The following is a 144,179-nucleotide window of genomic DNA, read 5'->3' on the forward strand; positions in this document are numbered from 1 at the left end:
ATTTTAAATACAAATCTTGAAGATTATAGTTTGAAAATAAGCAATATAACCTAGATTAAAATTTAAATTCATTAACATAAATTGATTAATGGTCCAAGTTTCTTCTCTTGAGGTTCGTAGTGAAATATTGCAGTAAAGCTGTATGCACCTGCCCATGGTATAACCCATTAACATAGTGCATGAAAGCTAATAATGACAGATGGCCTGTAAAGTTCTGTTGCAAATTGGTCTTGATAAGCATGAGATTAATTTGGTTTCAGAAGTGACTAAGCATAAATATATCACAGAAAATACTGGAATAATGAAGCCATATAAAAACTATATTTAGGTGTTACAAATTATACATTTTGACTTTCCTAAGTGAATATTTCAAAATCACTCCATCAGCCACATCAACTGTTCTAAAACATTTTTAAAAGTTTTAAAAAGCTGCATTAAACCTTTTCTTGCAATATAAATTGTAAGAGAATCATGTCTCCTGAATACTGGTGCCAAAGCCAGGGAGAATAGAATATACCCCTACTTCAATTAAAATTGGATTTGTAGGTCTTTATTGGAATTCTCTCTTTATTGGAACAAAATTAAGCAGTAATAATGTGTTTGTCTTTCAAACAGTTTTATATAAAATTAAATATAATTACAATCTTTAATTTTGGTGAGCAAACCATGCTAGAAAGAGTAACACTGTTTGAGTGCCATTTTAAAATTAAGTTTTGATTCCACATTCCAAACAATAGTAAAGATTGGATGTGATTTCTGATGAACCACCATAGCAGATCTTGAGGTAAGATTCTTTATTTTAGTCTTAATACAGATGTTACTGTATTAAGTATAAATCTTTAAAAAAGGCAGGGGAGGGGCAGAGCAGTGGCACTGTGGCTAAGGATCTGTGCCTGTGGCTGGAAGGTTGCTGGTTCAAATCCTGTGGTCAGCAGAGGAATCCTACTCCATTGGGCTCCTGAGCCCTTAACCCCAACTGCTCCAGGGGCGCCGTACAATGGCAGACCCTGCGCTCTGACCCCAGGCTCACTCCCTGTCTGTGCCTCATGGAGAGCAAGCTGGGGTATGCGAAAAGACGCATTCCTAATGCAAGAAATTATATATGACTAATAAAGTAATCTTATCTTTATAAGTATGGGTATTCATAAAATAACACCTAATCTATTTTATATTTCCCACTATTCCGTAACTTACCCATACTGCTTGATGTTGATTTTCAATGCACTGGATTACACTGCATAAGGATCTCTAACACTGACTAACATCTCTAAACAGAAATTAAACCAGACTTCATCATCTCTATAGTTAATTAATGCACAAATGAGCTACTATGTTAAAGAGTTAAAATATCCTATGCTACGTTGTTGCACCACTGAGAGCAGATCCTATATGTTCCCTACATGCAGAACAATGAAGTTGAATAGGAAGCACTGCAGGATGTTACTGTCTCCCCATTCTGTGTTTCCTATCAACCTTGGGCTTCAATCTGTGTGGATGTCCTTGTCTGTTTCTATGGGTTTTCACCATGTGTTCCATTTTCCTCCTGGCTCCCAAAAACATTCTGACAACATTTGATAGGCTATCTTAGATTATTCCTTTCTTAGCGGCCCTGTAATGAACTGCCCCTGAGGAGAATGGTTATTTAACTCAACTCAGTCCTACTCATGCCTTAAAGCAGGGGGTCTCAAGCACATGGCCCCAGCCTGTGAAGTAATTAATGTAAATAGTAGTTAATTGTTTACTCCTGTTTTGTCCCTTGTCTTGTAACTACCCTAAACATGTGTACATGTCCTATTCACAGCCCTTGTGAGTGTGTTTAACCTGAGGAGTTGGTGTATATGTCACTGTTGTCTGATTACTAGTTGACGAAGTGCTGTCAATAAAGAAACTAGACAGACAAAAAAGTTTTTGAGGTTAGTCTCTACATCTGCTAGAATCATAGCAATCTTGGGCTATACGTATGTATGTGAACAGTTTTTCTCGTTAATGAAGATCTACAAATCTGTTTTACGGTCAAGACTCACAGATGAACATTTACGAGCAACATTGCAATTGGCTTCTTCACGTGATATCAAGCCTAATGTTGTTCTGGACTCTGCAAAAAGCTATCAATGAAACAGCCAGAATGAGGAACTTCCAAAATAACCTCATGTGACATTGAGTACATGAGTAAAGTTAACAAACATGTTTCAAATAAAAATTTCAGTTTCAATTTTTTTTTTTTTATATTTGATGCATTTTGTATGTGTATGAATGTGGCCTGCCGATTAGCACATTTTATCTAATGTGGCCCCCATATTTGTTTGACTTCAGACCCCTGCCCTAAAGGTTCACCGATGATGGATTAGGTCATAGTGTGTAGTATCATGTACCTTACATATCCTACTACTGTATATAAGATTCTACTATTTTTTATTATTGAATACTGGTACATAAGCCTACTACATTCTAGTACAGTATATAATACTGTTGATGAGAAAAATACAGGAATTAATACACATACTTCTACTAAAGGTTAAAGTGGGTTCTGCTTGAAAGCCCAATAAACATATGTTAACTATATGTTGAAAAGAAAAAAGATAATAAAAATACAATGTTTCTTCAGGGCAGTGGAGGAGGGGTGGAGAAAGAGGAAATATGAGGGATGGATTTGTTTCTGTTTCTCCTAAACACACCTGCAAAAAAGCTGGAAAGTGAAAATGTTTTGTTATTTTTGGAATCAAATTCTTCCATAGAATGGAAGAAACATTTTCACATCAATGTCTTCAACTCACTTGCTGTGGTTATTTTGGGCATGTGTTGATGCTCTCCTTTAACTACGTCTGTTGTAATGGAATATGAAAAGTGAAACAGAGTGAAGCATTGGTGGCTCAGTGGTAGAATTCTATGCTGTCACATAATAGGGTCAAGTTTCAGTCCCATCTAAATCTCAAGTTATCCTTTTAACAAATTGTCCCTTGAGTATAATAAACTTTTGCTCTAATAATAAAATAATATGTAAACTATATTTCACATTTCTGTTATTTTCATATTTGACATTATCACAGTATGTCAAATATGAATATAATATTAATGATAAAGTTATAACATGAATGAACCTACAGACCAACAATCTCCCGGACCTTCAGGAAGAGCAGGATGTCCTTAAACAGAAATTGAGTGATAAAGAGTTTTTACATGTATACAGTATTTAGTTTTAAATACAAATGTTAAAACCACTGCATATTTTAATATTTAAATTAGAACGTTTAAATACAATTTTTAGTCTTTTATATATAATCTAATTTTTAGATTTATAAATGTTTTTGCTGCCTTTTTTCTTCTTAGTGGTTGATATAAATATGGTTTTTACAATCTTTTAGCTTCATCAAAGTTGTTAGAAATACACAAGAAGAACAAAGTTGCACTGGTGATGCATAGCACCTATTTTAGCTTAACATTTCTGCTATAGCACTGAAGGGAGTGTTTTGTGCCTTGGTGGTACATTGTGTTAGACACGCCACGTTAATCATTCACTGCACCACCTGGAGGTTTTACAAAGTAGTGCAGTCCTGTATCTGATTATTTGAAAAAAGGCGGGGATGGGCATTATAACGCAATGTAAAAATGCATGTTATTTGCAGTATGACAAATTTGTGATATGAACATTTTAAATGTTCAGTATCTGTATACCGTCACGCCACAAGGAGCCTCATGTTACTTGTAACATGAGATAAAATATTATGAACCTTAAATGTCAAATATTATTGTATAATGACAATAAAGGAAAACAATATCTTATCATCGTTTTAACAGGGGAAAAAATTAATGGTTTTCGTAGTATGTTTTTGATTAGAGAAATTCTCTAATCAAAAATCTGAAGTTTTACATGGTCAACAGCATGTGCCATTTCCTATCATTTTTGTAAATCTAAAAAATGACCAGTCTCAATCTAAAATGTTAGAAAGTATTTTGTTAAATATTTCAATCAGTCATTGTAAAACATGATAACCAACTTTCAGAACTGAAAAATACACTAAATGCTTCTGATCAAAAATTATATTTCTCTGCTGGTTCAAGCATAAATTATGCAAGGTTTTTTTTTCATGTTTTTGCCTTTTGTTTTGATTTTTTTTTCTTCCTGGTTTCCCCTCCTTTTTGGTCCCCCCTGCTCTCTGTGTCTCAGAACTTTGGTTCCTATCTGTTTTGTGTGGTTTATCTCCCTGGTCTTTCCCAGGTTTTTGTCTGTTGTGTTTGTGCTTGTGTACTTTTTTGTCTTTAGTCTCCGGAGTTCTACTCAACCCCCCCTTCCTCCACCCAATAAAGGTTTATACCCCGGAGGAGGGGGTAGCTCTCAGCCGTGGACTCCCGGAGGTTTCCTATCAGTTAAATGAGGTTTTTCCTCCCCCCAGTGCTGTGCAGCTTATTTAATTGTATGGGCGCCAGGAGCCACCCATGAAGGGGGAGGGTACTTTCACGCCCTCTGCAGCCAGAGGGCGCTCCTTCTCTGTCCTGTCCCTAGTTTCCTGCCTGCTGTCCTTCCTGTCCCTCTCTTTCCCTTGGGCTATATATTTCCGGGTCTTGCACTCTGTCCTCGCTCAGCATTGACGTTCGGATGTCCTGAGACCCGCCTAGCACCAGGGCGCCCCACGTCCGTTCCCTGAGGGCATAGGTTTCTATACGGCATTCCTGAACTCTTTGCACTAATGAGCCCGGGCTTTTTTCCCGTCTCGCCGCTACACATATGGGTCTTTTTCCGCTCTCCTGCTCCCCACGGTTAGTCCCTTTGGACGTCCATGACAGTCTCCTTCAACCTCTCCCCACACCCAAGCGTCCCTGGTCTCACATCGCCGTGGATTTCCTTACTGATCTCCCGTTAAGTCAAGGCAAGTCTGTCGTTCTGGTTGTTGTTTATAGATTTTCCAAGGCCACCCATTTTGTTCCCCTTACCTCGTTACCCACTGCCCAGGAAATGGCTGACGTTTTCGTTCATCAGGTCTTCAGACTCCACAGCATACTGGAAGTATGCAGTCTTTTTGGAAGAAGGTATTACAAATAGTTTCACAGATTATTGGTAAGAAATTGCCTCATTACCCTAAGTTATGCATTCTTAATATATACCCAGAAGAGTTTAGGATGACTAAAAAGGAGTGTTCATTGGTAACCATTTGTCTGTATTTGGATACAGGAAGAAAGTCCTTGTGTGTCACAATAGTTGAAGGGGATGACTTCATGCATTACATTGGAAAATATTACATATCTTCTAAAATCAAAAATGGAGGAATTCAGAGAGAGATGGATTCATTTCTAAATTTTCTAGAGAATCATAGGGGTTACATCTAGAGATAAGGGGAGTAAAGGCTTACATTAGGGGAACTACTTTATAAAAGGTAATACATTAAAAAATGAACACCTACTGTATGTGACTTGTGTTTTAAATCACTGCCATTGTATGAGCTATTTGTAAATATGCAAACTGTCTGGATGTTATATCACATTCTTTCTTTTTATTGTTCTTTTCTTTTTTGTTGTTGTTTGTACATAGTTCATATTTCTCATTTCATATTTAATATGGAAAAACCAATAAAGATACTGTTTAAAAAATACCTTTCATCCTACATAAAAGATTATGATTGTGATTACATATTAAACCATGTAGAAGTAAATAAATCAAGAGTCATTATCTAACCTTGTAATTTTAACGCCTAGTGTGTGCATATAGCATTTAAAAAAAAGTATCTGTAATGCATGTCTTGTTTTTCACACCACATTAAAAGAACTCCCAGAAAAAGCCAGTTCAGCAGCATGGTGTCAAATGCCTTGCTTTTTCAATGACAATAACTATCTAATCAGTTGTCTCATGGTTGCATGTCTGACATCTAGAAGCTAAGATGTTTATCTAGTAGATTCTTCAAAAATCCTTTGAAATATCAGCAAAATGTAGCAAAATCTTCTGATCCATGTGCTTTCTGGAAAACAGGTGTTGTATTTTTATATATCAAATCAGAATGAGTTCGCATTTTGACTAAAGCAATAGTTCTGTTTGAGGAAGATGAAAGTTGAATTAATTGCCTAAAATAGTTAAGTTTCTACAAATATTAAACGGCATTTGGGTACAAATACTACAATGTTGCAAGAGATTTGATGGTATTCTGAGCCTTAAAACAAATAGAGTTTAAATTCCATTGGCAATCTGACTATTGCAATTCTCTAACACAGATTATAGCTAATTGCTTGCAGTGTTTTTTTTTTTTAAATCTGCCTTGGCAGACTACCATGAAAACAAAGATAAGACTGAAGTCCAGCAAAGGAAGGTGTTAGCAGTTAATTACCATATTCAACCCTAGGCTTTTTTTAAATGACTTTTTTGTTTATTTTTTTAGGTGGAGCTATAGATGTAGTTTGGTTTACACTGGTGGAACAAATGACTTTTCTGTCGTAGAAGAAAAATTTAAATCATACTTTGCTCTTACAGTCACATCCCATATTATGAGGTCCCTTGATAAAATTAAGCAAAAAAGGCTGTATTAAATAAACAACACAGCTAACAACCTATATTTTATGCTCCAAAATATGGAAAAACTATACAAATATATTCTCAGAAAAAAAGTTTTTTAAGAAGTAATAGTATTATTTGTGAAAAAGATTACTGTTAAATTATCGACACCCCTTAATTTTCTTATAAGTAAAATAAAACAAAATAAAATATGCATTAACATTCTACTTTATTATGTTCATTTCAGCTTTAGGAACTGTAGTTGCTTTCTGTTTCATTGGGGTATAAAAATGAGGCAACAGGCTTGTAACATTTTTGCCATATAAAATTCTTTGTCATCTATCACCATTGGAAAGGCAAAAAACTCACAACAAACATGTCTGTTGACTTTCAAAACTCAGGCAAACGGTACAAAAAATGAATAAAAAACATTTACTACTTACAACTATTAGGGAAATATTCAAAAAGTTTAAAACCTCTGAAACAGTGATAAAAATACCTTGTAGAGGACACAACGCTTGCCCACACACACACTGAGGAGGATAATTCAGTAGGCAAAGAATAATCCAAAGGTCATGAATGGAGAATTACATAACTTGGTTACATTTTGGGTCACTGGGTTTCCAAAACTACAGTTAGTAGTTAATAGGCTACAATAGGCTAGTACAATAGGCTATTTGGAAGGGCTGCTAGGAAAAAAAATTGAACAACAAAAGTAAACCCCTGACATTTGCTAAATGGCATTGGCACCTGGATTGGAATTGGGTGCTATGGTCAAAAGGGATGAAAATAAAAGTTTTTGGCCACACACACCAGCAGTGGTTTGAATTGAAGAAGGTGGTCCATAAACGCAGAACAAAGGATATCAAGGATCTGGATAGATTCTGTATGGAGGAATGCTAGTTAGAGTCCTCCCTGTGTGTTCTCCAAACTGACAAAACATTATAGAAATGTTTCTGCTGTTATCCTTCCAAGAGAATTGCAAAAGTACTCTTGCACAAAGTACTGAATGAAGGTGTGCCAAAAATTGTCGCAATCAATTTTTTAAAAAAAAATATAATTTGAGAAATGTCTTAATTTTTATTCCACTGAATAATTGATAAAATAAATATATTCCATATATTATAAAATTACAATATAGCCAATTACCTCTGTTTATTTTCTACTCTACAGCCTTTTCTGTCCCCCTTTATCAAGTGTTTCAAAACTTTTGAAAGACTTCACAGAACAATTAGAATTGACTCCATAAAAAAAAACTAACAAGTAGACCTTCCAGACAGACCTGTCATTTTACAACAATTGGCTATAAACAAATAGTGCTATAATAGTAACACAAACTAACATAATCCTGAAATGTTCTTTTCAGATGAGATTTTGTTTATCCGATATGATAGACTAATAGGATAATTTCAAAACTCAAAGTGCAGCTTCTCTGCATGTCTCCACAATTACTAAATATACAGATTCATTTGTGCAGAAATATGCAGAAAGTGGATAATAGTTGTAATTGAAATAAAATCTACTTCATCAAAACTCAGGGTGGCATATGTCTAGGATTAGTATGGATATGACTAATCTTTAGTTAAATTAAATAAATGTTCAAGTCCTAAACATTCATCTGTTCATATTGGAACCATACCTTGTACAAAGCAGCAAAGATTTTACACTTTGTGTTGACAAGAAAGCTTTTCTAGCTGTATGCAATTACACTTTACCTTATACAGAATACTATACTTAATGAGGGAGTAATATATTTACTTAAAACTTCCTTAAACTTATGTCCTTGAATTTAAAGGAAAGTGGGTTTACAATTCTAACAGACCACACAATAACCTATTTATGGGATTTTAAACAGAATTTCAGGAGGTCAAAACCTAATCTCACCTATTTTCTGTCTCCTACATTTAAATATCCTGCCACCTGAGTCCCCAAATCACATGTTGTTCCCCACCCCCTCCAGTTGACATCCAACTCACTACAGAGCCCGATTTCCTCACCCTTGCTGTTCCATCTTCAGCCTCAGTGGTCCAAGAACGTGAGGCTCAGAAGAATCAAAGAATGTGGACCACACTTTTACTCCAACTTGCTGAATTTGGTATTCTCTCCTACATGTAATTAATTTACAGCTGGACTCCTTTGCAAACAACACCTCCTGAGTTTCTTCCCCAGTGGACAATTCCAACTCTCATTGTCTGTTGCTCCTTCTCGGGCACACCATTCAACCTTTCCATCTCAGAGTAGCTACGGTAGTTGCAGTAGTTGGCACCATCACTCAACTCCCAACATATTGTCACTTGGGTCTCACTTGGCCTTCAAAGCCTAGTCAGACTTAATGCTCCAACCACTTTTCACAGGTCCAAACCAACCACCCCATTCCAAGCATTATGGAAAAATATGGTTCCCCAGAGTCACCATATTCTATGTCCTTCTCTTCTGACTTCTCCTGTGATGTGATGTCATTCCCTTCTCCAAGCTCCAGTACAACAGTGCAGTATTCCTTCCTCTGTGACCATTTGAAATCCCCACCTGATCCACTCTCTTTCTTCTACTTTACTGTAGAAGACATAATAGTGTAAAAAGGCTCTGTCCTTCGGATGAGACGTAAAATCAAAGTCCTGATTTTCTCTGTGGTCATTAAAAATCCCTGGGTGCTTCTCCAAAAGAGTAGGGGTGTTACCCTGGCATCCTGGCCAAATTTCCCAATGGCCTATACCAATCATGGCCTCCTAATAATCCCCATTAAAAGATGGAATATGCTGTAGCTTTTTAGGCTGCTAGATAAGTAGCTTTCGTGTACTTCAAACATTGCAAAGGATTCATCTGTACGGTTTGCATGTTCTCCCTGTTCCTGCATGGGTTTTGTCTAAGTGACCTGCTTCCCTCCCACCTCATAAACACATGCTGGCTAGATTAATTGGTATTTCTAGACTGTGTGTGCTCAGTAATCCATCGCAGACCTGAACAGGGGTATAGTTCCACCTTGTGCCCTATGCTCCTTGGGAAGCCTCTGGGTTTCATTAAATTTTACTAGGGCTAAGCAGCTTTCTGTTAATGGATGTTATCTAAGGGAATTTATTCTTTTTAAAAATTGAGAAATTGTAGATTGAAATAGCAGTCCAATTCATTACAGTAATTTATTATGAACTGCTCTCTTCACATTGTTGGCACACATTTCAGTTCTGTGGAAGTTGGAATCCATTAACAGTGTCCATAGCTATTTAAAGGAATGCATACATTTTATAATAACATTTATGTAACAAAATGCCTTTTGCACAAAAGTCATCTCAAATTATTATATAATTAAATCTAAGCAGGTAAATACATATTTTATAACATTTTTAAAATATCTGCTTTAAGGACAGGGGACAAATTTTAGTTTATACTATATAATAGGTAAAAGAGTTTCACAAGTTTCAGTGTTGCTGCCCAAGTGCTTCTGAATATGTAGTGTAAATGGATGTTGTCTGGTTGGCTTCCAGGATTGGAAGCAAAAATATTATACACAGATAAACAAGAATGGTACACATTCAAAAATATAAGGTTTTCAATAATGAATGATTAATGAAAATAATTTAGAATGATATAATGACCTACAGAAAATGTTTCACTGTAAGAAATTACACTCAATTTTGTATTAGTCTTTTAACTGTTAGCATTTAGTCAAGAAATAGAAGTAGAACCCAGAGACATAAATGAGGTGATAATGAAAGTCCACTTTGCTGGTCTCTAGAACATGAAATTAACAGATTCACCCTCTTACTCAAAAGCATTATGAGAACAGAGTTATGAGAACACACTGAAGAAATGTGAGTTTTAGTTAACAATTACTTACAGGAAATGTGACTGAAGCTTTTACAGTTAGAAGGTAATAAATAAATCTAACCCCATTACTGTGGTCTGGAAGAAAGATATAACAAAAAGTATTACGCACAAGTGCTCAAAAAGATTCTACACAAAAAATTATTAATGTGTTGAGTAAATTGCTAAGCTCCTGGCAGATGTATATTCCATAATCTTAATAAATGAAAATGTTATTAGAGATCTCTCTGAGGGAAAACATTGTCTGTGACAAGCACAAAATACATAATGTTCCTATTACCAATCTTTCTACATATTCGTAAAAGACCAAAATCGTCTGTTGTCATTCTTTAGGCAAAAACACTATTAATTAATGTCAGAGGTTATTTATTAAATTCTAATAAGAGCAAGTCAATAACTCTACTTCCTGTTGCATGAAAGAGTTGCATAGAAGATGTGAAAATGATTACAGCCAACTAAATAAAAAAGATGGGCTAAACAGACTATTTAATGTTGTTTTTTACTTTAAAAAACTTAAATTGTGTAACCACTACACAATTTCTCACACCTGAAAATGACAGATTTCAGAAATCACCTGTTTTTTATTTAAAAAACTTTTATAATTTTATTTTAAAACTTGTATTTACCTTTTTTCACTTTTTTATTTAAAACTATAGAATCCATCTATTTTGCTATACTTCATTTAGACACAGATTTCTGATGTCTCCGTACTCAATTTTGAAACCTTGAAAAGTAACTCCACAGGAGAAAAAACCCCAAATGAGTGAATATAAAGGGTTAAGAAAGGAGTCACATAAAAGCAGAAAGGTACAGTAGATCAGGTGCATGGATAAATGGAATTATAACAAAGGGACAATAGAAATTTTGGAGGAAAGTTAGATCTTAATCTCCCAGACTTCTGCTCACTTTCATATATACTATGAGTTTTACACTCAGGACTTCCTGTAGCACATCTCTCTTGTATCAGAATTCTGCGTCTTACTCCATTGCAGAAGGTGTGTTTCGTATTCAGCTTTGCCGAGACCTTGCCTTCATCATGTTCATCAAGGACCAGAGTCACTCTCACATCTTCAGCCTTCATGCTTTACTTTAAAGACAGTGGTTCTGTGCCCTCCATACCTCCTGCATGTTTCCTTCTGATGTCAGCAAACCTCTGTGCTGATGCAGCAGCTGCCCCTGCAGCAGTTTTCCTCACCACTCTCTCTCTGCTCTAGTACTAGCCAGTAGTGCTGCCACCCGACTCGCATTCTGGCACCACATTCATACAAGACTGCATCTCACTCATTCTGTTGTTTATTATAAGTTTGTATTTTGTCTAAAATCCACTCAGTTTTACCAAAAAACATATCTGGTTATTGATTTGCTCTTAGTTCAGTATTTTGAAATCTGTATCAGTGTTTTGGGGTATTCTTTTTGGAGGAGGTCTAGAGTGCCAATGCCATACTCTGCGGTATATCTCTTAGGATCTGACCAAACTAATAATAGGGTTGTGTGTGTCCAGTAAAATTCCTCTATATTCCACAGTTCTCTTTTGAGTTTTACCAGCCTATAACGTGTACTTATCATATCTCAGAAGCTGGTCAAGATTGGGCTTGATGAGGAATGCAAAACCTCTAAGGAAATCCAGGTTGCTGCTGAAAGTGATGTTATTGGACCAGTGGGTATTACTCTTCTGTCTGGACTTACAGTAATTGTTCAAATTTGCCTGAGATCCTTACTTGGGATCTTAATGAACCCCTGGCTTTTCCCTGGATCTGCTTTGCAGTTAGCTGCGGGCGCATGGTAGCTGCTGCACTTTAAAGTGGGTTCCATCTTATGAGTAAAACACTTTGGAATCCTTTGGGATTAAGTTTTTAAAAGTACATTTTAACTCAAGAATAATGAAGCAGATCAATGCGCTAGTTTCAATGGGCTGCAACCATTTGAACTGGTTAGAAAAAAATATCTGCTCAATATTTTTTTTAGAATTATAATGTGTAGACATTTACACTGCTACAATTTTAAAGCATATGTTTGAAATGCCATATCATTTGACGTGAAGTTCTAATTGTTTCCATTTAAAAAATTACCATTAACACTACTGTGCCAAAGAAGGCCTCAGCTATGTTGGGCATCCTAAAATGGCAAAAACATTCAGTGCGGAATAAATAAGATGGACTACACGTGAACAAGACATCCCTCAGTCAGACAGGGGTAATGTTCCACAGACAAATTTAAAAAATACTTAAACTAGAATGGGAGGGCTGGAGAGTCCATATAAAATTTGTAAGAGTGGACACAAACAGTGGACCCCAGGAAAAATATAACATCAAAGGACCAGCTAACTAAATGCTTATACTTAATGCTAAAAGTATAAGGACTACAATTCTATACTGTAGGTTCTAGGAGTAACAACATTAGCATACTATTGTGACAAAATTTGAATAATTAAAAAAGGCTGACAGTGAGTTGTGGTGGAAATTACAATATCAGTGTATACACAGCATTCCAAAGAGTCAGAAATGCTGGAAGATTTGGGGGTGCAGTACTATTAATCAAAAAGAGCGCACAGGCACAAAAACCTGCATAAATTGAGGTTGTAAGAATATGTATCAGACACAAAAAACATTCAAGACTACAGATTTAAATTCAGATATCAATTATAATGCAGTTTTATATGATGAATTAGGGGTTTAGTGTACAATATATGTAAAGGAAGAAGTGGTTTTCATAGGACATTTTAACTTTCCTCGCATAAACTAGAAAAAAACATAGGAAGCTTAGGAGCTGAAACTCTCCTGGTATGGTATTATGGTATTATGGTATTAAATGATCATTTAACAAGGTGTTTTTGTTTTCCAAGGATGAAATAGACAGTATGCTAAAACAAACTTGCTAAGAAAAATAAAGGACATAAAGTCCTACATTAAATAACGTAAGCATTGAAGAGCCAAAAGTGTTCCAAATATTAGAAGCACTTAAGATGGGATTTTACCAATTGTGCTTCTGGAAATAAGAAATGTTATTCAGAAACCAGTAAATATCTTTTGCAGTCTTCCAAGACTGGAGTAAGCCCTAGTTTGGAATATTGGGTACAGATCAGAGGTAAATGCTCTACCTGGGTGATACCACAGGTCTCTGTAATAGAACCACTTCTCTTCCTGACAAACTGTTGTGGAAGTATTAAACAAACTACTCAGCCATGCGGTTGAAGATGATAAGGTGGCTTCTTCCAAGAAACATCTGCATGAGAGCCTTGAATCAATAAACTTACTAAAAACTGGTCAAGCTAAATGAGCCAAAAGGCCCTTTTTGATTAATACATATTCTTATGTTCTCATAAATAGAGGTGTACGATGGACAAAACTGAAGTATGTTATGCATAATTTTGAAATAATGCCCAACAAGCAGAAATCTGCCTAGAAATGAGGGATATTAAAATATTTTCTATATGTATATTTTATACCATTGGTGTTCTGACAGTACAAAAACCATCTTATCATTTTATATAATATGGAGATTCATATATTGATGATGATAATTATATTACTACAGTATTATAATATTTTAAGTTAGTACTTAAGTTGTCAAATTGTACTTGATGAAAACTATTTTGAGGATGTATTCAAGAATCTAACATAAAATTAAGTGTGAGAATGACCTGGAGATTTTGTCAATGAATCCTAATTTCAGAATAGAGAACATCAGTCATTTTATTTAGAGAATAGGTTTTGGATGTGTAGAATAAGGCCATGTTAAAGATGCTATTTCATTGGCTGATTTCCAGAGGAGTTGTGATGGGGTTCTTTCGCTGCTGTCAAATAGTTCAAGATGAGCAGATCTGATCTGTCTGCAGCCTTTCTTGCTTGTATGCCTTGACAAATACATAGTCCAAATAAAGTGTGTTTGCTTTATTTTTCAGAATGACAAAACATATCATCTTGTAGAAAATTACATTTTAGATAAAAGGAAAATAGAAACCAATGTCTCTTCCTCCCTTCCATTTTGACATTAGTTGATGATTGCCAGAGATAAATACCATTTAATTATTCAGATAACATTACAATACTCAAATAAAAGGACAATAAATAAACTATACTTGCACTTCCAAAAATATATGTGATTTCATAAAACAATGCAGTTTTCTGAAAACAGTTTGAACAGTTGTAACAGTTTTAATTGCCTTTTTTTGTTTTCAAACACAATAGTCAGTGATGCAAGATGCTGAAGTTCATGCAGAGTATGCAATGGTGCACAATCCACTGCATTCGGGCCTAGAAGCACATGTAGTCACACAAAACAGTCTCATATCCCTGGAAGCAATGCTTTTTTATGCAGAGCAATGGCATGAATGTATGTCAGTACAGACAGCTTGCTGACCAGTTGCTGGATTCCAGTACAGTACAAAATAATCCCTTAGGATCCTTCAGAAAATAGGACATGGCTTATGGCATAACAATTTCTAGTGAGAAAAAAACAAAAACATGAGTCATCAGAAATGGATGCAAATTTCATTTGTAACAAAATAAATATATAGTCTTTTTTCCATTATTATAGAGACAGAACCAGTAAACAAGTTCTGTTACAATTTTGAAAATGCTGAAATTTGTATGTGTGAAGCCAGTTTAGCATCTGTGGTATGGTATATACTGTATTAAATACACAGTAAATTAATAGTAAGGTTTTAGTCATACCACCAAAAATCTTTTTTTTTTTCAGCTTTAACATAGATATTAATTATGAGTAGAGTTTAGAAAATAGTTGATTCCGGAGCTAAAATAAGAGCAAATACACTCTACAAATGTATTCAAATATTCAAATCAGCAAAAACCATCAAGAATGTTATACAGTAATCATAATAGCATTGTACAGAGCAAAGTCATCTATCCATCCATTTTCTAACTGCTTTATCCAATACAGGGTCAAAGCGGAGCAGGAGCCTATTCCAGCAGCAACAGACACAAAGGAGGATACATCCTGGACAGGATGCCAGTCCATCACATGGTGCACAGAAATAGAAACAAGCACACACTCACAGCAGGGTCAATTTTCCTGGAATTATCAAGTAGGTCTGGGATGAAGTCAGAGCACGCAGAAGAAACCAACGAAATCAAGGTTTATTTATCAATGCACAAACAGTACAGCATACAACAGTGTTGCCGGCAATTAAATGCTTTGTCTGCAAACTCATTAAGATGTATAGAAGAGTAGAAGGGCAGGAAGCTATAGGGATAAGATTAACATAAGGATACAATTAATTACACAAATGCAATTTACAATACAATTTACAGATTATGCAAAAGTAACACAAGGTTGATGGGTATTTAGCACTCTTCGTACTGTATGTGTCCCGATAGTGCAAGTGACAGGAGAGGGCCAGTGCAACCTATCAGTTTAAGGAGGTTATTGCAGGCGTCTGCTGTGGTTGGCTGTTTAGCAGTCTCACTGCCTGGAGGAAGAAGTTGTTACGAAACCTGGTGGTCTTGGTCTGAGGAGTACCCCATGTCCAGAATTGAACCCAGGACCCCAAAGCTGTGCCTAATGCAAGACAGCAATGCAACCAGCTGCACTACTGTGCTGCCAAGAGCAGAGTCATATTTGTCACGTGAAATTAATTTATATACTAAAAAACGAAATTATCACATTTATTCACACTCCTGTAGTTAGTGTTTTGTAAAACATTCTCTGGTAGGGTATATTGACTAGATGGCCTTTTGTAATGTCCTATGTATTTTTGACACTTCAAAGGAGTCAGAAGTTCTTCAGAGCATTTGGGTTCCATTAGTGAACTGTCAGTTACATTAGCAAATGTTCAATTTAATTGAGGTCTGCAGATTGAGATGGACAAAGAAGAAAATTTATTTTACATGCAGTTAACCAGTCATTTGTCTACTTGGATGTATGTTTTGGATAATTGCCGTAATGGAATACACATTTTTGGGCAAACTTGAGCTTCTTGACATAAAGAGCCAGGTGTCTGGCTAAAATGTTCTGTTATGTGTTGACAAGGAACCATAGTTCCAAAACAACTCCAGAACATAATAGATCCCCAATATTTTACAGTGCGCATGAGCATTTTCTGAACATGATCTTCATCAATGTGAATCATAAGGCTCATGAGCATGTTCAAAAAACTTTTCATTTCATCTGACTGTTCTATGATTCAATCTCAGAACAGGCTTATTCCTTGTAACCCATGTGTGAATGTCACATTCATGTAAGCAACTGTAGTTTTGAACACTTTGTATCTTGAGGACACCAGTGTATATTGTTACCTTCGGATTTACATTTGCCACCCAGACTACTTAACAGACTATGGCGACAAGATACACTCATTCCCCAGTATCCGAACCTAATTAATTCCTGAAAATCTATTCTTAATGTGGGAGATTGTAAATCAAAAATAAAAAGTCCATTATTTTTTCTGGGAAATTTCCACTCGAAGTTTACTCAAAAACCACCCTAAACATATAATACCATACAGACCATTATAGCAAGCTTAGTGAACAATGCAGTTCTACTCAAATAAGCCAACTAAAATAATTAATGATATCAGATTTGCATTTTTCATTCTTCAATAATAGATCACTGTCCAAGCGATCCAAGCGCTAAAATGATTGTCATACTGTTGTTGACTATTACGCTAAATAATCTTTTTCTCTACTTTAAGACCTCATTATGAACAGCAACTATAAAACAAACACAAAAAAACACTTTGAAACTGAGAGCAGAAGCTTTCGCTGTGATCAAAGCACTGATCGTAAACCATAATGCCTTGCGCCCATGCAGAAACAAACACGTGTTTGGTGTCGCTGAATTCAAATGTTCGCAGAAGGTTCTCGGCCAAAGTCGGTCACTTTCGAACTTCAAAGTTCAGATGAGCGAAATTACGTTCTTATAACAAATTTCAAGGTATAAATTCTTAATGTTTGGATCAGCAAAAATTCGTATACTGAACATTCTTATACCGGGGTATGAGTGTATACTAAACCAGTAGCCTTAAATAACATAATAATGGAAACTACAGTGGAAAGTGGTGGATGCAACTGTTTGTGGATTCTTTCATAACCATCTCCCAGCTTGTGGAGGTCAATGACCATTTGCCTACAGTCTTTGGCAATCTCTCTAACATTAACCACTGTGAAGTGTGCAATTACAGATTTCTTTCTCCATATCAGCTCCTTTCACACCCCCGAGAAAACGAGAAGCCTTTAGAAGCCTTTATATAGTTCCAGAGGCTTCAATTAAAGCTAAAATAATAATTTACATTGTTTTGATTGAATTTTACTTAAAAATACTTAAAGGTCTGAATAAATGTGACCCTCTTTAATTCCTGGAATTCAGATATTTATGACAAATATTGCTTTGCTCTGTATAGTGCTATGATGATTATAGTATAACTATAAATAACCTTTTTTTTTAGGTGAGACATTATCTAATCTGTAACTCATTCAGCTATGTGATAATTTTTTCATATTTCATTGGGAGTATGAATAAATTTGTGTGACTAGAAAATGTTAAACACTTTTGGAACAGCATTAGATGCTGGAAAGAAGAATGATCTTTCCTCAATGATCTAAAGGTAGAGCATAGTTAAAAGAAAAAGATAAGGAGAAAAGAAACAGAAAATCACAATAGATTTGATGAAAACATATGTCATCTGTAAATCATTTTAGCCTAATATAAGCAAAGTTGTATGTAAAGCTTTGTATGAGATCAGAAGAAATATAGTTGGACTCCACTCCATATAGTCAGAAAAAAGTATCTTAAAATTGTTTTCCATTCTTACTTAAATTTTATAATTGCGTGTTCTCATATTTTAATGATTTTGAATTTTGAAAAATATATAAAATATGCTGTCACAGCCTCCATGTAAACAAGGATTCAGTCTCAGAGGGTGCCTCCCTGGATAAATATATTACACATTTCATACATCAGCAAACAGCAACCAGTACTGAGCCCCACCAAGGAATTGGTAATTCTCCAACAATTCCTGCCAAAAAGCTGAGACTAAGCTCTATTTATTTTTATAATTTTTTTTCTACACTATTATGGCTACAGACTGTTGTCCAAAATGGAAAATTAAATTATGCTATTTAATATGGGATATGGGAGATTTTTATAATTGTATGTTAAGGCAAGATACACACATTTCCCCACATTTGTTTTCCTACGATTACGGGGACGTTTTAGTTGCAGAGTAAAATGTACTTTAATTTTTCAGAACATTTAAAGATACTGATTTGACAAGACATACAGAAGTGTAGTCTGAAATACTACAAATACTGTAATTTTCTTTCATTCAAAAATGTTTGAATGTTTGGGAGAAAAACAGTTTTGATAATTGCTTTGAGAGTAGCCTACAAAACATTTACAAAGCATTGAAAGGACATTGGAATACATGACCCAAAGCTCATATATTGTTTTCTAATATGGTGTTACAATTTCCCCTTTTTATATTAGTTTAACAATATGTTATTACAATTTAAAAACTTGTAACAATTCTAAAAACAATTGAGGTTCAAAGTATAACCAACAACTATGAATAATATAATAATGTTCACCTGCATTTCAAATGTTTGTTTTTTCCACATCCTTTTTTTATAAAACAGCACCAAAAGCAAAGTAAATTACAGAAAGATACATGTGGCTTGCTGACCTCCCAGTTTTGACATTATCTATAGAAATGTTCTGTGTTTACTGAGGTAAACTTGAAAACAAAAAGAAAATTATTTTAATTTAAACCAAAAAGGCCATGGTGGTGTATAACAGAATGTGCAAAAGATGCCTTGGAGAGAGTTGTACAAACTGTTTCTGAATTCCACAATCATACTCTCAACTGTAAGCTCCAGAAAAAGGAACTTCGCTCTAGTTAATAACACAAACTGCAGCACCAAGCAAAAGGAGAGTAAAACATGAAAATATCGGAGACATAATTTAAAATATTATTTAAAAATAATTAAGTAGTCAAAGCTAAAATGAAAGATTCACAATGACATTGTTTTGGAATTTGCATGCATCATTCTTGTAAAGAGGTTTTTCAAAAAAAAATAAAACAGCCTTTGTCTGAATGTTGATAATAATGGTCTGGAAATTGTTTAGCATTAGAGGATAAATTGAATGTTTCCTGCATGATATCACATTTAAAGGAAGAAATAATAATTTTGGAGCTCAGGATAAACAAATACCAAGATTTTGAGCAGTGTTTCTGTCATGAGCAACAAGGGAGGTAAAGTGAACTGCATAAAAGAAAATTATAGTTGTAGATATTTAACATTTTCATTTTCTTTGGTGATATATTCTGGACTGACTCATGTCACAGAGCTCCATTTATCAGGATTCACTCATGTTATTTATTACATGGTCAATGACAAGATCTGATATGGCTATTTTTGCTGAGGGACACAATTAAATCCACCACCACAAGACCAGTATCAAGCTAGTAGATTCATCTATTTACACTGGTAAAGCAGTGTGAATCAATAATGATGTGACAATAAAATATGCATCTTGTGGATACATTAATAGGCAACTTTCATATCTTTTCACCTTACACCAACATAATGAAATAACAGAAATCAAACCTCTAATCCTCATGCTATATTAGGGGTAGTCAACCTGACATCATGATGCCATTGTCTTTCCTCTGGCTAAGTCTTTATTACTGAAGTGATTTGCAGCACCTGGGTTAATGAAGAACGTAAAGATCAATTCGGTACATAAGTCATCAGAATGTTCAAAGTCCTCTATTGGCATTGAATGGTATCCAGTTAACGGCTAGTATTACTGCCTCACAGTGGTGGGGCTCTGGGTTCAATTCGGAACATGGGGTGCCATCTGGGTGGAGTTTGTATGTTCTCCCAATATTTGCTTGAGTTTCCTCTCCACAGTCTAAAACCATTTAGGTTAGTTAATTATAGGGCCTTTTTGTGAGTGTGTGTGCATTTCTGTCTATAAGAGTCTTGTGCTGTATTGGCATCTGCCTAGGGTGTGTCCTGCCTTGTACCCGTTGCTTGCCAGAATAGGCTCTGACTCTCCTGTGACCCTAAGTTGGATAAAGTGGTTAGAAAATGAATGGATTAATAGATTTTTCACCTCATTGCTATTAAAAGTATGTAGATGGAGTGGAAGTCAACAGTAAGGGCAATGCTAGAAAGAGCGAAAAATCCAATGGAAATACACACTTGCAGTAATTCAAAATCAACCCAATATTTTGGAAAGTAAATAGATTCAATGCCAAGTGGTAATAATTGTTCAGTTTCATTTACTAACTTTAAGCACCTGTCTAATTACCACATTATTGATTTAAGACAGGGGTCCCCAATCCTGGAGATCCAAACACATGCTGATTTTCATTCTAGCTGAACTTTGTTCTTAATTGAAGCCTTAGTTGAACTAATAAGTTGCTTGATTGGAACATTTGCTAGTTCTTTTTCTACTCAAATTGGAATGTTATGCTCCTTATGAAATAGAGTTTAAAGACAACCTCCAATACGATTAAGAGCTGAAAACAAAGTGTTTAAATGAATCATATTATTAAGTCTGTTAAGGGTTCACTTGTGTAACTGAAAGCTTGGCTAGAACAAAAACCAGCAGGGGTGTAGGCCTCTAGGACCACTATTTGCCCAGTTGTCATGCACACTTAGTGCATTATTCTTTTCCACTTTCCTGTCAAGTCCTTCCTGTTTCAAGAGGTTAAAAGTCAGGTGAATGGGGACACCAGTGTATCGCTTTCAAAACCATTTGTTCTTTCTTAGGGTTTGTTTAGATTTAGCCTGACTGTGTATTTAGGGTTCTTATCAAGTTGAAAAATGTACAGTTTGCTCACTTGTCATCTTTGTGATATGATGATACAAAATCACAATGGAGTCTGACTGACAGCATAGTTTGGGAAACCATCAGATGAATCCCATCAATGAAGAGACCAAGAGCTTCTTGACCTAACAGTGCTTTGTATTGGTTTGTGTAGAAAAATGAAATGATGTTATTGCTTTATGAATTTATCTTCTATTTTTATTGCTGCTCTTTTGTGTACATTCACAAAAGTAACTCAGGCCTTCATGTTAGTCTATGTTACTACAGGTAATGTCATGTTTTTCAACATTTTATCACATACAGTACTGCTTTCTCAAAGAGCTGAAAAAGTTTTATCCATTATAGACCGATATTTGATTCTATTCCAGGTAGTATTTATGATAACCTTGCCTCAACTGACATTTCCTAGCCATACTTTTCCATAATATTTTCCTCACTTTTATTTATTGAGATTTAGAATTCTAATCAACAGTAAATATAATGCTTGTTAGGAAATACTTAAAACTGGACTTTTGACTTAATTGACAAAAGTAATATTTTTTTTCTTCAACTACCTGAATAGAGTAATCATTTTTTTTGCAAAAACTGTCGGTTGTAGTCTGGACTCCATTATGCAAAACATTGATTCAATACACAGTTTATCCCATTAGAATACTGCCCTTCATGAAGGATAATTATGGATATGTTTAAATTTAATCTACTTACTTGGAACCAGTGTAATAAATTTACTCTACTCCTTCTCTACACTTTCAAGCTACTGTATGAAAGGACCATCTGCTGACTGACCACCAAAATCAGGTGCTTCTCTTAGATTTTCACATTATTTTTTCACCTCATTTAGTTCAAGCTGTGTGTTCTAAGAGAGAGGTAGCAGTTTTCATGTAACAGGTAGAAACTGGCCCACCATTACACCACACTTTCAGTATGATGTCATCATCAATTAGCTCTCAGCCAATCAGAACACATCTTATTCACTATATAACATGGAGGCTTTCAGAAAGAAGAGGCCTTTTGTTTGACTTTGGTCCCGTTCGGTTTTGGTTATCGCTTCGCTTCGCTTCGCTTATTGTTATTGCTTCGGCTTCGTTTGTTGGTTTGTTTTGCTTTGTGTGTGTGTATTTTCGTTTAGCTTCGGCTTTGTTGTTTTGTTGGATTTATGTTAGTTTCTTTGTACTTTCGTTTGTTTGTGTGTTCATCCTTGTTTTGTCATTACCTTGCCCCAGTGTTACATGTTCAACTTTGGTGTTCTTTTTGTACCCTGCTCCTGTTTATTACTCTTGTTTTCCCTTATTTGTCTTTCTGGTTCACTTGTGTTTTTGTGTGAACTTTTGTATATAAGGTTAGTTTAGGTTGTTGGGTACACTTACACAGTTGATTTTTGTATTAGTACACTAGTTTAGTACGGGTGAGTGCCGTTTGTCTTGTATGGTTTTGGGTAGTCAGTGAAGGTTAGCTAGGGTGTTGAAGATGCTAAAAACCGTGTGTTTCGGGGTTTCTTTTGTAGTCGGATTAGCTTTCCCTCACTGTCCTAGCCAGCTCCATTTTTGTTTATTTTCTTTCCTTTGGCACCACTCTAGTTCCTTACCCTTGTTATCATACTTCCTAGTCCCTCACCAAAACCCCCTGCTTCCAAAAGAATTATCCTAAATGTTACACCCCTTTTCCCCTAGACACTTGGGGTCGTAACAGTAATTCAAAACCCTAATGTATATCACCACCAGATAACAACCCAAGAAAGCTTAAAAAGTTTGTTTTCTTCAACATCTCACAGTGTCAATGCTGGTAAAATAATGACAGCTCTTTATTTTTTCATTTTTTTTCTCTCTGCTGTGGCAATCATCGTTCTTCTTCAGAGAGGAGCCTAAGTGAGGAATTTTCCCCAGCAGAGATTTTTTTATTTTATTTTGATTCTCATTCGTAATCATATACCATCTTGGTTATTGAAACATTTTGAAATATATTCAATGTGTCCTTTTTCTCTACAACCAAATCATGATCATTTAAAAGCTCTGCTATTGTTTTTTCCCATTCTAATTGTTTAATTGTCTGGTGTTTTACACAGCCTACAATTATATTTGAGGTAGAGTAAAGTAAAGTAAGAGTAAAGCAAGTATTTGGACAATAAAAATAAATTTGTATTTCAGATCAAAGGCTTATTGAATTTCAGGTTTTGTTTCTGGGTATTACTTTGCATACACGCTTAACAATGTTAGAACAATGTCATTTGTTTTGTTCAATCTCCCTAATTTAGGTGAACATAAATAATGGGAAAAATGGCCGAAAGGTGTTTCTAATTGTACACATCTTCCATGTTGCTTTAATTGTGAAAACATAATAGGGCTATGAATGCATACTCATTATTCCAGCCTTTAGAGTTTTTTTTTGTGAAAAGGCAAGTATTTTGTATTAGAGGTTATAAACCAAGATGAAGGCTAGAGAATAATGACAGAAGAGGAAGCATTTGTGAAGATGAGCGCAAAGGAAATTCCAATTAGAACCATTGCAGAGAAATTGGGCAATACAAAATTAACAATATGGAATGTCTTGAAAAATAAATTATTGGAGAGGTATGCAATTGGCAAAGATCAGGCTGTCCAAGGAATATGAGAGAAGTTAAGTTACAGAAAATCCATTCGAGCTGTGAAGAAAACCCTTAAAATAACAGTCGAAGAGGTTAAAGACTATCTTCAGTTTGCAGGGGTGAAATTATTTCAATTCACTGTGCGCAGAAGACCTTAAAATGACACACTGCAAGATGCAAACTTCTCATCAGCACTAAAAACAGAAAGGCCAGATTAGAATTTGCAAAGAAATACAAAAAGGAATTCTGAAATAAAGTTTTACAGACTCTCTTTGTAATGATCCATGTCTGTGAAGCGTGCTGGAGGTCATACCTTGGGCATGCTTGGCTGTCTATTGACCTGGATCATTGTTTATTAATGACGTAAGTGATGATGGGAGCTGCAGAATAAAGTCTGAAGTGTACAGAAACATCTTGTAGCCCATGTCCAAAAAAATCCCTCCAATTCATTGAGCGGCAATCCACCCTGCAGCAAGACAATGACCCAAACATACTGCACACTTAACCAAGGATTTTATCTGGAATCAGTAGTGTTGCACTGGTCAAGTACATTTCCTGATTTGACTTCTGCTGAGGTTGCATTTAACGTGTTGTTGAGGAAGAAACCAAAGTCAGTAAACCCCACAAACAAGCAACAACTGAAAGTGGCAGCAGTTAAAGCTTGGAAAAGCATCATAAAAGATTATATCAAGAATCTTGTGGTTGATGGGGTACAGAATTGAAGCAGACATTTCATGTAAGGGGTATATGGCCAAATACTATGTCTACAGTACTTTAAGTTACTTTGTCTAAATACTTATGGTGACCTGAAATGATAGAGAAGGAACATAAAACATTTTTAATATATGTGCACAAAAATGTTCAGAAATAAAAGCTAATATTCTGAACTTCTGCCTTATATGTATGTTTTAGTCTGAAATACAATTTCATTGTCTATAGCAAAAATGACAAATTGTATTTGACTTTTCAAATACTTATGCATTTCACAGTAAATTTTCATTTTACCTTTATGTCCACAAAAAGATTAAAAGGAAATTCCACTTGTTTATGCAGCACTTTAGTACAGTATGTACTATGCCTTTATTTTTTTACTAAGTGTCCAATTATACTTTATATGGAGGCACCAAAATAAAATACCACTACTAGATTTTGTCAATTACACAAAAAGCTGGATGGTACTTCCACTGTTACCATGTCAGACCCACCAATAAAGTTGAACTCTGATCCCACAGTCCAAATGTTGTGTATAGGTCAAACAGCATCTCTAAATTAATTCAGGTTGGTAGCTGTGTCAGCATGCGTAGGCTGCAAAGGAACAAGTAATAGGTTTATTCCATGTTTAAAAAAAGAGGAGAGAAAAAACAAGTTTCAGCCGTGGAGCCTTTTGACACCTGAAACGTTGTGTTTTTTCCCCTCGTCTTTTTTTCAGCATGGAATAAACCTATTACTTATCTCTAAATTAATGTAGAGTTTGTGTGTGGCTTGCAATGGGTCATCTTATCCTGCATTGTATCCACTGTCTGCTGGGGAAAGCTATGGCTCACTGCAACACTATATTGTCACCATGCAGAATATTTCCAATGTAAATGGTGAGCAAATGCCCTTTTTTCATCTTGGAATTTCCCATATTACAGGTACTGCACTTTCAAAAAGATTAAACAGATAAATTAGAACGGTGTGATGTTTCTAGAATGGTGTTTTGATTTTCAGTCTTCTAATACATGGTTTGTCCCTCAGAGATTGTTCCCAGTTTCTCTGTAGGTTTATGGTTGATGCAGACTATCGTATTCTTAAGGCAACTTCTCTTCACACTTTCAAACATGCATTACTTATACAGAATAAGTCATTTTGGTCATTTTAACTCTACCTGTTATACGATGGCATTAATTCTCAGCTCAGTACATTATTAAAAGGAAGAAAAACACTCCAAAACACTTAATAAACCTGTTTATTTGTTGACTGTTTAAAATGTAAATACATTTAAATTGTTGTATGCAGTGAGATAATTCAAACATGCTTTTTCATTGTGTATCAGTATAAACAGGCAATTGTACTGATTATAACCATGGGTTAGCATTCAATATGTTGTAATGTTACTACAATTACAAAAGTGAGTTTTGCCACTCACAGCTCACAGATATACAGTATGATCAGCCAAACAAGCCATATGAATGGCTCCTCTTGTTTGTAAACTTTCTGGATTCCAGTATGGGATAATTTAGCAGAGTAAGTACTATCCAATCAGAAAACAGTCGGCTAACACTTTAAGTTACATTCTCATATACTGTAGGATGAATAAAGGTTTTAAAAGGTCCCAAACCAATCATCCCTTAGTTGCTGTGGTTTGAAGCTAAACAGATTTAGCACAATCTGTTGTCAAAACACATGCTCTTCAGGCTTGGAATCAATCCAGCTGCCCTATATGATGCAGAGGACAAAAGCGAATACTATTCCAGAAACAGCCTCAACAAATCACCCAGAATCACAAACTCTTTTCAAAGATATTGTAAATTCTTAGTATCTGTGCGCCTTGTTTGTGAATGTTGACCGAGTGCTAAAAAGCAAAAACACTACACTACTTGGTGTACTCGTATTCTAGCACACATTTATAGGTATACACTGTGCATTCACTACTATTTGCCTTGAAACCACCTCTTTCTAAACAGAAGCACAAACATAAGCATGGTTCTTCAAATGTTGGAAAATCAAGACGCACATAAAAAAAGCACACAACAAAAAATGTTCAATGACAAATTTATTTTTTTCTTCTGTTGTACATTTATGTGTACAGACTGAAATAAAATATAATCTGTAAGTATATGCATTGGAGTTGATTATAGGAAAATCTGAGTCTCTTCACAATGGATACAGAGACAGATTGCTGCATTTGTGTTTTCTTACATTTATAACATCTTCCTCTTCTCAAATTCCTGTGGAAAAGACAACAATTATTAATTTTACTGAAGCAGACAAAATTGGGCTAGTCAATTCCTTTACATCTTTAAGGACAGATGATGGTATAAAGCAGTTTCAAAGTGGATTTTCTTACTTTAAAAAAAGTACTCCTACTTCAGAAAATATTTGTTCTGGGGGGTGAGGTTCTCAGGAGTGAACAGATTAATCACAAGCATGGTTCATATAAAAAAAATCACACCCTTCAAACTGTTTAATGACCATTAAGCTGATGATATATTACTTACAATACAAGACATTTGTTAAGGGGAGTACTGGAGGTCTTCTACAAGGTGTTTAAAACACTCCATTACATTCTTTCAGGTTTAATGTTTCCAGACATTTTGAGAAAAAAAAATCATAGACTTGTCAAGTGATGTTATGCCACCATGTGGTAAGAGAAGGATAGTGCTTACAAAGGCAGCACATCATTTCAGAGATTTTTGTAGAAAATACAAAATCACATTAATAGTTTTTAGCATTAAGAATTAAGAATCAATACTCCTATTATATACACAAAAGGCAATGAACCACACTGCTGGTTTGTTACAGTGAAAATTGTTTTTTGTAGTAATGTTAAAAACCCTAAAACTGATTTTGTAGACATGGCAATTGAAGGCGTTTAATCTTTAAAAAGATTTCTTAAACAAGTAAGTTAAAATCTATACTAAAAACAGCCAAAAAACATAGCCATTTAAATTCATGAAATAAAATCTGAATGATGAGGTAAATAAAACACATCAGAGACAGACATTTTCTCAGTACAGCATCAGTTAAACATAGACGTCCATATTAGTAGAATGAGAGTATAGGTCAATGTTTGAAAAGGAGAAAAACCCAGCTTTCCTAATAAGCAACCACAGACAATTGTAACCATATTACTATGAATACAATGACACCATAGTATGCTTTTTATATAACTCTGTCCTTGAATTTTTACAGACAGCTCTGGCAGTATTGTGAAATTGCACACTGAAAAATTGCCATACATTAATAACAGAAAAAGAGAAGAATAAAATCTTGTGTCAATAAAGCACTGAAAATGAAAGCGCTGTACAATTAAACCTAAAAATATAGTAGGCTTCACTGCTTATTTGTTTAAAAGGATTTTTTTTGCTACCATTGTTACACCAAAGACATTTTGCATTAGCTTTATAGTTTTTACACATAACTGAATGTGAATAATTGTTGAATGCTGAATAATTAGTTAGGTTACACATAACAAATAAGTGGCAGACAACGGCATTTGATCATTTTCAAATTCACTATAAAAAATGCAGTTTACAGTACCAACCCATAATAATTTTTTTCACATTATTTTTTATATGAAAGACTTACTGAATACAAATCACCTAGACAACAGGGTGATGCTAATAATTCAAAAGGCTCGACCACATCTGATCATTTACTGCCATCTGCTGATATAAAAGGTCAAGAGTAATGCTTACATGGAATCTTTTTAACAAGAATTCCAGATTTAATTTGGATTTGGAATTAGTAAATATCAAAGATTTGCTATTGATTTATATGAAATGGCGTATATGTGGGTAGATGTTACTACAGCAGCTGTCTTATTAAATCTAAACTTCATCACACTGTTAAACCTTAGGAGAGTCCCTTGTTGCTTACTGGATGTTTGGCATTTCTCAGTGGCTCTCTAGAGCACTCTCACAAATGCGAAATTTAAAGTGCCCATGGTCCACTGCTATGAGGATCTGAATTTATAATGAAGTGCTTGAACCCAAAGGATTTACAGCTCCTGGATAGCAGGCAGCCTGCCAGCCTGGTAGTGACTAACTTTGGAGTTTCACTAATGAGAAGGGCTGACCAATCAGCCAGAAAACAGACACTTTGGAAGGCAAATGAGAAGAGCAAATGAGAGTTTATAAGGGAAAGAAAAGACAAGACAGTGCCCTGAACATAACTGCTGCCATGATAGGAAATTATATTTAAATGAGCACCAAAAGGAAATATAATCATTAAAGGGAAGAAAAATGCAACCTGAAAGGACAATATACAAACACATGCAAGTTCATGCATCCTATGGACATATAAACACTTACAAATACTTAAAACATTAATAATATATTATCTTAATATGAATCATTTTCTTTTAATTTTATAAATCACTTAGGCTAGCTTAAATAAACCTGCTGCTTAGCATCCTTATCTAAGACACTTAAAAACAAAACATTGTCAGTGATGATTTCTAAATACATTTGCATAGTAAATGAAAGTGTGGTTTTCTCCTCAGACCAAACTTATGCATTCTCACCTTGAACATGGTGCTGCCTAACTGTGCAGGGGACATACTGACTACCACTCCAGCCTGCTGCAGGGCAGCGATCTTCTCCTTCGCACCTCCTTTTCCTCCAGCAATAATGGCCCCAGCATGGCCCATTCGCCTGCCTGGTGGAGCGGTCAGGCCAGCAATGAATGACACAACAGGTTTGGCATCAGGACCCTGAAAAACATAAAGCACCAAGATATTCAAATCCTTACTCAAAGCACTTCCCCTGAACCTTTCTCAAACCAGAAATGCACATAACACAGTGCTGCAAATTACTTATGGAAACAAAAAGCAAATACAATACAATTGGGTATTCATACTGTGTTTGTTCTAGGGGGCAATAAGCATAAAGCTATCTTCATTTTAAATTCTAGAATGAATATAATGTGTTGTAATTCCATTTTAAATGTTTTATTCTGGGATAGATGTTCCATTCCGTCACTCAAACCCAGGACCCAAGAGCTGTGAAGCACGTGAACAACCACAGCTGCATACAAGCATGTTACATTAACATTAAATAATAAACAACTTTAAGCAGGCAGCTGCTCAATTAACTGCATTGTTTTTTTTAATTTAATTATTAATTCCCAAGGCGCATGATGCAGCGCAGTGTTGAGCATTGCTGCCTTGCAATGCTGTAGCCCTGGGTTAAATTCTAGACCAATTCTCCCCATGTTAGAATGAGTTTTTACTTGGTGCTCCCGGTGACCCCGAGTTAAAGTCCCGAGGTGATGGATCGATTATTAATTCCAGCATTCTATATTTTGATTAAAAACAAATAAGCCTTGATACTAGTACCTACTGTACATCTGCCAATTTAAAAAATAAGTATAACAATAACAGAAACAGAAGTATACCAAAGACACTAAAGATACATTTTTAAAAGTTTTCATAATAAAGTTGTTGGGGTTATCATAATTTACTCAGGCACACTTATTCCTTTTTTGTGTTATATTTTACTACCTTTTTGTTCTTATGATTACACCACCTACACTTTCAGCCTTTTTTCTTTGTCACCTCTGTGTAACAGATGACTTCTTTACACAATCAAAATAAAACTTCTTTGAGGCTCAAGCTAAATTTTGTGAGATTAAGTTACATGGTATTGAATCGATTATAGTGTCTTGAAGGATACTGTCCTTGGTGATGCTGCATTGAAACTGAAAAGATTAATTTCTGAAATGCTACTATTGTCTAAATCAAAAATCCTATTAACATGTATAGATTTTATAGCAAATCATTCCTTCTATTGCAATGGCCTTGTTTTAAATCTATTTTATTGTCTTTCTACCAAGAATAATCACCTATGTGAGACAGCTGTAAGACTGCACTAGGTCAAATGTTAAATGAAAGGATTAAGGGTAGACATGAATCTTATTAGCTTTTAATAACTCTTTAATTTTTCAATATAAATGCATTGCATGAAATGCAAAAGCACTTTATATATGCATAAGCAAGATTAATACCTCTTACTAATATCAGACACTCACCCAAAGAACAAGATTAATACGTAACACTAAAGCAACAAAAAAGTATTGTATTTTGACAACTAAAACAAATGTCAGGTTTTGCACAGTTTACAACTGAGCCAGTAATATTGGCAAGAGGCACAAAATCATTTTACAATGTATATTGTCTTTGAGCTAGAGTTGTTATTAATATATCTTCATTGATTAGGGCCTCCTGAGGAGTTATTTTTCTTGCATGAGGTATTCATACATAATGGATTTATTTGCTCATCATCTGCATTACCTTTATAAATTAATAAAATAATTTATTCTGTCATACAATATCCTTATCAACAAAACGGAATGTTCTGAAATTAAATGTATAGCTGACACCAAATATATCAAGGGTATGCAGTTAAAAAAAATGCAAGCAAACATTCAGTATCCACTGCATAAATAAATAAAAAGGTGACAATTGTTTTACTATTGTTATTGTTTATAATTGTTATACTAAAAACTCCATTCAAAATAACTGCTAACTTTCCTAATTATACAATGTTCAAAATCATTCACACTCTAACATTCAGGAGTCTGTTGATCTTTCTTTGAATTTCCTTAACATAGAGAAGGTGCAACATGAAAGAGTTCTCCAAATCCTTCAGATTAAACAACACTTGCTCTTGTGAACTGCTTTTGTTACTTTATAGCACAGATGTTCTGCTGGATTGCAGACTGGTGATTGGCCATCACAATCGCAGTAAATCACAGTACATTTGGTGTTTTTCAGGTCATACTGCCCAAGAGAGCCGACTACCGGAGAGCCCACATGGGTGCAAACTTGAGTGTCTTAGCAATAAAACAAAATTTCTGTAGTAGCCACACTCTTGGAGACTATCCAAACATTCAATCTGTGTTTGTTCTGAACACATCACATGGTTCCATTTGACTTTTGAGTCAATTAGTTGCTACTTGGAAAATTCATTTTTCTTTTTGCATTTCCACAGAATTGTACCTCAGACCCCAGATTCATGAGGAGAATCACAAATGGTAGTCTTAGGGACACTGTATCCCAACAATATATAGCTTTGCTGAATATTCCCAATTTCTGCCCTTGGGCATGTATTATCCCCCAAAACTCATTTTTCTGACGTACATTACAATAACTTGCCTTTGTTCTACCTATCCTTTCAGAGTTGGGTTTCTTCGTGATGGATGTCTTATAGATTTTTATTATATTGATCAGTACAGTTGTTGAGGTCTTAGGTCTTTGAACTATTCTAGTTTTCCCATGCTGAAGTAGTACTGTGTATTTTACTTGTGTTCAGCAACCTTGAAAAGCAATTAAGTTGACTTTCAGGCTTTTATAAACTTTCTGAGGCTTTGTGAAACTACATGATCACTGAAAAACAGATGATTACACTGACTTTATTGACATTTATTTCACTGTGTGAATTTGTTATGTTTTTGTTTCATCCAATACTGACAGCATTGGAAAAATTAAAGTTCCATTTTATCTTTGCAACATACCGAGTGTTTCTTTTGCTGAAACTAATTTTCAGATATCAAGGTGGGCAGAACAATGCACAGTGGTTAGCACTGCTGCTTTGCAGTGTTTGGTTCCTGGGACCTGGGGTGCTATCTCTGTGGACTTTGTATGTTTTACCAGTGTTAGCGTAGGTTTCCTCCAGGTGCTCCAGGTTCCTCCAGTAGTCCAAAGACCTAATGGTAGGATAAATGGCTTCGGGGAAAATTAGCCCTGGTGAAAGTCTGGTGTACGTGCCTTTATGTCTGTGTCTGAGTGTGTCCTGGGGTGGACTGATTTTCCAGTTAGGGTATATTCTGCCTTGAGCCCATTGCTTGCCAGGATAGGCGCTGGCAACACCCCCCCCCCAAATCCTGTATTGGATAAAGCTGTTAGAATGAATAGATGGATCAAGGTTGAGTTAACTGGAAACCAAGTATATGTCTCATATATTAAAGTATTTTTAAATATATACATTTGCAGTGTTACATTTCAAGTAACAATTTTATGAAGACAGGTAAAAATCCTGAAGGGCTGCTAAAGTCATTCAAATTTTATATAGTCTGCTTGAGTGTTACCCTATCCTTATGATTGCCAACGGCAGGTAGTAGCTGCTAGTATATGCTTCAAATGCAAAAGCTATTAAATGTTTATTGTTAAATAAAATAGCATGTGTTAGCTTTCAATCTTAGAGTGCTTGAGACAGCCACATTTTTGTTTAATTGCTTGATATAAATCATTTAGATTTCTAGCTCATCATATCCCTCAGACAATTTCTTCATAACCTCAAAATATTTTAAACATTCCAAGGATATGACAGCACATTCATATTAAACAAGGAACACTAAGTGTCAGTAAGTAAAATCAAAAGTTACATTTGAACATATAAATTGTTACAAAATTCCTTGAAACTCACTCATGCATTCTAACTTTAGAATACCACAAATGTTAAAAGAACCTTTTAAGCAACAGAAAGCAACAGGCCCCAAGAGTGTGTATATAAATGTCAAAGACAAATACATATCCTTACAGAATTATGTTGTTTTAGATATTCTGCAGCATCTTCCTCTGCATTTCCTCCAATCTCTCCAATCAGGATAATTCCCTCTGTTTTTGGGTCCTTCAGGAAAACTTCGAGGCAGTCAATGAAGTTTGTTCCATTGAAAGGATCTCCACCAATTCCTAACAAAGATGTAGAGTTTAAAAACAGTGATAAGGTGTTTTGAAAACTGTATTAAGGTAAATCCAGTGGAGGAATTATTTCTTGATTACTCCACTGTTGTATTATACTATGTCAAACATAACACATAGAGCATAGTAGCTCAAGTGATAAAACGTTCATCGTTGGACTTTGCTATTTGCAAGACAAAATGCTTTATGGGTCTTGAGGCGATTTAGTTGTAGAAGTGTTAATTAAGAAAAAAACAGTTCACATACTCACCTACACAAACTAGCTAATGACTTTAGATGACCTAACATGCATGCATGTGTTCATCTGTTTCTATATATAATCATTATTGGCCCTTGAGACATTTTACTTTAGGAACAAAATCTGAAACTATAAAAGCCAAATGAAACATCCCTATCAGGAAAAGCTTTAGACCTCTTAGCACTTTTAAATGCCAGCTAAAAAGAGAAGTCCAGCAAATGTTCCAATACCCTTACTACATGGAAGGTATGTGTGCACATGGCTAATAACAGCATAGAAAGAAGATAAATCATAGGAAGAAAGAACCCAAGGCTGATTTTGCAATTTTCACTGTTGACCACACCTTGGGCTCAGAGGAAACCTGGGCTCTAGGTTCAAACCAGAAGAAGCTTAAGCTACAGAAAAGCTGCATTAAATTGTGGAAGAAAAAGTCTAAATCAGCAACATCACAAAAACTCAGTGTTAACAAGGGTTCAAGTTAACATAATCAGGTTGTTTTATTAATTTTGGAAACAGAATAATTTTTGTTCTTGCTATTTAATTTGTAAAGTATATATAAACATAGGCATTATCACTGATTGATAATGCCTATGTTTATATATACTTTACAATACATAAAATTACTGTTACAAATTCACTTTATTTGAGGTCATTCTTCAAATTCCATATACATGTTTACCACATTCAACGTACTTCTCCTTTTCAATTTTATATAGTTGATTTACAATTATTTGTGAATACAGTATATAAAAAAGTATTCTCTTGACTCAATATCAACATTGTTTTTTTAATCTGCTGATCATCTCTCCTTCAGACCAAGGACAAGTAAGTTTAGAGGCAGAGATATATATATAAATGTGTTATAATAGCCTCAGTGACATAATAGCATTCTGTACCATGGATAAACAGTTATGACAGTTAAGAATACATTAGTTAGAAAATGTTTCTTGCAAATCAATTGAACACACTGATTTATTTTTATATCTTATTTAAAAAAAAAACAGTTTAAAAAATGATTCCAATCAGCTGTAAAATAACCAATGAAGCACACGAGATTTGTAAAGATTTGAAAATTTTGAGTGCATTAAAAATACAGAAGAAATACAGTAATATAAGAACTGAAAATCATTACTTGATTCAATACTAGTGTTAATACAATTCTTAAACCAAAAAATGTGCTCTTTTGTACCAACAAAAAAGTGACATTTCCATCATTTGTTACCTTTAGTGCCTCCACTCATAATGAACGGATTTATGAATCCCAAAGGTATTGTGTCAAGGTCAACAGAAATCTAGGACCACATTTGAAGAATAATGCGGATAGTTCAACAGGTAATTTGCTGTTTTAAATAAATTTTAAAATATTCAATAGGAAACTTTGTACCTATGAAATGACCATTTCAGAGGTAACAAAAAATGGAAATTTGACATTTTGTTCACAAATGCAGTAAGCAGTAATTGCAATTATTTTCTGTGATAAAAAAAATAGGAAAGGAAAGGAAAATAAATTTCTAAAAATCAACATCAAATTTTAAACCCAAGGAATCTAGTGCAGTTTCCCAGGCCTATAATGTCCCATTTCTATCCTTATGAAAAAATACAATGGATAGTTGCATGTTGCATGTAGACAATATCAAGACAGACAAGGGACTATTAGTACCAGGGCATGGAAAGCAGAGGTCAGCACAAGGCAATCCTCTCTTAGTGGGATTATTGGAAAGAAAGGAATCCTCTTCTTAAAAACCATATAAAAAGATCTAAAACAAACTACTCCCAAAGTAATCACAACCGGAGAGTCCAACACCATAAAAAGTAGCCTGGACCTCCTTCGGAGGAATAATTCACAAAACTCTACATGGTACCAGTGAGACCAATTAAAAAACATCTCTTAGGTCTTAAGCACATTTTGTGAGTAAAACTGAAGTGACTCATCTGGTGGTCAGGGCTCCTTGAAGTACAAAACAAGTTACAGCTATCACAATAAAAGTATTCACTTGCATGAGGATTATCCCTATCCAAACACCATTAATCATTAGTGGTTTATGTAATTTTAATTGTATTTCAATTTTATTTTTTAATATGTAAGTATAGCCTGCAGACACCAGTTCTGTTTATTCCACTACCTGCATTTGGCATATTGTGCTGAAGAACAGACAGAACTTCTGTGCCTTTGAGAATACCTTTAGTACACATTGAAGAACAAAGGCAAAAACAGAAAAATAGGTACTTGATACAATATAACTTGAATAGAGACCCTGGAATGTACCAGGGTGTTTGTCTTTCAAAGTGTCTGCAAGTGTACAGATTCCCATTTTAGACCACTGAGGGTGATCAACTGAGCCAGACAGTGCAGCTAACCCCATCCATGTAATTTTCAGGTCTGAATGAAAGCACATTAGCAGATATACTTCAAAGAGGCATTACTTACCAACACAAAGAGACTGTCCCAACCCAACCTGTGTGGTCTGATGGACTGCTTCATATGTGAGGGTCCCTGACCTAGAGACAATTCCTGATAAAGAAGTATGAAGTTTTTCTTAATATTCATCTGTGTTTAGATTTTATCATTACCATCATCATAACCTTTACCCGGTAAGGAAATCCTTAATGTGTTTGTTTTGAATGTTTTCATTGTACTGTGGCTATCAAAAATATTAATACCCCTTGAGTTGACATGTAATGGAAGTAACTTTGGCTTTGACTTTTGTCCTGCTCTAAGATTAATCTTCTCCGAACTCACAAGTCTCTTGTAGACTGCAACAGGTTTCTAGAATTTCTCTGTAACTTTCTGCATTTATTTTGCCTTTTATTTTCACAGTTCTTTTGGACCCTGACACAGCGAATAATCCCAAAAGCATGATGCCCCCACCACCACACATCATGGTAGGGAAGGTGAAGAAAGATGTACATTGTTATGCTGGCTCCAAAAATAGTGCTTATAACAAAACAGCGATTGGAGTGTGGCAGCATTCTCTCTTTCAATAAAGTTTCTTCAGCTACAGTGCTCCTGCTACTGGCTTGTTAGTCTTCAAATACTATATATAGTCTACAGTCTGAAACACACAGCAACTGCCTGTTTCTGCCATTTAAGATGCTGGTATTCTCTTGCATCTATCATGGTGTGGGCTAAAGTATCTAAAAACTACCCTTGGAAACAACTGTCCTTTGAAGACAGCATTACAATTTATAATTAATCTAGGAGGATCTAAATATTTATTTTAATCTTTACATTATAGAGTGTTTTGTGTCAATCAATGATATACATATCAATTAAATGTTATGATTCCCATACTCTTAACAATAAAATGTGAAAAAAATCCAAGTGGGGTGAATACGTTTGATAGCCACTCTACGGTTCATAATGAACAACTAGAACATTCTTTTCTGTCGAGCCTTCTGCACAAAGTTTGAATTCAAATATGTATTTACATTTTTCAGAAGAATAGGAAGAAGATATCCTTACTGAATATACTATGATGGTAAAGTTTGAAAGAGCCCTAACAAATATTCAGTGCATTTTCTTCTCCTTTGAAAACAATACCTCGTTTAAGATTTATTTTTAAATATAGTATTTCAAACTCTTAACATTTATATTTTTTGAAAACATTATTATCAAGTATGAATGGAAACAGTATTAACATTGAATGAGTGTAGATATAAATACAGACACTATACCAGATTAATTTAATCATTTTATCTTATCTATATATATGGGCACATACTGTGTGCCATAATACACAAGTATGGACAATAATGGACAACAGATATATTTATGTACTCCAATCCAAAAATGTTTCTTAAACACAATGCAACCTTCACCCTGGATGACAATTAATTACTTCACAGAGCATTTTTATGGATTTTTGCAACACCCACCTACACACAATATGTTTTCACTTTGACATAAATTTATTATTTTGGTCCAATTAAGTTATTTTCATTTTATTTGTTTACACTAAATAAAATAAACATACACCATAACCTGGGAAAAGAGTTTTGATGCTGAATAAATATAAAAATATTAATAAAAGTATAAGGATGTACTATAGACTTGTTTGTATAGACAAATGTGGATTTATATCAGTAGGAATAAAGGGAAGGTAATTTTGAGACAATTTTTAATTTCTTTTACAGCATTGCATTTCGAAATCTAACTTAACAGATTTAACCTTTTAGATAATAGTAATTAAAATTGTTTTTGTTAAGCCAAGACTTAAAATCTGTATTGGAAGTTTCACTTTACATTATATTAATGTATATTTCAGTGTTGTGCTTTACTATAGTATATAAAACTGAGGTATTTTAGCTTGCAAAAAAAATATTGAAAAAGTTTGATGAAAACATTGTTTGTTACTACTGGGACCTAAGTGAAAGACCAAAATACGGTACTGCCTTGTTTAGTGCTGAGGATGCTTTCCAGAAGAAAGAACAGTGGGAATCAGTGCTAATGTCAATTACAGCATGGTCACAAAGTGGATGTGTTCCCAGGAGCTTTTTTCCCCAATACATGTGAACAATGTATGAGGGCTTCACTGCCGCTATCAGTAAAGGCATTCTGATATTAATTCCAATTTTAACTTACAGTAACAGAATAAATACATATAACTTGGCTATGTGTCAACAGACTCAGTCAGAGCTAGCATAGATTAAAAGATGTCTACCTTCAGTCTTCCAACTAGATTTGGATACTGATGGGAAGAGCTATATATATTTACCAGCAGCTACATCACCCTGCAACTCACAACTGGCAACCCACTGAAGTTAAGCAGGTGTGTGCCTGGCCAGTACCTGGATGGGAGACTTCCTGGGAAAGCTAAGGTTGCTGCTGGAAGAGGTGTTAGTGGGGCAAGTAGGGGGTGCTCACCCTGAGGTCTGTGTGGGTCCTAATGGCAAATATAGTGATGTTGATACTATACTGTAATGGCTTGTTTCAGAGAGACGTAAAACCGGGGTCCTGACTCTCTGTAGTCATTAAAAATCCCAGGGGATTTCTGAAAAAGAGTAGGGTTTTACACCGGCATCCTGGCCAAATTTCCCCCTGGTCTTTACCAGTCATGGCTTCCTAGTAATCCCCATCTACGATTTGGCTTCATCATTCCATTCTCCTCCCCACTGTGGTGAGTGTACTGTGCACACTATGGCTGCCATCACATCAATTGTTTGCTAATGTTCTTTTTTTAAGGCTAAACCCACAACTTTTCTGATTAGGGTATGATATTAGAGCCAAATTTTATTATCCTGTTCACAAAAAAGCACAGAAGGTACTGGTATTAAATGCAAAATCAACCGCTGCCCCACCCCGGGACAAACACAGTAACAAAATTGCAGATATTGTTACTCTCGCACCAGTAATAGAGTGCTTGAATTTAACAGTCAGGATTACTGGAGGTCAAAGCCACTATACATGGTCACGTGATCACCTGAAAAAGACGATATATCAGGAATTAAAGCAAATGGTAAGCTGCGAATAAATGAGACTGGTTTGGTTCTCCTACAACAGTGTAGTGGGGTTGAGTGAGGTAAGACCCTTAAAAAGAAGGCATTATATCTCCGAAACAAAAGCTGCTGGGAAGCTACTTTCAATGGCAAAAACCAGCACCAGTGCAGTGCTAACGAATGAAAGTGGTTCAGTTCTCCTACAACATTGTAGGGAGGCTACCTCAAAACATTACTTCCAAACAGTCAGCATCATTATTGTAAGCAATTATTCTTATTATCATGAATCTCACTTACCAATTCTTCCCTTCTTATGAATATGACCAGGCATAATTCCAATCTTACATTCACCTGGCTGTAAAAATGAAATTATCTTCATTAACGAGGTATGAACCATTCACGAGGAAACACTTCTAAAAATCTAAATATACAGTTGCAAGAAAAAGTTTGTGAACCCTCTGGAATTTCCTTGATTTCTGCATTACTTATAAAAATGTGGTCTGATCTTCAACTTAGTAACAATAATAGACAAACACAATCTGCTTAAACGAACAACACACAAACAAGTGTACTTCTTCTTTTCAGTACGGAGCACATCATCACAGTCTAGGTTGGTAAAAGTATGTAAACCTCTAGTTTAATGACTTTTCCAAAAGCTAATTGGTGTCAGGTGTTCCAATCAATGAAATGAGATTGGAGGTGTGGGTTGGAGGTGTCCTGCTCTATAAAAAAGGCAAACAAAGGTGGGTTACTGACAGAGTCTCCTCTTCTCAAGAAAGAGTTCTTCACATGAACCATGCCCCAATCAAAGAAAATATCAGAGCACCTTAGAAGAAGAATGGTAAAGATGCATAAAGCTGGAAAAGCCTACAAAAGCATTTCTAAAGGGCCTGTGTGTTTATCAATACACAGTAAGACAAATTGTCTACAAATGGAGTAAATTCAGCACTGTTGCTACTCTCCCTAGGAGTGGGCCTCCTTCAAAGATCACGGCAAGAGAGCAGCGTACAATGCTGAAGGAGGTGAAAAAGAACCCTAGGGTAACAGGAAAGGACCTGCAGAAATCTCTTGAACTTGCCCAAGTCTCATGTGTCATGTGTCCACTATCAGAAAAACACTGAACAAGAATGATGTTAATGTATGGACACCACAGAGAAAACTACTGCTCTCCAAAAAAAACATCGCTGCACCTCTCAAGTTTGCAAAAGACCATCTGGATGTTCCACAATGCTTCCGGGACAATGTTCTGTGGATGGATGAGACAAACATTTAACTCTTTGGCAGAAACGCACAATGCTATGTTCAGAGGAAAAAAAGCACTGCACACCAACACCAAAACCTCATCCCAGCTGTGAAGCATGGTGGAGGGTGTATCATGGTTTGGGGCTGCTTTGCTGCCTCAGGGCCTGGACAGCTTGCTATCATAGAGGGTGATGCAACAAGACAATGACCGAAACACAGTGATAAATCAGCAACAGAATGGCTTAAACAGGAGAAAATGTGTGTTCTGGAATGGCCATGTTGGAGTCCAGACCATAATCCAATTATGAGATACTGTGGCATTACCTGAAGAGAGCTGTTGGCACAAGGAATCCCAGAAACATTAATGAACTGAAATAGTTTTTTAACATCTAAAATTCCTCCTCACCATTGTGCAAGTCTCCTCAGCAGCTACAGGAAACATTTAGTAGAGGTTATTGCTGCTAAAGGAGGTTCTACCAGTTACTAAATACAAGGGTTCACATACTTTTTCCAGCTGGACTGTGAATGTTTAAACAATGTGTTCCAATATTGACAAGAAGAAATACAATTGTTTGTGTAATATTAGTTTAAGCAGATTGTGTTTGTCTATGTGTGAGGATTAGACCATATTTGTATGAGTAATTAATGCAGAAATCCAGATAATTATAAAGGGTTCTCAAACTTTTTTCTTGCAACTGTACCAGAAGATGTGCTCAGTTTGTGCTCCTTGTTGTTTCTTGTTCAAAGAAATATAACAAGTTTGTTGAGACCTACTAAACCCAATATGACCATCCCATAGATATTACAATACATATTATCATCTAATGTAGGTCTAATTATTATTAGTTTTTATCATATTTAATACAAAAAATCATTTTCAGAAGCATTTCCATTTTAAACATGTCTTATCTGTTCCAGACATTTTGCTTCTACCTTTACAGTTTTCTTTGGTGTTATAATACTAAAAAAATTGAATTGGGATTTTAGGTTCCATTGATATATTCTCTTGCTTTCCCTTCTCTCTTTTCACTGGTGCATACAGTTCATTAATCTGTTCTCCAAAATACTGGATAATTATCTTTTTTAATAAGTTTTCTTTCTTTTTACTATTATTCTTAATTGATGTATTAGGCCATGTGGTCCACTGTTTTCTATCTTTTAATTACTCTTAGGATTAACCTGTTCTCTGCTTCATACAGAATCTATTTAAATTGTCATCCATTGCCAACTACTGTGTATCATATTCTGTTTTTTTTTTAATTCCACCTCTCTTTCATAGCTTTCTCTCCCAAATTTCTAAACCTTTGTTTTGGAGTATATAAAGCCTCAAACATACTTCAGGCCACAATTAGATCACATGGTTCTTTCACGTCTGCTGTCTTTAATCTGTTATCATTAATCATTATTATCATTAAAGAACTAGACTACTAAACTAGATACAGTTTCTCTCTTTAGTAGGAGTTCTGACAAACTGATTAAGAAACCAGTTGTTAGCCATGTCTACCATTTCATTTTCAACTGCTGAAATCCTGCATGGTTTTCTCCATATCTGTGCGAGAAACATTACGATGTCTCACAATAACAACTTTTTCCTTACACATATGAAGCTGATTTCATTTCATTGCAATACAAGTTATGTCTGCATCTGGTCATCTTTACCATATTCCTAACACTGGATTTTAAATAATATTCTATATAACATTATTAAATAATATCATTTATATAATATTATAATATATACATATATAATTTATATATACTTATATAATTCTGACCCATATAGAGTCTAAGATACTTGACTCCCCATGCTTTTGTGCTTGAATGCTATATTTGATTACAGTACTACACCTCTTTATGTCTCTATGGTAGGTATTCCTATGTAACTATTGAATATGCTTAAAAAGAGAGTGTAAAGATTGTGAGACTATCAGCAGGACACACAGTTTTATTTTAAAGGCAGTTGTATGTGTTAATAAGAATTTACAACAGAATATTTACATTTTAGAATTATATTTAAACATTGAGTACTACAGTATTGTGCTTCTGTTACCTATATACACATAAAATATTGTAAATGAATACAATATTTTCTCCCCTATGTTTAATATTCTGAAATGTGAATTAAACATTAGACAACATATAATTAATGCTGCAAATTTAATTCAAGTCACCAATTTATTACAATTTATAAAACATAACCAACTTGAATCTCAAATATAGTTACTCACAAAGTAAAAATGTTTTTTAGGTACTTACATTGATGACTCCTGGACAGTTTGGGCCAATGAGACGGGTTTTGTTTTGGCGGATCAACTTGTGTTTAACTCGTACCATGTCCTGCTGGGGGATGCCTTCTGTAATACACACGGCCAGTGGAATTTCAGCATCAATGGCCTCTATGATAGCAGCACCAGCAAAGGGAGGAGGCACATAGATAACTGTGGCATCAGCCCCAGTTCCATCCTTGGCCTAAGGAAGATCATATGTATTATTTCAGTGAATGATGAGTGCACTTTGCAGGACAGTAAAAAGAAAGACAGACTCCCACATAGCTCAGCAAGTGAATGTGCTTGTTCAAATCAAGTCTATAGCCCAAAGTTATTAGTCCAAGTTTGTGCTAGCTGAACAAAACTGGTCCAAGAGTTGAGATCTACATTAGCACTGCAATTGAAGCATAATCAGCTATAATGGCTGCGAGATTCAGATTACAAAGAACTCTGTATGATTCAATAGCTTGTAGGTTAGAAAACTGCACCCATTTGTAGAGGTGGTTATTTTAATGGAGCAATCTTGATTAAGTACTTTGCTCAAAGCCACAACAACAGGATCTCACCTGGAATCTGAACCTACAACCTTCCAGTTAAAATCCCAGAATCCTAATCATAGCTCCAAAGTGCTGCCACACTTCTTCACCTGGCTCATGCTGGAATTAGGGTTGCACAGTGAGCTGAGCTGACAATGTCACATTATCATAAACCATGGCTACTTCCATAATCATAATTACACAGTCAACTACAAATTACATAGTATAATGTAGAAACATAAGGTTACCTATACAACAACCTATTGAAATAGGAACCAAAAAGGTAAGAATGAATAATACAACAAACTAAAAGCTTGATAATACAGCTAAAAAGAAAAACAAGTCATAATTATGACTTAAGAATTCAAAGTTGAAATAAAGAAATGCTTCTGAAGTCAGATTAGTTCATCTAATAAAATGACAAACTAAGAAACAATCTGAGTTTTGAGCAGTGTTTTATAGCCTTATTGAGCTTCAGTTTCTCAGATAAAGAAATGCAATAGAAACACTGGTACAATGAATAAAAGGCCAAAACCAGTTAAGAAGTACCACAAACATACTTTATGTTTAAACTAATGCTTGCATCCCTGTAAAGAAATCTAACATACAACACTTTAAATCAATCAGGATAGTCTGGACGTTCCAAAATCCAACGTGCAACCATCTCTATTGATACCATGTGATTTTATTTACAGCTGAATAACAATGACAGAAAATTCATTTGGAGGTGCTATGGACATAAACACACTAACATAAATGTCCTTGAGAAAGATAAATATGGTAATAAGTGCAACCACACAGGCGGGTATTTTTTGTGCTAGGCACAATCATATGGCAGTGCCATAGCCACAGTCTTACCAGCACTTCATACCCTTTCATAAGAAAAAAGAAATGGTCAAGCATGAGAGAAGAACATTTAACACATCTTCCTTATTTGCTAGTAGCCAACTGATTTGAGTGTCGTGTCTTACTTTTTCTTAAAAGCTTTGATAACATGGCTGGGTTGCTTCTTCATGACTCTTCAGTTTGTCTTTTTATAGATTTCTCATATTGTGAAGATAAAAATAAGGCTGCAACATAAACACCTAAATTCACAGGTAGCTTCTTTTCAATGACAATAAGAGGACTTCCCTACTTAAGTATCTCTGCTACATTGACCTGTCAAGAACAACAGACATAAATCCTAAATGATCCAATCCCAAAGTGATCAGATAGTCATAATCTACCAATCCAACAAATGACTTGACTGAGACAGGAGACCGTTTTGTAGAAGTATAGTAGTGATCATGTGAACAATGACACCACAAAGCCTTCAGTCCCAATGCTTTCATTTACACTAAAGATGGCGTTATGGTACTATGTATTTTGTAGAGTTCATTTGTCTAATGCTTAGTATATACTATACAGTGTGTCAGCTGTGCTGTTGGTGGAAACTATTATAAACCGTATATTTACAAATTTGAGATTTACAATAATATAAAACAAGATTAAACCGATACCTATTCAAATCAAGATGAGTAAAATCCACTTCAGGTGGAAATAAAAAAAAGCCTGCTGCATGACTAATCAGTGCTTTCCCCCAACATAAGGCGGCAGGGTAGCACAGGTGTCATGAGTACATTTTCAAATGTGAAAATGATTAGATGTAATTCATCCAAGTCACATGTTAATTTTGTATTGACTTAATACTGCAGAGAAATAACAAATGAAAGGTAGCTTCCACTATACATAGATGGCATTCTATAATCTAACACTTCAGAACTGGTTTGATTGCCATATCTGCTGATTGTAATTAAAATACTATGCCGTAGTAACAGAAAACAATATGACAATTTACAATATGTATTAAGAAACTCCTAATATCTCAATCTCAGATAACTCTTTGGTATTGTTCTTAATATGCATATTCAAGCAATATTAACATCTGCACTTAGACCATTCATTATTTTTCATGAGTTATAGTTACCATCTAATTGTGTACCTGTGAATTACTTACTGGTCCGAACATCTGAACACCTTTTAATTAGAATGGAGGATTATTTGTAATGTTACATGCAAGGTAATTAGTAGTGTCAGTGTTAATATCATTCTGTTCCTCATTTCAGTTTTTTAGTAGTTTAGGTTAGAGTACTCACAGCTGTTTGTGCACAGTAATATGCACATACAATTATAGTGCAAAATTTCTCCTGACTTTTCAGAATGAAATCTTAAAACTTAAAAAATATATTTTATACTCATGTACATTTCTAGTCTTTGCAATTATTTTAGATGATCCATGTGCTTCTGGTACCTTACTATGTGTTCTCTGAACAGGTCCAATACTGTAATTGTAAATCTTTATAGTGCACTTTTATTTCCTTCTACAGAAATTCTTATGTAAATGTAAATAACTGTTAGAAAATGTATGATTTTAATGCACAATGAAATTACATTATATAAAACTATGTAAATAAGTATATAAAACTATTTGATATAACTATGAAAATACTTTAAAAGATTGCCCATGGGCTTCAACAAAGTTGTTTTATCCAAAATTGTTTTATGTACACCCACATTTTTAAATTTGTTTTTATTTTTATAGTTTACACATTGAAAGCACTATATTACCTAGAACACAGTTATTTTACAGTTGTGTAAAATGATTAAGTTTGATTGGTTTCAGGAGTTACTATATTCTGAGCCTTGCAGCCACAGGAGTAATGACTTTGAATTTTGCATGCTGATTGCCTCATAATGAAAATAATGAGGAAGATTAACATATCTCATTTAAAGGGATTAATAGTCTTTAGATCATGTGCTAACACAAGAGCATCTATAATGTGAATAGTATGAATAAAAGGGTCTCATGAAAGTTGCATAAACACAGGTCTAAATTCAATTTATCACAGCTAATGCATGTCTTAAAAGGTAGGTAATTAAATACATGCAGCGAGTCAATACCTCCAGGTTGTATGGATATACACTACAAAGCATTACTGAGTCAACCTGTCAGAAAATATTATGGATATATGAAAGCTCAAATACGTGCCCGTTGATATTTTACCTGTCAAAACAGATTTTAATTCCAGGCAGAGCAACTCAAATACTTATTTTAACAGAATATTTTTTATGTCTGCTAAGTTTAGGCAAAAGGTAGAAAGACATCAAGTCTACACGTGCTTGGTCAGTTGGAGACAGTCAAAAATCAAACATTCCACCTTATTGGGTCTGTGCAGACAAATACATGAAGGTCAAAGATCCAGATAAACACATCTTTTACTTACATTTAAGTCAAAGATTTCAATAAGTAGTATGCAAAATAAAATAAACATTAAATGTATTTTATTCTTAACGCTCAGAAAAATATATTGTACCTGAAGTATTGTAATTATAAAAATCCCTGTAGTTGCCCTTTAAAATATACTAACATATGAGCCACTGTGTACTGTATTGCAATAATGAATTTAAAAAATGGTCAAAGGAATCTATAGACCTAAAAATCATAACACTAAATAGTAGCACAGCTTTGAAATAGCTGAGACTGTGCATCCACCTAGAATTTCTCTTCTATGTTGCCAATGACGGCAAAATAATACTTACTAGATCAGTCAGTTCCTATTTTAAATCTGCATCTTTGATTTTTCCTTTTTTAATCAGAAAGAAATTCTGTATTCTAGACTAAATGAGATTTACAGCTTGTAAAAAAACAAACCACCACCATCAAATTGAGATCTTAATAGAAGGTCTTCTATAGTACCATCTCTTAACAGAGGAAACATTCTCTACTGCATTAAGTTCATTCCAAAACCATTTAAAATTACAAATCATTTTTAACCATACATATTTATTCAATTCATTCTTACTTTTCCACAGTTCCACATTATGTATTTAAAAAGGTAAATAAAACAAGATAATTGTTACCTCTTTCACAGAGTTGAAGACTGGCAGACCTAAGTGGGCTTTACCCCCTTTTCCAGGGGAAACTCCTCCAACTAGTTGTGAGCCATATTCCAGAGCCTGCTGACTGTGAAAGGTTCCCTAGAAAACAGAAATACCTGTCACATTGTGCACAATGCTGAGGTACTTAGAGAATTCAATTTTACAATTCAATGCATCTTTCGGTCTACACACTAAAGTTCAAAAAGAATTATGTAGCACATTTCCGTTAATCAGTTTGTAGACATGCCTAGTTGATCTCGCAAAGAATCACAAATGGTCTCAGAAAATCACAGAAAAAAGAGAAGTCAATCTAAATGCTTTAAATGGTACAATTAGCAGATGCGTCTAACATTTTATTGAGTTCCTTTTCACCTAGAAAATTTCCATCTTTACAAGAGTTGTATTTCTTTTATTCACACCACTTTGTTCCTCTGTTATAAACTTTCCTGTGATACAACAAAAATAAATGGAGGTATGGCGATTTTTACCCACCTCCTAATCCCTCAGTTGTCAGCTGGCAGCTTTAGAGGGGGCGTACCAAAAGTGTGTACATTTTCAAACCAAACTTTAATAAAAGTCCTACCAACATTTTAGCAGCTTCATTAATAAATAAACAAACAAGATTATTTCAGTGTGGACCCCTTGCGCCTTTGGTGAGTCCTCAAACAGTTTGCTGCTTTAAGTAGCATATAAACCATTGTGAGTTCTGTCAATAACTGGTTCCAGGAGAGACCAAAAAAAAAAAGATGTCATATGTGAAAATATCTATTCAACATTTAAAATTAAAATAAAATTAAAAGTTGTGGTGTCAATGTCCCAAAAGACGGCAAGTTCAGGAAGATATACTTTCCATCTCTCAAAAAATACTCATAACAGCTTGTGCTGAACCTTACAGATGGATCTTTAGTTAATCTAAATAAATATAGTGAGGTCAGTTTGGGGCAGTTCAAACCATTTTCAAGGCAGATCAAGCAACAAGAAAAATTCACTATCTTCATCACTGTAGTCATCACTTATTTTAATTCTTAATTATTAAATTAAGAATTTCAAATGTGGGCACAAATATTTTTTTATTGAACCATACAATGAAAAATTACCATTGGGTGACCAATTTGTTCCCAAATTATCTCTACAATGCCCTTCTATTTAATGACCATAGCAGAGGCATAGCCTTTCTGTTAAACAAATCCATAAACGTATTTGAAATGTGTGCTGAAATGAACTCTTTGCTGTCTTAAGAACCACCATTTTGTCCAAAACATCAGACCTTCCTCTTAAGTGTAAAAAACATGATAAATGACATGCATTGTAAGGTCTCCTGAAAATCAAAAGAGGCTGGCACTGCTAAAGTAATATTGTAAATGAACCAACTGAATTGTATTTCCAAGTCAAAGAGGTTTCACTGGGTAATAATTAACAGACTGACAGAGCAGACAAGCATAGTTATTGTATTTTTAAAACTGTTTCTTCACAGTTACTTAGACTTCCATTATGTTGGATATGTAGCCAATGCCTGTTTCAGGTAATTTTTCAAAAATGACAATTAAGAAATAACACCTTCAGGAGACTGTTCTGACCTTAAAAAAATTAACAATAAGCCAGGATAAGAGGAAAATCTTATCAAAAGTAAATCATCTGCTCAACTAGGATGCTAAACTCAAGTATACAAACAAACCTAAAATCTCAAGGTGGGACCAGAATAGTTGTTGTTAGATTGCTAGATCTCAACACAGTCATTCCACTGCCATCCCAAAGGTTCACAAAGCTAATTTACCTGAGGCCTTTTCCTGCGTTTTTGGACATATTTTTCTTTCAACACAATTAGGAATGACCAATACTTTTAGAACTGCACTTACTGAGTCCCCTGCGCTCACAGCAGAAATGACATGAATTGAGAGACCAGTCCAGCTGTTAATGACTAAACTGTAAAGTGCCTGGTACCCCGCAGATCAAACAGCTAATGTGACAAACCTACAAAATCCCACTGACATTGAGCCAATTGTGCTCTAGCACCTGTATAATTTTGGTCACAGATTGCCAATGACATAGCCCACACTCAAGTTTCTTGACTACAGGACTCAGTCAGCAACTGAGAGTGATTTTATGTAAAATATGTCAAATTGGAGCTTGACTGATTGGACCAGTGGTTCACAATCTACAGAGGGTCAAAGTAATGAACAGACCTGCTGACATTCAAACTGCTGTATCTCAGGATCTATTTGAGCAAGACAAATGTTTTTTTGCAATTTATATTGAAAATTGCTCAGTCAGTATAGTTTTATCGAAATTACAATAAAAAGAAAGTTATGTTACCTTGCTAATTGCCCCTTGACCAAACATTTTTTAAAAATGAGAAAAACAGAATATATTAATCTGGCTTTCTTTACTGCTCTGGCAGAAAACTATATAGCTGTGACCACCTAAGATGCTCTAAGAATATTAAGAAGCCTTTTCAGGGTTTATTTTGTCATTATTATATTTTTATAATTGCAAATGTATTCAATGTTGTATGTTTAAAAATGATTATATTTTATCATTATCTGTCCAAAAATACTGGGATGATTTTCCATTGAATGCTACTGCCCAACATCTCGCACAGCCTAGGTATTTAGTGGTACAGGATAACATCTTTAACATATAAATTCTTTGTAACTAGCCACAGGAACAGAAAAGTGACAGAAAATTACATTTTACCAAAATAATTTGATGGAATTAATCACAATTTATTGTTTTGATTAATATATTTGTAATGAACAAAAGTATGTTCAACTCAGAAGATAGAGAACAAAGTCAGGATTTTAAACATGTGCTAAGCTTATGAGGTAAAAAATCTAGATAATGTTCTGACATTAAAAAATTGCAACAGATGTTTCAATTAAACTATGAAATATCCAGTACTGAAGATTACTTTGGGATTTTTAAGAGATTTATAGGGATAATGGGGGGAAAATGATTTTTTAAGCTTCAAGCTTTTAAAGGGGAAAAATTGATTTTTTAAGCTTCAAGCTTTTAAAAGGGGAAAAATTGATTTTTTAAGCTTCAAGCTTTTAAAGGGGCAACTTAACAGATAAAACAATTGCCAACAATTGAAATATACATCTAATTAAAAGAAGTTATCAAACTGATCATTTGGTACAGCAATTTAAGTGAGTCTACTAAATCCTTCAAAACCCTGCAAGTCCTTTTCACTACTGTTTCAATAAAGTTGCACTTTAAATGTGGAGCATTCTTATAAACCCAGAAATAAAACAGCTATGTGGGCAATGAGTTTCTGTAAAGCAAAAAACTGAAAGGGTACATGGTGTCCTTATTTCCCCATGGCCTTTACTCAAAACAAAACCACATATTGGCAAACATTAACGTTTATGACATAGGGACATACGACAAGATATTCACCATTGCAACTTAAAAGCACAATCTTTATGGGTCTGTTTCATGTTGTGTTTGCAGCACTTTTCATTTTATATTCTGCAGGATTCTCTGGTTTTGTTATTATTTGGATTGTTATGCAGCCAAAGCCACTTTTCAGCTGAATGGCAAAGACAGTGACTTGGAGAAATGCAGTAAATCACTATTGCTTTGTCACCCTGCATTTTCTATAATGTTTTACTATAGAGCAGGTTTGACAATTCTTTCATAACGTATTACCAAATATCTGCAATAGCAAACAACAATCTATGAGCAAAGGAATAGCAGAGATCTGTTAAAAAGTACAAAGAACAGAAACTGCATATTTAAAACATTCTGAATATTTAAGTTGGATAACAGAAAATGCAGAAGTATTAGTGGGAGTCGTGACATGCACGTACCAATAAAAAAAAACATTTAACAGTAGAAACAGCAATGCCATTCTTTACTTATAACCTAAAGGGATTTCATTTAAAGAGAAGACATTTTTTTGCAGTTCACAGTTCACAGTCACTTGGCATCTCTAGTTATGAAGTAGATGTATGCTAACCAAATACTGATAATATAGTGATGATTCATGGCTTATTCCACTTTATTTTTTAATAATGCAAAACAATAAAAATAAAAGGCACCCCTTCAAAACTGTATACTAGATCATGTTCTGTAATATTAACTCTGTAAAAATGGTTTCATTGTTATTTGTTGATGGCCTCTAAATGGCAAATAGTAATTCACTTAGTTAACAACATGACAGCAGTTTCCTGTGATTTATTCAGTACATGCTTTCTATGATAACTCTGAAATTAGTAGTTTTTGTGCTATGCAAAAGAAGTACTCACCTAAAACAAACAAACTGTACTTATTTTAACAGTATACAAATACTCACAATATACACACCCAGAGTGAAAGAAAATGTAAAATAGTTTTTGTTCTACCTGAATGTAATATTCTGCACTAATTTTCTAGGTGTTGAATTTCTATCTCAATCTTATTCATCTGCTTCAATGTATGTTAATCGTCCTCCTTTGGTATCATATGCAAACTTAACTACTTTTGAAACAAAACCAGAATCTAGATTATTAATACAACCCTGTGGTACTCCACTAATTACATCACCCCAATTTAGGCATTCATTCCCCTTGCCATGTGGTTTTCTTCTATCAATATTTATATTCAGATTTAATTGGAAATGTAAGAATGTAAAGATATCTGAAAGTATAAGTCATGAAGAAACTGCAATTATAAAAAAAACAACATAACACTTATGTAACTGCTATAAAAGATGTGTACAGTACATAATATACTAGTCATACCACTATGGCTTGTTAAATTGTATACATTTCTTTCTTACATTTTATACAATAAAGGTCAAGAAACAATGGGGGTACACCTGTTTAGTGGCTACGCAATGTTTAGAGATTTCAGTAGAAGTAAAGGGTTAACAATAATGCCAGTTAATTTGCATTCTCCGCTGCACAAAGAAGGAAGACACTGTGTGCGAGTTCCACCTGCCTGAAGACTCAAGCATTGTTGTGCTCTTTGTGCACTAGAATATAAGAGGTATTACTGATCACAGAACACATGGGAAGTAAATTTAGGAGCAAATGGTTGTTTTTAATTTACAATGACATTTTAATTTCCTTTATTATCTACCAGAGAGAACTTATTTCTCTAGGATCCAATATCTTGTTTAGATTAACAGTTATCAAAGAAGTGCCACATGTTTTGGGATTAGACTGTGCTCCAACAGGCATTTTGTTGTTTAGAAACCAACTTTCCATCCCTAAGTCACTTAATGTGTAAGTAATGTGTGGTCTATATATGAGAGGACAAGTGAGGGTAGCCTCAAACTGTAGAAGGCCTGGGCTCAGGCTCATATACGTCAATGAAAGCTTATCACAAGGGCCCACCTAAAAAACCTGAAAACAGTTTTATGTACACCAGAAAACACGGAAGGAACTTACTCACTTTTGTGCTTTAATAGTTTGTTTAAAAAGTGTTGAAAAAAATGTTACTATAAACAGCATTTTGTAAGTTGCTTTTGTTTTACTTTTTTATTTTACCATATGCTTACAAATAAGCGCTTTAGAACAGAATTTTAACATTAACAATGAACATGTATATCACACCCATCAAACAATATAGAGAAAAAATAGTGCAACACACTGTACAATAGTAACAAATTAACATAATTCGGTGATTGTACAGAAAATTTTGAACTGAATGTTATACTTCTGAATCAGACATTCTAGTTTTAAAAGTAAAAAGTTTTGGAGCTTACACAGTGTAATATGCTAAAAATCAGCCAAGTCAAAATATTAAATTAGCTTATTTCATGGTCTGTCAATAGTACACAAAGATGCCCACAATAATCCTGTCATTCCTCACCTGACAAAAAATACAAATATGCAATGAAAAGATACAAACCTGCTTCCCAGTAAAGCCCTGGCAAATGACCTTTGTGTCCTTGTTGATGTAGAGATTTTTCCTAGATGCAGTATAACAATGTCTCACTCCATTTTGCTGCCCTTTAAACAAGAAAAAAAGGAAATGGTATGTAAACACAGTCTTCAATAACACCAAGGCACCAAGCAACAAAGGCCGCAAAGAACTGCAGACTGATTTGATATTTAAAAATTATTAGATCTACAGTATTTATGCTGTGAATTTGTTTACAAAATAAAGATTTGTTTTAGTTAAAGAGGATATTATAGCACTTTCTGTCTCAAATGTAATTATACAGTACTACATAGCCAATTTCGTTTCCAAGGACTTGTAAGAAAACATTAATAAGGGACTTCACCAGCCCAAAGCTACAAGCATTTAAGTCCTTTCATCAAAGAGGATAAAGCAGAACAAAAGCCTATTTTTTTTTTCCCCAGAATGGGAATTCATTTTGTGACATAAGAGAAAGCGTAAAACATTTTTATCTGGAATAATTTTCATTTTTCCTTTAAATCCTTTAGGTCTATACTTCTTTTCTTTCAATTATTTTTCTCAATCATCTTTCCTACAATATTCTTATTTTGGGGTATTCTTATTATTGACATGGTATTTTCTCTAGCACACCTTGTAATTTCCCCCCATATATATCTTCCTTTACAATTACCAAAACTTTTACAATAAATACATAATGCACGTTAATAAATTCAGTACTTTGAATTACTGCAAACTGCATTCTTCTTTATACGTATAATGTTTTACAAAAGTACTCATACTCTTACAGTTTTCACATTTTCGAGCAGGTAGCTGTGTCAACATGAAGAGGCTGCAATGAAACAGATAAAGGTTTAATCCATGCTGAAAGAGAAAAAAAGAAACAGTTTTGGCTGTGGAGCCTTTTTCAGGCATTAGACACCAAAAGAAGATGGCTCCACAGCCAAAACTCTGTTTCTTTTTTTTCTCTTCCAACATGGAATAAACCTTTACCTGTTTGTTTTTACATTTGTTGCACTCAAGCTTGCAGATGTGACAGTCTGAACCAGCACTTAATATTTGTTATATACACAACCTACTCCACATATGCACAACAAAATACAGATTCTGAAAAGAAAAATGTGTTAAAAGAAAAATATGAAAATATGAAAGAAAAATGTAAAAGACAGTATTGCATAGGCATTCAAATCCTTTGCTGTTGCAAACCTAAATTAATTCAGATTCAAGATTATCCTAACGAGCCACACAACTAATTGATTAGCCTCTGTGAGTGTACAATAATACTGGACCTCATGAGAATAAAAACACCTGTCTCTGCGAGGTTTCTCTGTGAATTTCAAGTACATTCCAGACACCGAGCCTAAGAAGCTTTCAAAGCAAGTCGAGATAAAGTCATTGAAAAGCACAGGTCAGGTGAACAGTACAAAAATATCATAGTCTCTGAATATCCCTATGAGCACAGTGTACTCATCAAGAGCTTGAGAGAGCAATGGTTGTGATGGGAGAAAATGTGCAGCAGTCAACAATATCCTGGTCACTCTGCAGATCTTGCCTGTACGGCAGACCGAAAATCATCTTGCATCCCTCGCAGAGCTTACAACCAAGCACCTGAGTGATCCTGCAAAACTGTGGCAAAGGGTGTTGTGGTCAGATGAGATCTAATTGAAACAAAGTACATCTTCCAGTCAACACCATCCCTATAGTCAAGAGTGGTGGTGGCAGCATCATGCTATGGGGATGCCCCTGCTCAGCAGGCACTGGAATCCTTATTTGGATTGAAGGAAAAATGGACAGAGCAAAGTACATTACGTGTTAGAGGAAAACCTATTTTAGTGAGATAAAGACTTATGACTGGGGCAAAAATTCTATCTACATTCGGTTAAAAAATGATCCAAAGCATGAGGCCAAAGCTACATTCAAGTGGCTTAACAATGAGAAAACTAAAATCTTTGAGAGGCCCAATTAAAAAGCTGCCTTAAATCCTATTGGGAATCTGTAGAAAAAAAATGAATAGTTATGTGAGTAACTAACTAAGCCCCAGGCAACTTGAGAGATTCTCAACAAATCTGACAAGGAAATAGGCAAAAAGTGTACCAAGCTGGTGTGCAAAGTTGGTTGAGACATAACCAAAAACATCTGCAGCTGTAATTACTGTCAAATGTGTTTCCACCAAATTAGAGGTCATACTCTCAATACTTATGCAATATAAAGATATTAAGTTTATCAAAGGTGAAGGCATCATTCTGGAATTTTATCAAATGGGACACCACAGGGTATGAATACTTTTGTGATGCACTGTAAGTGGCACTGTGATTGCAATCTAACTTGACACTTACAGGAAATGAAGCCCAAAAAACACTGACAGTGTAAATTATTAATTTAATTATTTTTCCAATATTGAAAACACTCTATTGCTATGTCATGAAACCTTTGTGCTGCCATGCTAGGACATATTTTATACTGGGGGGAAAATAGATTGAACCTTTACATCAATCAGAAAGAGATTTGTGACAAATTCCTTAAAGACTGTATAAGCTGTGTGACAGCAGAAATGGATTGCTGTTTTTTGGCATCATTACAAACATGATTTATTATTTGTGCTGAATTGTGAATAGGTAATGAAATGAATTTGTGAATACATAATGAAAGGCAATACATAAAGGTGTATTTGTGAGAGTAAATGAAGTGGTTTTAACATTAACTTAAAAACTAGATACTAGATCTAAAAACTGCATTACAGATCAGTTACTTGATGTGTCCTGAGCAGCAGAGTGAAATGTCGGGATAAAAGACTAATTTAAAAAGTTTTCTACAGAAACCACAGAGAGAAAGCATCTCTGGATTCTACCATAGTTGTGTGTTATTCTAGGTAAAACTGAAGATACGGGAGAGTGATATTTATAGAGGAAAGGTAACACTTAAAAGAACAGCGAATCTTAATTATATTTTAAGAAATATTAGCAATCTAAACCATTTTAAACTAAACAAGCTAAAAGCAATCCATTAAGCATTTTCTCTCAATGATTACTTTAGCAACTGTGGTGAATGAGCTAGTGATAATAGATTAATGTGGGCTGTAAAAAAGATATTCAATTATGACATTACAATAACTTTCACGTTGACACACGGAAACATTATGACATTAGACCTGTTGGTTTTGTTCCAGCCGAGACCTCACCTACAGAATAAAACCCCTCATTGACATAATAATAAAATTAATTTGAACTGTTTGTTCCCAGCTCTTAAACGTGTTGGAGCTTTAACTGTTGCAAGTGACTAGACACAAAATACAAATATTAAATTGAAGCAACTTCTTAGATGAAGTAAGGCTTTAATGAAGCCTAATTAGATCAAGTAATGATCTAATGAAGGCTAGATGGAATGAAAACCAGCAGGTGTGTGGGTCATGAGGACCAGGACTGGGAACCAGTGCTCTAGACCCCCCAGTCAATGTCTCATAGGGGGAGCACGGGGGCCTGTAGTTATACAACATTGATCAAGCAGGCCCATCATTTCTTCCAGCTTTAACAATAATAAACACTACAGTACATATTCAGATGTTTCAGAACCCTACACTATATGCCTGTGTAGATAAATCCAGTTCATTTTGTGCCATGATAAGGAAGAATTGTCTATTAATGCATGCTATATTTCATTCACCTAATAGCTTAAAGGTCAGCTTTAATTCTGACATTAACTCAACAGAAAAAAGAAACCACTCTTTCCTCTTACAAGTCAAGCAATATCAAGAAATGTTTAGAAATTAAAAATAAAATACTGTATATCTAAGTTAGCACCGAGGGGTATACCATACAACTTGAAAACTTTTTTTGATGGTATAACAATAGCACTCCAATCCATTAAGAGACAAAAAATATGTGAATGAATCCGAAATATCAAAATTCCTAGATTACTGTATATCAAACCAACAATCACAGGAATGAACTGATTAGTAATGTAACATAGTCCATTATTCAGAATGCTATCAGTAAAATGCTATCAGTCATATTAGAATGCTATCAGTTTTTTTAAGAACACTGAACGTTTCAAGAAAGGCGTTTTCTGCTCGCATGTGTTAGTATTTAAAAACGTTGAAATCAATTTTAACGTTACTATTATATGCATGTACAAAGTATGTAGTACACTCGTACAATTTTCACTGTTCGTTTTCTCTGTTTCGAAACAACTTAAATTAAGTCCAAAGTCCAGAAACACAAGTCAACTGTTGAATCAGCACACTACTGCAAGTATTGAGTAACAGTTCCACTGCTGTACCCGATTGCTTTTCTGCGATAACAATGAAGACCTATATAATCGATTGCAAACCATAAACTGCAGGTACTGGCATTTTTTCTGATTTAGAATACCTTTGTCAGATTTGCAAAACACATTCAACATAACTAAAACTTGAGATATTGAAACATGCAGAAATACACTGCACCAGGGACCTGTGCAATACATTTATATCTATATTTACATCCATATCTATATTTATATTCATATGTGTGATACGATTTTTCTGTGTACTGTTCTGTTCTAGTTTGCTCTTGTGTGTCCGGACTGTGAGTAACTCTTGTATTGTATTGTATGTATTGTACTATTATTATATAATTCGTTACACTGTGGCTGTGTTGTCTGTGTTAAGCTGCTGTTGCACTGCAATTTCCCTCACGGGATCAATAAAGTATCTATCTATCAAATGCATGAGGGGAAGGATCCTTTTTGGTGATGATATTTTCTAACCTCAGCCATACACTGAATAAATGATACTGTGCGCCCATAACTGCATAAAAAAGCAATTTGCCACTAGAATCCCTCATTTATTTCTAACAATACGACGGCAGACTTTGCAGAGAACATTAAAAATACATTTTGTCCAGAAAGGAAACAAATTGACAAGACACTGACTAGGTCAAAGTTCAATGTGGCCTAAATCAGTAATTAAGGACAGGGGTACACACAAGGCTTTAACGGTATGCTACAGTTGCATGTACAAAATTAACACCTGTCGTACATTAATTACTTTACAACACAGAAGCATAATGTGATACCACAATAAAATTTAAAAAGTCTGAAAAAGTTGTAATACTTACAGAGGAATCGTGCAAACAGCCTGCTATGAGACATCTTCGGTCATTTACCAATGACACAGGCGAGCAGCGGCCCTAAACGTCACAGTTATAGTCGGCTATTAATGTGCCTGACTACAAAATAATTCTTCAATTGAGCCTTCGGCATTTCGCTGTGAAATTACAGTTTTTGTTTTATATAAATATGTTAAATATATATTTTACAATATTATGAATTAACGTGAAATAAAAAAACTTTATTTGTTAAGGCACACGTATGAATGTCCACCTTCCGCGGGACCTGCAGTAAATGATTCTGCAACTAAAACATATATATATATTGTTATATATACAATTTTAAAACAAACTTATTTCGAGAAATGACCGAGTTCATCTAATAAAACCTTAACTAGAACAAGAGTCATTGTAATAAAATTCAGTAAATGTTCTTAGTTTCATGCGTTTTAAGGTTCAACTGCATCATGAACGCAGTAGATGAGGTTGTCCACTAGGGGGAAGAGGAATGCTGTGCTGTATTGAGGCGATCTAGTACAATATTAAAGCAGAATAATTTAACACACGTTGAATGGGTTTCACATTATGTGCAATGTAAAAGCGTCACAGTAAATGTCCAATAACTTAATAAAGCAACACTGTAAAGTGTTTAATTTAGGGGGGGGAAGATGTAAATATAAATATGAGATATTTACGTGAAGAAATAAGAAATCATGTCCATTTGCATGTGTTTTCAACCTTTGCACTATGAAACCTGTTAGTTAAATACACTCTTTTTTATTCTAAATGCTTCACAATTTGAAGGATGAAACGTTGTCTCCTGTGCTCTTCTGATACTTATAGCACACCCTTTGACTTTTAACTTGTTTATCTGCCTAGGCCTACAACTATTTTTTCTTCCTTACCTGTTATAATAGTGTGTTGTCTCACATTTCTTAGTCCCATGCCAACTCTTTCTGATGTCACTTTTTCTTCTGTTTGTTTCCCACTTATTCCAACTATAGCTGTATTCTCAGCTGTAAGTCTTCTTTTTGTGGGAGAATTTCCTGGTAGACTAATAAAACCACTTTGTTTATCATTATGCCTGCATGGTCATGAAAACCCAGTTTTAACTATAGAAAGAAAATGTTGGTTTTTTTTTTGTAGTTTACACACTTAGTACTACTGGCAATACATGGAGGAGAAATGTGTTTAAACTGTAAACAAATTGGACAGTGAACCCGATTGTAATAAGGATATTGTTAAGCCAGTCAGCAAAGTGAATCTATTGCTTGGCTTGAATCACTTGCTAAATGCATATTTAAAGTTTCTTTGATTTGAATTTTGAGCATAGGAGCATTTAGTTATTGTGGCTAATTGTTCTTATTGCCAGTGGACACATGAATATATATAGCACTTTACAATATTAAGTTCACGGGACTTCAAATAATTTTGAAGGTTTTGTTCAGGAGAAATTAGTGACCCTCAATTGCTACAAAAGTAAATAATATCCTGTTTGCTGTAGAGTACATCAGTACCAGGAGGACTAAAATTCCAAGCATCATTGATGTGAGCAATAAACATAACAAACACAATTATTAATTTCAAGTTCTCTGTGTATATTATACAGGCTCAAATAACTGGCAATTCTCTATATATATACTGAGACTCAAAGTAGACATATTAGTGTCGTGACTGCTGTCCTGTAGCATCCCTCGGCCCCAGGTTGCTCTGGGAAACCGACGGATTCTCACAAGGACTTACGGTTTTCCAGGGCTTGACCCTCTGACCAGACCCCCTTCTGATGAGCCATCCTAATAAGCAATTGCTGTTTTCTCTATTTAATCCAAAGGCACTGCTTTGGTGGCAGTTCATCGTTATTCATTTTCTCCCCATTCTTCATCCTGGTTGCACTCTTCTTGATGCTCCAGTGTGGTACACTGAAGCTTCAGCAGTTTCTGAGTAGTCCTGTTGCCCTGGAATGCTAGACTTTTTTTCTGCAAACTTTGCAGCAGGAATCCAGTCACCATGACTGAGTGAGCAACACCCATACAGCCAAGGCTTCCTAATCCCCGTCAATGGGCTGACTGTCCAGGTTTCTTTTCTTCAGAGCTCTTTATAAACTACCCTCGCCCTTCTCTGCTGAAACAGCATGCATTTTTAAAGTCCATTCCAATACTCTGCCTGTGCCGTAGCTCCAGCACCACTCTGCACTTTTCCCTGTACTGCTGCTCCAGCGCCAGTCTGCACTTTGCCCTGTAGTGCTGCTCCAGCTCCAGTCTGCACTTTGCCCTGTACTGCTGCTCCAGCGCCAGTCTGCACTTTGCCCTGTACTGCTGCTCCAGCGCCAGTCTACACTTTGCCCTGTGCTGCTGCTCCAGCGCCAGTCTGCACTTTGCCCTGTACTGCTGCTCCAGCGCCAGTCTGCACTTTGCCCTGTGCTGCAGCTCCAGCTCCAGTGCCAGTCTGCACTTTGCCCTGTGCTGCAGCTCCAGCTCCAGTCTGCTCTTTACCCTGTACTGCTGCTCCAGCGCCAGTCTGCACTTTGCCCTGTGCTGCAGCTCCAGCTCCAGCACCAGTCTGCACTTTCCCCTGTGCTGCAGGTCCAGCTCCAGTCTGCACTTTGCCCTGTACTGGAGCTCCAGCGCCAGTCTGCACTTTGCCCTGTGCTGCAGCTCCAGCTCCAGTCTGCACTTTGCCCTGTAGTGCTGCTCCAGCTCCAGTCTGCACTTTGCCCTGTACTGCAGCTCCAGCACCAGTCTGCACTTTGCCCCGTACTGCAGCTCCAGCTTCAGTGCCAATCTGCACTTTGCCCTGTGCTGCAGCTCCAGCTCCAGTCTGCACTTTGCCCTGTAGTGCTGCTCCAGCTCCAGTGCCAGTCTGCACTTTGCCCTGTACTGCAGCTCCAGCGCCAGTCTGCATTTCACCCTGGAACACTTGCCTGCTTTCCACTTCTCCGTTTCTTTCTAGAGAGCCAGTCATCCTCTTCCAATTCAGATGCCTGGTGAGCATCACTCCATTAGCATGAGTACCCTGAGGATTCCCTTCTTCTCGGGCTCTGACTCACTGGGAACATTTCCTCCGGCAGTGCTGACCCAGGGACAAATCATGATCTGCGTGTCTAACGTTGTAACAATTAAACAAAGTATATGGGTATTAGGTGGGACAGGATTATTAAGGTATGGCTTAAATGGTATTGGAATTACTTTGATTAATTGATCTTTTATAGTTGGGTAAGATAGTGAAATATGATACATTCAATTGACTTCAACAAAGAGAGCAGCTACCTACCATCTTGTCAGGGCAACAGCACAGGCACATGACAACAGGATAACAAAAAAGACATTCAATAGTGGTATCCATCATCATGGTTATTGTCAGGAAAGCCATGTAAATCTCCAGATCATCCAATCACACAAAAGGATTTACAACAGTAAACCTGACTAAATGTATCAGTTTAGACACCTTAGGGGTTTGCAGTCAGTAGCTGATAGACAACCCCCTAAGGCAGTGAATTCAGGCTGTTAAAAGCTACTAAAAATGTTTCACACATCTCATGCAGAGCTGTCAAGTACTTTTGGATGAATGGTCATAGATGTCCACATCTGTAAAAAATTTAATGAATAAATCGATGCTGCACTTTGTCAGTAATTCTGCAATTCTGTAACAGGACTATACATATAATCTAATTAATGTGGTTTATACTGTACATAATCTATGTGATATTTCTTTATAAAATGCCTTTGTGATTACCATGATTCAGCCTCAGAGACATCTGTGTGCAATCTCAAAATCTATGTATGTGGAGTTAAAGTCGCCCACACTCATGATATGATGTGCCCCTCTCGAGTACCATTGCAACGTCCACAACAAAGACTAGTTAAGCAGAATATTTTATGCGTCCTGTATGTCCCTCGTATAGGTAGTGATATTAATTGTTTTCTCTCTTCAGGTGACAGGATTTAAATAACGAATTACAGTTGGAAATAAACTGTGGTGAAACAAAAAAAATGTGAATTTAAAAAATATTACAGATCTTTACCTGCATGAATTAAATATTTGATTATTTTCACCTGAGTGTTATACGAACCAGTTAGACTGTAATGTAATTTTTTAAGCACTTACATGAACTGAAGCATCAAAATCTTTTCAAAAACTTTATTTTCCCCAGATGTTCTTAGAATTATATTCATAGTTTTTCAACAACTTTTGTGTTATTGAAATGACACTTTTCATAAGAATAAGTCAATTTAAAAACAACCCGTCCTTAAGCAGAAAAAATAAAACATAACTTCTAAAAATGGTGAAGTAACCTAACATAATTTTTGTAAAGACAATATAAAAGCAGATGTAGATCCCTAGCACAAAAGTGTATATTTTGCAACTTCTTTTCATACTGTAACTTTTAAAGCTCAAATACAGCAGACTGTTAACCAGCTCTTAACAAGTTTTGATAAATATACCTCATAAAAATATCAAACATTCTTTCCTCATGGCACAGTATTAAAAAATGTCTTATTTTCTTTCTGTCACTAGTTGAGTTATTAGCTCTCGTGCATCCTGGACACTGGATGGGACCTCAGAGTCACTCTTTCTCACATGTGTGCCGATGATATACAGTTTTCGTTCATCCCCCACTTCATCCAATGATAAAGCGTCGTGCAGCTCCATAATGCTGCAGGCCCCCTGTAGATCCTACAAAGCACAAAACATGAATTACACGACATTATATAACAGACTCAACTCTGCAACTTCCAAGCCATTTTCCTTCAATGTTTTCTTCACCAAGCTGCACCGGTTGGGTAAGTATAATTACATTTTCTCCAATTGACAGAATAACACTCTTCTTACAGTTAAAATTCTATTGTACGTGTATCTACTTTTTTAATTCTATTTGTTTATCTTCTCTTATGCAGGGAAACTAGCAATGTGGATTTAATCTAGCATGTTGAGGGGCTACCCAGGTCAGACTGGAAATCATTTTAAAACCTTTTTCAATTTATCTGTTAATGGCCACTCCTCAAGATGGCAAGTTTCACTCATTCTAGACTGTCACCCACCTGTTTATTGCCCAACACCACCAAAGGGAGGTAGGAGTCCTCTCTGATCAGCTCATGGAGGTGCTTTTTCGCCAAAGGGAAACGATCAGGGTCAGCAGCATCTACTACATAGACTAGCACTTGGGCCTTACTGAGGTACATGTTCCAGTACGTCCTCAGTGACTCACTGCCTCCAACTTCGGGAAGAGACATTTAAGAGACATTACATAAAACTTAGTTAACATTTTATCCTTACAAAAACACAGATTTACAAGATAATATAGACTTAGAAATGTATGTTTTTTAACAAAATGGGATTGTTGATTGTTTTAGAAAAAGATGTGTAAACATTAATGAGAGTAATTCTGGAAACAGAATTCTTAAAAAAAACATGCACCTATCTTGTTGTGCACTGGAAAGAGGGACGTTATTCACAAAAGAAAAGAAAGGTTTGTATGAAATTATAAAAAAACAACATAAGACAAAACTGGAACAAAGGTAAATCAGCTAATTACAACTAATCAGCCTAAGTTTGAGGCTTAGGTCCTTTTAAGTAATGAAATTTCTTTGTAGTTGTAATGTTGTAGAATGGGTGTATATTCATGCTGCTCACATTCACACAAACAACATTTCATGTTATGTTAACTTGTGTTACTGTTATTTGTATAAAATACAAAAATCCTAAGCCCCGTTGGTTATCTTACTTTCTATAAATTCAATCTGGGTGTCTTCTTTATTGATACAAACAGCATTGAAGCCTTCTGTGGGAGATGCACTATTCTTCACAGTTCCAGTGGCCAGGCAGTGGAGAACACTGGTCTTCCCAGCCCCGTCCAAACCCAGTACTAGCACCTGTTTGCTTGCAGATCTAACCTACAAAACACATTAAATTCAATCAAATTAAACTCTATGGTCAATGAATATGCACCAAATAACCTTCTGGTATGATACATTTTTATGTCTTTTAATGTAAATTTCTTCAAGAGTATCTGCTCAGTATACCAATAGGTAGACCTATGTATACATTTAAAGAAAAATAGTCAAACAAGTACAGCACACACAAAAATGAACTAATTACTGATATCAACAAATCCACATCTCGGTACACATTAGAAATTTTCAGATAACTTAAGCTGCTCCTTTGTGTAGTAGCTAGGACCGCAGCAGGAATTTGAATTATTTTAACTACTACATGCATTAACAGAAGTCATTAAGAATGTAGCTCACATATTTAAGGTATTATCAAAGTGTCTGTATGAACACACAACTAGTCATGCCTGACTGCAGCTTCCGCTGGCTTTTAAAGTATCCCTAACCACTAAATTTGGATTCTGCTGATGACTGGTCATTCCTTTATCTTTCTCCCACAAAGCCAACATGGTAGACAGTTGGCACCACTTAAATTAATTTCAAGTGCCAATAAAAATAAAGAATATAAAACAGAGAATAGGCTGTCCTAGCCTCACAAGAGCAGATAAAATTTTCCAAAAAGACAAACAGCCATTTAGAATTGGTGTCCAAGTCATAAATGCAAGTAGTAAATCCTATATACAAGGTAGTTTCAATAATTAATGCTTCTTTACTGATTATTTCTAAAGCTTAATGTTCAATTTCTTTTATATGAATTGAGACTGTCACCTACATATTTTAAAGCATGAAGGGATTTATCCCACATAGGCAGTGTCAGCTAAAGTTCAAATGTAGTTGCATTTCTGGAGAACTGTACAATGGAAGAATAATGCCAAAGAGTCTCACAAAAGCTCAACAAGCACCATAAAACACACAGACAGAGAGGCACCACTTTGTCAATCAATTTTAAATATAGAGCAATACATTTCTTGCATGCACAGTGACATGACAAAAGATGGGTCTATTGATATGAATCAGAAGGCATAAAGGAAAGCATGAAATGTAACTAAATGTTACCAAATTCCTGATAAAGTTCAAGTCTCAGAGCTTGGATAGAGAAGACATAAAGGTTTAATTTTTATTTCAAGAAATTGATACAGTATGGTCAAGGCTACAAACAAAAATAATATATGAATGACTTGAAACACCAACATAAAATCACTTAATGGCAACAATGCGCAACCGGTTCAGCCTTTATGCATCGTGGCACAGAGTGTACCAGTGTCTGGAATTCTGAAGGAGGGATGCAGCCTCTAAGAGGAAGTCAATCAAATCACACCTTGACAAAGTGGGAAAAACTGCCATAGGCATTGTGCCATAATATCCCATAATTTCTCAGTTCAGATCTAGTGAAGGAGAAGGCTATGACATATGAATAACATCAGAGTCTTCTCATCAAGCCATACTAAATAAACATTAATCATTGGTTTTAAGGGAATGAGTATACCAGAACCCTACCAGGCAAATTCACCTCATAATACGAAAGAACCACCTTACACTTATATAGTGCTTTTCTAGACACTCCCTTCAAAACACTTTACTGGTAATGGGGACCCCCCCCATCAAAACTAACCAATGTGTAACACCCACCTTGATAATGTGACGGCAGTGTGCCAATATGCTCACAGCTCATCAGCTATCAGTGGGGAGGAGAACAGAGTAATGAAGCCAATTCATAGATGGGGATTATTAGGAGGCCATGATTGGTAAAGGCCAGTGGGAAATTTGGCCAGGACACCAGCGTAACATCTATTCTTTTTGAAAAATGCTCTGGGATTTTTAATGACTACTGAGAGTCAGGACCTCGGTTTTATCTCATCCAAAGGACAGCACCTTTTTTACAGTATGGACTCTATACTATACTAGAATTTTTATATCCATAATATCAGAATCTCCATACTTCTTCTATTGTGACAACTTACAATGGTATTGTAAGCAAAGAAATTCTGACAGTTTGTTCTGATGCTAATATAAATTTAATTATTGTCCTGTAGTGTAAATGTTGCATTTCTCAAGGATAAGGACATTATTATGCAGTTCAATTAAATGTCAGATGAAACTTAGAAAATACTGAATGATATGTAAAAAACTATTGTTTACATTTCTAGAAATATATACATATACTGTTACTATTCTTACAGTAGTAATAATAAACTTTAAACTGCAGCAAACTCATAAAGGTATCATCAGAAGTGTAGTAATTGTTTTAAGCAAGTGCACTCATTTTATTGAAGAGAAAGAAAAACAGATTAATACTAATCAACATCATCACAGGGGAACTACTGTGAAAACCACAGGCTACTACCATATACTGTATACCTGCCCTTGAAGGGAGTACAAATTACATATACAAGATTGGGACCAGATGCTGTCTTCTGGGATAAATAAATGTGTTTGCTGATATCTGAGCCCCAGATTTCACACATCTGTCCCAGCTCATCCCACAGGTTCCATGGGGCTCAAGTCATAAGGCACATTCATGCATAACTGTGGCATTCACACCTCTCAAGAAAGCCACTGTTACACAAGCAGCATTAGGATGGAGGTTGTTTAACAGGAATGTGTGCCCTCAGAACCTGAAGTCCCAGGACTTGATCGATGTCACTCCAATGAGGTTGACATCAGTCAATACAAGTGATGTAGCAACTTGATAGATAATTGGATAATATGGCTCTCCTGCTGGCAAGTGCACCTGAGTTCTTGATCTCATTCTGTTGCTTCAATGAACATTGGCAAACCCTGGGCCCCTCTGGTAGAATGATTTTTATACAACACCTGAGTGATGTACAAGATTTTTGCAACCTAGCATTTCAGATCCAGTGGAATTGTATGACGAAGGAAAAGATTATGAAGAGAGAACATGTTTGTGTATCAGTCTTAGTGTGGTGTCCTTATTCTTGGCCAGAGGGTGATGGACTGTATTTCGCTAGATTCTTAACAGGTTACAAATATCCTCAGAAAACAAAACAGTGTGCTGAGTTAGTCCACCCCACAACATATCAATGGTACAAAGGCATTGTTCTCATGATAAGCAAGACAAATGGGCCCTTTTCTGGGAAGAGATGATGCAAACTATATGCCTAACTTATATATATATACACTGTATATAATGCCTCTAGAAAACTTTAAGGTTTACACAAAAAACACCAACATTTCAGTAGCTACAACGGTTTGGCGAGGTAGAACTACAACACCCACAATGCGTTGCTACACTGAAACACATCATGAAACATTCTGTCGGCGACAAATCTGTTTGCACTATCTATTGATTTATAATTACTTTTATAATGATTGAAAAACACTATATTGGCCCGAAAAAAAAAACACGTTATTACATTATGAGTTGACCGATAAGGGTAGATTTTAGCGGAAGTTGAAATCAAAAGGGGACCCGCTGGTTAACAGTACGTCTTTCAATGCTACATACACGGATACACAATGCGTCGGAAAATAAGTTAAACAGAAGCAAACGTCCGCAGTAATTTAAATTGACATACCACATACACATTTAATAATAATCGACGCTGAATAAATTCAGACGATAGCCAAATCAAATTTAGCCACAATAAATTAGGATTTCTGTAATAACCTAAGCACTATCACAATTACATTTTAACTACATAAGCGTTATTTCGCGATTTAAAAAGTAACTATCCACGGTTCGGTCTCCCCTAACATCTTCTAAAAATAACAGGTTAATGTCTTCAGGCAGACCCAAGGGGATTTTAAGGGGGTGGAGTGTATTAAATTAACAAAAAAAAAACATACGTGTTACCTCTGTGAATAGCGGTTGCTCACCCACAGTTCCAGCCTTCACTTTTTCTTCATGTTCCCTCGAAGACAAGTACCTCCAGAAGACGTAAGCAACTCCCCCAGTAGCTGCAAATGCAGCACCCAACAGACCAGCCTCTCTGAAACCAGGCATATTACTGTACTAGACCGCCTGAATTATATTTTTGATAAATTGTGATAAAAGCGTTACTATCAGTAATCAATAATGCTGTGCATAGTTCATGTTAGTATAAACGTGCTTTTAAAATATCGACAACCACATCAAAACCGTGATATCCGACTACCATCTAGCAAATCCGGAGGTGCAACGTTAATAGTGGAGAACAAACTTCTGTGCCTTAGCAGGTCTGCGCGTTTAAAAGTTAAAAGCGTGTTTATTCAGTTCCTGAAACGTATCGCGTTCGAAATACGTACAACGTAACAGGACAAGAGTAAATCCTCCACAGAAAGTCAGACTCAAGCTAAATGACCACCACAGCTCAAACCAACCATCTGACCTCCCTGACGTCACACGAGGATTACATGTTGCCCAGCCTATAATTCTTGAAGCTTTGTTCGGGCAATATTGTGAGGCGCTTTCCTCGCTCTGGTCTTAAAATTTAGCAAGGAAAAAAAAAGAACGATAAAGACGTGGTTACTTTCTAAAAAAAAAAACTATCGCAGTTCAATCTATCCTTATATTTCAGCCTATATTCAAAACATTTAAATCCTAAATAAACTAGAAGTCTGAATGCGTTTTTAAACGATCCAAGCTACAGTTTAATATCGATTGCATGAGAACATCTCTTACAGATCCATCAGCTGTCCAGGGGCGTTAACTCAATTTTGTGAAAGAATAATTATAACTAGGTCTGAAGCGAATGCTGGTAAAATCCAACACATGCCCAACAGCCAGATCAAATAAGAACTTGTAAGGTTGCTGGCTCCTGCTGTATCTTCCACTTTGTTCAAATCTGAACTAAGTTTGTTCATCTATCCACTTTCGGAAAGCTACTCGTCCTGGTGAAGACCTCAACTTTCAACAACCTAGACCCCGCCCTGGAAACATGGAGTGGCAAAGTGGGTGTTGAAGGTGCCTAACTGCTCAAGACGCCAGTCCATCACACAGAGAGAAAGGGGGCAATTTCACCTAGCCAGCATGCCTTTAGGAGATGGGATGAAAATCCATGCAGGCTTGAAGAGAAGAAAACATACCAACTCTGGACAGAAGGTGCTCCCCAGACAGAATCCAACACAGGACAAAAAAAGCCATCGTTCCCAGAAAAAAACAAGCCAGTAAAAGTTACATCGGAACAGTGTAAAAACAAAGGATTTGAATGTTCCTTAAATGTTACTCTGGGATTTGTGGTCTTTTTTTTGATATTTTGACAAATACTACATAACTGTTATAATCAAGAAGATTTACTGTACAATAATAATAATAATAATAATAATAATAATAGCTTATACTTATATAGCGCTTTTCTGGACACTCCACTCAAAGCGCTTTACAGGTAATGGGGACTCCCCTCCACCACCACCAATGTGCAGCCCCACCTGGATGATGCGACAGCAGTCATAGTGCGCCAGAACGCTCACCACACATCAGCTATTAGTGGGGAGGAGAGCAGAGTAATGTAGCCAATTCATAGAGGGGGATTATTAGGAGGCCATGATTGGTAAGGGCCAATGGGAAATTTGGCCAGGACGCCGGGGTTACACCCCTACTCTTTTCACCACCATTTAAGAAGACTGAAAGCTCACCCAGTATTTTGTATTCTTTTATTTTGCCTGGTAAGTCAATTGTGAACAAACTCATTTACAGCAACACCCTGGAGAACCCTCTATACAACAGGGTATTTACTGGAGCAATGGGAGTGACCCCAGACCCCAAAACCACTACTCCACACTGCTTCCTAATAAATAATAGGACAGTAACAGATTTAATTTTACATCATCCAGAATTTAATACATTTACCATGGACATCCAGAGTGTATAACAAAATCCTTAATAAGGTCTTTAAGGAATCAAACAAGGACTTGGTGGTTAAAATGAACCACGCTATAACAATGATTTCAGCAAATACACAATTCTTGCCATGTGTTAAATTACAGAAACTTGTATTGGAAGTTTAAAGTTGCTGAAAATGTGTTCTACATTACTGTTCAACTTTTTTCATTTTGGTTTTATAGCAGCCAGCAGCACTGAATTTGGTAGCTACCTTTCCCAATAAAAGCAAACAACCTAGTAATTTCCATGTGAAGTAGACTTAAAAAAAAATCTGCTTATAGGATGTTGACGAACACATGAGCTTTGTTCAGAGAAAATGTCCTTGTTGGTCATTCTTAAATGCACAGGCTGGTTTTGAAAACATGTTCCTTCAGACTTACCCAACTTAAAAATGGAGGTGAGAGATGGGGTGGGGGCAAAACTAAGGGTCTTGCAGTATTTTTTTAAAAAATTAACCCTGATCCACCTTCTCTATCAAAACCCCAAGTTACATCATGGTTAAATTAAAAAATATATACGGACAGCTTGTGATTGACAGTTAATCAGATCCATGACTGAGATTTATTGTGGTGCATCTGCTGGCACCGTACAGCACATCCAGGCACTACCAGTTCTTCCCTTTCTTCTTCTTCTGCTGCGGTTTCTTCCTAGTGGCTCCAGACGCTGCTGGCTTCTGCTGTCTGGGGGGAACCATGTTGGTCGAAGAGGCTGACGTAGCACCAGAACCAGGCCTTGGTGAGGTGGGGGGGCTGCTCGCAGATTTACTAGCATCCCTGAGGAAAACAGGATCATTATTTTATGCTAATAACCATTTTATCCAACTTTGATTGAACTACATGTACCAAAGTGCACTTGCTTTACACAAATTACCAAATGCTCACAACTAAAACACATAGTAGCTAATTACTATTTTGGGTGGGATGTCATATCCCTTATGCTCAGAGGTTTCTTTTACAAGACTATCCTATATTTCCCTAAGCCTGAAGTCAGCAGCCATGCACTTACATTCACACACCTTTGACAAGTCGAAAGGTCAGATTTTCTCATTTCTCAGTCATTTCCTGATTTTAATTATATGCAGAAAACAATGCCTGAGAAAATACCTTGACATTCAAGTTGACCTAATCTGTGCTGTAGTGCACGTTTTTTTCCGAACTTTGTCTTATGCCTAAAGCACCAAAAGTAACATTCCTATATGGGAACGATGGGTTCCTCTGATTATATCACCATCTGAATGATTGAACATATTGGGTTTCAGCTATCAGGGGTAACCTCGATCTCTTTTCTCTTCTAGTTATGGTTTTACGGATATGAATATAAAAGTGCACTTTGCACTACTTCTGTTATGCTTCCTTCAAATAGTGCCATTATGAGATGAAACTTATAGACTTTTTTAAAGCTTTTGAAAATTCTGCTGAAGACAAATGTTTATATTTACACAATACAATTTAAACTCATTTTCACTGTTTTGATACTGAAAAGCTATGTATTTTACAAAACACAGCAGTAACAGAGAGCTGCAGGTATTCTTCAAGTTTGGCTTCACTGTTTGCCACTTATGGGATCTTGTACATCCTAGACTGGTGCCTTCAACACCAGTTCAACCTGAAACAAGTCCTCAACTTTAATCCTTAGCTGAAGTTTGAAAATTCCATGCAAATTATATCTGAGCAGTAATGCAGATCATGTTTATGGATCTAAAGATGCACACTGTGAGCTCTATTTTGATCTTAAAAGTATGATAAAGACGTTTATAGGTCATCCTGTATTTGTTATCTGAAATATGACCACCTATGGATATTTATGCTGAAAAACATTTTACTAAAGGAAACAGCAGGTTTTTAAGAGGGTATTTGAATACTCACAGTTCAGCCAGGCCTCCAGATGTTGCCCCCTGTGTTCCTTTGCCCACTTGCTCCTTCTTCTTGCCCTTCTTCCTGCCACGGTAGTAGGAGCGTTCTCTCATTGGCAGCCACCGCTCTGGGTCAGGAGCCACTTTGGGGTCATAGTTCTTTGGCATTTTACCTAAAGATGTTAAAAGTAAACACGATGTTATGTTTTGAACAGTGATCTAAATTAATCAGAGGTTATAAATGTCTGAATCTGACCTGCTAGGAGTTCTTTAATAACTAATAAGGTTTTATCCATTAGACAGTCATACCAGCTTTCATGAAATCCCTGTAACTGCTCACAAAACAACGTACTCTGCATAGTCTTTTTGTTACATACCGCTAAACCACCCCATACAACAAGGAAGCCTCCTGCTACATTCTTTCACAAGTAAACCTCTCTGCTCTACTTGGACAGTGCTCAGTCCAGACGTTACTGCTGTCTGCCTATAGCTATTAGCTCTGCTGAAAAACTGTATGATTAAATACAGTATATATTGTTCTTTACAATATTAAATCCATTTAGAGATGTTAGTGATCTCCAAATAAGATTTTTTAATCAATGAGCAACATGTGGACCCTAATGGAACATTTTCTAACTTTTTAATCTTCATATAATTATGTATATTGATAGAGACTGGGTGCTTATAAAATCACTTACCCTTCTTTTTCTTCTTTTTTTTCTTCATATCCCCTTGCCTGTGAAACAAATATTTAATTGTAAGTCTCATATTAATTATTTTGTATTCTTATGACATAAAATGCACTTAAAAAACTGCAATGTAATCAAATTGCAGTTTAATTGCAGTTGCATATGCTGTAAGGGAGATAAATTCATTTTTACCCTTGTTCTTTGGGCAGAGTATCCCCAGTCACCTTTGCAGCCTTCTTTCTAATATAAGTGGCTCCATGCGAGTTCTCCAGCTCATCCACGTCCACATTAAAAGACATGGTGTCTGGGGATGGGAGGTGTTTGCTGAGACTGAGGAATGCTGTTAAGGAAGGATCACACAAGAAAAGTGCCATCTAGTTTAACTCAGGGCAAACTGGAGTGAGCACAAACACCAAAGCTGAGCAGCTCGAGGGTGTGTTAAACGTTTTAAATAGTGCCATGTTCAAATGTATCTAAAAAACTTTACAGAAAAGTGTGGCACACTGTTAACCTAGTTTAATTTAATTTGTAAGAGCTTAACATTTATTCTTTCACATCATATACTTTTGCTATGAACTAGCCATGTAAATTCAATTAATATTGTTACGTTTGCTTGGAACTTACAATTATCACATATTGGGCTTGCAGTACATTAGTTTTTTTCATTGCAATATTTCACATATAGCACATTTAGGCTGAATATTACAACACCACTGAATACCACATTAAGAGAAATAATTACTTAAATGAGGTTATGTTATCTGAGAATCTAAATTAAAATCCACATGAAATATTAAAAGTAGACAAATTAGTTGTTGAGCCCATTTGTTACATATCGTGGATGTTTGCAGGGTTCAGGGCAGCCAAATAAGTTCAAATATTACCAAAGTACACTCATGTTATTTTACTAAATAATCACAACTGTTACCGTAGTTAATTATGTAGCAAAATAGTATTATGACAGACTTTTTAAAGAAAATTCAACAAAACCAATGTGAAAATATCAATACACAATTTCAAATTCTTTTTTTATTAACAAAGATATATGTGAAATTAACAGTGGAATAATAAAACAGCAACATGGCATCAAATAGTATTTACCTACTCTGGGGTATATCTATTCACAGCTGAAGAAAATTATGCATTTATCTTTTAGAAAGTACACCCATCTTAAAAATGTTTTATTACAAATTCGATATAATCTGGAAATTAATACAGCCATCTGAAATAACCAGCAAAATACATTCTGAACATGTAGCCCTTAAACCCATGCATAGCATGAAGGCTCTATACATTTAGTTTTAAAGATTCTTATTTTGTCTCACTGGGCATAAAGGTATAGGGAATTAAATTACCAAATCACCTGGGGAATCTTGAATCGACTAATTTCACTGAAATGATTAGTTCAAAACAATAATTTGTGAAGCTGTTTATTCCTTAATACTCTGCATAGCCTAGTATGTTTTGTGACAAGAACCTTCAAAGTTACTGAGCAGCCTTGCATGTGCGCAGTTTAGAGAGAACACAGCGGTAAAGAAGGTGTTGTTTCAAAATAAATGGTTTGGGGGTCATATGCTTTAATACCGTACAAATGCCTTTCCTGCATTTAAAGTTGCAGCCACAAGAAAAACTAAATCAAATCTGTCCTTTCTGCAGACCTCTACAAATGTTCATGTACAGTAAATGAAACTTTGCATTACCTATGTCAGTTATTATGAAAGATTAACATTAATTCAGTTTACATCTGAATGATCTGCCACCACAATAGCAGCAGTTCCCTATGGGGTGGAACTGCCATAAGAACAGTGACAAATGAGGGGAAGCCATTAGGCCATGTAGCCTGTTTGGCAACAAGCAGCTAATCGCAGGATGTCATCCAACCATTTCTTAAGGACACCAATAGTTTTGAATAAAGGATACGATTTTGCTTTTTCTTGATCCACCAATGAATAAGCAGAGATAAGCTGTGCCAATGTATGTATATCATTCTTGTTCTGCCTGGAAAAAAAATGGTTTATAGGTTAAAGAAGGACTTTACAAACAACATAAAAAAAGGACAACTGTTTATTGCTTCACCTTTAGGGGAAATTGGAGAACAACGTTCATTTAACTTGGAAGCCACATATTCCTCAGGTCAGATTTCAGGATTCGGTATGAGCAAGAAAAATCTTAGACAGGGGGAATTCTTGAAAAGTGGCTGCTCTTCTGAAAAGTACTGTGTAATACTGAACATCTCATCTGAAACATTAAACATCCCACTGCATAGTGGTCCCTGTGACCACACAAGGACATTCATTTGAAATTTTCAGGTCCTGAGGAAGAGTGGTCTCTTCATTTACTAGCACCTGCTCCAACTTGATTTTTTATATCTACAATCGAAGTACTAACAAGATTCTACCTTACTTAGTTTCTGAATTTTCTTTAGTTTAAGCTCCACATGGATAGACCTGCTGGCAACTTTATAGGAGACCTAAGCGTCCCATGTATCTAACAGTGGATGCAATACTCTTTCCTACTATGATTAATTGAATGTATCCCTATATCAAATGTACTCATTATGATTAAAAACTGTGGAGTTGATTTGTTAAACATGAAACAAAGCGCACAAAACAATTGCCACTTTGACCAGAATTTGATAAAACAGAAAATGCAGTATAACACCCTTAACTTTAGGATTTATGTCACCTAATTTACGCATTGTCTACCAGACCTACTCCTGGAAAGCCCCAAACCAGCAGTTTTTATATTCAATCATTCAATTATGGAATAATTTGTGATCAATTGCTAGTCATTTGTTTAACAATGTAATCTAAAAGTCATTTGGAACAGAATTTTCATGCATCAAGAACCAGAATTTCCTTAATTGGACAAATTACCTGCATAATTAACCAATATCTTTTAAGTGTTCCCAATCTTTAAAAACAGGTGAATTCGAGTGGCCTATAAACCTGTATGGTGAACCCTGAGCTAAACTATAAAGAATGTCTGCAATTTATAAGACTTACTGAAATAAAATACAGAAAACAAACTGCATTCACACACCAAAAGAAACAAAATGACTAAAGTACACATACTTCCACAGCTGTTCCAGATCACTTATAGCCTCTTTCTTCCTTCCATATTTCAGCTTAAAGTTCGCTGCTTCTCGTACAAGTGCTAAATGACCAGATGAACCAGGCTGAAAAGGATGATAAAGAAAAAAAAAGTTTCATCTTCTTGGCAGATTCTGCAGAAACCAGTATTAAATACTTACTGGGACAGATGTTGTAATAAGACATTTAATTTTATCCAATGAAATCTAACAAAAGCATTACATCCATGCTTCAGTAAAATATGGAAGATGATCTCTTTGATACTTTAGAGCTAATTTGAAAATGTATATGCATCCAATGATCAGCATCCTCATAAAATGATGTTTGTATCTGCAACATAATTACTATATACCATTTATAATTAGGCAACATACCTGTTGCTTCTGGTAGTACTGAATAGCTTGGCCAAAGACATCAATGGCGCTATCTAGGTCTTCTTCGTGAGTGTACATGGTAACCAATGCTGAAATCTATAAAAGAAAAGTTATCAAACAATAGCTGATATGGAACTCAACACAAAGCAATTCCCACAATGTTGAGTGGGAAATTTCATATTTTACACTAGAAAACACTTTACTGTTATCTATACACTACATCACAGAAATATTTGTTTCCACCTCTAATGGACAATAGTACAGCCTTACACAACACAAAAATGCTCCAACAAACAATTTGTCATTTTCAAATCAATAACAAGAGAACATAATAAACGTTATAAATTTGAAGGAGACTTAAGAATCACCAAAGACGTTCAGGTACAATTTAATTTTTTGTTAACCCAGCCTGTTTAGAAATCATCATTATTTGGAAATAATTCCAAATAATAATAATTTTGAAATTATCAGTTGTTTATCTGCTCAGATTTTTGAGTACCACCACTCCTTTGCTGCACAAAGAGAATAATGGCCTGTGAATGTTTTCCTAGGACTTGCCCACCTCTCAGAGGTGTAATTCGACACTGCAAACTCCGGATTGCCACATAGGAGGGTGGAGAAGCATCACATCTTTCCCGATGTCGCTGTTAGGCAATGATCCAATGGGAATTTTCCCCCTTTATTGTACCATTAGCAACATAAAATTGTTATATTATAGATATTCACATCTGATTTATGGATTGTTTAATAACATAACTGTGTAAGCCAGATAAATACCTACTAAGGCTGTCTTTAACATATACAGTACAGCAACAAGGCTATAATTATGTTAATATGAAGTATAAGCATCTTTCAGTTACAACAAACTGAACTGTCGAACTCCTTTGACTCAGATTCATAGGAATTCTGCAGAGAGGACTGTAAGCAGAGTGTACGTGCTCTCTAACACAAACCAGGCCACCATAAACTGGGCTCATCCTGACACCTCAGATGTGGAGAGCCTCTCAGTCTTTATCTCCAAGAGGTAGGCACCCTCTTTACCTCAAGGTGGGGATTCAGAATCAAGCTGGAGATCACCTGTCATTAATCCACTGATAGGGCTAGAGTAACTCTCCAATAAGGAACACATCCTATACCAGATGACTTCCAATCATCACCCTAAAAAGGTGCAACCTTAAAAGCAGTTTGCAAGCTATCTGGAACCCTGGCAACTGAAAGCGATCATGTGATTGTGACCACCATTGCCCGAATCACAATTTTGAAATAAAAGGTTATTTTTTTACAAACTAGTACATTTTAAATATTAAATCAGAAATGTATATAAAAATATGTACTTACAGGGTACAATACTCAACTTGTTTATGAACTATAATGACCAGTGACTTCTTTAAGATTAGGTGGATGAAATATGGCTATGCCCTCCAAATCCAAGGCAACAAATCAATCAATGCATCAATGGGCAAAAAAAACTATATATCAATTTGAAACAATTGTCTTAAGTATCCCTCTTTACTGCAATGTGGATCTTTAATGTGACATTTTGACATCACTGCTGAAATGTTCTCGTATTCTTGATTAATATATAAAAAATAAGAATTTCATAGTTCTATAATCAAAATACTTACCATGCCTTGCTTGTATTTAATTTCCTCTATTGATCGCAAAATATCACAGGCTTTAGTAACATGACCTTTAGGGTGACAAAAGTAAAATAGTTAAGAAAACCCCTGATGTGATGTGAGTTAATAATAATTACAGTAACTTCTTGAGATAAGGGACTAATAGGTGGGAAGAGTTATCCATTAAATAACCATTGATGGTTTTTCAGCCCCCAAACAAGCTGTTACATGAAATGTGTACTATATATATGCTTTCTTGTTATGTAGATATATGACAGCACGGTGAATTAATATATTACTGTACTATACTGTTTATATTAACACACCATTGTATTAAAGTACACTATATTTTTATTTTACCAGACTAACAGGGGAAAAGGGTGTTAGTTATTGCCAGCTTTCCGTTAAATTACTAAGGAGAATGTATAGCTAAAATAATTTAGAATTAAACCAAGCTTTTTTTGGAATGGCAATAGACTACTGGATGCTAGTTCATTACAGCCTTTAGGATCCTTGGTGTCCAAAATCTGCCGACAGCTAAGGGTGTCAATCTGTATAAGCCATCAGCATTTGCACACAGTAATTTTGAGGTCCTTTCCTTGCTAATTTTATGTCCTGAGAGCAAACAGCCAAGTCTCACTGGCATTGTCCAGCTGGGATAATATGACGTCTTAATCATGAATTTATTAAATTTCTTATGGACCTGCTCCATCTCTTCAGTGGGTGCAGTCAAAGCTTCATCATAGGATCTTTTATTCACATTACAGTAACATTTACAAAATCACTAAAGCCACCCATCAGTGCATTTAAAATTAAATGTCATGTGTTTGACCACCATAATGGATGCTGTTTGCAATTCAGAAAACAGATGTTTCTTTTGCGGACAGCAGTCTGTCCATTTAATCCAGTCTGTTAAAGCAAGGGTCTACTGTACTTGATTTAAATAATATTTACCACAATCAGTAGTAGCTTCTCTGCTTATTGGTAATCAGGTGTGTTTTAACAGGAGTAAAGCTAAGTGAAACAATAACCTCTTTAAAGCAGTTTTTCAAGTTGATTTGGAAGACAAGCATTCCAGTTCATGGACAATTAAAAATAATTTCACGGTAATAATACAGTTGAATCAATTGAATTTTTTCACAAGTGTCTAATTTATAAACTGGTCATGGGTAATTTCTTCACTGCTAAATTATCTCAAATTAGCAAACTTATTCCCAGGGAAACTGATTCATGCAAATATAGTCAGCACATTGCTTCAAAAGTATAATTATGCAAGTATAATTAGTATGATTTGTGTACTCTTCAAACAACTAATGTGCACTGATAGAAATAAAACTGGGTTTCTTGGTGACTTTCAAGCAGACGGGCTACCTTGAATCAAATACAGCTGCGCCATTGTTAGTTTGATTTCTGAAGCACTTTCAGGGTACTGTTCTGAGAAACGCTAAATGGGGAAAAATAAATATATAATCAATATATACCAAAAGTAATTAAAAATGCAATAACTACTGGCTTTACCACTGATTTGTTGAGTTATAATGCCTCCTTGTACATTAATAAAACAACAATGCTCACAGAAATCTTATATGCCTTTATTTACATCTGCAGTTATCAATGAGCAGATGACAGGATCACAACATTTTTATCCTGTAAAGCCTTAGGAAAAAAATATGCTTTGTCTGTGCTATAATTGAAGAAAAAGACAATGCAAATGAACAGGTCAAAGTCCCAGTATAATAGTTCGATAACACGTGTCCTTGTGCTGAATAGAATAAAAACTACATCTAACCGACACTTGATCTACAGCAAATCACACATATTCCCTTTTACGCAGCTGCACATTTTACTGATTTCAACTACCTTGGTTCAAGGATACTTGTGGCCCCATCCAACCTTCTACTTTTAATCACACTAACCATTACTTCGCACTGGTGCTCTAATAAAACCAAAATGTACCTGTAGCAGTTCTATTGCTTTTGAATGCTGTTTCTCTCTGCAGAGCTGAGCCACTTGAATTAGCACCGGCCGTGGGTGCCCTGGGTTCTGGGCCTGTAAACTTGAAGAAAGTTTACGGCATTGATCTGCCTGCATTAAGAAAATCAAAATTAAAAATGTTAAAGCTAAATGTTGTCAAAATTATCAAAATTACCATCAGCATATTCGTCAGCAGAATATTCTATTGTAACACCACTGAAGTGAATAAGACTTTACTATACCGGAACAGTCATAAAACGAGAGTGATAACATGCCAAAACATTTAAACCACAGTATTATAGACATCCGCCGTTAATACTGAAACTATTAATGCAATAAAGTAAAAAGAACCTCCTGAGAGATTATGTGAAAAAGAGAACAGGATCTAGAGCAGTATGCTACAGATGTAAGTTAAAGAAAAAAAGTTAAAGAAAATTTAGAACATGTATAATACTGGTTTTCAATCTCTTAATTTCAGTTTTGGCAATGTCAGTCAGCAAGATGTGGATTGCAAAATACCTGATTGGTGTACATGGCTAGTAAAGCCTTATTGAGTTCAATAGCCTGCAGCTGTTTTGTTGCCAGCTTGTGCTCAACTCCTTCTGCATTTGTCAGTTTCACTTTCTTCTTGGAGTCAAACACATTTTGGTCCTGCATAAAAAAAATGTAAGTTACATGCAGTAATTCTGATTTGAGCAATTTTACTGCTGTCACTAATAGATCAGAAATACGAGTGTCATCATTGAAATGAAAAAACATTTACCTTATTAATTGTAATGATGTTGTTGGCGGTTACAGCCAGCAATCCCACATCTGCTGGCCTATAAAAACAACAAGCTTGGAATGAAATAAGTGTCTTTGACAAACAAAATGTATTGTATTTTAAATTAAACTACTCATGAATACAGATTTTATTATAATTTCCAACATTGAAACTGAAATCTCATTAAGGTCATCTCAGAATGAGAATCCTTTTTATAAAGGTTTGCATGTAGCTGTGGATTTCATAAAGACTTACTTTAATTTGATGACTTGATTGTATAGCTGCAATGCATCTTCAGTTCGCCCCTGTGACTGCATGATGTAAGCCATTTGTGAATGGATTACAGCCAACTCAGAATTAATGTCTTCTTCTGTCATATCCTGTTGATGAACATCAAAGTGGAAAAGATAGCATCACACTGCTTAAGAATCAACATATCAAAACAGTATATTTAGCAAAAAAGCACATTGTGTTAACTAAATAAAAACTATTCTGCAGACAGACCTCTTTGCTTTTCAAGTTGCAGAACATATGTATAACACAATGACTATATATTTAGCATTAACATTTTATTCAAACAGAACAGGTAACAGAACAGAACATTTTTATATACTTCTTTTTTTAAGATAAAATACTTCTACAACACTGTACCAGTGAGAAGGGAGGGCTCATTCATACGTAACATTTGGATACTGTGAATGTTTGGTCCACCTGGAGAGGTAGTCTTAGTCAGTATGGTGAACAAATTAGATGCACGATAGCGTGAAAAACAGCTGGATACATACCCTTAGTACATACTTAAAAAGTAGAAGGTTTTATTTAGTTTGTTGAGACTGGGTTAATGAGTTTAGAACTGGGTTTCAAAGACTAATACTATCATAGAATGTTTTAGCAGTACAAGATATAATATTTTTCTCTAGAAATGCAAATAAATATGTATATACTAGTATACAAATTTATACAATTACTACTACTGTAAGTGATATAAATTTTAATGTTCAGATGCTGTATCCGTCTTAATTCTGAATTTTCTGTTATGAGTCAAACATTTAAACATACAAAGTGATATATGTAATGATATATTTAAGACTTGGCTGATAAAGTTATTCTCTCTAAGAGCATGCTGAACTCTACAGTTCACACATATGATACTGAAAGACAAGGCTTTCCTAGCCAATCCTAATTTCCACTAGAGTCTGCAAGCCACAGTGAGTAAACAGCAACTTGGGGCTGAACATGCAACCGTCGGGGTGTAGTTCCAACTTTTTCCAGGTAAATCACTCATTGCCAAAATGATTTATTCTGGCAGTAAAAGTGCAACTTGTTTAAAAGCCCCCAAAGTAAAAAAAATAGACAAAACAGAAAGAACCAGTTAAAAATATACTTACAGAATCCTCAGACAAAGACTGTCGACACAATTCTAAAGAACACAAAAAACAAGCCGTTTTAGATTTCAGTGATGCTCACAATTTAAAAAGAAAAGCAAACTGCATGAATACTCAGATCTTCCCCTCTCAAACCTGTACTATACCATTCCAAAATTGTGAATTTATTATAAGCACATAAAGCAATAGACAATGAAGCTACAAGTGTCTTAATAGATGAACACAAATGACTAATATTTAATCAGTAAAACAGTTTTTGTTTAATTTTTTAATTCATGTTATAGCACACCTATAATAATGCAGTACATAATATGGTTGAAACACTGTAATTGTCATTGACAAATTCAGAATTTGTGATGGACAAAGTTTCAACCTAGACAGCATATAAGAATTCATAAGGAACAAGTAATAGGTTTATTCCATGCTGAAAAAAAGAAGAAAGAGAACACAACGTTTCGGCCGTGGAGCCTTCTTCAGGTGTGAGCACCTGAAGAAGGCTCCACGGCCGAAACGTTGTGTTCTCTTTCTTCTTTTTTTCAGCATGGAATAAACCTATTACTTGTTCCTTTGCAGCCTACGCATGCTGACGCAGCTACCCACCTGAACTATAAGAATTCATAAACATTTTTGCAACACTTAAGCTTACAGTGAAACACCTGTATTGTGATATAAATTGTGATATAAAAAGCATTCACTTTCACAGCAACTCTGTGACATTATGAAATGTATGTAACATTTGTCATCTCAGCTTGCTACCCATTTTTCATTTAAAATAAAGAATACAGAAAGAACTACTACAGAAATGTATTTTATGTGCATCTACCTAACAATATAGTAATCCTGCAGCGATATTCTTATGGTCACTTTGGTTTTATATACTGTATTGTATATCCTGTATTGCTATCCACCGGATAAAGTAGATTCATGCACATCGCTTCCTCTCATCTTACCTTCAGCTGCTCTGAGCTTGTTCATTGCTTCTGTGAGATCCCCTTGACCAATGAGAGTACAAGCGGAATTGTAACAGAGTTCGTAGGTGGTTTCTGGAAGGCCAAGGTCCTCCTGATAAAACAAGTTGTTTGAAACGCATGGTAACAACTTTGTTAAATTAAAATGTGCAATAGTTTTAGCCAAAACTATTCTGTAGACTAGCCTTATCTTAGTGAAGGAAACTTTGGCTTAAGTAGCATAGGATGTACCTGGCTTGTTTTTCATCAGTGACCTCTAGGACCTACTGCAATATTGTAAGCTTAAAGTTTTTGAAGAAAGTGAGGAATCATTTTTCCAAACTATGCTAATGCTACCGCAAAGCATTTTAGAGGTGGCAACATGTGAAACAGACAGCAAACACCTTGGAGATGTGTCTAGACAGGTGCTCATTTCCCACCATACAGGTTCAAAAATTAGAGCGGTGAGCTAATTTTACTACGATTCCAAATTCACAGGAATTCCATTCTATAGAAAGACAAAAAAAAAAGACATAACTGAAAGGGTATCTTCACATATTTAAAAATTGAACTTACAGGTGGGGATTTCTCCCAGCTGCTGAGAGCTGCGACAACAGCAGACAGGTTGGTTTTCCTCTCCTCCTCATACTCATCCTGAGAGTTTCTGATCAGGTCCTTGTAGACAGCTACGCATTCACTATAGCGCTCTAATCTGTATAACTGAACAAAACCATACCATTTCAACATCTGAAAGACTTTAAGAGTTACATTTGACTTTCAACAGTACATGGTCCCCTTTGAGAATTATTTTGCAACAGAAAAATGTTAATCTTAAAGTTTCCCAAATACACCCAGAAAGGCAGGTGCATCAACAATTTAAGTTCTCTGACAATGTTCATTAACAAAACACTTGCTCTGTATGGACAGCAGAACTAACACTAGATTATAGATATATGGTATACTTCTTAAGTGATAACATCAATATAAGAAAACTCTGGTGAAGAGAAAATTAAGAATTACTGATTGATTATAATTGCCATATAAAATCTATTCTGTAATGCAAGAAAGTAGAAAAGTATTAATCTAGAGTGCCACCTACAGATCTAACAATTTAGTGTTGTAATTACCAACTACTCCCAAATTATACTGTATGTGCATCCACATATTTATGTAACCCTGTGCAGTTTCATCTTAACAAGATTTTAACAAAGCAAGCTCAAGTGTAGTCTCTGTTGCAGTATATGACTGATCTGCCTCAGCATAAGAATTAAAGACTATCGTTTGAGATTTTATTGACAATTATGAACCATACTAATACAGAACAAACTAGGAGGCATGTTCCCTTGCTAATAGCATAGCAGTTCTGAACCTCATGACTAGTATCAGCACCTCAGTGAATTCTGAGCTTTGCGCTTATAAAGATTAGAACAGTTACCACTTGGCCATAGAGTTCCTTCAGTTTATCACTCTGCTGGGTTGCACTTTCAATTGTCTTCAAGGCATTCTCTACCCTGTTCAGCCTGTACTCACAGTAAGCTTTTTCAAAAGCAATCACATCACTGCTGAAAAAAAAACACGAACAACAAAGACACTATGAAATATTAAAAAACATTTGGAAGTTTGATGCCTATGAAATATTATTTCAAGAGTTTGGTGTCAGTTTCTAGAATTTGAAGTCATTCAAAGTATAATGCAATATAATGTACAGTACATTAGAAAGAAGGGCATGAAATGTTCATTAGTACAGAATGCTAATTGAGCTGCAATGAGGATCTGTAATGATATTAAGGTTACATCACCTGCCAAGCACTTTTGTGTGAGTATGAATAACATTCAGCGCTTCCTTAAAGCTCCCATTCTGAATAAGGCATACAACTTTACAATGCAGAGCAGTGATGTCATCTTTACATTCCTGAAGAACTATTCAGAGAAAGAAAGGAATATTAGAATTTAAGCATAGGAAGATTCACTGTAGACACAGATTATTTTAACTTAACAAATACTGTTAAAACACACACAGAGATCAAATCTACTGAAAATTAATGCATCCCCAACCTTCTACATAATTGTAATGGTGCCTACACAAATTGCACACCCCAAAAAGCCTTCATATGCATTTATCTTTTGCTTAATAATTTAATACAAGGTCAAACAGAAAACGTTCTATTGGTAGTTATAAATGACATGCTAACAAGTATTTTATTTATCGTAGAATAATAAGAATAATAATGATTGTGGTAATGGTCAAGTCAATCGAAACAGACACCCTTAGTCTTGGTTCACTACAGGCACATTGCCCAGCATTACCGTATGTTTAGACCACATGGTTAGTTTAGTTCCAGGTGTTATTTACCATTATTACTAACTTCCCAAACTGGTTCACATTTCTTGAGATGCAGTTAATAAAACTATTCTTTGTTTTACATTTTTCTTGATGTATACCCTATTATTTGAACATTTATTAAGCCAAAGAGCTCTGTACAAAAACAAATAGAAGCAATCTTGCAATCACGAATATCAATACAATTTAGATGACAAATGCAGCATCGGCCTCAACAAAATACTCTTCATTATATTGCACCCTGTTTTTGTCACGTTTCTTCTTCAGGAACATTTTTCTCCCTGAGCGAATTTTTCTCTCACTCTCACGTTTTCTAACGCTTAAAATGTGCGATTTCTCTAATAGGCTGTTATCTCCAGATATTTTGGGATACACCTAATTCATAACGTTTTAACAATACAAACACTTACGTGAACACTAATCTACGTCAACATTAACGGACACACACAAAACGTGGTGACAACACAGAGCAATTAAAAGAATAAAAAAAGTATAGAATACATTAATATTCCATATAGAAAACAAAATACCCTAATGTGAGAATTCGACAAACTGGGACACGTAACCATTACTACCACAGCCACAAGACACCTAAACTTAGGACATTAAAATGAAAATATACGTCCATGTACAACATTATTACTATACATTATACATTATAATGTTGTATCCTATTATCTTACATATATTAAACTTTTTTTTTATTTTCACATTCCACGTTTACTATAAAAAGGAAACACATTGCCACTGAACGCGTTTCGCATTCATTAGCGGGTTTAGTGACCCTATTTATTCTGTAATCGCGTAAGCAATATAAAACATAATGAATCCATTACTTTTATTGACGGACTTTAGAGCTCGAGTATAATCCCCATTCTGTCCATAGCGATTAACTTCTGTCCAGAGCGTAGCTACAGAAACTCCACCACTCGCCATCTTCCCTTGCAAACTGCACATTCAGCAGAACGATCACGGAACAAACGGCACTATCGTTTCCGGGTTAAATGTTACGTGTAGAATCAATCTCGTTGGATACTGTAGTTCTCACTGCCACATTTGCTGAAAGGGTTATAATAATAGAAAATTTTATTTTTCCCTTTTATATAACATGGAATAAACTTGTAGTACTCAAACAAAAACGACGACGCGTGTGAAATATGAGGTATATACAGTATATATATCCTTTGAAATGGATATGTCAGTTCATATAACGATATCATGCTGGGTCCATACAGAAAGGTGCAGTAAAAAGCCACTGATGATTAACATGCCCGGAATAAAGCGTCTTATTAAAACTGGGCAAATGAGGAAATAATTATCTTGTTGAAAGTCATAATCTGAAAGTTTTGAATACCCCCTATCTATTGTCAGTTAAAAAGTAATGTTGTACCTATTTAGCCACTGAACCGCATACATTGTATTAACATGAAGTTCAGGTGGGTACCTGCGTCAGCATGCGTAGGCTGCAAAGGAACAATAGGTTTATTCCATGCTGAAAAGAGAAGAAAGAAAACACAACGTTTCATCTGTGGAGCCTTCTTCAGGTGTCACCTGAGTCATACCAACACATTATCTTTCTTCCAAGACTTGTGAAGAACACAGTAGATATTCCAGCAAAGGGCTGCAAGGTGTGATATTGTTCATGTTGTCCATTTTATTTAGCTACTTAAATTTGCAAGAAAAGGTTGTGAACCCTTTGGAATTACCTGGATCTTAAACTAAGTCACAATCTGCTTAAACTAATAACACACAATTGTACTTCTTCTTGTCAGTACTGAACACATCGTTTAAACATTCATGGTCCAGGCTGAAAAAAGTATGTGAACCCTTGTATTTAGTAACTGGTTGTGCAGCAGGTTGTGCAGTGATTAGCACTGCTGCCTTTTAATTTCTGGGATGCTACTGTATATGCATGGAGTTTGTATGTTCCCCAAGTATTTATGTGGGTTTCCTCCCATAGTCCAAAGACATACCTCTAGGTTAACTGGCCCCAATATTAGTTTGTGTATGCCTTACAATGGACTGTCAACCCGTCCAGGATGTATCCTGCCTTAAACCTGTTGCTCGCCAGGATAGGCTCTGGCTCCCCAATGACCCTGTATTGCATAGAGCAGTTAGAAAATAAATGGATATATAGAAAATTGAAGCTGTGTCTGTATGCAACTGCAAAGGAACAAGCGGAATTAAAAAAAAAAACATTGTGCATTTCAAGCACTGAATTAACTCTACTTGTTCCTTAAATTAAAACAGTATCTTGAATCCAGGTATTCAAAAATTTATTTTTTTCAAAAAGATTCCAGGTTCACCACAATGACATTATAGTTCAGTGTACATAAAACAAAAATGTATATCTTGAAAAGAATATTAATGAAACTGGTAGCAAAATGCAAAAATATACAGACAAAAGACTAAAATGAGCAATATATGTAAAACAATTCAACCACTATAACATACCCACAAGTACAGTTAGGTTTTCTGAGGAAACAGTTCACCTTGACAGATATTTTTCAGTGTATATAATGGACTTACAAAAATAATAATTAAAAAATAAATACAATGTTAAAAGTAACAGACTTGCTATTATTTCCAGGTTGAGGTTGAACTATACAGACCCAAGTGCCAGTTATCTTCACTTATTCATAGCAAAGCACAGTACTATACATCAGATCTTAAAATAAACTGCTTCCAAGCATTAAGATAACCTCAGTTTTGTACATTTATAAAAGCAAATTCATTAGTTTGTTCTAAAGAACATTTAAATCACTTACTAAATAAACATTACACTTTGATCAGTAGCTTTAACAAAAATCTAGTTATTTCAAATAAAAATAAAATAAACATGAACAGCAGCATACAAATTAAAACAATGTTTTATTTCTGCTAGAATAAAAGAAAAGTGTTCACTTTGACCCCCCAGGGTTCATGTCTAAATTATTAATCAAAAATACTATCAATGCAAAATTACAAGTTATACATAACTTTGAAATGAAAAATACCTCTTGGTTAAAACCAAGGTAAGAAAAGTATTAAAATGTTAAAGACAACTCTGTAAGAATGTTTTAAAGACACAACATTTAATTCCTGGGGCCTCTAAAAGTGATATAACTTTGTGGTAACTCATTTGTATAATTTCCAGCAATATTTCTTTCAAAAACCAACAAACATCTTACATAAAGGTTTTTAAGAGAACAAATGGCTGCACAGAAAAATACCAATAAGAGCAGAGAAATACAAACGGGCTCATTCTTTCAGTTAATGTTAAAAAATTAAAAAGCTGAAGCTGAAGCAACTGCAATTGTACTGTAGACAGTCAGATATACCCATTTGATCCAGTTGATCCAGTTTGATCCAGTGTATTATAGGGTCTATACATTTATTAGCTTTGATATCTTTTATCTCTCTCAAACACTCTCTTGGACTTCAGAGTACTACTTACTTTCTTTGTTATCCATGTAAGTATATTTAGAATTGTACTATTGTATGAACAAATGATAGATGTGCATATGTTCATGTGTGCATATTTTTCTTACAGAACTACCATTGTTGTTTTCCTCATATGTTCAAATTTCTTTTCCACTATCCACTGATGAATTTCAAGAGTGACATACAGTATACTGTGAAAAAAATGTTTAAACAAATTCTAAGGATATGTAGTCTACTATGTAGCTTTCAGAAAGCTCTCTTGATTAATTTACAGGATCACAGCAAGGAAATGGCATAGGGTGTGAAGGTGCACATTAGAGATCAACAGCCCCTGGAAAACAGCCCCATAACAGCAACAAATAAATAGTATTTGTTTTAATTAATGTGGCAACTGTACTGTAAAATATATGCTTAAAAGTGCCACAATGCGCAGTTCTGCACAGTATTGACAATACCAGATTGCTGCAGAAGTGACTCTAAATTCTGAAAATACTGAGGTCACCATAATCACTTGTTCTTACTTTGCAAGATTCCTTCCTTAGGTGAAAGGCCCCTTTTTACATGGATGTTTCTACAATCACAGAAACAGAGTTAAAAAACAGTTGGATACTATTCCAGTCTGAGTCTCAAATAATATTATAAAATCTCAATGAAATCTCAATGAAAATGAATTTTACTCTCAACAGTACAGTAGTTGTTACTTGTGTACTTTTTACTTTTCTGAAGTGAAACTGTGATTACTAGCATAATTGTACCTCATTTTTTAAGTTTTTTAATTTTACAGTGATTTTGTAGCAGTACTGTTCACAATAGAATTAATTTTAATACATTTAATGCTTTAAATGTGGTTAGCCTGTACAGTGCAAATGCCTTTAAAATTATGCTGGGAAAGAGGTGGAATCTTAAGTGATAAATATTGGTTAAACTGAAAAATCAGAAGCCCTACAGTACATATGTTACTGCTCCTATTTTTTTAAAGCAAAAAAAACTACTAAAAGAACAGTGGTGTAGGATAAAGGAAGAACAATTGTTTATGCAAACACATTAGCCTATAAATATGAAAAATAATAAAAACGACTTTTATAGTTTAATTCAGATTATCTGCATCTTACATAAATTATTTTGAGATATACTTTTATACGAGTTCTCTCAGTCTGCTTCTACTCAGATTATTTTATACACTATTGTGTAAGGACTCCCAGCGCTGAAAAACAGAAATAAGTTTAAAAAAACACGCCTAGCTTGTTTGCTTGCTTTATCCTGTTTGCATCTTAGCTACTAGTCTACAGAATCTATCTTTCAATGAGAACAGCCTAAAACAGAAAATCAACAAAGACAGCAGAAAATAGAAATGCAATAGAAAAAGACACGCAAACTGATTCCTATCACAAGTCATGGAATTTTGTTTTATCTTCTAATGGAATATCTCAGAATTTCTATCTTATAATTTGTAAATCCTACCAATAACTAAATGTATGTGATTTATGTTACTCCCATGGTTACTACTACAGTACTATACCTGGAAGTACACATCTGAAACAGATAAACTCTACACATATTTAAATAAGATAAATTATTTGCCATTTATTTTTATGTGATTTACATGATAAAAGGTTTTAATTTGAGGGTCAGATCTTTAAACACGGCATACAACGGGATATTTGCAACAGATATCAGTTTCTTCTCTGTAGAATGAATGCTGTTACTTATAATTTGAATAGGTAGAAGTAACAACATTTTGTTTGACCAAAAACAACATACTATTTACACTACTCCTTGTTATACTGTGTAACATAAGACATATACTGTCTAATACATAACACACAATAGGTATGATTAGCAATGACATTAGCCTACTCAAAATGTGCAGAGTACTATAGTTCAGATTCTTGGGAAAGGAAAATATGTAGATGAAAAAAGAGAAAAAGGTAATTAATCTCCTTTTGCAAATAAACAGCTTTAAGCAAGTTTTCCTTCATTTGAAGTGATAATTCCAGCTTTAAATATGGAAACATGGGAAACAGCATAATGCATCATTTTCAAGGCTGAATGAAAGAATATGTCCTAATAAAGCCAGGAATACTATCCTGATTCTCCTCAGTTCTTAAATGGGCTTTCAGAATATGTTACAATATAGTAAAACCTAATATGATGAGAAAGAGTTGCTCTGGGAGTGTTAATGTCATTTTCTAGAGGAGTCTTCTGAATTTTGTTCCACTATAGCTACCGGTATTATTAATCAGTAAATTAACAAATGTTGCACAAAAGTACAACTGAATATATTAAAGCGGATTCTGAGAAGAATCATACATCAGAAGACCTAGTAGTTCTTGAAGACTGCAGTATGGCACCTCTCTTCTAAGCAATACAGCTTGTCTCATAAATCCTGGATAGAAGATGCTTTAACATTTTTTTAAACACTTTTTGCTGACTAATAAATTTGTGAATAATATAGGTTTGACCATGAAGTATACAGCACATGCAGCTTTAGGAACCTAACAAAGCACGGTCAAAGTTAACATTGGGTGATGTAAATGCAGTATAAAACATAAACAGAACAGTCCTCTCTAAACTGATATTTGTAACTAAGAGCTTTTCAGCTTTTGTCCTGAAGTACCCATTTCGCCTAGTTTTCAGTCCAAACAAGGTATTGGTTACATAAATGATAGATGAACTGAATTAAAAATGTGCTTAAAGAGACCTTTACAGTTTTCACCTGGTACACAATTCTAAAATCACACTTACCACACTGACATACCATAGTTGGTTCACAATCTGATAGACAGAGCTTAAAATGGGTCTGAGGTAAAAATGACTGCCCTGCTGGAGAGGTAACTGATCAGGATGTATCATGACTCTACAAATAAGGATTCATTTGGACTAGTCTGAAGAGCCTAGACCTAGGTCTGTCACTTAACCTTAAATACAAAACCTATATAAATTGCAATTCAAACCCAGTGTTATCAGAATAGTTTTCTTTTAGTTTGCTATACATTCCACAATAGTTTACACTTTATGCATTTGTTTCTCCAGCTAAAGTATATAAAACAATTTTAAGCATTACTTCATCTTCAGACATCTTTTATACAGGAAGTGAAAGACAACTGAGAAATATACAGTAGATAAAAGCTGAGAATTCTACATATATCAGGGTTATTTCATTAACCATGGTTCTTTAAACTATACAGTTTTCCCAAGCACTGTTCCTTAGGTTTAGGTTAACATGAGGCTAGGCAGATATATAGTAGCAATGTTTCTTCAAGTAGCCACTTGTGCTATTATTAGAGACAACTCTATGTCCTATGTCTCCCTTATTTGTTCTTTACATTCTAAGGAAGTACATATCGGAAAAAGGAGAAAGACAATTAAAAATAACAAGGACTTGTAAATAAAAATTCCCCAACTGTCAGTCTACAGTCTGTCTATTTTAACAATCTGAATGACAGTTATGCTACTTTAGTTTATTGCACAGTTTTCTTCTGTTTGTCTATGGATGGCTGGTCATTTAAAAAATGCAAAAAACAGACACTTTTTAAAGCCGAATCACTGCCCCACCCCAACCTCTTTCCCAAATCCCAGCACTTTTACTTAGCTTAAAATTTACCATTGCTGCCAACTAAAATCATCATTTGATCCAAAGACCAAGAAAAAGCCCAGAATGGTTGTAAAGATGACAGCATTCCCAGTCAATACAAGTGCACATGCCCCCCATTCGATCTGAAAAGAAGAAAGATATAAAATGACAATATTAGCTTTATTTCTCTGTATAAAAAAATCTTATAGACTGAAAAAACAGTCAATTTAATTTGGCAGTGTTATAAGATCATTGAGGAGACAAACATCTATGACATATTTCCTAAAAACAAAAAATGATGAGCTTAGAAATCTTATGACTTTAAAATATAATGATGTTACAGTTCAAGTAGTGATAGCTTTATATGTTACAACTGGAAATGACACAGCACAAAGTGGGTCATGCAGTTCATTTTCACCACAATAAATGCTTGTATTTAATATTCCACACCTGAGAGTAATGTGTGATACATGTATACGTCTGGTGCCAGCTTCATCTACTGCACAAATAAAAATCTAATGTTTATAAAATGTATAAAGATATAATACTGCTCACAAATTAATGCTGCATCTCAGTAGATGTTAATAAAAAATTAAAAAATTACCACATTAGCTCTTGCAAAGACTATGGGCAATCCAAATGCTGAGACAACTATTCCCGTTGTGAGAAAAATGGCGAGCTCTTTGCAGGCATTGCTTGCAGCATCTGTGTCATCCACCACTCTCCGTGCAATGCAGTAAGGAATTGGAGAGAGGATATAGAAGAAAAGAACAAACAATGGCCAGTATTTGCTGTAAAGACAAGACAGAAAACATTCAAAAACAAACTGGAGATGCAAAAGGATCAAGAGCTAAGCATTTCCAAATGATAAAGCAGATTAGGTGTTGGGTAAATACATTTTTAAGTTTATCTGTTCCTGAAACATCTCACTGTTGATTCTATACCCACGCTTCGCAAGTATTTTAAGGGAATTCTACAAAACTAAATATAAAAAGATGCTCACAAGAAAAATCCAAGGTATTTCCCTTTTTATTAATACAACACTGAAATAAAATATGTGATTAGGAAATTATAAATACTTGCATTACTAACCTTTTTTTGTCATTATTCCCACTGAAGCATAGAATTCCCCTCATATAAACAAAACAATAAACTTCATGTTCAAGTATAATTGGTTTTACACATTGTATATGCTAGGAAGTAATAAAAACAGTCAAATGTATATGCAAGACTTATCCAAAGTTGTACAGTGTGGTCACTAATTAATAATAATTGCTTCTGGATGTATAAGTATTTTTCATCCTAAGGATCTCCAAGCACTTTCAAATATAAGAGGGGATTCACCACTAAAATGCAGCATCAAACTAAGTGATAAACAACAGTAATTATGCAGCTGCATTCCCACTAAAGATAAAGTGGAGACGTGAGAAATGAATTCACTAATTGAACTTGAGGGAAAATTGAGGGAGGCTAAATTGTGTAAGCCCAAAAACAGATTAATCAGGACATGAGGGTTAACACCCATATTCTTCCGAACAGGGCCACGGGATCTTTAAAGATCTGATAGTCAGCAGCTCTTACCAAATAGTGTCTCCATCACCTACCTATGTATCCATACACTCCACTTACAGCCACAGCCTGGTTTAACTCTGAGGTATCCTATCCTAGTACTGCCCAGGCCCAGCCTTACTTGGCTTTTAAGATTTCAGGTTACAAGGTGGAAACACTGCTCTACTTTGAATGCCTTTATCAGAAGCCATACTTAAAATGATTCAGAAGTCATATTTATAAAAAGGAGGAGTTTTTAAACCTTTATAGTAAACTATTCCATTATACTAAGAAAAACAAAGGTATGTGCTCCCTGAATCACTCATTACAATTAAAGAAAGAGAGATGTGGTGTGCCTTATGCTGTTTTGATATAACCTCTGTGTGCTGTTGTGTCAGTCTTTGTCAAGCAGAAAATTCGGTGTAAGGGAACAACACTCACTTGTACACAGGAAGAGCACATCCAAGCATAAGAAACATAAGTCCAATGGCTCCTCCAAAGGACAGGCTAATAAGAGCTGAGAAAGCAAAAAAAAAATAACATCTGAAAAAAATATTGACCAAATCACCATAACCTGATTCGCTGGCATTTGTCAGATTGGCATTGTTATTCTGCAAAATCTCCTTATGACTCGGAACACTATTTTCAGTCCAGTTGTGCAAATCATAACTTGCTATTTATCCTACATGAGCTACTGTGCAGTATGACTTACAGCTTGCTAAATTACAAAATTATTAAGAACTTGATTCTACTCTCTTCATAGGTTAAAACTTTCCACATATATTTAGCTCTTGTATAATTTTAAAGAACCTACAGAACATCAGCTGACTGGAACAAAATTAAGTTAGTACTAGTAAAGGTTCAAATGAGTCACTGTGATTTTTCTGGCAGGAGTAAGTAAAATAAAGCTACAGTATAAAGTACAGTACCAGTCAAAAGTTTGACTACACCTCCTTGAAACCAGGTTTTTCATGATTATCTGTGCTTTAAATTGTATAAACTTGTCTATAAACACCTAATATTTCATTACTGGATATGTGTACTTATAATCTTAAGTGAACTGCACTGAAAATGTTAATTTTTCATTTTCAATAAATGCAACTAGAAGTACAGACGGTTCAACATCAACTGTTCAGAGGAGGTTGTGTGAAGTTTCTGTGATTTTTGGCCCAGACAGGTCTCTTCCTCTTATTCTGCACTCTTAACAATGGTTTAGTCGCAGCAATTCTTCCTGGTAGGCCAGCTTCACGCAATTAGTCGCCAGTTTCACAGACTTGTGACTCTAATGAACATATTCTGTGATTCTGAGGTCACCTTTAGCCTACCTGAACCTTTTCAGTTCTCATGAGTGCCAGTTTCTTCATATCATTTGACAGTCTTGGCCACAGCAGTTACAGACACTTGCAAAATTCTTGCAATTTGTCTTAAAGATTGACCTTCATTTCTTAAAGTAATTATAGACTGTCTTTTTTCCTTGATTGCTGAGCAAATTTTGCCATGTTCATTCAGGAATTACAAACTTTTGCCTATGCCCCCTATATTTATAGTAATCATGGACCCTCACGTGTTTACCAATAATTGGTGACAAAAGGTAAATGAGGTAACATGCTAATTAAGTGTGAGAACATCTAACAAAGACAAATACAGTTTTAAACTTCTTTTAGTTTTCTAAAACCATGTTATACACATTTCTGACTTTAAACTAACCTGGGCTTCGGACTGAAATCTGCTTGCTTTGAGTGCTCATTTTCACTTAAGATTATAAGTAAACATATCATGTAATTAAATATTAAGTGTCTATAGACATGTTTATCCAGTTTAAAGCACAGATAATCATGAAAAACCTGGTTTCAAGCAAGTGTACTCAAACTTTTGACTGGTACTGTACATTCTAAAAATTCTTAGAAAGAATCTGTGATGGAAACTAAGCAAAGAAACTTGAAAGGTGTGACAACAGTGTATAAATAACTTGATTAAGAACAAAATGCAATACACGCAATACAAAATGTGTGGACAATTATAAGGATACCAGGGAAAATCATTCCTGACACATAAAGCTTCTTTGAATATCCAAGCAATTCCATGTATTGGAGTACATTAAATAAACGATTATAACAGCAAACTTCTACAAAATAAAAAGTTCAGGTGTTGCAGTGGATGCTTTATCATTTGTCATCATGGTGAAGGAGCAATCTAACATTTTCTTCGAGATTACAGAATGTAAGAACAGAGAAAATATTAATTGCACAAAATTATAAACTGATCACTTAACTCATAATAATACTTTAAGCAGGCAATTTAAATTATGATTTGCAATGACAATCTAACCAAGATCTAACACGGGTGTGAAAATAGTGCATTCAGCCATTAGCACAGTCCCATACTCCATCCACAGTGAGGATCGTTTTGAGGGTTAGATTAATACCTCATCTCATTAATTCAATAAACCCACATTATACTACAAAATGTATTAAGCAGCTAGTTCACATCTACAAAGTACTCAGTTCCATGATCTCCATGTGATCAATCACACAAAGATCCCTTGTACTGTCGAAGGGTGGCCTCTTGAGTAGCTTGTTTCTATAGTTTTCAAACGATTAAAAACATCGTCAAATTTTCTCTGTTTAAGTATTATTTTAGTACCGTGTTCCTCTTGTTGCAGCAAATTTGATTGTTAAAAATAAAAATGCGATATTAATTGTAAACTGGAATTAAAGCAGTTTCAATTCTAAGTGTATTATAATGACACGGTAACGAAAATATCTAATTCCGTAAACCTGACGAGTTTTTTTTATTAACCGGAACAGGCTTAAATGATAAATATACAATCCACTAAAGTTATTAGCGGTTTTAAATCCTTTACCCATGTGCGGTGTAAACTGTGAAAAACTACGGAGTTCAATATACCGATACGTTGTGCCTTTGTATGATAGCTGTATACATTGTTTTGTTGATCATGCAACGACAAACGGTTGTATCATTTTGTCTGAAAAGCACACGGCTATTTTAATAACAAAAGAAAAAAGCATTAAAACATCCATTAATATAGACTGATATATCAATAATTTTTGAGACTTCCAGGTATTATAAGCTATAAAGACTGAAATCACATTTAATAAGGTGTTGGCCTGTAGAAAAAACCATGAACGAACCGAAGAGGATATGTTGCCAAGCAAGCAGACAGCTGTCATAATCTTTCTATCTATACGCTGTTTTGTTGGGACTGCTTATATTACTGTATCAGAAGATAAGATTCAACGAGTCACTGCTCACCTTTAATCCCAGCCATTTCAGCTCAACATGAAATCTTTCAACAACAGCTGATCCTCAACCTTACACACTTTCGATTCCCAGCAATCTCACCCGGCGCGCATGCTCGACGCCAGACAGACGGATGGTTCCTTGCGCCTAACGGTGCAGCACTCCTTGCGCAGTTAAGATTATTTTCGAGAGACTTTGCAATTATCTAACGGAATGTAGAAAATCGGGTATTTAAAAAGAAGCAATTCTTTCTGAAATGTTTTTTTTTGTGCAATGTTGCAAGATCTGGCTATCTGTATCATCTGCACAGATACAAATCACGTCAAAAGTAACGTGGAAAGTATTATTTTTCCCTAGGAGATATTTGCTCAGACACTTCAAGTATAAAGACCCAATCGAAACGACAGCGCCTGCACTAACTGCGATTATTACAGCAATAGTAAAACATCTAGAGACAGTTTTTTATCCATTGTTTTAGGGGTCGCAATATTTCCCATTAGTGTTGTGTCCATCTCGGTTTTCGGAATAAGAAGCCTAATAAAAGAGTGGGGGATATAACTAGTGTTTGTTTATTATGAGTGATAGGAACATAATTGGTTATTATGGTTATTATTTCGAATAACCAAGAACTACAATCTTTAATAATAGCCTGCTAGTATAATATACTTTGACCTCAACAAAATGGTCGTCTTGAAAAGCTCTCACGCCATCGTATTTATTCCGCGTGATTGGAACAAGCCAATAGAAAAGCCTTAAACTGACAGACATTGTATTGCATGATGAAAACAATCGCAATAATGATCACAGTATTGAAATCATAGCAGTTTTTCTTCTCTTAATAGGTGATAGTCATAGTGGTATCGCAAGGAAGATTTGACATATAGATGTACATATACTTGAGACGTGATATAGTCTCTATATAAAAACAACTTGGTCTACTTTTTAAAATAGTTGTAATATTGCTTTCGATAGGTGAAATACCCCGGAAACGACATTGTTCGATATTTTAGGTTCTCATTTTGTGTTGTTGTTTTTTTTTGTACAGAAAGCAATTATGAAGATATTCGTCGCCATTTTTGTGCTGTTTATTTATACAGGGCGAACTGAGAGTTGGAACGATGGAGGTAAGTTGAAATCTGTGGCTGTTATTTGCAGATCTTTTGCAGGCAGGCTACGTCACATTGTTTTGAAACGGAAACTGTAACTGTTCTATATTGTTTTAATTCCATAGAGCTACCTCAGTGCGTTTAATCTATAACAAGTGATGGGTTTATCACTTGTTTATCTGCACTTAAATTGACGAGTTTGATAGTTATTAGAGTTTTGTATGACTCTGTTAACAAGTATTATAGCACCAGATCCTTACAATATACAACAGTTCCTGTTTGTGCTTAATTGATCCGAGGATCTCATCCAGATATTTCTTGAACGAAGCCAGGATATCAGCTTCAAAACAACAACATGGCTGGATAGGTTCATACACTCAAAACCCTTTCGGTTACAAAGTGCCTCCTATTGTCTGTTTCTTTGATGATTTTGACTACGTTTCCAGAAGGTAGAAAATCGGGATTATGGGGGTCTTAATGGATGATTTTTCAAAATTTGTCAGTAAAATGTATTAATGTGTTCTTGACAAGCTTGTGTTTCAAAGCCATACTGTAAGTGTATCTGGTATGTTTGCAGGGAGTGTTTTGCTTCGAGAGCTTCAGGTGATTACTCTGTACAAAGGACAGTACACCAATTCTCGCAGGACCAGCCCTGTTCCACAGTTACAGTGCATTGGAGGAACTGCTGGTTGTGGCTCTTTCATTCCTGAAGTAGTTCAGTGTCATAACAAAGGATGGGATGGCTTTGATGTTCAGGTATGTGTAACTTGGCTACTTACATATCAAGACAATTCAAAGATGATCATCATCTTTGTAGGAATGTAGAGCTAGACTACACTCATGTAATAAGTCTTTAGAATTTTCAGAGCCTTTTGTGTGAGTAGGAGTCATTATATTCTTATGTAAATGAGGATAATTCTGGATATACTGAAGCCGGTTTTGTAAATTACTAGATGCCATACTATTTCATATTATCATGATGAAATTATGGTATCTATCTTTCAGCATCATACAGATTAAGGGTCTTAACTGCTTTTTGTCATGGGATTCATTTCAACACCATCAACATTCTAGAGTCCAACTTTGTGATGCGGATATGAGCATAACCTCTGTCTTGGCAGCTTAAGATAGATACATTGCTCTGTGTATATATATCTAAAGTACAGAAACCACAACAATAGTACTGTATGTGATTTCTTCAGTCTACAAGTAAATCTGAGTGTCCTCAGCACAACAGTGAAACCCGAGTTCATGATGGCTGATTATTTGACCAAGTGGGAAGGTGCAACTACAAAATAGTAAAGTTCTCAACACAGATCCCTTAGTACCTGGAACAACATCAGATTTAAAATGATCAAGATTGACAAATTGGTTCCTGATCATTAAATATCATGTCATTAAATAAATAAATCATAAATAAAAAGTCAAACCAATAAAGGAAAGTACCTGTAACCCCAGGATAATCTCCATGTAATCCATTAGGATGCCATAATGTGCAGTATCAAGGACATCTCTCAACAAGTCTGAGACAGAAGGAGGACCTTGCTACCTTAAGAGCATCCCTGTAGGGCTTTTCATTTTGCTCATAAGCCTTTGGTTGAACAGGCTTATGATCTTCTACAAGCACATTTGTGTACCAGCAGAATAATAATAATAGTAATAATTGCTTACACTTGTATAGCGCTTTTCTGGACACTCCACTCAAAGCGCTTTACACGTAATGGGGATCTCCTCCACCACCACCAATGTGCAGCATCCACTAGAAGAATGTACAAAACAAATGTTATATGTTTTCATTGGAGCTAGACTATCAAAATGATTTTGTGTTGTGTTTGAATTATTTCTCTTCGTGTCATTTTTATTCTACAGTGGGAGTGTAAAACCGACATGGATTACTCTTATAGATTTGGAAAAATAGAAGTGAGCTGTGAGGGATATAATTATCCAGATGACCCTTATGTGCTGAAGGGTTCCTGTGGGCTGGAGTACACTCTGGAACTGACTGAAGAAGGAAAGCAGAAGGGAAGGAACAGTAGGAGCTTTGGATCTGGGTTTTTTCAGGACTCCTCAAGCAATGTGAATTATCAGGGCTCTGGAGGTGATGTCAGTGGATTAATGGTGGTTGCTGTTTTGTTGCTCTTGGCCTATGGTGTATATAAGATGTTCTTGTGTGGGCCACACGGACAAGGACACCAGCGTTTCCCTGATGCAGACTTTTCCAACGCCAACACCGATGGCCACTTCACTGATGGTAACACAATGGGCCCATCTCCTCCGGGATTTAAGTCATACTACACAGGTACCTGAGGAGTTCACTTCTCCTGGATAACAAATATTTTCCTTTGTAACTTGTGAGGAATCTTGCACGTGGAAATTTTCCAAGGCTTATGTTTAATATTATTTTTCCCACTAGAGGTTTCCTGGTTATTCTCAACAAGGTCAAAGCAGTACTGAGGTATAGTGTAAATTTGGAAAAGGAAGGAAATGTTCAGAGTTGTATAAAATGTCGATGGATCTCAATGCAGGAAACGTATATGGGTTAGGATTTAAAGTTTAATTTTTAAAATGTTTTTTTCCTGAATTTTCTGCTTGTTATGTATTTGTTTGATATATATGTTCATTTAAATATTAAGCATTGTATGATAAACATTAATTGGAGCAATATATTGGTCAGTAAAATCTAATTGGAATGTTGCTCAATGAAATCTTCAGTTCATTGTACTTTTCTTGTATGTTGCTTTTATAAAAATGTTGGTTTATTTAAAATCCCTCCAATAACAAGCCTGATTTTTTCTCCTTTTTTTAGGAGAGTCACCAGGTTATGAGAGTGCCAGAGATAGTTATGGATTTAAAAACACTTTCACAAGACCTCACCAAAAGCCTGCTTCGGGGCCTGGATTTTGGACTGGAATGGGCACAGGAGGTGTATTAGGATATTTATTTGGAAGTCAGAGGTGAGTTTTTAATGTTTTAATGGAACTATTTTCAAGAAGCCTAGTTCTTATACTGTAGATGTATCAGTGTTAATTTTAGTCATCATAGGGAGCAACGAGGTACTGTATAAATCTAGGACTAAATATGAGCCATTTAGGTGCGATGTTCTGTCGCACCTACATTTTGTTTTCAAACAATTAATCCTCGAGCTTGAAAACAACCGTGTCTGGTCATGGCCCGAAAACGTAGAAACAAACGTATAAAACGCACACAAAAAACGTGTACTCAATTACGGAACGTAGTTGTATATGAGTCTTTAGAATAAATGACAGGTTGTTCCGATTCTGTCTATATGTACAATATACAGTGTAGGCCAAAATTGTATAGATTAAACCTTCAGGGGATGTATCTATGATTATACTCAATTCACAGGCATGACCAATATTCTGTAGCACTACAGTAGTTGTATTTTACAGATGCAGTTTTTCATGTGACTACTTATATTGAACAAGAGCAGTCTATACCAAAGAAAAGTAGTTGTAGGAAAACAGGCTTTTTTTGGCCAAAGAAAGAATTTACTTAAGTACAATAATATCAGGATATCTTAATTTGTGATGTGAATCGGACTTTGTCAGGGTTAATTGGATTAGCACCTGAAAACTCACTTCTGAGAGTTACACCTATTGTCTAAGATACATCTCCTTAAGTTTGTATAATCATTCTTATAGCAGTGATTTTAGCAATGTTTAACAGAACTTAAAAATGACAGAAGACTCATAGTGATTAGCCACACAGTTCTGTTTGAAGGAGTCAGTCAAAATCAATGTCTTTGTATTGTGTGCCAGTGAGCAACACTGTCTCCTGGCATACATTGAAGAGAAACAGGTCATTTCATGTCTTAAACCTTTTACCAGCTTATTTCTTTCCACTTTTCTAGATCTCAGCCCAGATATTTTACAAGAAATACAGGGAATTCAAACATTGGTCCTACACCAGTAAATAGTGGCACCCGAACAGTTTCAGGTAACAGAAGTCTAGGCTTCTCAAAAAAATCTGTGCATCCTTTTCTTAAATAATTTGATTACTAAGCATTTCTTAGTAATGCAGCCTTATTTTATTCTGAAATTCTATAAAACACAGGATATTCTGAATGAGGGCTTTATTAGATGTTTCAGTGTTATTTTCACTAGTGAAAATAGTATTTTTATTTGTAGTATGTAATTGTTAATTTAATAACACTTCAGGGGGAAAGGATTTAAATCTGCCATGTTATAGTATGCTAATAAGTTGTATTGTCACTCCTGTGAAAATGTGAAATCATAAAAGTATATAGAAATTGGAGCAGACTAAAAAGAAAACAACCCAATGTACTGTATCTGTTGGGTTTCTATCTTTAGTTATGTGGTATTAAGGCAGACTTGTCTTTTTTTTTGCTTTTTTGTAGGTTTTGGAGGAACCAAAAGAAGGTAGACAAGAGGAAGGTTAAAATATAGCAAACGTCGTCTGCATGAAGAATAATTTCAGTGTCAGATATGAAGCAGGCTTTTTATACAATTGCTCATTGTCTGCTTTGTAACTAACAGCTCACATGAACATGTTGTATATTCCAGGACATAATATTAACTTTTTAATTGGGTAGCAACACAGGAAGCACAGGCAGGGATCCTAAGAACTTTTTTCTTTCAGGACTTTTTTTAATTAACCTTCTATCATATCTTGCAATCTGGAAGGCTCTTCAGAGTGTATTCTATGATATTGCCTTTTTAGTATCTGAATAATCCAAGGGTCTCACTCAGCCATTTGGTGAAGTATGCTGGCAAGTCTGCTCCAATAACATGGGTATGCAGTTTGTTTCTATATTCTCACAACCTTTTGTGTAAAGACGTAACTCCTGTTTCCTTAAATCTGTTCCACCTTAGTTTCACTTATAACCTCAGGTCCTCGTTTCACTGTTGTAATCTTAAGGGCTGACAGCCAGTGTCTTTCAAAATTTTAATCTTCTCTGCTTATATCTTAAGAGGCAACATTCCTGATTCCATAATTCGAAGATGTAAAACTTTTTTTTTCTGTGAGTTATCACCACAGTCTCTTCCCAGAGCTAGTAGTATTGAGGTCCCTGTAAAGAAACTGAAATAAAAATAAATTTTAGGTTTGAATACAAAAATAGATTAATTAAAAAAACTTTAGACTCATTAGTCTAAGCTGTGAAAAATACCTTCTTTACACAGAGAGTTGTGAATTTGGTTTGAATATATTTTTGAGTTGAAGGTGAATATATTTGAATGAGATGTTCCACATGTTTTCAATAGGCATTTAAGTCATTACTTTTCTTTCAGTTATTGCTTTGAGTGAATTTGATATTTTGTACATATATACTCTTTTGTTGAAAATGACAAATATAAGATTTTGAGGGAAAAAGTGAGATGGTTTAGACATTGTCTGATTTTATTGCTGTGATTGTAAAAAAAATACTCCTTATGTAAGGTTGAAATGAAAGCTTTAAGAAAACATGCTGGTAGAAAATTGTTTTGTAAGCTGAATGCTTCTTTTTAATGTTAGAAACAATCAGTTATATTACTTAGTATATCTTAGAATGTTTTGCCATAATAATGGTGGGTATTTTTGAAGCTATGGTAAAAATTAAACTTTTAAGCACAGGTGTTCTATTTAATTTTGCTTAAATTTAGATGAGCTTTACAAATCTGTATGTGTGCCTAACTGTAACAAGTTTTTAAAGGAAAACTAAAGACTTTTCAAGTACAGCAAACTGAAACGAGTTATAAAATATTACACATTTTTTGTGAATCTGTGTAAAAGTGTATCAATTTAATGAGTAACAGCATCTGGTCATTTTCACACTGAGTTATATAATAATAAGAACCCACTATTATAGTAAGTTATTTTTTATAGTACTCATGAATCTGACCATTTTCTAAAATGAATCTGTTGTTTAGTTGTATTGAACATAGAACAGAACTGGACTTTTTTTTCCGATTGTTTCTAATAAATTAGAGAATTTCAAATGTCTATATTGTTTGTGATTATTTGAAGCAAAAATATTTATTTAACTCTTGGTTTGGAAATTAAAATACAACATATTACCTTAAAAGGTGGAACAGCTGGGAACTGAGAATACGTCTTGGTTTTTGATTTCTTGAATATGTTGAGAATGAAAATTTAGTTTATTCGGTTTAATAATTTTCTATTCACTTTGTAGCTCTTTTTGAGGGAAACTCGCACATACAGGTACATATGAAATTTACAATTGGTAAGTAACAGTCATGCAACCAACAGCATATTAATAAAACTGAAAAATAACTTGTAAATCATGTGTTGTGCTGGATAAAATAGGTGGCCTTGGAACAGTATGCATTTCATATTTACAGTGAATAAAAGCCATTTGTGAATCATATTGACTGAGACATTAGACTATATTATGGATTGTCATTGAGAGACAAAAGGTCACAGTTGCTTTCTGGACAGATGAGTCTTGGGCAGATCTCTGATTTCTGTGGGTCGTCCATTCCACAACTGATATGTGTGAGAATGAACAGGCAGAAGAAGGAAGAAGGCAAAACCCAATATCTGGCTGTAGAGGAGTGGAGAGAGCCGGAAGGAAGTTAGGGAGAAACAACGGACTGAAGATAGGTCAGAGCAGAGTGATTCAGATAATGGCTGGGTTTTGAATTAGATGCATGTGGCACTAGGGAGTGCTGTAGCATGTGAAAAGAAGAAAATATAAGAAGAGTAGAATTCTGAATTAGTTGGATTGATGGTTGAGTATATGGACAGCTGTAGCTACAATAGTCTACGTGGGACATGGGGCTGTCGGGAACAGGAGAAGGTCTGGCCGAGAGTGATGCTGAGGTTCTTGGCAAAAGTGGATGTAGAGAGACTAGGGAAATAAGAACGGTTCATAGAGATGAAGGTACAGGATGGGAAGAGGACAATTTTCTTCAGGTGAATAATGATGCAAAAAATCATGGAATGGGGAATAAGTGTAAAGGGAGAACAGTAGTGGGCCCATAAGGGGACCATAAGAGATACAAGTGCACAAGGATCAGAAAGTGGGCCTATGGCCAGCAAGGAAAAAAGACAACCAGTTGAGAATAGTGACAGAAATTCCTTTTTCACTAAGTGTTGACAACAGAGTAGGGTGATTTACAGTGTCAAAGACAGTAGTGATTAAGAGCAATTAAAATGGAAAAGAATGGGGGCAACACAAGTTGAGTGATAAATTGTATGGATAACCCAGCTGAAAGCAGAGAGATGTTAAGGTGAGGTGAAAGGAAAAGGGAAGGAAGATCAGGACTATCCATTTGTAAAAGGTGAGTGGGAACAGAAGACCTACATGCAACTGGTCCCCTCCTGCAATTTACCTCTTCATGGGTTCATTGCCCTGAAGTAAAGATCTGTCAGAGGGATGTGAAAAATATGAAGATTTGGGTTTGAAGAGCTTGCAAAGGTCAGAGATTTTGGGGTACAATAAGGAGACAAACTCACAGGATTTTAAAGAGAAATATGTGAAGTGTTTAGTGAAGTGTTGAAGAGAAGAATGAAAGAAGAAAACAATAGCAATCCAAGTCAGAGGGAGATTTAGATCTCTATTTTTCATGAATGTTATGAAGGTTTTTGTAATGTGCACAGACATTTCAAACATTATTGCATACCTTTGTTTAATTTTGTCAGGTTTTTGATACTTTTTCATTTATTCCTCAAGTACCTTTTGTACAGCTGTTGGCTAGAAAATGTTGAGTGCCTGTGTATTTTGATGTTTTAATTACAAATTCAATTGAGATGTCACCATAGAGCGCATCAGTGTGTAACAGGAGTAACACAAATTGCCACTGAAAAATCTCTTAAATAATTTTACTCCAAAACTTATTTCTTCCAACTAATGTCAGCCAAGAGTGACAAAAGCTTACTTGCAATTCCTTAAATTAAATGGCTGAAGTGTGGTTCAGCTATCTTCTAATAAGGAATAACACGTACTGCTTTGCTAGCTCTAACTTGCTCTACGCTGGAGAAGGCATTCACCAGTTAGCCCCTTGTTATTATTAGGATAGCCTGGGGGTTCAAAGATTCTTGTACTTTACTGCTTTGCTTATTTTTGCACATTCCACCCAAGAGACCCTCTGTGAGATTCTGTACTTTTAAAATGGTCAATAGCTTTTTTAGCAAATTACATACAGAAGTCAATATAACTTTTCTTGCAAATGACAAAGTTAGCATAACATGGAAACATAAAATTCAAAACTTATTTCATTTTGAGTTCAATATAAAAAAAACTGGGTAGTTCATTTAAATAATATATTTAATGTTTAGAAACAAATATTTTAAATATACAAACATACAGTACGTGGTATATGCAAATACATTATTGAAGGTATACAGTCATAAATATATATACAACCTAGCTAGTCTTCCTTTGTGTGTGCATACAGTACACAGTGTAAAGTATCCTGATGTACAAAGAAAGCAACAATTTAAGCTTTACATCACTAGCTGATTACAAATATACATAATTTGAGCAATACTGATCCTGATATGAAACAGATTCTGTGCTTATGACATAATTTATTAAAATGCCAGGTGCTCAGTGTCTGGCTTCTTAGTTAAAACTGCAATAATAGACATTCAAAAAGGCATGATGACCCACCTGAGTAAAGAAAATCACCTGATTGCTATCAGCATGACTTTAGGTGGCCTATCTGTGAGAGATATTACCTAGAGAATGAGATCACATCATTCTGAATCATTCTCAGATTACAGTGGCTGTAGCACATAAAGTCTTCTGTGGCCAGAAGATGTCTGAAGTTGAAGAAGAGTGGGTTGTGCAGTGTTTTATTTAATGATGTGTGTTGTTTTGCACTTGGTGTACATAACAGAACACAATTTACATCGAGACATTTTAATGAGCATTGTGTTGATTTCTGCATTGCTCAACTCAACAGGTAGGGTTAGTGGATTTCTGACAATGTAGGAAGCAACCACATTTAACACAACAAAGCCTTTAGTGTGGATTGATTTATGCTCAGTGGTACATTGCCAAAATCTTTGATCCAACAGTTTTTCAGTTTCTGCAAACCAGTGTTGAACTGACAATTGTTCACCAGGACACTGTGAGACCACACAATATTTGTATTATTATGGCATTATTTAAAGAAATCAATGTGGAGATCTTTGGTCAGGTGAGGAGAAAAGGATTGCTTCAGAGTCGAATAAAACATTGGCAGGACTAACCCTCCAACGCAAAGAAGAGGTAAAAATATGACTGGACAACTTTCACTGGCTTGCATTTACACTAGCGACAGCAAGAATGTCACGCCTAAAACAAACTTTGTAACATTTGCGTTTTGACAGTTTTTCATATTTCATACATCTGTATGTTTGTTCACACCTTTTGGGATTTTGATCACAAGATAGATATTAAGATTTAGAGATTTATGTTTAAAATATTTGATTACATCCATTAGATCTGAGTGTCACATTTCTTTTGTGAATAAATTCATGTTTGTTTTATAGTATTTTCTTGATTAATTGTTATGGTAAGGTTATATTTACCTCTTACAACAATTCTGTGTAGGAGTACCTTACCACTATTGTAACAGGAAAACGTTTTTTTATTTAAATAAACATTTTTATAACTGTATATAAACAAATGATTACATACTGAAAAACCTTTTAATGTGTGATTATGCACTGTTCTAAAAGAATGAAGGTGTGGATTTCAGGGGGTGGGTGGCAATGTACCTTTGGGCAAGTAATGAAAGCATTAAATTCTTTTCATTTTCACAGATGCAAGCTCAACGTAAATGGGGCACAACACAGGTTAAGGACAGAGTAAAGAATGAAGAGATTTCTGATGTCACGAGAGGATTTTGAACTTCGTGATCAAATTCAGCTTCTTACAGAAAAATGTAATGTTCTTGAAGGAGAGAAAGGTGAGTCTTTCCTTAAGAGTAAAAGCTTAGGTTGAGAAAGTTGTGGTATTATGGTGTTTCCAGATACACTGTATCTATGTGGTTAACATAATGAAAAATAAACTTAAAAAAATGATTTGTGGACTATCTGAAATTAGTTTGTTCAATTTATGTAACTTCTAATGTTACGTGCACAGGTATTTTGATAGCAAGTGATAGTGTGTAGTTTGAAATGTGCTTTAAAAAGAATCTGGGAAACATAATATTACTCTTTTTTTTCTTTAATATTACATTATACTGAAAAAAGCTGTGAAGCAAATATTCATATACAGTATATTACCCAAACACCTAATTAATAATAATACAGTTTACTGATTGTGATGGTTTACAATCTGTCATGAAAGGTTCTGTTATGCATTTGACAATACTTTAGGGATACACAGATAATTGTGTTATTGTGAATAATGAATAAAGCTCAAATGAATAAGTAAATGCACACCCACAGAGAGCTACACTGAGTCAAATGTTGGTGCCATAATGTGTTTGGTTTTAGTTAGATATTTATACTGTATAATTAGATCTTATATAATATCACTAAAAAAGTGCTATGATGAAAGTAATACTAAATAATGATCAAATTACCTTTATTGACTATATTACTGTAAAAGATAGATTATTCACTACTTTATTCATCCTCAAGGGGGCAATTTAAGGAGCAAGTGGTGCAGTGCACAACACATTTGAAACAAAACAAAACTATGAACAAATTTATATAGAAAATTGCAAAGGGACCATAAAAATGAGTAGAAGGGGCTCTACCCAATAGATAGTGATAAAACTATCTATACATAAAACTATTTAGACTTATTTATAAAAAGTAATTTTTTTACTCCACATTTTATTTTTGGAAATGCTATATTTCTAAAAATATATAAGCACTGCTGGCTTTTCTTAACAGTGGCATCGGTATTCTAAATGAATTTAAGTTTATTGTCAAACACAGTGCACAGATATATGAGGTACAGCATATACAGTATGAGATACTGTAGATATAGAAAATTATACTTTGATATCTCAATGCAGGGTACAGATCCTTTTAAGACAGCTGTTGAATACTGGCTTGAAATACAAATGAGCTCAGTACTGCTTAATAACTTAATAACTAAGTAGTTTCTATTATCATTCTGAAATGATGAATTGTGGTTGCTTTGGTGTAGCAGTCCTTAAGAGGGAATGTTTGGTGGCCGGAGAACAGGCAAGGACCCTGAGAATGGATGTCAACTCACTCTCCATGCAGCTCTGCATACAGGAACAAAGAAATATGGCACTACAGGTGAAACATGACCAGCTTCTTAGAGAAACCCAGCATGAAAAGGTACATGTTGTATTCAAAGCTTGATAATTGCATGTAATGATGATGATGATGATAATAATAATAATTCCTTATACTTAAGTACTTATGCACTCACCTGGATGATGTGCCAGCAGCCAGAGTGCGCCAGTATGCTCACCACATATCAGCTAACAGTAGGGAAGAGAACAGAGAGAGGAAGCCAATTCATAGATGGGGATTATTAGGAGGCCATGAATTGGTAAAGGTCAATGGGAAATTTGACCAAGATGCCAGGGTAACACCGCTACTCTGAGAAATGTCCTGAGAGTTTTAATGACCACAGAGGGTAAGGTCCACAACTCTCCTTCCTAAAATGGCCTCATTCTCACTAAAAGAATCTACAACAGAATCAGTCTTTGAAGATGCATCATGGATTTGAGAAAATAAAAATAACATACTGTAAGAACAACACTATACAGTGCAGGAGAATTTGTGCTGATTGAATAGCAGGCCATATACTTAAGAGATGTGCTCTTCAAACGTTTGTAGCAGTTTGCCCACCCTAAGGTTCCTAAAACACAATACTCATAAAGCACTTTATATAGCCAAACATGTCAGTATTCAAGGAAAAGGTAAAGGTTTGTTTCATGCCAAAAAGAGAAGAAAAGAAACACAATGTTTTGGCTGTGGAGCCTTCTTCGGGTAAAGACTACAGGTGAAGCAGCTAACTACTTGAGCTAGATCAGTATTTAACACCCACGTGAGAATGTGTAATCTACCCTTTACCAGTAATATTTACCTAAATAAACACCTGGTGAATGGTTAGAGGCCTTTGGCGGCCTCTAGTGAAAGGTTAGTGGTCATTACAGTCCCTGCAGTGCAAAAAACGTGGGACCATTTTTGACATCTAGTAAATGAGTAGTTTTCCTTTTACCAAAAATCCACTGGCCTGGTACTTGGGTTTCTCATTCACTTACTTGAACTTACATCTGCACATCATGTACATTCTGTTTAAGCTTCATTGCATTTCCTAGTTTCTCTTTGACATCCTTGTGTCTCATTGTTATAGTTAAAAATGACCTGATATCAATTCACTGGGAGAAGAAAAAGTCTATGTAAAACATTTTGACAAAGTAATCTTGTCTTTTCTAGCCATAGAAACTAGTCATAAGTTTATTCCATGCTGAAAAGAGAAGATGGAAAACACAACGTTTCGTCTGTGTAGCCTTTTCTAGCCATATTTCTCAAAGTGGCTAAATGTAGACCTCTGGTTGCCCCCACCATGTACTTCTTTTCTGTACAGTAGGGTCTTGACATCTGTGAGGATGTCAGAGATTGCAGAGAACCATCGTGAATAATTAAATTTTAATATAACCAAGTCCAGCCCTGTATTGATGCATAATGTACTAAAGTAACCCTCTCTTACATGATAATTAAAGTACTAATGTATTGGCTTTATGTTAATTAAAACAGCATTGATCATTTAAGACAAACAATGGTAAAAACAAACAAACCTATAGTAATCAGACAAAATGATAACAATATGAATTCCTCATAGGCTTCCAACAACTGTTTGTGCTTTCTCCCTCTGCCATGATTAGCACTTGCCACTAAATAAAACTGTTAGGGAGTCTGTAAACTCATATCCAGTCTCTCATTCCCTATGCCGCCGACATGGAACTGTGAGTGTTGCCTACAATACAAAAACAAGACCACGATGAGTTGTGGATGCTGGGTAGTGGGTTATTGGGCAGGGGACAGGGACAGGCTCACTGTCTAGCTAGATTTGTCTCACAATCCTAGTCTTTTGGGAGGTTAATTTGAAAGTTGAGCTTAAACATTTTTGGCGCATTTTCATCCCGCTCTGCTGTTTTTCCATCCAAGACCCTGTCGGCCAGACAGAATAGTGTATAAGCGAATTTTGAGACCCTTCTGTATTTGGCTGAGAAAATAAACAGTAGATTTATGTTTTTCAATTCTGACTTTGCAGTGGTTTTAAAAATAGATTCAGGACACTGTAAAATCCAGTCTATTCGGGACATGGGCCCCATTGGCCTGTGCCCAGTTGTTATTACTCTGTCAGTTAATGCTGTCTGTTGTATATATGCCTAGGAGTTGGCTGATTTTCTGCAGCAGCAACTGCAGACATTGGCGAAAGAGAGTGCCAAGAACTCCCATGAGCTTGGGCAGGAGCTGGAGAAGGTGCTCACTGACCTGCATCAGCTCCAGGACTCTGAGACCCAACTTCAGAACCTGTTGGAGGAGATGCAACAGCAAAATCAGGAAAGAACCAGACAAGCAGAGCAACTGCAGGCAGAGCTCAACAGGTATGTCATGACACCACAGGCCTACAAGCAGGCTGAAATCCATATCCAGTGTAATAGTGTCAGGTTCGAAAGGGTACTGCCTGAACACCGGCAGAGTGCTTCTTATTCTTAGCGATTCTATAGCGATTGTTCTTCGTTATACAAGAGGATTGTATATGAAAGAAAAAAATAATCCTTTTGTAGGTGTCTCGTAAATGCTCCGGTTCTAAGCTTGAACAACGTCCGTGAACGTGTGGGGATCTTAAATAGCAGACGCGCCGCGGAGTAGGGAGTGCAGTGGGAGGTGTGCTTCAAATTTAAAAGAATTCTGTTGCATGTAGATTAAGAAGATCACTTTTTTAGCCATATACAATTTCTTGCATTAGGAATTTTTCTTTTTGCATACCCCAGCTTTCTCTCCATGAGATGCACAGGCACACAGATGGGGAGAGAGAAGCTTAGGGTCAGAGCACAGGATCAGCCATTTATACAGCGCCCCTGGACCAATTGGTGTTAAGGGCCTTGCTCAGGGGCCCAACAGAGTAGGATTTCTCTACCAGCCATGGGATTTGAACCAGCAACCTTCCAGCTTCAGGCACAGATCCTTAGCCACAGTGCCACCGCTCCACCCAAGGTCCCTTAAGGACCTAAAATAAGAGATACTGTAGGATGTACTGGCTTCTTGTACGGGGGAAAAGCTGGCATGTTCTTTCCGTTTCACTGTGTATCTCATCCTTTGGGAACAGATTTCGCAAGCCCACCAACTTCATCAGGACAAAAAGATTTCTAGTAATGGACTCATAGAAATAACAGATACCTTTTTTACACAAAGAGTTGTCAAATCTGAATAAACCACCTTGAAATGTTGTGAAATCGGATCCTTTATAAACATTCAATATACTATATGGCCTAGTGATGCTCTTGCAATAATCAGATAGTAGCCATCTACAAGCATAACGGGTTTAAAACATAATTTCTTGTTCACATTTCTTGTTAACATGTCTTGTTCTTTTTTATATTCCTTTGGTTTATGTCCTCTTTGATTTACAACATTCAGTGGATAGACTGTAATAGATCTAACATTTCTGTTGATTAAGAAACATCTGTCTGTCAGAAACAAGGATTGACTAAAACAATGGAGTTTGTTGTTCAGTTACAGAAACTGCTGGTCCTGGAGATCATTGTAGAGCTTTGTTCTTTCCAGGAATCTTACATTGTAGAGACAACACAAAGTTTAATTTTTAAAACTTTGCTGAAAGAGTGATTAATGCTGCATTCTCTAGGTGAAAGGCATTTTTTTATATTATATTTTTTAATAAAATTATTAAATTTTACCACTTCATCCAAGAGGGGAATTCGACTTTCAGTAAATACATTTAACAGCAACTTTTCCTTGGTAATATTCAATATCTGTTAGAATATTATTTTTACAAAACATTGCAGATTATGAGAAAGTGTGAAAGGACAGGAAACACTCCCACTAGCCTTCTCCCAGGTTACTTTTGACAGTTCTAAAACCGATGAAAATATTCAGAGGATATCTGAACACTGTTCTTTCTTTCACAGCATAGACATATTTTGTTAGACATAGAAAACAATATGAAAACAATACTACATAAAATTTAAACCTACTTTTTAGGCTCTTGAATTCTGGTGCCGTTCTACAGTAACATGGCAAGAATTTAAAATTTTTTTAAAAAAATTTATTTAATTTTTAGGTTTTGATACGCATCAAAAAGAGTTTTATGGCTTTAAAAGTATTAGCATGGTGCTTCATAAACAAGAAAAAAAACTTATAGCACAAAATGAAGACTAAAAATTATCTAATACTCATTATAAATATTAAGCTCCTTTCTATGTCCTTTCCATTCCTAAAGTTGATACCTTTCATATAGAAAATAAATTGTGTTAGTCCCAAATTGATCAGATGAAACAAAGGTTTAAAGTGTTGAATTAATGTTGTTTTCCAATTTTTTTTCTCAGCTTGTAAGAAACATATGAAAGATTTCAAAATACAGCCTAAACATCTGCTGGCATTTGTCTTTTTAGGAATGCAGGATTTCTAGCAATATTAGGTTCAACTGTTTTATACTATATACATACAAAAATAATGAGTTTTCACCTTTTTTCTATTTACAGTAAAACCCAGGAGCTGGATGAAGAGAGAAGTCTTCATGCAGAAATTCTGAAGCAGATGAGACAAAAGAACCAGGGGAGTCTGAAAAAACTGCAGGTGACAGTGATTCAGTTCGAGTCTTTCTGTGAGCAGCAGAAGACCTGGATGCACTGTGTGAAGAGGTACAGCTATAGAGAAAGATCTAATTCCTACAGGGAGGTTTATCATTGTTTGTTCCTGAAGAGGTGGTAACTTGTTTTATTATCGTTATTACTAATTTTCCTAATACCTTTGTCCAAGGCAACTTATATGTATGTGTGATTCAGAAAATATAATCACCAATGTTAAACTTACAGGTAAAGTAGAAAAGTTATGCAGTGCAATACCTGTATATTAAATATGGCACCACAAAAACTTGCGATCATTTACACTGTGAATCCTAAAAGCAGTGCTGATATGGAAAATGGGTGTAGGATTATGCTACTGAACTCTTCTGAACAAAGAGGGAAAAAAAAAGGTACTCAGGATTGAAATCTCTGTAGAGGGCAGTATTGAATGGCACATTTGTGGCAATGACCAGTAGTTTCTAAGCAGCAAAACAAAGACAAAGATTTCTGAAGCTATTATTTACATTTTTCATCTAAAGGCTATACTATATTTGTCTGTGTTGTGTAATTCAGGAAGTGTCTTAAAATGTTAGTGAATACTAAATAGAGATAACAGATAAAAACGGACATTTTTATTATTAATATAAAAACTTTCATAAAAGAACAAAAAGGTTTTTTCTTATTATACAAACCATCCTTAATACTTTGAACTTTTGTCTTATCTCCACCCTGCTCTTTCTCTTTAAAACAACTGTGTGGCTTACATTTCATTTTCTTCTTGAAGCACTTGCTGTTTCACTTTCTACACTGTGGCTTATGTTTGGCACTCTAGACTGCTTTCCACTGTGTACCTATTTATTTTTCTCTCAGCTTGTGTTATCTCCCTCTCCATGAAGTTGTGGATCACTTCATTCTCCTTTCAGCACTGATCAACCTAAGATTTCTGACTCTGCTCACACCTTGTGATCCTCCTGCTGTGCTACAGCAGGTCTTCTGGTTATGCTTTCATTCTTCTCCTTATTCTCTCTCCCTAGGTGCTCTTATCTCCACTTATGAGCTCTCATATAATTTTTATGATGATAATGCTCAAATATTTATCTCGTTTCTTGTCACAAATTCTCATGTTTCCTTCCAACTTTTTACCTCTTAGCCATCTCCTTCTGGACACAATCTTATAATTTTAAACTCAGCCTCTCAAAGTCTGACCTTTCTTCCCCACATTGAGACCACTCCATGTCATTTCCTCTAAACCCCACCACCTCCCTATTTACCTCTTGGTGGTCTTAGTGTCACCCTTCTATGACACTCCAAAAATACATTGTGGGCCCTGGCTTGTTGCAGCTTTCCATTTTTTTCCTGTGAACATTTCTCAGAATCTGGTACTTCCTTACTGTACCATTACTCCACACAACTCCTATTCTAGACCTTGGCTATTCTATTCTCCTGCCTAAACTTTTGTAATTCATTCGTGTCAGGACTCTCTGTCAGTGGACTTTACCCAATCACCAACTCTGCAGCTTGTCTTGTATTCCTCAATTTCTTCCATTACTTCTGTCCCTATACTGACTCCCTTTTGCTACTGATTCAAACCCTAGTTCTTAGCTACCACTGTCTCAGCTACTCTGCTCCCGCCTAGTTTCAGTGTCATGTCAAGACCCACTCCCTCCTTCTCCACTTCTCCTCTTCCAGAATTTGTGTGCTCCCTGACAATTATCCCCTCAGTAGTGAAATGAACTACCCACAGTAATCAAAACAGTTCATTCCCTTTTGGTGCCTATGAAAGAGTCATTTGTTTACACAGCACCTGTGATCTCTCAACTGTCAGCTACAGTCTTCAGCTACACTGTATTGCACTAATGTTTTTAATTCTCAAATTGGTTATGTAACTTGGTAATTGCATTTAGGGTAAACAAAGTATACATGCCTACAGGGTGTTTACATTACTACTGTGTATCCATGCAATCCACATACTGTTTTGATTTTAATTACTTCTTTTGATTGTGTGGCACGTGTTATTCATCCAACTTTTGCTAGGCTCTTTGCCATTATGTAAAATTTTTGACCCCTCATGATTGTTCCTTGTACATACACTCAATGACCATATAGCAAAAATAAGGACATTGGGTAAACAAATCCAGTAATATAATGTTTCACAACCTTCTATAAAGTTACGAACAAGAGAAGGACATTTGCCCTACTGAGCTTGAAAAATTAAAGATGTTTCAGAATATCTTAGCTCTACAAACGTAAAATTCAGAGGAAAAGCAACTACATCACAATTTTTAGAATTTAGTTTTTACTTATTACTTGCATTTTGCCTATCTTTGAAATTACGTTCTCTCACTCAAACCTGAAAAAGGCTCAACAGCTGGAATTTTGTGCTAAGTCTTTCTACTTTTCAGCATGAAAATTAACATTTATTTTGCCAATTATTAACTACATTAAGGTTTAAGGATTGTATGTCAGAAGAGAAGGATGCCTTATGGAGAAAGATCAACACTATGGAAAAGCAGCTGCAGCAATTCAGAAGGATTATGCAAGAAAACACAAAATACAAGGCCTTTGCATCCACTGCAGCTGAGACAGCCAATCAACATTATGACAGGTAAGAATAGTACTCTTGAGTGGAGATTCTTAAATATCTGGAATGGGTCATGAACCTTTTATAAAATGAACCTCTCTAAGCCTGTATCTGGTATTTTTCTATGTATGCCAAGAATCAAGAGAAAAACAAATCAACTGATTTATAATTTAAGTTGTCATTAGGATCAGCCCATAGGGAGGACACCTAGTGAGGTTCCAAGACTTGGGTAGTTTGACTGGTAGACCTTTAAAACCTTTGGGATTTAGCACTACACACAATTGGTATAAGAAATTAATATCATTTCAAACAGTCTAAGAAGACAGGACAACTGTGTCAAGTCATGCAGAATACACATTACAAGATGCGTATAGTAAACAGAGGCTGTCTTAGTGGTTCTGGAGCTCTGGGCAGAAGTCAAGGATGAAGCCCCCCAGACCACCTTTAAGAATAAAGTACCCACTTTTCACAATGCATGTCTTTTCAACAAAGTACCGCAGTTTGTTGTGATTTCACTCTATTTACAGAAAATATAAATCTACTACTATAAAAAAGAAACTGAATGTTATTAAAACAATGTAATGACTCCAGATTCATTGGACATCTCAGTGTGAGGGATCTATATTGGGATTGAAAAACATCATACTCTAGCTATAACTTGGAAAGACCTAGATGAGGTAGAAATGCTGCTGTTTTTGTGACATTGTTGATCTCATAAGAGTTTTGATTAGTTTTAAACAGGAACAGCTTCTCTATCCTTAGGAAAAAGTCACTGGGATGGTCAGGAGAAGTCTCAAGGCAATGTATAAGATGGCATAAAGGCAGAGCACATTTTCTATGTATGTGTAATTCTCTGTAATACTTGCATTGTTTTCTTTACACAAATAATTATCTGTAATGGTGTGTTTGTCTTTTTACTCACATGCTTGCACATGACTTGGCTATTAGTCTAATCCGGTGAGGGTTTCCATTATGTGAGTCATGGACCTTTTCTGAATGTCATTGGAAGACATGAAAGACATCGGAGACTTGATTGCATTCAGCTAAATGACACATAAGGACAACAAGTCAAGATGGATTTCCAGTATCTCTGTTCAAGCATTAACATTTCCTGGCTGGTCTGTCATTTGCTGTGCCTGTGTTTAATCTAGTCTGTAGATGGCACCAGCTCTGTGTGTTTTTTATGTGAACTCTGGAACAAACGTAGTCATCAAACAGATGGCTGGACAAGCATACTCCCTTTTCCACAAACATCTACTGCAAACAGAGCACTGAATCAGTAGACTGAGAATACACTGGCTTTGTCCAAGGGATTTTCTCACCATTTTTCATGGTAATAGTTTCTGGTAAATCTGGGTTGAACCAGGTCATCGGTGTGAGGACAATCTACATGTGGAATCTGGACTGGCGCTCATCTAACAATGTCATAACATTGTTGGTCACTTTTGAGGTTTTGAGGCCAAAGTGCCTGGTGGTCTGAGAATATCTGAGTGCAATTTACAGCAAGTGGCTGAGGAGATCCAGATCTGGCAATTACTGCAGAAGTGTCACCCACGGCAGGCATAAAACCATCTGTGAGCCTTGAATCTGTTGAATGATAGTCCCTCTCCCTCTATAGTGACAGTTTTGCTGCTGGTGGTTTCAGCAGATGCTTCTGCTGTAGAGTACCCTCAGTAGGAACAGTGAGGCTGGGGTTTGTTGCTGATGGTCCTTCTTCCTCTGAGGGCCTCTGTAACTGCAGAGCTAATGTTACTGTAGCATTCTGCTTGCCACCAGTGGTTTCAGCTGACTGCTGTAATGCTGCTGGCACTGTTGCTTCATTCTCATTTTTACTTTTGAAGAAAAGAATAACTAAACTTTCATGTACTTTCTTCTCCTCTTTTTATTTTTCTTGCATTTGTCTACCCCACTTGGATAATTTCATTTCATTGCTCTCAGCTAACATTGCCAGGTTTCACTATTATATAATGTTAGTGAGATTGAGGACGAGTGGGTCTTATTTTTGGAACACGGAGTAACAGCACGACCTAGATTAATCACGTGTGGGAGTTATTAAAAAAATACCACCTATATGAGCACACTTTGGAATAGCTCAATTGCGAAGGGCAGGTAGACATCTGGAAATAGTTGTTGTTGGAATATTTTGCTATCAAAGAAAATTGAAATAGGTGAAAACATCAGAATTGTCATATTATTGGATACTTCATTAGGACATATACTATATCATAATCTGTACCATCCAGACAACACCCCTCTCTCCTCCACCCAGCTCAGGGTCCCGCCTAATTGCCCAGACTACCCCATAGGTAAGACTGCCTCTAAAAATAAGATGTACAATAAGCAATACATAAAATAACAGAAAAATGCTGATGATAGTTGGTACATTGAAGGACCAATATAGATTTCCTTTGTAAAGCCTCTCCTCTTACCACAACATAAATTTAATGTCAGGTGCATTCATGTGTAAAAAGATTAAAAGAGAGGCCATTGGAGAGAAAACGAAAAAGCTTCTTTGTTTTCCTTTTTATCGTGGCCTAACCAAACATGTCTTAGCCAAGAAGGTACAAAAACAATTTTTTACAATTCCTTGTGAACCATGTTGTGTGTTTTCATTTGCCTTCTACAGGCTCCCTATGGTGGATCCAGTCCTACTGGCAGAAGGGCAAGCTGAAATAAACAAATGGAACAGGACAGGAGACCTTTGTAAAAATGTTACGCCTCTTCAAGTTAGTTGATAATTGTATGGATTTAAAGTAAGAAATGTTTAAACAACTAACATTACTGCAGTGCACAGTGCAGATAAAGAGCTACTTTACTGCAGTCATTGTTTGTTAAAGAGGTTTGTGTTGAAGGGGCACAAGGGTAAAATAGCATTTCCCTTCAGAGACTTTGAAGCCACAGTCTTCCAGTTACAAAGTTTGGTACACACGGGTGCTTAATTTGGAACCCTAAGTACTACTCCATACTGGTACTTCAAAACAATTCTATTAGAAGGTCTGAAAGATAATATTATTCAAGTGTCTCAGAGTTTAAGAGAGAGATATATAATTTCAAAAACGTACAAGCAAGATATCTTCCTCCTTAAACCTTCACTTCAGAGAACTGGGATTCCAATAACAGTCTAGTTAGAAACAAAAGAAATAAGCAACTAAGTACTAAGAAAAAAAGAACATATTAGAAAACCTACCAAGTAAATTTCAGAACCAAAAAGAAATCAGAATTATTTGTTAAATAATATAATATTGCATTTCCCTCATGTCTGTTTTATATACACAAAAGAGAATTGTCCAGCTGCAGTGGCAAAAATATGAAAATGTAGCCATAATTTCCAAGTGGAAGATTTTTTTTTTTTGTAATACCAATATATTATCTCCATATTTGATTTATTATTCTAACTTTCACTATATTGAATATTAAGCTGGTAAAGTTCCATAATGGTTAATGACTGCATCAGGAAATACAACTGGTCCTGCCTGCCCTCTTATATTATAAATTACTTGTGGCTTTTCTGGATAATAGTCACACCTTGTGACCTAGAGTTTCCTTTTTTCATTTTTTTCACCAGGAGACAAATGCAATCGATGGACATCAAAAACCTCCCTGAAGACATTTTGGCTGAAGTTCTTTCTTTCTACTGGGAGATTTACACATACCTTTGGGCCATGTCTTAGGTCAGACTGGCGACGAAATTCAAAACCTTTGCATCTTAGTTTGTGTTTGGTTGTTGTTTACCTGCTTTGAAATACATCTGTATCTAATTGTCTTTCTTTTCAGAGGTTTTTAAAATCAGAGCAACAAATGTGGTACTTTCTCAAGTGTGGGGATGATGTTTGTTTTGACTAGCTGACCAAAACTATTTTTAACCACATTAATAAGGTGGAAAATGTTTAATGTGCAAGACAGACATTAGATCAGACTCTCAGACTAAGAAGTAACTACTTATTTTATTTCCCTCAGTGTTAAAAAGAATTATGGGGAAAAGTCACTTAGAAAAATTACATAAACATTACTTGATTCAATATGGACAGTACAAATGTTTTCATTGTTACATTAACATTTCAGGATTCAAGAAATGTGGCAGTGATTCCAAGTGAACTGTTAGATTAGAAAGTTGAACAAAATAAGTATTGAATTCCATTCTCTGTTTCAACTTGGAAGATTCACCCCAGTATAGTGGCATTTCTACCATGGGTTTAGTGATGATTTCCTGTGGTTTCAGCATTACTTCACTGGACCATGGGAATACCATGCTATAGTTAATATTTTGTTAAAATATTTATCATGGCATATCATGGATTTCTTATAGTCTAGCTAGCATATTAAAACTGAACACATGATATTAACATAGTAATAATGTCACAACTATGCTAAAAACACAACAAAAGCATGGTAAAAATACAAAAGCTGATCATACTGTAACGCCCTCGCCTGGTGGTGAGGAGGAAGCGCCCCTAGGCGCTCGTAGTACCACTGGGCATGCTGGGAGTGGTAGCCAGGGAGAGTCTGAGGGTCACCACAATGACCAGCGGCTGACCCTACCTGTGTAAATGATGTCCTAGTAGTTCTAGTGCCCTGTGTAGTCTTGTAAAAGTATAGCGTGTTGTTAAGTAATTACCACCCTAAAGGTGTGTACGTGTTCCGTCAGTCTCCTCATGTGCATGTATATCCTGTGTTTGGTTATGTGTGGTTGTTAATGAATAAAGCTAATGCTTGGTTTGTTAATCGTGTCTCCACTGGTCCTTTGTTCTGAAAAGAACCTGTTACAATACTAATACAGCTACAATACTATTATCAAGAGATACCCAAATTACACCTGGATTTAGTTTATCCACTTTCTTTTGCCTTCCCAGGTGGGGGATAGTGCGTGTCAGATGTTTTTAATGCCAAATCTTCTCTGAAATAGGGTCCAAATTTATTACTTTTATCCATGTATGTAATTTAGATACTGTATCTTATCCTTAATTGTAGGTGGGGTATGCATAATATGCATATTCACACTCCTAATCTTTTGAAAAATGCCATGTGATCTTTAATGACCGTATAGTCAGGACTTCAATTTAATTTTATCAGAGAGTCACCTGCCCTCAAATCTAGACTCAAAACCTTCTGTAGAAGGGACTTTATTTAACTGGTTCTGTTTTATATCCTTTTGCTCCTACCGTATTCTCCACCCCTATCTATTTTTTCCTTTCATTGTGTATTTTCATAGTAAATATCTTGTGTATTTTTTTGTTGTTGTCATTCTGTAAATTGCTTTGATTAGCCACCTTTAAAGGCACTATATAAAATAAAGTTATAAGTAAAGTTAACAATAATACTAATAATAATTTTTCATCTAGACTCTGGACCCTTACAGTACAGTGTCCCTATCACCAGATTCTATAATTACTGGTCCATGAGCTGGTGCAGAATATTGTAATATGCTTTGTGGTTTGGGTTGGTGATGTTTTTTAGTTAATAAATATTATGTAAGCAGTAATAGCTGAGGAGCAACAGGGAGTAACAGCCGCAGATTGATACCATGACTAAGACTGATATTGAGTGAATCAAATGGTCTTGGATTCAGACTGTAGTTATAGCCAATTAAAGAGAGCTAGCCTTTCTTTTGCATTATGAGTAAATTCATTCACAGGCCATAAAATCTGTCATTTTCCATATGTCACAAAAGAATTTGACAATAATATGTCTGCTAGATCTATTGAATATTCATTGATCCTGGCAAGTGGAATTGTATTTTATATTTCTAGTGAATGATAATTTAAAATACAGAGTTTGCCTACTCATTTCTACACTCCAGTAACATCTCTAAAAACTATTCATAACTTAGATATGTACACCCTGTATCATAAAATGTAGGCTCTCAGATTAGGCTCTCAGGAAAAGAGTGTTGTTGGTCAGATGGGTCAGGCAACAGCATTCTTGTGTTTGCCATTAACCTGGGATCACCTTAAGGTGAGACTCATTACTTTGAGTGGAAGCAGGTTAAGTGTCAGAAGACAGACAAAAAGAGGTTCCCATCTTTAAAACACAACTTTATCGATTCCTGTCTTAGACCCTACACTCACAACAACTTTTGTAGCATTTCTGTCTATTAGTTCTGTCTTCTAGGTCAGCTAAACTCAATAATATCAGGTCAAGCACTGGACATAAAACTAAACTAAACAAGCATCTTATCTGTGACAGGTCTTGTAAATAGACTATACTTTTAACAGGTAAGATATTTATATAATCACAACAGTTACAGATTCTTATACCAAAGCTATGATATCATCTTGACAAACTGACAACAATCCAAAGTCATGTACAGCAGTTTATAGGTTTATATTTTTCTTTAAAAATGGATAATACTTAGAAAGGTTACTTCATACTTATTTTATAATTATAAGGAGACAAATTCTTATGAAAAATAATACCAACAATGGTAAAGTAAAACTAAATACTTCTTTCTAATTCTAATACAGAATTAGATACATCTAATTCTAATAAATAACCATCTCCCAGTTATTCAGAACAAAGCAGCATATAACTCAAAAGTAAATAAAATGATTGTGCACCACGATAACCTGCAAAGTCAGTTGTGAAGATTACCTTATTTTCACCTGAAATCCACATTGATTCATTGTGACACCACTCTGTTCTGTGTTTTTTGCAAAGCAAGTCCAGAGCATGAATGGAGAGTACTTTTACATTTTTGCCAATATAATTATATGATTTTCCACTTTGGAGCACTTTGCAGTAAAATGAAAACAGAAGTTAATAGATCTAAACTCAAAAACTTTTTTCAAAAAAATACTTTTTAGATTTCCAAACACACAATTCATTATATCTATGGGCACTGGAGGAAATACTGGTGTCAGAAGTTAAAGAACAGTGGTGACTTTGTTGCCTCATGCAGGGAAAGTATTTTGAAGGGATAATTAGAGGTTGTGCATGGCAAAGGTGGTTATAGAGGCTCATTAAAGGAGCATTTTTGTGTTTATTTAAATGAATTCTTATATATTTCTGTAGCAAAGAAATGCAATGTGTATGACTGGTATGAATTCTGATAGCTGGGCCGATTTGCACACAATTAACCATCTGCTACCAATCATGTTCAACACAAGCTATTAAAGGAAACTTTGGGGATTATTAATAACTCAGTATTCTCAGACCACACTGCACATAGTTTCACAGAAACAGAATGGTAATTTAGCCTTAACAATGACCAGTAGATGTTTTTTTGCAGTATTTAGGACTATGAGTCTTAATTTGCAGTATCCTGAAGAAAAATGTCACTTTAATTTTATTTGTCTAGTATCAAGCAATGTTAATCACAACATTAATGAGCCCGCTGTATTCAAAAACCAGCAGTGTGATTAAAGAAGGTTCTGATTAGGTTTGCATGTTGACATTTTACAAGTCTTATAAGGATCCAGGGGCAGTTTAAGCAGTTGTCCTAACATCCTCTAAACATACTGCAGTTTCCAACTTTTAATAGTGACAAGTCAGTGGACATAAAAAGCGATAAACTGGCTGCACTCTGCTTTATAAGAAAAAGTTCAATTTACAGCTGAAGAAAAATGTTGTAATGCTGTTGTCAACCACTGAATCCAGCTTGGTCAAATTTATTTGCAGATGGAAATGGGTTTATGAAAGAATTTAGTGGTGTTTATAAAAGAGCTTCCAATAGTTTCAGAAGACACGAGGGTAGGTGGGGAAATTAACTTGATTTTTCATGCAAAGCTTTCTTAGATGCTATGTAAAATGAGAGGTTAGAGGATTTTATAGTATTTGGTCCTTTACTTTTTTCTCAAACAATATTTTGTGATACTTTCACCACTGAATGCAATTATTTTGCATGGGAATTTATTAAATTATTTTTATGCATTTTATCTGCATTTTCTTCAACATAGCAAACAAGAAAAGCTGTTTTTTGTTTCTAGCCAATTTTATAATCTGGGGTTAGTTAAACTCAGTAAGAATATTCACTGTATTAAAATATGTAGTTTAGTTTACTGACTACTGGTCTACAGCTGGTTGTGTAGAATGGTTTCCAGACATCACACAAACACAAGGCACTGACCTAATTCTAAACCATAAGGGGAGAGTTCTTGTAAAGTCTGTTCAAGCACATTTTGTTTTTCCTTAGAGGTCAGTCAGTCACTGACCACTTGATCTGTTAGACCCCAAGCTCAGGGGTGGACTGGCTGCAGGTCATAACTCCATGAGCTGGAGACGAAACAAATTTGTGTATTTATTTACAAATGAAGACTAGTGAAACCAAAGGCTATGTAAAGAGAGACCCTTTAGACTGCAAAAAGAGTAACATTAACCTATTAGGGTTCAATTCTTGGTTCTTGGAACAATTTATTTAAAATTCAAATACTTTCTTAAAATTTGAAGATAATCTAAAAAATATTTCGAAGCTGTCAAATGTGGTAATAATTGTGCATATTGATACATTTCTTCATTCAATAGTTTGACAAGAATAAATATTTTTTAAAGATAGGTACCATGCCACTTCTTTCTTTTTAATGAAGAACATCTCTTGAATATGTTTGGATAGGGAAATAGTATGCACACTCTTGAATTTAGAATTCAACCTCTTATCTCAGCTTTGCTAATATGGTTAAACAGACATAATAAAAACTCATGGTTTAAAACTATGAAACTGAGCATTTTAACTAATAAATTTTAACTTCCACTAAACACTAAAAGTTATCTAAACTCTTCTACAAAGTGCTGTATTATGTAATTGTATTCAATTTAAAATAGTAGCATTTATCACTCATGGGCCTTGTAACAAGGTATAAGTGTATAGCTAGTAACAGTCTAATTTTTTTAAAGTCCTGTCTCTTCTTTTCAATATTTGTCTGCGTGACAGAAACTAACATTATATCTGTAAGAGACATAAAAGTGAAATAATACTTGTTACCCAAAATTAAGATTTATTTAATTATAAGGTCCTGTTCGTTTCAATTTGATATACAATTTTACTGTTTTTTTTAATGTATTGATCACATTTAGTTATTACCACCATTTCATCACATTGAGTTATTACCATCCTAAGAAAACAGTGATTTTCAATCAACTAACAGAAATAGGAGAAACAGTCTTACCACTAGAGTTTTTCAGAATCTCATATTTAGAAACCGAGAGCACACAATGTTTCCCTTTGGGAATAAGCTTCAATTATATGTATTCTATATATTGCATTCAGGAACTCTAGCCTCTTTTTTCAAATCAGGGTTTTATCTGTAAGCTGCTTTTCTGTACCCAACCTTAAAGTAACAAACAACATGACTACAGTGGAGAATCCATTGCTTCTTTCTACATGAGAATATTTCAAGTGAAGTTGATATTATGGCAAAACAATAAATCAAAGAAGGAAAATAAAACCCTTTACCGTGCATTTATGTGCATAGTTTTTCAGTGTGGCTGCTGTGTAAATGTATGTAAATATGAGTGTTTTAGTTTGAAAAAAAAAAACAATAGCATTGGTCTTTTTACAAGATGATTAAATATTTTGTGGCATGTTGCAATTGTGCAGCAGCAATTGTTTTTTTTAAAGTAAATTTTGAACAATTCATGATTAGAATACCCCAGCAGAGGTCCCCCTTACACCAGAAGTAAAATGTGCTCCAAGCACTCTGGCGCTGAAATAATGTCTTTCAAATCTGTATCCAATTAAAAGAATGTATACCCCACAGTTTTCCAGTAAATGGAAATGTCTGTTAGCATGTACTAAGGCAGGCAACCTTCTTGCTATTTACTTTTCATGTTCAGAATATCTGTGCATAAATTCTTCTCGTGTATTTTTTCACTAATGTTCAGAGTGTAAAAGACTGTAACACTGTATACTGTTGGTATTAAAGAAAGCCACAAAACTTCAACATTTCTAAGAATTTCTCTTAAATTAAGCATTGAACTTAAAACAAAGGACTGTACATATTAACTATGGACAAAATGTAATGATACTCATATACTCAGACACTCATACACATAAAATATACTTTGTGTTTATTTAATAGTTTCTTCCTTTATTTTTCTTCCTTTTATAGAGCATATCTAAATTCATGTATACTGTATCTGTAACCTTCAAGAAATTTACTGGTGCTTTTATGGTATAAGGCTTGGGTAGGATTTTTTTTAGGTGGAGATGTGAGAGCTTCTGACCTCATTTATTTGTAAGAGAATGCTTAGAACGTTTCAAAGTGGTACTGCTAAGGAACTGGTTTTGTCTGGTTCAAGTGAGACCCCTTTTCGCAGCAAACACAGTAGTCTCCCCCCCCGAGACAAAAAACAACGTCCTCCACTGTAGATGAGTCAGGCCGTCTTCTATGAAATGTAGCCTTTTACTCATGGTTCAATTAACCATGTCAATAAACCAAACTTAAATGCATTTGTAAAAGGTAAGCTTTTTAATACTTTTGCATAATCTCTGCTTACAACATTGAAAGATAATGGAAGGGCAGGCACATTAAGTTTTCAATTAAAATTACTACTAAGAATGAACCATCTGGTTCTCACTGTCAGTGTGGATAACAGATCTCTTGGAGTCATAACACAAGCAAATTATACTGAAGCAAATGCTCAAAAAAACACTCTAGCTGCCTAAACTGAAAGTGATGCAACAAACCTATCTTAAGATAAGCCAAATATGCTCATACACATCTTGCAGTTAGAATTACTTCTTAGAATCTGAAATGTCTGACAAACAGACAAAGGATGGTCAGGCCATATGAGTTAAGAAGAGTTATTCTGGGAATGACAGAGACAAAAGGTACCAGAAAAAGACTGCTAGTGGAGGGTAGAGGTGGCGGGCCAAACGGCAAGAATGTAATTGAAGCATTCTGAATGGCTGTCACATGGACAAATTATGGTGCACCGTGGTTGAGACCTAATAGATCATTTCAAGTCAAAACATGCTGAACTACAATGAATAAGACCCTAATTCAATTGTGGTACAAACAAATATGAAAAAAAAAAACTTTTAACACATTTATTCACTCCTTAGGAAACATATGGACTGGGTGTGGCTATTTGCCTATAAAAGACTCAAACTGAATACTGTATGAGCCAATACTTTCTCTGTGTGTGCATATTCTCTGTGTGTCCACATTCAGAGTATGAACGCAAACACAATTCCCAGGGCCTACATTGCACCATCTCACTCTCTTTAATACTACTACTACTACTACTACTACTACTACTACTACTACTACTACTACTACTACTACTACTACTACTAATAATAATAATAATAATAATAATAATAATTCCTTAAACTTATATCACACTTATCTGGACACTCCTCTCAAAGTACTTTAATGGGGACTCCCCTCCACCACCACCAAAGTGCAGCACCCACCTGGATGGTGCGACGGCAACCATAGTGCACCAGTACACTCACCATACATCAATTATCAGTGGGCAGGAGAACAGTGGGATAAAGACAATTTATAGATGGGGATTATTAGGAGGCCATTAGGAGGCCAATGGGAAATTTGGCCAGGACCCCTACTCTTTTCTAGAAATGCAATGGAATTCTTAATGACCACACAGAGTGAGGACCACAGTTTTACGTCTCATCTGAAGGACGGCACATTTTTACAGTATAGCGTTCTCCTCATTATACTGGGGCATTAAGACCCACACAGGCAGCAGAGTGAGCACCGCCTAGAGGCCCCACTAACACCACTTCCATCAGCAACCTTAGTTTTTCCCAGGAGGTCTCCTCCATCCGGGTACTGGCCAGGCTCACACCTGCTTACCTTCAATGGGTTGTCAATTGTAAGTTGCAGGGTGACATGGCTGCTTTAACACTCTCAAATAACCAGAGGAGTGAGATAACTGTAAGAGGCTTATTATACCATTAAAAAATAATTGATTGACAAACTAGGGCATGGAAAAAATGTTTATACAGTAGGTAAAATAAAGACAATTATTAATGAATTTCAGTACAGATCGTTGGAAATACCAAAAATTAACCTTTCCTAACTATGTGCTGTGTTCTAAAAATGGAAAGAGCAGACACTTATCTATTCAGGGATAGAATGACATGAATAAAACAGGAACTCAAGATAATTAAAGTGAACAATATTGTGCTCCCTTCTTTCTCTCTGCATTTTTTTTTGCTATTTCCAGACTTTTGGTTCCACTGTGATTTGTTGCATATTTGCACGTAAATTTGTATGTCTAAGCAATTCCTTTCTCTGGAGCTTTATTAATAATAACCTTGTGTATAATGGCTGTGGAGCTAAGTACTTTTAGATGAGATATCTGTGTTTTTGTATGGTATAGAACAGAAGACACTGCATGCATTGGTCATTAACCTCAGGTTATGCTCAATAAGTTCCAGGTTTACGGAAACAGATGCAAAACAGCATGAAATAAGAGACTTGGGGCACTACCAAATACTGTACCATTTATATGTAGTCATATAGTTCTGACCCAGTAAACAAGGGCTATGCCAAGACTCAGAGTAAAATCTGACATGCAAACGTTATTTAAAGCAGGATTTCCACATTCAAGGTAAATCATTTCATGCTGTGTAATAGTGGGTCTTCATAGTTATAGCCAAGCTTCAACAAGAGAAATCCGCAAGTACCTTTATGGAAAACCACCATTTGACCAGGACTAAAAAAAGTGTTCTGTTTAGATATGCATTTGATTCCGAATGTATTCATACACTTGAAACAATGTAACTGAAATGAAGTAAAAATAAATAAATAAAATAAGTGCAAATTCAATTTCTGTTGCATAAATGATAACAGAGAAAACATAAAAAGTAAGACTACCATCAGTAATGTATAGTGCAGAAGCATGTCTGTCCATATTGCATATTTTTCTTTACGCGTGATTTATTCACACTTTGTAAATATGTATAAAACACAGGCTGAAAATGTTTTTTATTAATGTTTCTGTGACAACCTTAGAATTTTTGTAGGAGTGTCTGGCCATAGACTTTAGGGACAATGAATACGTAAATAAAATTATAGAAACCACATTATCAATAAAAGATCTAAATCTAAAAAGGCCCTTTGCAACCCTAGTGACAGACAAAACAAATGTCAGACAATTTCAGCTGTTTTCATCCAGAAGCTCATCCATAAGCTGAGAGAATGGTTTCTACCTACCAGGAATACATAGGAAGGTTTTACCCAAACGTTATAGTCAGAAAAATAGTTAATGAACCCGACTCACACCCAAGAGCAAAAAGTGGAAATCTTCAAAATACACTCTGGTGTCATCTGGATACCAGACCTACACTATCTCCAAGATTACAATTTTAGATTAGCCTTATGAATCTGATCTCTACAGCAGAGTTTCATGGCATCGTAAAGTCATACATTTGCCAAATAGCAACTAACTGACTCCATTTAATTGCCGAAATCCACTATGTATCTCAAAATCCTGTAAAGCTGAGCTGTTGTATAGATTGATGCCAAGTACATTTTAATGAAGTGGCTGGTTCATGCTGAGTGGATTAGGTGGACGTCCAATCTTTTTTAGCAACTTAAACAATCTGTGTCTGCTAACAAGGTCAAGGGTCTTGTGAGGCCTATGAAAGGTATTTCGTGGTTTTGTCTGTTCCCTCATCTTGTAATTGCCTGTGTGAGAAAATCATGTCTCACGGCATGCTTATACAACCTTTCTATTCTGAAGCTACACGGTGACTCAAGACCCGTCTTTGGTATGCAGCAAGGTCTGGCTGCAATGGAAGAAAATACATCACATGAAAATAATTCCTGCATTAGCATTAGAACAATCAGTGACTCAGAGAAGCTTTACAGTACGTTGCAGCCTTATAACATGCTCTCTACCGAAGAACACCTGGCATGAGTGCCCTCAAAAAAATGGCCAAAGAACACCATATTCACCACAGCTTTGTCAGTCTTTGACAAAAAGTAATACAAAACGAAGAACCAAGATGGGCTCAAGACAAAGTGTAATGGTGTGCAAAAGACATAATTATATTAGAAAATATTTCAAACTCTACAATGTGCCAGAAAGCTGCAACAGACCACTCGAGTGATGCACCATCACCTCTAGCTGCAGCTATGTTAAATGTTATTGAAGTAAAGCAGACAAAATGGTGGATAGAGCATTGCTCACAACTGTACAGCTAGGAAACTGCATTGTCTTGGAGACAATGAATCCAAAAAAAGCTTGTCTTTTTTGTCTGTCCTTGATAGTGAACCAGAGAGCTAGGTAAATGGAATATCTCCTGGTACAGAACACAAACGATCAAAAAGTCACGATGAAGAAGAATGAGCCCGCTTTATTATCTTTGAAGCTCTTTGGCTTAACTGTGGAATTTGTAATGTTTAGCACAATATAAGACATGCCAACATCATTACACATTAGAAAAACAAGGGGGACAGGAGATGTTGAAACAGTTACTGTAATACTGTAGTTGTCATTATGATAATCCCATAGCTCTAATCATCTTGAACAGGTTCAAACTATGTACAGTATGTAAACTGTATGCACTATATATATATATTTATAATGTTGTACATGTTGTACAAATAATATGTTTAGAACTTAGAGATATTTGTTATTTGACCAACTTTTATTTAGATTAGTTTAACAGTTTGTAAACAACAGCATGCTTATGTTGACACTTATACTGAAATGATTTAAAGATGTCTGTTGGAAGTTTTATTAAAGATAAGAAAAAAATGTCAAGTAGAGACTGAACAGAGGTGTGAAAATTAGGGTCTGGGGAGACAAATTCCATGAAAATGTTTTCTCAGTCATTCATACATTTATGTAGAGAGCAATTTTTCTTTCAAAGGTCAAGCAAAGGTAGCTGGCAGTTAGTAACACTTGTATTCCTGTGTGGCACTGGAATATTTCAAAAGATCTGTCTTGCAAATAACTAGTTTTGCTTCATAATATAATAAAGTAATTAGCTTTAAGTAAATTAAAAGAAACATTTTGGTATTGTTCTGTCATGTTTTGTAAAATAATGTCTATTTTAAAATCACCACATTCTTAGACTACTATGCTATTATGTCCAGCAGGGAATGTTAGCCTTGTAATACTTGGATTGCTCTGAATACTGACATTGAAAAATGACATGCTGAAGACTCGGTAGGGAATTCCTGGTATAACTGATAGACAGCCATGAATCAAGGATGTAATTGAAATTATTTATCTATCCACATAGAAAACTCCTATACATAGCATATATATAATGCAACACAATGGGATAACAGCAATACATGTATATATACTATATTTATATTAATATAAATAGTTTATATGTGGTATATTTTTACAGATTAGGTATTTTATTTTGTTGTTGCTCGTTGTAAATACTTTTTACAGACACAGAGGTATAAATGAAATGAGCTAATTCCTAACCTAAAAAGGAACCAAATGCATCTTCTTTTTATTTTTGTTTACAGAGTACTACAAAAATCAAAGGAAACCATGTATAGTTATGAGACTAGAGTCAGATTAAATTGAATGACATATACAGTATATGGACAGGCTGCCATAAACAATGTTTTAAGAAGGATAATTAACATTTTATGATGTATTAAGATATTATCCAGTTTTACTGAGTTTACTTTTCTTCAGAGTTTACTTATTGATAAACATTGTTGGAAACGGTTGTCTTAACTGTATACTTTGTGTTTTATATATATTTTAAAGGCTTTCATTTCATTTCATTTCATTTCAGGTACCTCAAGGCAAGACAAATATATGATGGACAGGCCCAGAATGAGCTGCAAATTCCATCTTGAAGGAGGCTTACCCTCATTAATTAGGTATTATTATAAATGCCTAAGAATGTGGTCAAAATATTATTATTACGACAACTAGACACAGTTTTAGTAGTGAGTGCTGACATAGATCATATTTAAGAGTACTAAAAAGCTGCAGGAATTTCAAAAGAGCAAAATATCTCAACTATATTTCTTTGGACCTTTTACAAATTCAATATTTTAAAACGCTTTTCATTTCACAAAACTGGCAGTAGCAAGACTAAAAAAAACTTCTAGTGTCCAACAAAACACTATATAAAAGAACAAAAATCTTTCAACTTAATAGAAACCATTTTATGCTGTAAATCCATGATGAATCACTAACATGACACTGAAATTAAGACACTTTATGTTTTATGCGAGGAAAAGTGGGGTCAATGTCAGGAAAAATGACAAGAGTTCAGAAATCCCCTGAGTGGTTCTGTTCTCAAGGTTTCTACGATGGAAAATTCAGGCAACTAAAGGGAGGTTTCAGGTTATTTGAGTTCATAAAATCAATATGTAAATTAGCTTCAAGTTATATTTCTGTGTTACTTTCTAACACTTGATGTGATAAATTAAAGGATTGTATTGCAGTAGATCATTTTTTAAAGAAAACTCCCTTTTTTCTGGATATTTATCTATAGCAGCACAACATTCTTTCTCCACATTAAATAAAATAAAAGGATTCCAGTTTAAAGGAGCAAAACCTGTATTCATAACAGCAAAGTGACGAAAGTTGTCTGTAACACTAAACTATTTCAGAAAGCTCTGGACCCACTTACAATCTTTATTCTTCTCCTCATCAGTTTCTTCTTAAATGCCTGAACTAGTTAATTCAAAAGGATCGGGTTTTTAAACTAACAGTCTCTGAGTCAAATTTAGTCAGACAATTTCTTGCATGCAGTTTGCCCAGGCCAACTGGCAGGGTCCTTAATTGGAGCAAGGCTGAACTGAAAGTGATGATGATGCAAAGACAACTGTGATTGGCTGTACCTCTGGAGTAGCCATGGAAGTTTTAGAAAAAAGAAAAACACTCTGCAATAATTAAAATGCATTGTCCCCAGACAACCTGGGTTTTCCTGATATAAACCTGAGCAATACCTAATAACCCTGAGCCATTTATGGCAAGAAACCCTGAATTCTGACCAGCTGCTGCTGTTTTTATACTAGGAAAGATTTTTTATTTCAAGAGCTATAAACAATACTGCTCAATAATAAGCAGAAGGGCCAAGAATATGGAAGCAATTATTTAAAAGAAAAAGAATACAATACATGACTATACTTACAGTGAAATGTTTAGTTTAGTATGCCATTAAGATTGAAATATATAAATATATACATTTTTCATCACACTATAATAAATGAGATCGCTAAACTAGTCAGAGTTATTCAAAATAAACAAAAATTTGTTTCTCATAGAAAATTATGAGCATGGATAAGTTACAGAACCCTTTATGGATTAAAAGACTTCACTAGCCCAAACCTGACTAAACGGTCTAAATATTCATAGGTTATACTGAGGGAGAAAAAAACTGAATACCTCACAGTAAAATACAGTATAGATTCTAGAAATGAATCCATTATTTTAAATGTTCATTCCAAAAGTTGAGATAAAAAATAGTCTAGAGTTTTCAAATTCAAGAAAGATTAAACCTGCAAGTCAACAAATTGAAGAATTAAAGCTTATTTTTAGTTATACAGTTATACAGTATACAGTTAGTAAGCTGTGCATAAAAAAACATAGAGAACTCAGTACTGCTGATTCTTAGCTCATGCTGTGCAGACAACAGCTTTGACTACAACAGACACATGACACATGATAAATAAAAAAATTCTGACAATGTGTAGAATAGAATTTTCTTGTTTTACAGGTGGTCTGAATTGATTTAGCTTTTCTGAAAGCAGTTCCTAATTGACACAGAACACCACCTGACATCATTTCAGGATTTAAAATGTTCATTAGCAGTACCATGAGTTTAAATAATAAATAAATACAAAATTAATTAATTAAGGAACAAGTAATAGGTTTATTCCATGCTGAAAAGAGAAGAAAGAAAACATGTTTCGGCCATGGAGCCTTATCACACCTGAAGAAGGCTCCACAGCTGAAACATAATAACAACAGGAATAATAATAATAATAATAATAATAATAATAATAATAATAATAATAATAATAATGATGATGATGATGATGATGATGATGATGATGATGATGATGATGATAATAATAATAATAATAATAATAAAATATTAATTAAATGAATAATAAATAATTTCAGGACAATGTGTAGTAAAGCAAAGCAAAGAATAAATGTAAGATTTTAATTGATTTCAAATGTAATAAACAAAATTAAAAAAAAAGTGTATAAAGGAAGCTTAAGTAAGGATTTACATTTTTATTCTGAAATCAAAAGGAAGCCAGTGAAAGGAAACTTTTAATTGCAAAGGATGTACAGGTATGTTCAGACATAAAGGATTACATTAAATAAATATGGCTAACATACAATGAGCAGTGAAGTAAAACATTAGTTTGATTCACAGTACTCCGGAAAGATGGAGCAGGGGATGATGGACATTAAAAAAACACTCTCCGAAGGGTGGCATAATCCATATAGGCAAGACTAAAAATGTTCAGCACATTATGAACATCTAATAGGTATGTCGGCAGCAGAAATTGAAATGGCATTCATGGATAATGACTACATTCTTACTTGTCTGTATTCATGTAGTCTACTTTTACTAATTTCAAGGTGACTGTTAAGCACAGGATCTGCTCTTTCAAACTTTAACATATTGTGGCACAGCGGAGCATAATTTTCTTCTCTAAAATCTCTGCTGTAAGCCCACCATAATTTCTTTCCCTTTCGCGGCTGCAGGAGAATGCGGCGCATATATTAGCGGCTACAGCTGAGACTGATGTGGGCCCTACTATAAGATTTCCTCACACAGCTTTACAGTTGTTCAAGCAGAACCATGTCAAAAGCTTTACTGTTTTATTACTGTGGGGTCTCCCCACAGGCCAAAACCATCAGAGCCAAGCTGTGCTGACCCCTGTGCTGACCCCCTGGATACATGGGAGAACAGACTCATCACCCAGTATTTTCAGAGAGACCAAGTGGAGGACCCCACATTAACTCACTTCCATGACCAGGTCATTGAGTTAAACAGAAAACCTGCAGAAGAAAGAAGCCATCTACCAGACTCTTTTATTATCAGGGAACACCTCCTCTATCAGCTCAACAGAGAATTGGAGAAAAAGAACCCAGGTATTAAAACTGGTCCACTCTCACTTACTTGGAGGACATCTGGGGTTCAACAAGACCCGTAAACATGTGTTAAAATGTTCATCTGACCAGACATCTATGTCAGGTATTCCTGTCAGTCTTGCCCTGACTGACTGCCAGTTGAGAGTTCTGAAACTTGGCCTACGAATGCCCATACAATCCCTTCTGATCATCAAAGAACTCTTTCTATGCATCACCACAGATCTCCTTGGACCCAAGGATATCTAAGGGCCACGAGTACATACTGGTGATCCTCGATTATGTGGCATGATACCCAAAGGCCATTCCGCTCTGCTGCCTCTAGCAGTGGCTAGAGAACTGGTCACATTGTTCACTCAGGTCAGGTGTCCTCACGGATCAATGCACCCTGTTCACATCCTATCCTGTTGTGTAAGATGTAAGGTTGCTGAAATACTTCATATCAAACTTTTAAGGACCTAGATCCAGCATCCCATAATGGACAGACTAGTAGAATGCTTCAATCGGAACCCTGAAGCAAATCTTAAGGAAGGTGGCTCAACAGGAAAAAAACACTGGGACGAACTTCTACCCCTCCTTATGTTTGCTATCAAATCCTGTTTTCTCTTCCCTCCTGGGGTGTACACACTTGGCACATCAACACATCTCTACGCCCCCTGGTGTTGTAGGCAGTGTACCACCGTACTGCATACCTGAGGCAAAATGTTTAATTGTACGTCAGGAAATGGAAAAGGTGCTGGACTAAGATCTCACACTGGTGCCTCTGTCTATTCCCCTGTGACATAGACATTTACTGGTGTTTTGCTCCCAGATCTGCAGTGTTACAATATGAAAGCAGGCAGGGGCATAACTGTCATGACTGCAGTAGGTGAGGTCAGTAACTGGTGATTGATATTGTATGTCTTGTTCTGAACAAATTGCACAAATATGTTACACTGTTCTTTACAGACAGAAAACGCTGATTTATTAGCTGGTACTGTACAGTATGTGCATTTTATTTATGGTGGAGGAAACAACTGTAGTATTACTACATCCCTTCTCAATAAGACTGGAACAGAAGGGGCGAAATTTAAAGGCATCCCAAAATGCTGGCTGATAAGGCTTGTTACTAAACCTGTAGATGAACAGTGTCACTCCATAAACCTGATGTTGTCCTGCTGCCTTAGAGCAAAGTTCATTTGTGTAGTAGAGGGAAAAATGAGCCAATGATTCACATGATTAGAAAGATAATTGCTGTATCCTTGTCAATTCATGACACTGTTCTTGAGTTTCAATCCAAAATTAAGAATTTTTGGGATGATCTTGATCCTGGCTTAACTTTTGCGCCACATATACAGGATACCGTAAAGAATCCATTTTTCCAAAAATATTGCCGGGCTGCATCCTGTGCTAGTTAAAAAATATATTCAAGTGTTTATTTTTTTTTAAATATTGATTATTGCACTGTCCTGTTTACAGCCATCTCTAAAACTACACTTAATTTTCAATATGTTCAGAATTTGGCAGCAGGAATCTTTACTAGGTAATGTACAAGTAATCATATCACTTCTGTCTTGAATTTCTTGCACTTCCTGTTAGAAGTTTTTTGTTAAATCATCTTGCTTTTACACAGGCCTCTACATAGCTTGGCTTCCCAGTATCTAGCCAATGTGTTATCTGTTTACTCCCCTCAGTGTGACCTTATCTCACCATATTTTGGTTTACTATGTAGTCCCATTGTTCATCTACACTCTCTCATAATTAATGACATTGCATTTTGCTGCTTTGGACTTGAGCTCTACAGCCCAAAGGAAATCAGGGATTCAGCAACATTGGGACGTCTTCAGTAAGTGTAGACTAAACACATTTTAAAGGGTGTTGTTGATTGTTATATCTGTGCATTTATGCAAGACGTAAAGGTCTTTAGTATGATTGCTTTTAAAGGTACTTAATTAAAATTCAGTCTATTATTATAAGCAAGCAGAAGAGCAGCAGTGTAATGTAACGGAACTGTTCTTTCCGGACTCTATGCAGATGACACAATCCGAAATAGTGAGGAAACACTGGGGAAAAAGTCATGGAGGAATACGGGGATGAAAACAGGGGGGCATGTCCAAAGTGCCCTGGTGCACAGTGGAGGTGTGGCCAAGGCAAACAATCCAAAAGTAATCCAGACAGGGAATCCAAAAACAAGCTAGAGTCCATGGCCAGGTGATCCATCCGAAACAGGAGACAAAATCCGGAACTGGCAAGAGGAACAGGAACAAAGACTTAAAACCATGACAGAGCCAGACTCACACAATACAGAAATCAGATGCAGAGCCTCAAGTGAAGTGAGCGCCTGGCTTTTAAAGGCGAACTGAAACATGGTAGAAACAAGGAACAGGTGCGGGGAATGATGCTAACGAGGAAGGGCTGGAGCCCCCTTAAGAGGAGGGGTTTGCGATCATTACATGTAAGGATCCAACAGCACACAACACAGACAGACACAGGTGAAAGTCTAATTAAGGCAGGCCTATCCACTCCAGGAAAGAAGACTGCAGTTAGAAAAACCACATTTTCCAATCACCAAATAAAAACAAATACAAACAACTGAGACACTGACATTAGAAATAATACTGAATTGACTATAAATTAATTCATAAGAGTTACATTGTACAGGAAAAAATATTGTCAAGTTGAAAATAAGAATGAACTAAAGAACTAAAGCTTTTGAGCCAAATATTTTAGTTATAAAAAACAAATAACTCAATTAAATTAATAAATGGTCATGTAGCTGTAATTAACCATGATTTCTGATATTGCAGAACTGTTCTTGCAGTGCTTGCTTTTGCAGCCAGAAAGCAAACTTCAGTAACAATTAGATCAAAGATCAAAATATAAACTTACTGGGATTCATTCAATGCCAGTTAATTTTGACATCTGTGTGAAAGTAAAGACAGTACCTTCTTCCTTCACAATTATCCATGATCCAAATTTTAGTGGAACTTTTTTAACCTCTAGCTGGGAAAGAAGATTACCGTAACGTGATTTTATTTCATTGTTAAAGGATGTTAGCATGGAGACTCTGAAAACCATTCTCGTATTTATTTTGATTGAATAAAAAATGTGGTTTGAAAGGAGAGTCTGTAATCCTCCTATTTGTAAGAGAACTTCCTTCAAAATATACAGTGTGGCAAACCTTTCCTTTTTTTCCTATAGTAAGGACTGAGATAAATTAAACAGAAAAGAGGAATACAGTATATACAAATATTATATATAAATGAATTCTCACAAATCTTCTCACCATTAGAGTTCTGAATTTCATGGAATTTCTGTGTGGCCTAAAATATTTGCTCTGTATTTCAGTCTTTTTTATTTTAGTTATAAAAGCACTTCTATCCCACTTAACCTTGACTGAACCCCAGACAGGTATTGGGGAAAAAAAGCATAAAATGAAACAGTCAAAAATACCTAATCTTTTATACAGTCATCTCTTTAAAAATAACAAATAAAAAATATACAGAAGCACACAAAATAAACAAGATGTGGCAGGCATTTACTGGTCAGCACAATGAATGGTATTAATGTCATTGTTGATCCTGGTGAGACTTTGAGGAAATTGATTTGGCTCAAAAGCTTTATCAACAGAGATATTAGACTGTGCCAATAGTTCACAGGACCCGACTAATATTAAGTAAATTTAATAGGATGCCCTAATGACCTAAAATGTTAATAGGATCAATATGTTTCTATAATTATTGTGAAATATACACCTCTTATTTTCAGTTCAACCTAAATGTAACCGACAGCAGTTAGAGTCCCTTTTCCTTTAACAAACAAGATCCTACTAAAAGGGTCATAACCTCAGACTTGAAGGCTTTGATATTAACTGATGAGGTGGCAGTTATCTGCACTTTGAAATATAAAGAGCCTATAAAAGGGCCTTTTGCTGATGTAACCCCTTCAGAATGTCTGGAAAAAGCAATCCAGCTCTTCTGCAGAGCAGTGTATTTTTAAGTTTTAAAATGCATTCAGTATACAACTCACTCAATACTACAACTCAATATACAGTCAATATATAACTCACAATGTTTCTTTTAAAATAAAATGAAAACCAAAATGTTTAAGTTAGACATTTAGAACATTAATTTGTTTTCATTATTTGTAATGCCTTTCTTAAATTGCAGTACTTGAAATAGCATTCTGTGGCATTCACTTAAATTATTATTTAAGATGTGATAACATTCTTTTTGTAGCACAGTTCAGTTTAATAGCTAAATTAAGCATTAGTCACTTAAACCTAAACTCTAAAGACAACATATTCTCAACAATATCAACAATAACTTCTCTATATTAATTCAAGGTATTATTAAGTTAAAGGTCACAACAGCACATGTATCCTTTATAGGTTTAAGGCTTGTGTTTAATGTTCTGCTTTAAAACTATATTTTACAATTTTCTAATGACATCAGATAATATTTAACATAAAAAATATACTGTAAAATAATAAATAAATAAAACCCACATTGTGCACCTTTTTGATCTGATATAAGACTCAGTGTAGATACAGTATTTTGTAACCTTTATAATTCAGCTATGCAATAAAGAAAATGTAAGAGATTCACATTATAATTTCATATACAGTAGTTTGCCTGAAAACATCAGATACTGTACAGTATCACTCAGTTTCTTACACAGACTAAACTCGACATGTACTGTAAGAAAAAGCTTTCCAAGGTAGCAGTTTTCCAGAAATGACAATTTCTTTTCATCACCAGCACAAAACAAAATGTTTGCCATTTAAATTAATGAAACAATACTAAAGGCTTAAAATACTTTGACTGGTTGTGTTTTGGATTATTTTAATGTTTTAATTTTTAATTTTACAAATCATTGATATGAGAATTAGAAAAAAATAGAAACTGTAGGTGCATTAAATAAAACACCCTAATGTGATTCTGAGAGATATCTTTATAAATAAGAAAATGCAATTGAATTAGGTTTGGTCAATATTTTCGAGTATGTGTGATGCATTCCACTCACATACCCATGTGTACCAGCTTTCACAAACGCTCATGACGTAATTAACTATCCTATCACTTTTCTCTGCTATCACTATTTTAGTTCCTCTTTTTCCCCTCTTCCTTGCTCACTATTATGGTTTGTCTCCCTGAGCTCCCGTAGTGCGTGTTGTCTTTCTCGTCTTCTCTGGTTTTGGATTGTTTACTGACTTTTGCCTGTTTCTTGGTTTTCATTCTCGCCTTTCGGATTGGATTTGTTTTCTTGGTTCTACTGTTCTCTACCGCTTTTTAACTTTATTGCTAGTTTTCTGGATTTTGGATACCAGCTTAGCGTTTTGGACTTCTGGCTATTGTGTTTGTGGCTTCCCTTTTTTAGCCCTACACAGGGTCTCTTTCCTCCTATTTTGTGACAGTATGGTACAAATATATTGCATTGTATCAGTTAATTTAATTTTTTAATGGAAATTATTCATTTTGTAGTTGCTCACTATATCTATGCCCAACATATTAAAGGTTATCAGGTAAAATATACTTAGAATTATAAAGACATAAATGAATATTGGAGCTAATGTAATGTGTTCAATTATTAGTTGCCTATCGGTATAACTACAGTACATAATTAAAGAAGGTTTATCCTAAAAATGTAATACTTATTTACATGCAAAATCATGTAAAAAACATGCAAAAAGAACAAAAATAAAAATTATTTATTTGAACCAACTCATAGATGGAAAAAAAAACATATACTGTATACTGTATGTTACAAACTCTGATTGCCACAGAGCCTTCCAACATAAAACTGATATACAGTCCATTCACTGCATCAGCCAATGACTGTTTTCCTGGTCTAAATTTTCCTTTACAGTGTTGTTAAAACATAGCCATAATATTGAGGAACTAAGAAAGAATTCTTGGAAAAAGTATGGTTTATGAACTCATGTGTGTCATTAAAAGGGTTATTGAATCACATTATTGTTCACTACTGTGAGAAAGAGTGAAATGTCTGTAAGAAATGCCCATGTTGATTAGTAATGTTATTTCTTTGCTGAATGTTTCTGCTACTGCATTAGTGAATTTTGCTAAACTGAGAAAGATTGTGTCCGAAAAACATTTTGTGCACTTGTGCACTGTTTGCAACTAAAAGGTAAAATTTGACTTTTTAAAGACTAATACATTTTAAAATCAAGGAAATTGACCTGATGTTATACTCCTATGACTCCTGGTTGATAAAAGTATACTGGCCAATGAAAAAAATGTTATCTGATTTACATAAGCATGTATGTTTTTAGAAAAATAAAGAATATGGATTTTGGTTGTTGACTAAATGTTTTTACTCATTTGTTTTGATTTGTTTGTTGTATAAGCACTAAATCACCTCATTAGGGATATAGTTGATTGGGTAAAAATGATGAGCTAATTTAACCTGGTCAAAATTAAGAAACCAAAACACGTAAAAAAAACAATATATCCTGCTTCGCAAGAGGACAGCACCCTACTGGCCATCAATATCACAAGTAAACTCCCTAGCAGTGGAACCAGTTCCTGTTTGCTTAAACCATGAAGGACCTAGGTGGATCAGAAAGTGAGACGCAGATGTGCAGAATAACATGCTAATTATTGTGCCCAACAGACCAATCTATGGGAGAGCCCAATTGTGATGGTCTGGGCAGGAGTGTCAAACTGTCAACCTGGATAAGATGAGAATGCGATAGTTATGAAATGATTGCCCTACTCACCCACCCCAGTGAACGTTGTAGAGTGAGATGGGATGACACAAGGTATTGTGAGCTCAGAGAGAAGTAAATAGACAACATGTTTATCCAGGCTTCCAGGAACTGGACCACATCCCACAAGAACGCTTCTGCAACCTGGTCAAAGTCAGATGTCACAGATGTACATCTCGTACCATTTGCATCACCACTAGACTGTAAGTTTCACAATGGCAGAAGATTTGTTATGTTTCTTTTGATGCTCACTATAAAAATATATAATCAAGGACCTGACTAAACTGATAAGAACTAATTACAGGAGCTGCTTCTCAACTTTCAGTAAAATATGTATTTCAGTTCCTAAAATTTCTTGAAAAAAAGCTTCCTGGCAGGTACTTGTATACAGGTTTGAGCAAAGGTTTTACATGGTTTTGTCAAATATTGGATTAGTACACACAAATTAACAAAAAAAAACAAAAATGAAAAGTAAATTAGAATAAACAGATAATTTTACACTTAGAGCAGAAGAAAATACATTATCTGCCCAACTGTTTGTCACTGTTCTGATACTTTTACAAACTGAATTTTGCATGATGGCTAAATATGTACAAAAATGAACAGTCCTGAATTTTTTCTTATGTTGGGAGGTCTCAATTCCCTGACTGTGATGAAGTTTCCATACTAACCTTAACATGTCACACTGACCCAGTAGATAGGCAAAACCATGAGCTGTTGATCTCAGAGCTTGATCTAAAGTCTGGAGAGGGGAAAACTACCAGTGCCTCGCTTGCTCTGCTAAGCTAAGACTTCTATAAGTGAAAAATATTAGACTGTGACATTCTTGAGTGCTTGTGTACACTCGACTCTGGTCTGTATACTTAAGAAAAAAAAAGGCACACGTTCCCAACTAAAATGCAAGCCCTTTGAAACCTTTCTTTGACCTATGGCAGAGGAGAAACTCTACCTCTGCAACCTCTGGCTAGAGCACACTACGATTTGATTTTTTTCCCCTATTGTGTTGGTTTGCAGCATTGCTTGAAGTGATTCATTTCTCCTTGTCCTCAGATTGAGAACTCAATTGTGGTTTCTGAATCAGTCCCACATGGCTGAGAAATGGAGCCTGGAGGACGGCTGAGGGTACATGTAAATTACATCCAGTCCTGTTCCCTGTTGTTATTTGCAGTCTAGGGGGTTGTATAAAATAGCTGTAGTAATAATTGTTTTGATCAGTACTACCCACCAGAATCTTTTACATGTTTTACTACTAATTAATAAAGGGATAGATGGGTTAAAGGTATTAGACTAAAAAACTTACACTAAACACAAAAAAACTGTCAAATTACAATTACCTTGAAAAAGGGAAAACAGAAAGAAGTAAGTCAGTGGGATGGCATGAAGCATTGAGTAAAAATGAATTGCATTCTAAGATGGAGCACTGACACTGATGATGAACAAGATAGCCTGTAGTTGCAAAGACAAACAGCCACCAATAACAGTATCTTACAAAGCATGAATGAGAACTTTGCCACAATGACCTATTTAAGTACAGTAGGCCAGCAAGGGTGAGATTGAAAGACAGATACATTTAATCATATTATTGTGTGCCAGAACTTGAAAAGAGACGAGGGGGTGCAGTGAGGGCAGGGGTGAGTCAAAGACGGAGTAGGAGGCGAACCACAGGTAAATAACAGGGAAGCTCAAGATAGCAGTAGCAGAATAATGCAGAAAATATCTGGAACTGCAGGAGTCCCCATTGCTCCACTGTTACCAGAGGACTTCATTCAACAAACTTGGGAATGCAGTAAGTTGCCAAATGCCAAGAGAACCATTGCATGACTTAAGAAGCTGAGGGGACACTGAGTCATGATTCCAGGAGAAAACCATAACAAAGATCTTTGCAACAACAAGCTTTTTTGGTGTGATTGTTAAGGCAAAGCAACAAACGAGTTTATGATGAGAGATTTTGTTGTTACTATTACTTTGTTATTTTATTTATTTCAAAGCTGTGCTGTGTACAGTAAGGACACGCAAACAGGGTGTGGAAAAATGAAATGCTGGATCTTCATTACATGCTGTTTATTCAGTATTCTTAGAGAATTCCTTGTAGTGAAACCTGTAGGTCGGAGATTTTAGAACGTGTGCCTTGTTGTCCAGGACATAGATATGCTGAAACTACACCCTAAAAAGATGGAAGGTGGAGAGAAAAAGATCAGATTAATTTTGCAGAATGTGCTGTGTTTTCTTTTTTCAGAATTGGTTTGTGGTTAAGTGAGTAGATGAATGGATAGGATGATTTGAAATTAATAGGTTTGAGGTTATGGTTTTCATTGGTTAAGAGACAGAGCTATTGGCACATCAAAAATATAACAAAAGAAACATGTGTCCACTGTTAATTTAAACTTATAGGGTTACCTCATAAGAGCTCCAATAGGCTCTTGCTAATACTGTATGTCACTTATTTTTCTGTTCTTCAGCACCCCATGAAAGCAGATTAGGCACATCTTAATTCCAGGTACCGTGTCTCTCTTCTGCTGGCAAGCATATAGAAATTACAGATGTAATAACCTGGCTTTAAAAATAATTTACTCATGAGAGTGAAAGTATTATGTTAATCTGATCGTCAGATATCTTAGAGCTGAGCTCAAGATACAGGGGTGCTAAATGAATCTGCATGATCACATTTGAAGTCAGAATTCAAGTTCTAGGTTTGGAATATAGCACAAGTCTTTGGTCAAAAGTTCAAACCACAGTTTTAATATATCATGGCATATAAAAGTAATGAGGTAACATATGGCATACCAAAAAAATAAATAAAAAAGAGAAATGTTCTAGGCTAAACCATGTAATTATTTCTTTTGTGCACAATCCCTTGGAACTGCTGTGAAG

General features: G+C 35.3%; 6 protein-coding genes across 8 annotated transcripts; 2 read left to right on the forward strand and 4 right to left on the reverse strand.

The window, feature by feature from the left end:
- Positions 1-26,411: 26,411 nt before the first annotated feature.
- On the reverse strand, positions 26,412-57,749 carry suclg1 (succinate-CoA ligase GDP/ADP-forming subunit alph). Its single transcript, XM_006629157.3, has 9 exons — positions 57,647-57,749; positions 52,545-52,645; positions 46,692-46,808; positions 42,245-42,457; positions 39,044-39,101; positions 35,739-35,822; positions 32,912-33,063; positions 28,897-29,085; positions 26,412-26,599 (listed from the first exon to the last, which is right to left on the reverse strand). Exons 1-9 carry the CDS (start codon positions 57,678-57,680, stop codon positions 26,573-26,575), a joined length of 975 nt encoding a protein of 324 aa, XP_006629220.2. The 5' UTR covers positions 57,681-57,749; the 3' UTR covers positions 26,412-26,572.
- A 4,005-nt stretch (positions 57,750-61,754) lies between these two features.
- On the reverse strand, positions 61,755-67,863 carry arl9 (ADP-ribosylation factor-like 9). The gene is made up of 4 exons (XM_015343897.2): positions 67,340-67,863; positions 63,360-63,528; positions 62,677-62,852; positions 61,755-62,311 (listed from the first exon to the last, which is right to left on the reverse strand). The coding sequence occupies exons 1-4, from the start codon at positions 67,487-67,489 to the stop codon at positions 62,132-62,134; spliced, it is 675 nt and encodes a 224-aa protein (XP_015199383.1). The 5' UTR covers positions 67,490-67,863; the 3' UTR covers positions 61,755-62,131.
- A 1,240-nt stretch (positions 67,864-69,103) lies between these two features.
- On the reverse strand, positions 69,104-85,348 carry srp72 (signal recognition particle 72). Of its 2 annotated transcripts, none has more exons than XM_006629192.3 (19): positions 85,219-85,348; positions 83,841-83,961; positions 83,477-83,600; positions 82,618-82,761; positions 82,045-82,156; positions 81,098-81,129; positions 79,965-80,089; positions 79,710-79,767; positions 79,466-79,597; positions 78,929-79,057; positions 78,344-78,416; positions 76,979-77,043; positions 75,354-75,449; positions 74,962-75,065; positions 73,808-73,885; positions 72,080-72,217; positions 71,897-71,934; positions 71,212-71,371; positions 69,104-70,119 (listed from the first exon to the last, which is right to left on the reverse strand). In XM_006629192.3, the coding sequence occupies exons 1-19, from the start codon at positions 85,337-85,339 to the stop codon at positions 69,951-69,953; spliced, it is 2,019 nt and encodes a 672-aa protein (XP_006629255.2). In that variant the 5' UTR covers positions 85,340-85,348; the 3' UTR covers positions 69,104-69,950. The 2 variants fall into 2 exon arrangements, with proteins under 2 accessions (XP_006629255.2, XP_015199495.1); XM_015344009.2 differs by having other exon boundaries at positions 83,477-83,603.
- A 1,293-nt stretch (positions 85,349-86,641) lies between these two features.
- On the reverse strand, positions 86,642-96,326 carry LOC102691274 (leptin receptor overlapping transcript like 1). Its single transcript, XM_006629159.3, has 4 exons — positions 96,201-96,326; positions 93,369-93,444; positions 91,984-92,170; positions 86,642-91,522 (listed from the first exon to the last, which is right to left on the reverse strand). Exons 1-4 carry the CDS (start codon positions 96,214-96,216, stop codon positions 91,406-91,408), a joined length of 396 nt encoding a protein of 131 aa, XP_006629222.1. The 5' UTR covers positions 96,217-96,326; the 3' UTR covers positions 86,642-91,405.
- Positions 96,327-96,950: 624 nt separating this feature from the next.
- Positions 96,951-103,255, forward strand: saraf (store-operated calcium entry-associated regulatory factor). The gene is made up of 6 exons (XM_015343926.2): positions 96,951-97,312; positions 97,872-98,050; positions 99,164-99,593; positions 100,101-100,248; positions 101,166-101,251; positions 101,673-103,255. The coding sequence occupies exons 1-6, from the start codon at positions 97,243-97,245 to the stop codon at positions 101,696-101,698; spliced, it is 939 nt and encodes a 312-aa protein (XP_015199412.2). The 5' UTR covers positions 96,951-97,242; the 3' UTR covers positions 101,699-103,255.
- Positions 103,256-106,929: 3,674 nt separating this feature from the next.
- On the forward strand, positions 106,930-120,272 carry LOC107076991 (hyaluronan mediated motility receptor-like). Of its 2 annotated transcripts, none has more exons than XM_015343911.2 (7): positions 106,930-107,172; positions 108,369-108,526; positions 110,597-110,811; positions 112,930-113,088; positions 115,460-115,618; positions 118,221-118,347; positions 119,160-120,272. In XM_015343911.2, the coding sequence occupies exons 1-6, from the start codon at positions 107,079-107,081 to the stop codon at positions 118,327-118,329; spliced, it is 894 nt and encodes a 297-aa protein (XP_015199397.1). In that variant the 5' UTR covers positions 106,930-107,078; the 3' UTR covers positions 118,330-118,347; positions 119,160-120,272. The 2 variants fall into 2 exon arrangements, with proteins under 2 accessions (XP_015199397.1, XP_015199395.1); XM_015343909.2 differs by having other exon boundaries at positions 118,221-118,320.
- Positions 120,273-144,179: the final 23,907 nt, after the last annotated feature.

This window comes from Lepisosteus oculatus, chromosome 1 (assembly GCF_040954835.1).
Source record: "Lepisosteus oculatus isolate fLepOcu1 chromosome 1, fLepOcu1.hap2, whole genome shotgun sequence".
Taxonomy (NCBI): Eukaryota; Metazoa; Chordata; class Actinopteri; order Semionotiformes; family Lepisosteidae; genus Lepisosteus; species Lepisosteus oculatus.

Bases quoted from the DNA above. Each gene is read 5' to 3' on its own strand.
- saraf (XM_015343926.2), top strand. From the start codon at position 97,243: ATGAAGATATTCGTCGCCATTTTTGTGCTGTTTATTTATACAGGGCGA. The intron at 97,313-97,871 runs GTAAGTTGAAAT...GTATGTTTGCAG, and splicing joins TGAGAGTTGGAACGATGGAG to GGAGTGTTTTGCTTCGAGAG. The intron at 101,252-101,672 runs GTAACAGAAGTC...GCTTTTTTGTAG, and splicing joins TGGCACCCGAACAGTTTCAG to GTTTTGGAGGAACCAAAAGA.
- LOC102691274 (XM_006629159.3), bottom strand. The intron at 92,171-93,368 runs GTGAGTGTTGTT...TTGTCTTTACAG, and splicing joins TGTGCTCTTCCTGTGTACAA to CAAATACTGGCCATTGTTTG. The intron at 91,523-91,983 runs GTAATTTTTTAA...TCTTCTTTTCAG, and splicing joins TCTTTGCAAGAGCTAATGTG to ATCGAATGGGGGGCATGTGC.
- suclg1 (XM_006629157.3), bottom strand. From the start codon at position 57,680: ATGTCTCATAGCAGGCTGTTTGCACGATTCCTCT. The intron at 39,102-42,244 runs GTAAGTACCTAA...TCATTTTTACAG, and splicing joins ACTGTCCAGGAGTCATCAAT to CCAGGTGAATGTAAGATTGG. The intron at 33,064-35,738 runs GTAAGTAATGCC...CATCTTTGTTAG, and splicing joins GGGACAGTCTCTTTGTGTTG to GAATTGGTGGAGATCCTTTC.
- srp72 (XM_015344009.2), bottom strand. From the start codon at position 85,339: ATGTGCAGTTTGCAAGGGAAGATGGCGAGTGGTGGAGTTTCTGTAGCT. The intron at 83,604-83,840 runs GTGATGTAACCT...TTTTTTTTTCAG, and splicing joins CACACAAAAGTGCTTGGCAG to CAGTGATGTGATTGCTTTTG. The intron at 82,157-82,617 runs GTAAGTTCAATT...TTGTTTTATCAG, and splicing joins GCTGGGAGAAATCCCCACCT to GAGGACCTTGGCCTTCCAGA.
- LOC107076991 (XM_015343909.2), top strand. From the start codon at position 107,079: ATGAAGAGATTTCTGATGTCACGAGAGGATTTTGAACTTCGTGATCAA. The intron at 107,173-108,368 runs GTGAGTCTTTCC...GCTTTGGTGTAG, and splicing joins TGTTCTTGAAGGAGAGAAAG to CAGTCCTTAAGAGGGAATGT. The intron at 110,812-112,929 runs GTATGTCATGAC...TTCTATTTACAG, and splicing joins CTGCAGGCAGAGCTCAACAG to TAAAACCCAGGAGCTGGATG.
- arl9 (XM_015343897.2), bottom strand. From the start codon at position 67,489: ATGCCTGGTTTCAGAGAGGCTGGTCTGTTGGGTGCTGCATTTGCAGCT. The intron at 63,529-67,339 runs GTAACACGTATG...TGTGTTTTGTAG, and splicing joins AGCAACCGCTATTCACAGAG to GTTAGATCTGCAAGCAAACA. The intron at 62,312-62,676 runs GTGGGTGACAGT...TGTGCTTTGTAG, and splicing joins TGGTGTTGGGCAATAAACAG to GATCTACAGGGGGCCTGCAG.